The sequence below is a fragment of the Ammospiza nelsoni genome, chromosome 23, assembly GCF_027579445.1.
Source record: "Ammospiza nelsoni isolate bAmmNel1 chromosome 23, bAmmNel1.pri, whole genome shotgun sequence".
NCBI lineage: Eukaryota > Metazoa > Chordata > Aves > Passeriformes > Passerellidae > Ammospiza > Ammospiza nelsoni.
The window spans coordinates 3,548,797-3,658,747 of NC_080655.1; the positions used below are offsets into that span (position 1 = coordinate 3,548,797).

Genomic DNA, 109,951 nt, shown 5'->3' on the forward strand with positions numbered 1-109,951 from the left:
TCTGTGATCCTGTCATGAAACCAAACCCAGCTCCAGGCCGGGCTGGGCACCCTGGGCTGGGATTTGGGGGTTTTTGAGACGCTGCCATCCCCAAACCCTGCTGGGATTTGATTCCAGGCTGCAATTCCTCTGCAGCTCCACACGATGCCACTGTCAGAATAAATCACCCGGAATGAAAAACAACCACAGAGCAAAAAACCACCACCAAAAAAACCAAAAAAAAAAAAAAAAAACCAAAAAAAAAACCATTTACAGCAAAATTGAGAGCATCTCTGGGCCCTGCTGGGAGGAAATGAGCACCAAAATTTGGGAAGAAATTCCTCAGTTTGTGGCACAGCAGGGCTGGCAGCTCTGAGATCATCTCCCATCCTGGCCTGGCAGGGTTGGGGAAACAGAATTCAATTTCTTCTTAATTTAAATCCACCATCACACTTCTTGGGCTTGATAATTCCAAGGATTAAAATTAAGTTCTGTTTGGTAAAATTAAAATGAGTTCTGTTTGGTAAAATTAAAATTAAGAGTTCTTTTTAGTTAAAGAGAGCTCAATTTCTTCTCAATTAAAATCCACCATCACACTTCTTGGTAATTCCAAGAATTAAAATTAAGTTCTGCTTGGTAAAATTAAAATTAAAATGAGTTCTGTTTGCTAAAACAGAATTCAATTTCTTTTCAATTAAAATCCACCATCACAGTTGTTGGGCTTGGTAATTCCAAGAATTAAAATTAAGTTCTATTTGGTAAAACTAAAATTCAAATTAGTTCTGATTGGTAAAACAGAGCTCAATTTATTCTTAATTAAAAATTCACCATCACAGTTCTTGGGTTTGGTAATTCCAAGAATTAAAATTAAGTTCTGTTTATTAAATTAAAATTAAAATGAGTTCTGTTTGCTAAAACAGAATTCAATTTCTTTTCAATTAAAATCCACCATCACAGTTCTTGGGTTTGGTAATTCCAAGAATGAAAATTATGTTCTGTTTCATAAAACTAAAATTAAAATTAGTTCTGATTGGTAAAACAGAGCTCAATTTCTTCTTAATTAAAAATTCACCATCACAATTCTTGGGCTTGGGAATTTGAATAATTAAAATTCTGTTTGGTAAAATTAAAATTGAGTTTTATTTGGTAAAACACAATTCAATTTCTTCTCAATTAAAAATTCAACACCACAGTTCTTTGGCTTGGTAATTCCAAGAATTAAAATTCTGTTTGGTAAAATTAAAATTAAAATGAGTTCTGAACAGAGCTCAATTTCTTCTCAATTAAAAATTCACCACCGCAGTTCTTGGGTTTGGTAATTAAAATTAAGTTCTGTTTGGTAAAATTAAAATTAAAATGAGTTCTGTTTGGTAAAACAGCTCAATTTCTTCTCAATTAAAATTCACCATCGCAGTTCCTGAGTTTGATAATTCCAAGAATTAAAATTAAGTTCTCTTTGGTAAAATTAAAATTAAAATGAGTTCTGTTTGGTAAAACAGCTCAATTTCTTCTCAATTAAAATTCACCATCACAGTTCCTGAGTTTGATTAATTCCAAGAATTAAAATTAAATTCTGTTTGGTAAAATTAAAATGAGTTCTGTTTGCTAAAACAGAATTCAATTTCTTTTCAATTAAAACCCACCATCACAGTTGTTAATTCTTGGTAATTCCAAGAATTAAAATTCTGTTTGGTAAAATTAAAATTAAAATGAGTTCTGTTTGGTAAAACACAGCTCAATTTCTTCTCAATTAAAATTCACCATCGCAGTTCCTGAGTTTGATAATTCCAAGAATTAAAATTAAGTTCTCTTTGGTAAAATTAAAATTAAAATCAGTTCTGTTTGGTAAAATTAAAATGAGTTCTGTTTGGTAAAACAGAGCTCAATTTCTTCTCAATTAAAATTCACCACAGTTCCTGAGTTTGGTAATTCCAAGAATTAAAATTCTGTTTGGTAAAATTAAAATTGAGTTTTGTTTGGTAAAACAGAATTCAATTTCTTCTCAATTAAAATTCACCATCACAGTTCTTTGGTTTGGTAATTCCAAACCCATCATCACAATTATTAGGCTTGGAAATTCAAAGAATTAAAATTATGTTCTGTTTGGTAAAACTAAAATTAAAATGAGTTCTGTTTGGTAAAATTAAAATGAGTTCTGTTTGCTAAAACAGAATTCAATTTCTTCTCAATTAAAAATTCACCACCACAGTTCTTGGGTTTGGTAATTCCAAGAATTAAGTTGTGTTTGGTAAAATTAAAATTAAAATTAAAATTAAAATTAAAATTAAAATTAAAATTAAAATTAAAATTAAAATTAAAATTAAAATGAGTTCTGTTTGGTAAAACACAGCTCAATTTCTTCTCAATTAAAATTCACCATCGCAGTTCCTGAGTTTGATTAATTCCAAGAATTAAAATTCTGTTTGGTAAAATTAAAATTAAAATGAGTTCTGTTTAGTAGAACAGCTCAATTTCTTCTCAATTAAAATCCACCATCACAGTTGTTGGGCTTGGTAATTCCAAGAATTAAAATTAAGTTGTGTTTGGTAAAGTTAAAATTAAAATTAAAATTAAAATGAGTTCTGTTTGGTAGAACAGCTCAATTTCTTCTCAATTAAAATTCACCATCACATTTCTTGAGTTTGGTAATTTCAATCTCCATTTTGGCTACTTAGAGGAAAAAAAAAATCCTAATTTAAGGAAATTTTCACCAGAACAGCAGCTGATTTAGCAACACCAAAATCCAATTTACCTCAAGCTCTGACGAACTCCCTCCTTGGCACACGGTAATTTCTATTTTCTCTACCGAAAGTAGAGAAACAAACCAGCCAGACGAGCAGAAACTTTGTTAAAAATATTTATTTAAAAAAATACAATTGTTTTGCATGTCTGGTTGCACATAACTATTAACATATGATTGACTTGAATAATTTGCTACACTGCTTTTTTTCAAGCCAGCTCGCATTGTACAAAGCAAAATCCCTCTGTCAGTTCTTACATAAAATAGTTTTCTTTAACTATTCCCGCCCCATATTTTATTTTTTTTTTTTAAAAAAGATTGCAATACATTGATTTTTTTTTAAATTTTTTTTTTTTTTTGCACAAAAATCGAAGCAATAGAAAAAAGTCACCTGATTTCTCAGGAAAGACCTTCATGAATTTTGAACAAAAATTCCCAAAGCAGCGTTTGTCACTCTGAAGTGTCCGGACAGTGCAAAGGAAATTTTAAATTTAAAAGCTTTAAATGTCAAGATTTAAAAAAGCTTTTCCTCCTGATTTGATTCAAACCTGACATGTGCTCCAACAACTCCATCCCTGCCCTAAATCCAGTTTGCTCACAATTTGAATTTTCAGGATGATTTTTTTTTACACTCCGAAGGTCTTCCCAAATGTTACCTCAGAAGGTTAAATAAAAGCAAAATTTAATAACACTGAACAATTACTGAAAACTTTGGCTATTTATGTACTTGCATTACATACCAGCATTTATTTTTTATTTTTTTTATTTTTTTTTTTTTAAACACAATGGCGTTAAGATACCCTAATAAAAATATTTAAAAATTAAAAAATAAAGAAAAGACTGAGAAGCAATTCTAGGGTCACCTGGCTGGAAAACAAGGGGTGACTTTTACAGTTGTCTCATCCAGAAAATTCTCCAGTGCAGGAAGTTTCAGCCACTCACTACAACAAAAACTTTGCCTCTTGAAATCCGTAATATATATATATATATATATATATTTATATTTATATATATTTATAGAGAGAAAAGACAAAAAAAAAATGCAAAAATGCAACTCTGTTCTGGAAAGAGCCACTGGAAATGTTCCCCCCCCCCCCTTTTTTAAATTTTTTTTTTCTGCTGAATTTTCCCCTTTGATTGTTCTGGAAATCCCAGCAGGGGGAAAATCAAAATGTTCCCCCCGGAGTTCCAGAGGGAGGGATCTGCTGCCCAACTCCTGCCAAGAACCCGAGAATTCACCCCGAAATCAGCACAGCTGGCCAGATGTGCACTGCAGGGATGGGCAGGACGGCGCACACAGCTGGATGGGGGCGCTGGAGTGCCTAAAAATTTGATTTAAATTTATTTAAATTGATTTAAATTGATTTAAATCATTCCAAGACACATAAAACAGGTTAGCACAATCCAGGGAAGCTGCAGCAGCTCCAAAATCACCTTCCCAATCCAGATGTGCTCTGCAGGGATGGGCAGGACAGCACACACAGCTGGATGGGGGCGCTGGAGTGCCCAAATTTTGATTTAAATGGATTTAAATGGATTTAAACTGATTTAAATTGATTTAAATGGATTTAAATCCTTCCAAGACACAAAACCTGCCCAGCCCAGGGAAGCTGCAGCAGCTCCAAAACCACCTTCCCAATCCAGATGTGCTCTGCAGGGATGGGCAGGACAGCGCACACAGCTGGATGGGGGCGCTGGAGTGCCTAAAATTTGATTTAAATGGATTTAAATTGATTTAAATGGATTGAAATTGATTTAAATCCCCCCAAAACACAAAATGCTGCCCGGCCCTGCTGCTGGACCTGCGCCGCTCCCCAGGATCTCGGCCTCCCACGATTGCTGCTGATCAATTCCAGCTGCCCTGGTCTCCTTCAAGGGCACATTTTCCCTGGAAATTTTTTTTTTTATTTTTTTTACCCTTTTTTAATTTTTATTTTTATTCCAAAAATCGACTTCTCAGCCCTGAAAGCAGAGGGGAAGAAGCAATAAATCAATGAATCAATAAATCATTGAATCAATGAATCAATGAATCAATGAATCAATGAATCAATAAATCAATGAATCATTGAATCAATAAATCAATAAATCAATGAATCAATCAATGAATCAATCAATGAATCAATGAATCAATAAATGAATCAATGAATCAATGAATCAATCAATGAATCAATGAATCAATGAATCAATAAATGAATCAATGAATCAATGGATCAATAAATCAATGAATCAATAAATCAATGTATCATTGAATCAATGAATCAATAAATCAATGAATCAATGAATCAATGAAACAATGAATCAATGAATCAATGAATCACTGAATCAGTGAATCAATCAATGAATCAATGAATCAATGAATCAACGAATCAACAAATCAATTAATCATTGAATCAATGAATCAATGAATCAATGAATCAATGAATCAATGAAACAATGAATCAATAAATCAATGAATCAATGAATTAATAAATCAATGATTGAATCAATGAATCATTGAATCAATGAATCAATGAATGAATCAATGAATCAATTAATCAATTAATCATTGAATCAATGAATCAATAAATCAATGAATCAATGAAACAATGAATCAGTGAATGAATCAATGAATCAATGAATGAATCAATAAATGAATCAATGAATCAATAAATCAATAAATCATTGAATCAATGAATCAATAATCAATGAATGAATCAATGAATGAATCAATGAATCAATGAATCAATAAATGAATCAATGAATCATTGAATCAATGAATCAATAAATCAATGAATCACTGAATCAATGAATCAATGAATTAATGAATCAATGAATCAACGAATCAATAAATCAATGAATCAATGAATCAATAAATGAATCAATGAATGAATCAATGAATGAATCAATGAGTCAATGAATCAATGAATGAATGAATCAATGAATCAATCAATGAATCAATGAATCAATGAATCAATCAATGAATCAATGAATGAATGAATGAATCAATCAATCAATGAATCAATAAATGAATCAATGAATCAATCAATGAATCAATGAATCAATGAATCAATCAATGAATCAATGAATGAATGAATCAATCAATCAATCAATGAATCAATAAATGAATCAATGAGTCAATGAATCAATCAATGAATCAATCAATGAATCAATGAATCAATAAATGAATCAATGAATGAATCAATCAATCAATAATCAATCAACCAATCAATCACTGACTGTGCTACCGCAGCCATCACCGAGCGCTGTGACGGACCCAAGGCCACCGGGGAACCCTGAGACGCGACAGAAACCGGGAAAAGGGAATTTGGGGACATTTCTGGGAAAAGGGAATTTGGGGACATTTTTGGAACATTTTAGAGTCATTTTTGGAAAAAAGGGAATTTCAGGGTCATTTTGGGGGAAGGGAATTTTAGGACCGTTTTTGGAAGGGAATTTTAGGGTCATTTTTGGAAAATTTTGGGATCATTTTTGGAAAAAGGAATGTTAGGATCGTTTTTGGAAAACAGGGAATTTGGGGATTATTTTTGGAAAAAAAGGGAATTTTAGGGTCATTTTTGGAAAAGGGAATTTTGGGATCATTTTTGGAAAAATTTAGGATTTTTTTTTGGAACAGGGAATTTTAGGATCATTTCTGGAAAATTTTAGGGTCATTTGTGGAAAAAAGGGAATTTTGGGATCATTTTTGGGACAAAAGGGAATTTCAGGATCATTTTTGGAAAATTTTAGGACCATTTGTGGAAAAGGGAATTTTAGGATCATTTTTAGGATCGTTTTTGGAAAAGGGAATTCTGGGATTATTTTTGGAAAAAGGAATTTTAGGGTCATTTTTGGAAAAAAGGGAATTTTGGGATTATTTTTGGAAAAAAGGGAATTTTAGGATCATTTTAAGGATCACTTTTGGGAAAAAGGGAATTTTAGGGTCATTTTTGGAAAAAGGGGAATTTTGGGATCATTTTTGGAATAAAGGGAATTTTGGGATTATTTTTGGAAAAAAAGGGAATTTTAGGGTCATTTTTGGAATAAAGGGAATTTTAGGATCATTTTTAGGATCACTTTTGGGAAAAAGGGAATTTTGGGATCATTTTTGGGATCATTTTTGGAATAAAGGGAATTTTGGGATCATTTTTTCAAAGCTACAAAGAAGAAATCTCAACCCTGTTCACAGAGAATGAAACCGAAAAGAATTCTGTGCAACTGAACAACAGCACAACAACAACAAATCAAAATAAAATAAAATAAAATAAAATAAAATAAAATAAAATAAATTCAACACAGTCCCAGGAAGCAGATTTAAAGCTTGGAGGGGTCAGGACGTGCGAGGGAAAAATAAAAATGAAAAATAAAAATAAAAATAAAAATAAAAATAAAAAATAAAAATAAAAAATAAAAATAAAAATAAAAATAAAGCCACAAAAGGAGCTGGGCTCGGACACAGCAACACCGCAGCCTCAGAGCCTTCCTAAAACACAGAAAAATCACCCAGAAAAGAATTAAAAAATCAAAATAAACAAAAATTATTCCAGTTATTGCTGCTGAAATGGGCTCTGGCTCCTCTCACATCCCTGAATTCCGAATTTTCCTGTTCCACCCTGGCTGAGATGAAAAATCTCCCGCCCAAACTTTTGTTCCATGCACACAAAATTACCCAAAAATTGAATTTTTTTGTATTTTTTTTGCAGGAAATGCGGCAACCAACGGCGTCAGAAAGAAACCTTTGGCAAATCACGAGTGCAGGAGGGATTTGAGGGCTAAAAGTGAAGAAAAAAACCCCCCAAAAAAATAAAAATTTGTGAAATATTTCAAAAGTGGCCAATGCAGAGCGCAGAATCTGCTCAGAGGGAGGGTGGGGGTGTTTGTGATATTTATATTTATATGGAATTTTGGGATATTTGTATGGAAATTTGGGATATTTGTATGGAATTTTGGGATATTTGTATGGATTTGGGGATATTTATATGGAAATTTTGGGATATTTGTATGGAATTTTGGGATATTTGTATGGAATTTTGGATATTTGTATGGAAATTTGGGATATTTATATGAAATTTTGGGATATTTATATGGAATTTTGGGATATTTGTATGGAAATTTGGGATATTTATATGGAATTTTGGGATATTTATATGGAATTTTGGGATATACGGATTTTGGATATTTGGATGGAATTTGAGATATTTATATGGAATTTTGGATATTTATGTGGAATTTTGGGATATTTGGATGGAATTTGGGATATTTGTATAAAATTTGGGATATTTATATGGATTTTGGGGTATTTGTATGGATTTTGGGATATTTATATGGAATTTTGGATATTTGTATGGATTGAATGTGCCAAAATCTGACACATTTTATTCCAAAGATTCCATGGATTCTGAGGCCTTGGGATGTTATGAAAATAAAGGAATTTTCCAACCCCAGGGGTTTTATCCCTTCCTGACCTATTGCAAACCTGAGCTTGAATGTGCCAAAATCAGGAACTGAATGTGCCAAATGTGCCAAAATCTGGGACTAAATCTGCCAAAATCAGGCAAATTTTACCCCAAAGATTCCATGGATTCTGAGGCCTTGGGATGCTCCAAGTGAAAAAAAAAAGGAATTGTCCAATTCCAGGGAATTTATCCCTTCCTGACCTATTGCAAACAAAGCTTGAATGTGCCAAAATCTGGCCCTGAATCTGCCAAATGTGCCAAAATCTTGAACTGAATGTGCCAAAATCTGGCAAATTTTATCCCAAAGATTCCATGGATGATGAAACCTGGGGATGTTGTGAAAATAAAGGAATTTTCCAACCCCAGGGGTTTTATCCCTTCCTGACCTATTGCAAACCTGAGCTTGAACCTGCCAAAATCTGACACATTTTATCCCAAAGATTCCATGGATTCTGGAACCTTGGGATGCTCCAAGTGAAAAACAAAAGGAATTGTGCAATTCCAGGGAATTTATCCCAAAGATTCCTCAGATTCTGAAGCCCTGGGACGCTCCGAGTGGAAATAAGGAATTGTCCAAGCCCGGGGGTTTTATCCCTTCCTGACCTATTGCAAACCTGAGCTTGAACCTGCCAAAATCTGGGACTGAATGTGCCAAAATCTGGGACTGAATGTGCCAAAATCTGGGACATTTTATTCCAAAGATTCCATGGATAATGAAACCTTGGGACGCTGTGAATGAAAAAAAAGGAATTGTCCAATTCCAGGGAATTTATCCCTTCCTGACCTATTGCACACAAAGCTTGAATGTGCCAAAATCTGGAACTGAATGTGCCAAAATCTGGGACTAAATCTGCCAAAATCTGACAAATTTTACCCCAAAGATTCCGTGGATAATGAAACCTGGGGATGTTGTGAAAATAAAGGAATTTTCCAACCCCAAGGGTTTATCCCTTCCTGACCTATTGCAAACAAAGCTTGAATGTGCCAAAATCTGGAACTGAATGTGCCAAAATCTGGGACATTTTATTCCAAAGATTCCATGGATTCTGAGGCCTTGGGATGCTCCAAGTGAAAAAAAAAGGAATTGTGGAAAAAAATGAATTTTCCAACCTTAAGGGTTTTATCCCTTCCTGACCTATTGCAAATCTGAGCTTGAATGTGCCAAAATCTGGGACTAAATCTGCCAAAATCTGGGACATTTTATCCCAAAGATTCCATGGATTTTGAGGCCTTGGGATGCTGTAAGTGAAAAACAAAAGGAATTGTGCAATTCCAGGGAATTTATCCCAAAGATTCCATGGATGATGAAACCTTGGGATGTTCCAAGTGAAAATAATAGAAATATTGTCCAATTCCAGGGAATTTAGCCCAAATATTCCTCAGATTCTGAAGCCCTGTGATGCTCCAAGAGGAAATAAGGAATTGTCCAAGTGGAAATAAGGAATTGTCCAACCCTGGGGATTTTCTGGCTCCTGAGCTATTGCAAACCAGGAATGTGGGAATTGCATCCCCTGCTGGGGACAGCTCTGAAACAAAGCTCTGACCCCAAAACTGCTGCTAAAAAACCCCAAAATTCCTCCCTCACCCCCTTTTTCACCAGGATCCCCCTCCCAGGAAAGGCAGAACCCAAAGGTTCCTCACCCACGGGACATTTCTGTGCTCCTGCCACAAATCCTGAAAATCCACCATCCAACCAGAGCCAGCAGCAGCTCCAAATGGGGGAAAAAAAAATAAAATAAAATAAAATAAACCAAAAAACCAAAATTTCCAGAAGGAAAACATGAGTTCAGCTTCCAGATTTCCCTAAATCCTATTATTATTATTTTTTAAATTTTTGTGTTCCATGCAAACGTGACCAACATCAGGGGTTTATTCCCATCTCCAAAATTCTGGGTTCTCATTTATCTCCAACCAAACTCTCCCAATTCCACCAAAATCCTTTGATTTTCCACACAACCCAAGCCAGGCAGGCAAAAAAAAAATGATGCAAAAATCACCAAAATCCCCCAAAACCAAAGTCACTCCAGCAACAGGAACCTAAAAGAATAAAAAGCTTCTGTAATGCTGCGTTTTTATAAATTTTTTTTTGTTTTTTTTTTGCTATTTTTTAAATCACCACGGCACAGAACTAAAGCAGAACCTACTCTACACCCCGAAAATGAAAAATAAAATGTGACCCAGGAAAAGCTGGCAAGGAAATATTTCCCTTCAGGGACCTGAAAATTGCAGCAAAAGCTGCTCCTCTCCCTTTGCCACCATCCTGTCCACATTCAGTTTTATTTTTCCTCCCTCATTTTTATTTTTCCTGCCTCGCTTTTTTATTTTTCCTCCCTAATTTTTATTTTTCCTGCCTCACTTTTTTATTTTTCCTCCCTAATTTTTATTTTCCCTCCATCATTTTTTTATTTTTCCTCCCTCATTTTTATTTTTCCTCCCTCATTTTTATTTTTCCTCCCTAATTTTTATTTTTCCTGCCTCACTTTTTTATTTTTCCTCCCTCATTTTTATTTTTCCTCCCTCATTTTTATTTTTTCCTCCCTCATTTTTATTTTTCCTCCCTCATTTTTTTATTTTTCCTCCCTCACTTTATTTTTCCTCCCTCATTTTTATTTTTCCTCCCTCATTTTTATTTTTCCTCCCTCATTTTTATTTTTCCTCCCTCATTTTTATTTTTCCTCCCTCATTTTCATTTTTCCTGCCTCATTTTTTTATTTTTCCTCCCTCACTTTATTTTTCCTCCCTCATTTTTATTTTTCCTCCCTCATTTTTATTTTTCCTGTCTCATTTTTATTTTTCCTCCCTCATTTTTATTTTCCCTCCCTCATTTTCATTTTTCCTGCCTCACTTTTTTATTTTCCCTCCCTCATTTTTTTTATTTTTCCTGCCTCATTTTTTTTTTATTTTTCCCGCTTTACCTGGTGGAAATTTTCCCATCCAAGCCTCATTTCCACAGGAAAATCTGGATTTCTGTGGAAGTTTCTTGGAGAGGAGCCCACAAATATTATTATTTTTTTGGGGGCTTAACCCTCTGTCCAAAGCTATAAAAAACAATTAAGTGCACAAATTTTACAACAGCTAAATTGGCTTTTCTCCACAAAGGGAATAAAGGGGGAAGGGAAGCAATTAAATTGCAAGTTTTTAGTGCTCACTGATGAATTTTCAATTCAAATCCCAGCCTGCAAAATGTCAAAAAATCCAAGTATTTTTTGGTAGGCATCAAATTGGCCAACCCGAAAAAGTGCTGCTCTTTATTTACAAACAGCTCCAGGAATTTCCCAGAGCAGGCTCCAAAACCACAAAGCAAAATAAAAATTAAAAAAAAAAAAAAATCATAATAATCCCAGATCTTCGTGATCAACCGCAGCTTCGCTCCTGCGTTCCCAAAAAAAATAAAAATAAAATGAAAATAAAAATAAAAAGGTTCAATATTGCACATTTTTAAGAGGTGCAGGAATTTCCTCCTGCAGCTGCTGATGTCTAAATGTGAAGCATTTAGGAGCCAACAGGAGCTTGAGCTCACTCCCTGCTTCTCCACCTGAAAATTGAATTTTTTATCAATTTTTTATCTTTTTTTTTTTTTCCTCCCACTTTTCCCTCGGGCAGGTGAACAATGCCCCAAAAATAAAAATGTTCCGCCCACCTGTCACATCAGGAATACACAAAAGTGGATTTTGGGTTTTTTTTTTGTTGTTTTTCAGTGTCAGGATACAAAAAGGGAAAAATCAAAGAAAAATCCTGGGTGTTGTGGTTTTTAAAGGGAATTTCAAGCCTGGAGAAGTGGCAGAAAAAAGAAAATTCTGGGGAAATTCTGAGTTTTCCATGGAAAAGGTGCAGAATTTACAGCACAGGGAAAATCTCCCTCAGCTCTGAGGATGCTGAAGGAAGAGATGTTTCCATCTGTTTTCTGGGAATTTTTGTGAGGAAAATCAGGGAAATTTTCCAGAATTTTCTGGGAATTTTTGTGAGGAAAATCAGGAAAATTTTCCAGAACTGTGGGGGAAGAAGAGCAGTTTTCTGGGAATTTTTGTGAGGAAAATCAGGGAAATTTTCCAGAATTTTCTGGGAATTTTTGTGAGGAAAATCAGGAAAATTTTCCAGAACTGTGAGGGAAGAAGAGCAGTTTTCTGGGAATCTTTGTGAGGAAAATCAGGGAAATTTTCCATAACTGTGGGGGAAGAAGAGCAGTTTTCTGGGAATTTTTGTGAGGAAAATTTTCCAGAATTTTCTGGGAATTTCTGTGAGGAAAATCAGGAGAATTTTCCAGAACTCTGGGGGAAGAAGAGCAGTTTTAGGGGAATTTTTGTGAGGAAAATTTTCCAGAACTGTGGGGGAAGAAGAGCAGTTTTCTGGGAATTTTTGTGAGGAGAAGCAGGAATATTTTCCAGAACGATGAGGGAAGAAGAGCAGTTTTAGGGGAATTTTTGTGAGGAAAATCAGGGAAATTTTCCAGAATTTTCTGGGAATTTTTGTGAGGAAAATCAGGGAAATTTTCCAGAACTGTGGGGGAAGAAGAGCAGTTTTAGGGGAATTTTTGTGAGGAAAATTTTCCAGAACTGTGGGGGAAGAAGAGCAGTTTTAGGGGAATTTTTGTGAGGAAAATTTTCCAGAACTGTGAGGGAAGAAGAGCAGTTTTAGGGGAATTTTTGTGAGGAAAATCAGGGAAATTTTCCAGAACTGTGGGGGAAGAAGAGCAACACTAATGCTGGGCTCTGGAATTGCAGTCAGACAGCAACCTCCCCTAAAATCCAGGGAAAATTCCCCCAAAACCAAGGGGAAATTCCCCCAAAACCAAGGGGAAATTCCCCCAAAACCCAAGAGAAATCCCTCAAAACTGCAGGAAAACCCCCCAAATTTGCAAGAAAAACCCCCCAAAACTGCAGGAAAACCTCCCAAAACTGCTGGAAAAACCCCCAAAATTGCAAGAAAAACCTCCTAAAACTGCAGGAAAACCCCCCAAAACTGCAGAAAAACCCCCCAAAATTGCAAGAAAAACCTCCCAAAATTGCAGGAAAACCCCCCAAAACTGCAGAAAAACCCCCCAAAACTGCAGAAAAAACCCCCAAAACTGCAAGAAAAACCTCCCAAAACAGCAGGAAAACCTCCCAAAACTGCAGGAAAACCCCTAAAACTCAGGAAAAACCTCCCAAAACTGCAGGAAAGCCCCCCAAAATTGCAAGAAAAACCTCCCAAAACTGCAGGAAAACCGCTAAAACTCAGGAAAAACCTCCCAAAACTGCAGGAAAATCCCCCAAAATTGCAAGAAAACCCCCCCAAACTGCAGGAAAACCCCAAAACTGCAGGAAAACCCCTAAAACTCAGGAAAACCCTCCCAAAACTGCAAGAAAAACCTCCCAAAATTGCAAGAAAAACCTCCCAGAACTGCAGGAAAACCTCCCAAAACTGCAGGAAAACCCCTAAATCTCAGGAAAAACCTCCCAAAACTGCAGGAAAACCCCCCAAAACTGCAGGAAAGCCCCCCAAAACTGCAGGGAAAATCCTCCCATCCTGCTGATCCAGCACGGAGCTCCCAGGTGTGGCACAAGAAATGTTTGGACTCCAGCATTGAAAGTCTGTGAGAAGTGAAAGGAGCTCATCCCACCCCTCATGGGAAGGGAAATATCCAAAATCCAGCCCCAAATCTTCTCCCCAGAATTGTCCTGGATATAAATTTGGAATAAATCCTTGAAGAAGAAAAAAAAAAAAATAAAATAAAATAAAAATAAAGACAAAGGCAGCAGAAAAGTTCTGGTGCTTTTGTTGCTGCACAAGTTGTGGCGCCCTCGGGGCAGAGCTGGCAGCACAAACTCCAACATTCCCAAACTTTTCCTGGAATTCCAGCTTCCATCAGGATTCAGGGTTCTCCTTGCTGAGCACAGGATGCAGAAGAACAGAGGGTTTTGTTTGTTTTTTGTTTGGTTTTTTTTTTTTTGTTTTTTAGGTTTTTTTCCAAAAGTTTTTTTCCAAAAGTTTTTTTCCAGAGACAAACCTCCTCCGGTGCTGTTTGTGCAGGGTCAGTTGCTGCCAACACCACCCAAAATTCCTTTTGGATACAGGGAAAAAAATTTTCCAAAGTGAGGAGGAGAAAAAAATTGGAGCTGCAGCTCCTATTAAGGCGTTTGCATATACATTCCCAACCTGGGTTCTTCCAAAAAAACGGGGAATTTTTGCACAAAAAAGGTGCTTTTTTTGTCTTTTTTTTTTTTTTTGGATTCGGGAATGGCAACAACTCCAACTCCAAGTGTTGAGAATCTCAGTGGAATTACAAACTGCTTGTTTTTTTTTAAAAAAAAAAAAGAAATGTCCCGTCCTTGCCTTGCTGTGTTGCAGGGATGAATTCCTTGTGCTATGTCTTCTGCAGGTCTGGGGAAAAGGGGCCAGGGGTGGAGGGTCCATCCAGTCCAGACAGGGTAAATGGGCCATGACTGTTCAGCACGGATGGAAACTGAAAAATAAAACAAGAATCATCATCAAAAAAAAAAAAAAAAATTTTTTTAATTCAATGTTTATTCCGTATCTGTGCACAAAAAAAAAAAAAAAAAAGGGCAAAAAAACCACCCCAAATGTAACAACGAAACAAAGCAAACCATCCCAGATTCCAAGGATGCTCTTGTCACTTTTAATTTAATTTTAATGCCAAGCAGTGTCACAGCGACCCCACAGCCTCATTAAAATGGGATTTTAATCCAGGTTCTGAGGAAAACAAGGGTTTAAATCACTCCCCAGTTAATTATCAGCTGTTTCCAAGCTGAAATATCAATTGTCATTCCAGCCCTCCTTGTTTATTTTATATCCTCACGGTAGAGATGAGGAGCTTCCTTCATCTCCGTGGAGATGACAGATCCCAGCCCAGAAAATTCCATTAAATTCTTTCATTTCAGTGAAATTAAATAAAAATTTAATTAAATTGGTTAAATTCCAACTTTTACCACAGCAAATTCAGGCAGCAAATGTAATTCCAGTGCCAGAGTGGCAATTCCAGTGGCAGAGTGGAAGTGTGAGGGAAAAACATCAGAATTACAACTAAAGGAGGATTTTTTTTCTTAAATATAGAGGATTTTTTCCTATTTAATAAAAAATCTCCTGGTTTTGGACACTTCCAGGGATCCAGGAGTAGCCACGGCTTCCCTGGGCAATTTCCCCATCCTCACAGGGGTGAATTTTATTATTTCTTCCATAAAAATCATCAAAAACTGTGCCACACATCAGCACAGAGATCAAACACACACTTTTTCTCCTCATGGTTGTGAGATTAATTAATATTTTTAGTTGTGAGGTTAATATTTTTAGTTGTGAGATGAATTAATATTTTTAGTTGAGATGAATGTTTTTACTTGTGAGATTAATTCATGTTTTTAGTTGTGAGATGAATTAATGTTTTTAGTTGTGAGGTTAATATTTTTAGTTGTGAGATTAATTAATATTTTTAGTTGTGAGATGAATGTTTTTACTTGTGAGATTAATTCATGTTTTTAGTTGTGAGATTAATTAATGTTTTTCAGCAGGAATGATTGGAGCAATCAATAGAGTGGGAAATTTCTGAAATTCATGAAAATCTCAAGCAAAAAAAAGTTACAGGGAGGAAATTTTTATAGGAAGACCAGATCTAAAAAAGATAAATAATCTTTCTCTAAATGGGACTCCCTGGGAATGGGAATCCCTGGAAAAAAGGGAATCCCTGGAAAAGGGGAATCCCTGGAGAATTTTCTAAAATTTCTAATCCCTGGATAATTTCGAAAATTCAAGAAAATCTCAACCAAAAAAAAAAAAGTTACAGGGAGGAAATTTTTTACAGGAAGAACAGACTTAAAAAAGGAAAATAATCTCTCTCTAAATGGGAATCCCTGGAAAAATGGGAATCCCTGGAAAATGGGAATCCCTGGAAAATGGGAATCCCTGGAAATAATGGGAATCCTTGGAAATAATGGGAATCCTTGGAAATAATGGGAATCACTGGAAAAATGGGAGTCCCTGGAAAATGGGAATCCTTGGAAATAATGGGAATTCCTGGAAATAATGGGAATCCCTGGAAAAATGGGAATCCCTGGAAAATGGGAATCCTTGGAAAATGGGAATCCCTGGAAAATGGGAATCACTGGAAAAATGGGAGTCCCTGGAAAATGGGAATCCTTGGAAATAATGGGAATTCCTGGAAATAATGGGAATCCCTGGAAAAATGGGAATCCCTGGAAAATGGGAATCCTTGGAAAATGGGAATCCCTGGAAAATGGGAATCACTGGAAAAATGGGAGTCCCTGGAAAATGGGAATCCTTGGAAATAATGGGAATTCCTGGAAAAATGGGAATCCCTGGAAATAATGGGAATCCCTGGAAAATGGGAATCCCTGGAAATAATGGGAATCCTTGGAAAATGGGAATCCCTGGAAATAATGGGAATCCCTGGAAAATGGGAATCCCTGGAAATAATGGGAATCACTGGAAATAATGGGAATCCCTGGAGAATGTGAAGGAATCCCTGGGAGAATGGGAACGCCTGGGAAATGGGAATCCCTGGGAAATGGGAATCCCTGGGAAAAATGGAATCCTTGGGAAAAATGGGACTACCTGGAAAAGGGGAATCCCTGGAGAAATGGGAATCCCTGCAGAAGGGAAACCCTGGACAATGGCATTCCCTGGGGAATGGGAATCCCTTGAAAAGGGGAGTCCCTGGAAAAGGGGAATCCCTGGGGAAAATGGAATTCCTGGGAAAAAAATGGAATCACTGGACAATGGGAACCCCTGGAAAAGGGAACCCCTGGGAAATGGGAATCTCTGAGAATCCCTGGGAAATGGGAATTCCTGGGAATGGGAATCCCGGGAAAATGGGAGTTCCCCGAAAAGGGGAACCCCTGGGAGAATGGGAATCCCTGGGAATAGGAACCCCTGGGAAAAGGGGAGCCCCTGGACAACGGCATTCCCTGGGGAATGGGAATCCCTGGGAATGGGAATCCCTGGAAAAGGGGAGTCCCTGGGGAATGGGAATCCCTGGGAATGCCTGGGAATGGGAATCCCTGGAAAAGGGGAGTCCCTGGGAATGTGATTCCCTGGAAGAGGGGAGTCCTTGGGGACAGCTCACCTGGAAGAGGGGAGTCCCTGGGAACGGGAATGCCTGGGAATGCCTGGGAACGGGATTCCCTGGAAGAGGGGAGTCCCTGGGAATGGGAATCCCTGGGAAAAATGGAATTCCTGGGAAAAAATGGAATCACTGGACAATGGGAACCCCTGGGAAATGGGAACCCCTGGGAAATGGGAATCTCTGAGAATCCCTGGGAAATGGGAATTCCTGGGAATGCCTGGGAATGTGATTCCCTGGAAGAGAGGAGTCCCTGGGAATGGGAATCCCTGGAAGAGAGGAGTCCCTGGGAAGGGGAATCCCTGGGAATGCCTGGGAATGGGAATCCCTGGAAGAGGGGAGTCCCTGGGAAGGGGAGTCCCTGGGAATGCCTGGGAATGTGATTCCCTGGGAAGGGGAGTCCCTGGGGACACTCACATGGAAGAGGGGAGTCCCTGGGAAATGGGAATCCCTGGAAGAGGGGAGTCCCTGGGAAGGGGAGTCCCTGGGACACTCACCTGGAAGAGGGGAGTCCCTGGGACACTCACCTGGAAGAGGGGAGTCCCTGGGACACTCACCTGGAAGAGGGTGTTGGCGCCCTGCAGGCGGGCGGGGCTCAGCGGCGCCACGGGGCTCAGGGTGCTCCAGAAGTGGATGCTGGAGAGCAGCGGGCTGGGGGTCAGCAGGATGGGGGTCTGCGAACGGAGGGGAGCGGCCGTCAGAGGCTTCCACAGGGAATTCCGGCCTTTCCACACGGAATTTTGGCCTTTCCACAGGGAATTCCGGCCTTTCTCCACAAAATTCCGGCCTTTCCACATGGAATTCCGGCCTTCCCACACGGAATTCCGGCCTTTCCACACGGAATTCCGGCCTTCTCACACAGAATTCCAGCCTTTCCCCACAGGGAATTCCGGCCTTTCCACATGGAATTCCGGCCTTTCCACAGGGAATTCCGGCCTTTCCCCATGGAATTCCAGCTTTTCCACAGGGAATTCTGGCCTTTCCACACAAAATTCCGGCCTTTCCACACAAAATTCTGGTCTTTCCACACAGAATTCCGGCCTTTCCACATGGAATTCCGGCCTTTCCACAGGGAATTCCGGCCTTTCCCCACAGGGAATTCCGGCCTTTCCACACAGAATTCCGGCCTTTCCACACGGAATTCCGGCCTTTCCACACGGAATTCCGGCCTTTCCACAAAGAATTCCGGCCTTTCCCCACAGAATTCCGGCCTTTCTACACGGAATTCCGGCCTTTCCACACGGAATTCTGGCCTTTCCCCACGGAATTCCGGCCTTTCCTCACGGAATTCCGGCCTTTCCACACGGAATTCCGGCCTTTCCCCACAGAATTCCGGCCTTTCCCCACGGAATTCCGGCCTTTCTACACAGAATTCCGGCCTTTCCTCACGGAATTCTGGCCTTTCCCCACGGAATTCCGGCCTTTCCACATGGAATTCCGGCCTTTCCCCAGGGAATCCCGGCCTTTCCCCACGGAATTCCGGCCTTTCCCCACGGAATTCCGGCCTTTCCACATGGAATTCTGGCCTTTCCCATGGAATTCCTGCCTTTCCCACGGAATTACAGCATGGAAATTCCAGCCTTTCCCCACAGAATTCCAGCCCTTCCCACAGAATTCCAGCCTTTTCCCTGGAATTCCAGCAGGGGATATCCATTTCCCACTCGCACTACTCATTTCCCACTCGCACTACTCATTCCTCACTTGCACTACTCATTTCCCACTTGCACTACTCATTTCTCACTTGCACTACTCACTTCCCACTTGCACTACTCATTTCTCACTTGCACTACTCATTTCCCACTCACACTACTCATTTCCCACTCACACTACTCATTTCCCACCTGCACTACTCATTTCCCACAACTTTTCATTTCCCACTCACACTACTCATTTCCCACTTGCACTATTCATTTCTCACTTGCACTACTCATTTCCCACTACTTTTCATTTCCCACTTGCACTACTCATTTCCCTCCTGCACTACTCATTTCCCACTCGCACTATTGATTTCCCACTCGCACTATTGATTTCCCACTTGCACTACTCATTTCTCTCTTGCACTACTCATTTCTCACTTGCACTACTCATTTCCCACTTGCACTACTCATTTCTCACTCGCACTACTCATTTCTCACTCGCACTACTCATTTCTCACTCGCACTACTCATTTCCCACTTGCACTACTCATTTCTCACTCACACTACTCATTTCTCACTTGCACTACTCATTTCCCTCTTGCACTACTCATTTCTCACTCGCACTACTCATTTCCCACTTGCTGTTTTCAAGCCCAACATCATCGCTATTGTTAGTTTAAACAAAAAAAAAAAAGAAAAGGAAGAAACCAGGAAGGGAATTCAGGGAGATTTGATCACCTGAGAGAAAAGTGCCGGAGTCAGAGAAGCGGTTGGGAGGGAAGGGCTGAGGATGCCCAGCGGGCTGGGGTCGCTGCCGGTGATGACCAGAGTGGGGGCCAGCTCCAGCCCTTTGGGTTTTTTGGCTCTGGAGAGGTGATTGGCGAACTCCTTCTCCAGCCCGGCTGAATCCTGCTGCTCCTTGGGCTCTGGGGACGGCTGCTGCAGGCTCTGGGCCTGCTCCAGCTGCTGGGAGGCCACGGACTCGATGTCCGTGTCAATGTCCAGCTCGGGGTTGGAGCTCAGCGGCGGCGAGGGCGGCGTGGAGGGCGCCTGGAGCGCGGGGGAAACCGAGGCAACGGGGGGCGTGGGGGCGTAGCTGGCGCTCAGGTTTGGCAAAGGCGCCGGAGGGGCCTCGGGGACGCTCAGCTTGGGCAGCACCAGAGTCTCCAGGGTGTGCAGAGTCTCCTCAGAGCCCAGCGGCAGCGAGGAGGCCGCGCTGGGGGCGGCAGAGGCCGCGGAGGTGACGGCCGCGGCCGAGGCGCCGGGCACCAGCGGGGCTGAGGGCGGCTTTTTGGAGGGCACGGTGACAAACTTGATGACAGAAGGGGCGGCGTCCTGAGGTTTCTTCTCCGCCAGCTTCTCGGCCGGGTTCTCGATCTTGATGGACCTGAAGAGCTTCACGCCGGAGGAGTTGAGGGAGTTGAGGGTGAAGGAGGAGTACAGGCCCGAGTGGATGTAGTCGTTGCGGCTCGAGGACTTTGCGCACGGCTGCGATTTCTCCTTGCCGCAGCTCTCCGCCTCCTTGGGGGCGCTGGTGACCTCCCCAAAGCCGGGCACTTCGGGGTCCCCCTCCGCCCTGCCCACCGCAAGGGGGTCCATGTTGAGGATCTCGGGGTAGGACACGAATTTGTACACAAACTTCTTCCCGTTCACCTTCTTAATGATATTCTGGTGGAGAAGAAGACAAAAGTATATTTAGATCTTTCTCCAGATTAATTTTCTTCCTGCAAGCGCTGCCTAAAATAGGCAGAGGAATTAAAGTCTGTAATCTTTCAGCCAAAAGAAAAAAAAAATAAAAAAAAAAAAAGAATGTTTCTTCTTTTCCTGTTTTAAAAACACCCTGAGTGTTCCAGTTCTGTTCTCGGAGCTGGCAGACAAAACACTGCAACAGGTGAGCTTAACCTGACATTAAACATACTAAAAACAGCTTAAAAAATGCCAAGAAATTCTGATTAATATTAAAAAAATGCTCTTTACTCCCAGCAAGGATCACTTAGCTGGGTGCACTATGGGTAATTTAACAGAACTTGCTAAATGTTTTCTCCAGGACTGCAGAGCTGAGAGCTTGCACTTCAAACCAAACCACCTTTATTCTTAATAAGATGCTAATAAAGGAAAATAAGCAGCTGAACTCGTCAGCAGAACGCAGGCTAATCAGTTATTTCAATACCACAGAACAGCATCTGTCAAACTTGTTTTGCTCCTCAGCGAAATGCCACACACACTCTGCACTCGGAATTATCCTTATTTATCATTCCCTGATTGCTGCTGAGATCTCTCAGTGCCAAAAGCAGATTTGTGGCAGCCAGCGATGAGCACCAGCTCCCTCCTCCCGCCTGCTCCAGGCTCCTCAGAAACTGGGGGTTATTTTTATCTGCTCCACTCACACACGGGATAAAGGGAAACAGAGGTGAGAAACTCCAAGATGTTGGATAAACAAAAGCTTCTTACTCTGCTGGGCTGAAAACAGTGCGCAGAGCGAAGGTGAAATACACAGAGAAAATAAAAATATTTAGGGATGGAAAATGTTTATTTTGAAAGGAATAAATGCAAAGAGAAAGCTGCAAAAAGATCTGGAAGTGGTGCAATGTTCAGGCTCTCCATCATCATCGTCTCCCTATATAAACTCTATTATATAAACTATATTTTTCCCTATTTTTTTTACCATTTCTGACTACACCAAACAGAATTTCCACAAATATTTTCAAGCAGAACACTCATCATTCTGGGTAAGATACAGTGGGAATTAAACCAGGCAAAATATTAATTCAGTATCTCCAATAGATTCTCTGTTAAATTAATGCAGCTTAAACTTCTTCCTGTGAAATAAAAACTCTCCCTGGGCTTTACCTGGATTTTAACCCTTAAAACTCTCCCTGAGCTTTACCTGCATTTTAAAGCTTAAAACTCTCCCTGTGCTTTACCTGCATTTTAACCCTTAAACGTCTCCATTGTGCTTTACCTGCATTTTAACCCTTAAAACTCTCCCTGTGCTTTACCTGCATTTTAACCCTTAAAACTCTCCCTGTGCTTTACCTGCATTTTAACCCTTAAACGTCTCCATTGTGCTTTACCTGCATTTTAACCCTTAAAAGTCTCCCTGTGCTTTACCTGCATTTTAACCCTTAAAACTCTCCCTGTGCTTTACCTGCATTTTAACCCTTAAAACTCTCCCTGTGCTTTACCTGCATTTTAACCCTTAAAACTCTCCCTGTGCTTTACCTGCATTTTAACCCTTAAAACTCTCCCTGTGCTTTACCTGCATTTTAACCCTTGCTGGGTGTGTATTTTTAGAAGGGGGATGAGGATCCAAAGGCAAACTTGGATGAGCAAAGCCACCAGAACCTCCCAACACAAAGCAGCGAGGAGGAAACAGCGCGGCGATAAACAAAATTAAAAACCAACCAAGCGCCTTTAAACAAAGCAGCTCAACTTCCTTCAAGCTGGCACAGCAAGGAGGAGAGGAGGAGGAGGAGGAGGAGGAGGAGGAGGGAACAAAGCTCCTTAGCTCAGAGGGATAAGGATTGGAGCAGGATTTCCAGCCTACCTTCACGTAGTAGTAGCGCAGCGCCCGGCTGAGTTTATCATAGTTCATGCTGGGCTTGTTCTTACGGATCCCCCAGAGCCTGGCCACCTCCTCTGCCTGCAGCAGCTTGAATTCCCCGTCGTTGGAGGTCCAGCAGATGATGTTCTTGTTCTGGGGCTCTTGCAGCAGCTGGAGGAGGAACTGCCACAGGGTGATGGCACTGTCCATAGCAGAGAGCTGCAATTCACAAAGCAAGGTTAAGCCCGCAGCATTTCCCTCATTTCTCTCCCTACAAGGGGGTGAAGGGGAAAAAAAAAAAAAAATAAAGGAGCAGGGATTGTTATTTCCAAAGGCGGCGAGAGTAAAAAATTATTAGTCACCAGTCGTGAAAGATGTTCCCTGCAGAAGTGAGGGGCTGAGTGCCAACTCTGGCGTCTCCTCCCACATGTCAGTACTGTTCACATGGGTTATATTTAGCCTCATTTAACTAAATCAGGTCACTTTGGGTAAGTTGCAGTGAGTCACTACCCCCCAAAAAAAAATAAAAAATGTTTCCAAGTTGTTCCATGTTCACCCACTCCGGCCTGTGGTGCTTGGTGAGAAAGAGCTCGGGTACAGCCAGGTAGGGATCAAAGCACCCCCTCAGCTCCTCCTTCCCGGCTGCTCCCACCTCAGAGCCAGGAGCTGCACAGCTCCAGGAAGATGCCAGAGCCAAAACAACTCAGTTCCCCCTCAGTTTCCATTCCAGCCTCTCAATCACCCCAATCTCCCTTCAAATCCTTCTTTTCCTGGTTTTTTTTTTAAATGAGAGTAAACACAAAACTAAATTAAAATTATTCCAAACGCGGCCTTTGCTTGACTCTCCATCCCTGCCATGTCTTACCCAGTCAATGATTTAGGCTGGGATTTTCTAGGACTGATATCAATGATTTAGGCTGGGATTTTCTAGGACTGATATCAATGATTTAGGCTGGGATTTTCTAGGACTGATATCAATGATTTAGGCTGGGATTTTCCAGGACTGATATCAATGATTTAGGCTGGGATTTTCCAGGACTGAGATCAATGATTTAGGCTGGGATTTTCTAGGACTGAGATCAATGATTTAGGCTGGGATTTTCTAGGATACCAGTTCATTCCTGCTCTAAAGTTGTTGATTTTCCCTCCTGCTCCCACAGCACAAGCAGGAACCACACAGCTCCAGGAAGATGCCAGAGCCAAAACAACTCAATTTCCCCTCAGTTTCCATTCCAGCCTCTCAATCATCCCCATCTCCCTTCAAATCTTTCTTTTCCTGTTTTTTTTTTTTAAATGAGAGTAAACACAAAACTAAATTAAAATTATTCCAAACGTGGCCTTTGCTTGACTCTCCATCCCTGCCATGTCTTACCCAGTCAATGATTTAGGCTGGGATTTTCCAGGACTGATATCAATGATTTAGGCTGGGATTTTCCAGGACTGATATCAATGATTTAGGCTGGGATTTTCCAGGACTGATATCAATGATTTAGGCTGGGATTTTCCAGGACTGAGATCAATGATTTAGGCTGGGATTTTCTAGGACTGATATCAATGATTTAGGCTGGGATTTTCTAGGACTGATATCTGCCAGTTCATTCCTGCTCTACAGTTGTTGATGCATAAATTCAACAAGGACAGACCAGGCAGAAAATATTTTACCATTTCTGACTACACCAAAGAGTATTTCCACAAGTATTTGTCAGCAGAACACTCATCACTGTGGAAAAGATACAGTGGGATTTAAACCAGGCAAAATATTAATTCAGTATCTCCTATAGATTTTCTGTTTAATTAATGCAGCTTAAACTTCTTCCTGTGAAATAAAAACAGGAAAAAATGCTCTGGGATAGTGAATAACACTAGATATAAATAATATTGGATACACATAATATTTTTCCCTATTTTTTTACCATTTTTGACTACACCCATCATTCTGGATAAGATACAGTGCAAATTAAACCAGGTAAAATATTAATTCAGCATCTCCTATAGATTCTCTGTTTAATTAATGCAGCTTAAACTTCTTCCTGTGAAATTAAAACAGGAAAAAATGCTCTGGGATAGTGAATAAAACTGGATATACATAATATACATATATATATTGTATATATATATACACTGTATATATATATATACACACACACGTGTATATACATATATATACACATGTATATACATATATATGTATGTATATATATACTGTATATATACTGTGTGTATATATATACACATATATATACATAATATACAGATAATATATTAGATATGCACTATATTTTTCCCTTTTTTTTTTACCATTTATGGCATAGTAACACTGGATATACATAATATACATATATCCTATGTATATACATATATATATATATATATATATATACACATAATATACATATAATATATTAGATATACACTATATTTTACCCTATTTTTTACCATTTCTGGCATAGTGAATAACACTGGATATACATAATATACACATATATATATTGTGTATATATATATATATATATATATATACACAGTGTGTATATATATACAGTGTATATATATATACACATATATATATATACACATAATATACATATAATATATTAGATATACACTATATTTTTCCGTATTTTTTTTACCATTTCTGGGATAGTAACAATGGATATACATAATATATTGTGTATATGTATACTGTATATACATGTATATACATATATATACTGTATATATACGGTATATATATATATACATATATATACATTATATACAGATAATATATTAGATATGCACTATATTTTTCCCTGGTTTTTTTTAACATTTCTGGCATAGTGAATAACACTGGATACACATAATATACATATATATATTGTATATATATACATAATATACATATAATATGTTAGATATATACTATATTTTTCCCTATTTTTTTACCATTTCTGGAACAGTAACACTGGATATACATAATATACATATATACATATACATATATATATATACTGTATATATACTGTGCATATATATATATATATATACATATATATACATAATATACAGATAATATATTAGATATACATTATATTTTTCCCTATTTTTTTACCATTTATGGCATAGTGAATAACCCTGGATATACATAATATACACATATATATATAGTGTATATATATATACTGTGTATATATATATATACACACACACATGTATATACATATATATATGCATGTATATATATACACTGTATATATACTGTGTGTATATATATACACACATATATATACATAATATACAGATAATATATTAGATATGCACTATATTTTTCCATATTTTTTTACCATTTATGGCATAGTGAATAACCCTGGATATACATAATATACATATATATATTGTGTATATATATATACTGTATATATATATATATATATACACACACATGTATATACACACATATATGCATATATATATATATATATACTGTATATATACTGTGTGTATATATATACACACACATATATATACATAATATACAGATAATATATTAGATATACACTATATTTTTCCCTATTTTTTTACCATTTATGGCATAGTGAATAACCCTGGATATACATAATATACATATATATATATATATATATATATATATATATACACACACATGTATATACATATATATGCATGTATATATATACACTGTATATATACTGTGTGTATTATATATACATACATATATATACATAATATACGGATAATATATTAGATATACACTATCTTTTTCCCTATTTTTTACCATTTATGGCCTAGTGAATATCCCTGGATATACAGAATATACATATATATATATACACACACATGTATATACATATATATATGCATGTATATATATATATACTGTATATATACTGTGTGTATATATATACACACACATATATATACATAATATACAGATAATATATTAGATGTGCACTATATTTTTCCCTATTTTTTTACCATTTATGGCCTAGTGAATAACCCTGGATATACATAATATACATATATATATATATTGTGTATATATATATACTGTATATATATTTATATATATACACACATGTATATACATACATATATGCATGTGTATATATATACTGTATATATACTATGTGTGTATATATACACACACACATATATATACATAATATACAGATAATATATTAGATATACACTATCTTTTCCCCTATTTTTTTACCATTTATGGCCTAGTGAATAACCCTGGATATACATAATATACATATATATATTGTATGTGTATATATATATATATACTGTGTATATATATATACACACATGTATATACATATATATGCATGTATGTGTATATATATACTGTATATATACTGTGTGTATATATATATACACACATACATATATACATAATATACAGATAATATATTAGATATACACTATCTTTTCCCCTATTTTTTTACCATTTATGGCCTAGTGAATAACACTGGATATACATAATATTGGATATACATTATATTTTTTCCCCTAGGAAAGGGGGTCCAGGGGATCCATCTGGCTGAGTTTGATACTCAGACATTAATCCCAGGATACTCAGACCCTGACCCCAATCCCCAAAGCCAAGGCAGCAGAGCCGGGTGCTGCCCCTTGGAGCCTGCCTGCCCTGGCAGCTCATCCCAAATCCTTTTATTCCAATCCCATTAGCGCCCAGCACACTCAGCCAGCCCTAAATAAGGCAGGCAACGGTGTGCAGAGCAGGCTGCGCTGGGACAGGGTCACAGCTGACAGCTCACACCGAGCTCTGGGCAAAACGAGGTGCCCCACTGCATGGCACCTTTCTGGGCACCTTTCTGGGCACCTTTCTGGGCACCTTTCGGGCACTGCAGCCCTTGTGCAGAATCCCTGCCTCGTGGCACACGCTGGCGATGTGACACTGATGCTGCAATTACAAGCAACAATCTCCAAGGGAAGGCCACCCACAGCCCCGAGGTGCTTTCCCTGTTAATTACTGCACAACTCCCTGCTTGCCCTAATTAATTACGGAGCACTCGAAGAAACTGGAGGCTGCGCTTGAGACTCTTCCCACAGCTCTCTGTGCTGTGCCAGCTGATCCATACGGGATTTCGGGAGCAGGAAAACACCTTAAAAATCCATACAGGATTTAGGAAAGCACCTTAAAAATCCATACAGGATTTAGGGAGCAGGAAAACACCTTAAAAAATCCGAAAACACCCTAAAAAATCCATACAGGATTTAAGAAAACACCTTAAAAATCCATACAGGATTTAGGAAAACGCCTTAAAAATCCATACAGGATTTATGGACCAGGAAAACACCTCAAAAAATCCATACAGGATTTAGGGAGCAGGAAAACACCCTAAAAAATCCATACAGGATTTAGGGAGCAGGAAAACACCCTTAAAAAATCCATACAGGATTTAGGGAGCAGGAAAACACCCTAAAAATGCGAAAACACCCTAAAAAATCCATACAGGATTTAGGAAAGCACCTTAAAAATCCATACAGGATTTAGGAACCTGGAAAAGCCATACAGGATTTAGGGAGTAGGAAAACACCTTAAAAATCCATACAAGATTTAGGAAAACACCTTAAAAATCCATACAGGATATAAGGACCAGGAAAACACCCTTAAAAATCCATACAGGATTTAGGAAAACACCTTAAAAATCCATACATGATTTAGGGAGCAGGAAAACACTCTAAAAAAAATCCATACAGGATTTAGGGAGCAGGAAAACACCTCAAAAAATCCATACAGGATATAGGGACCAGGAAAACACCCTTAAAAATCCATACAGGATTTAGGGAGCAGGAAAACACCTTAAAAATCCATACAGGATTTAGGAAAACACCTTAAAAATCTATACAGGATTTATGGACCAGGAAAACACCTCAAAAACTCCATAGAGGATTTAGGGACCAGGAAAATCCACAGAGGATTTAGGGACCAGGAAAACACCTCAAAACCCTTCCAGAACCGCTTGGTGCTGCCGTTTACCCCAATTTATCCCAAACTGGGAATGCCGGGGCTGCGTTGTCCCGGGGGATGATGCAGCCACACGTGAGAGGAGAGGAGAGCACGAGGGTTGGGCTCTGTCACCCAGCAGAGCTGTCACAGCTCTGGGATGAGCTGGGCTGGGCTCTGTCACCCAGCAGAGCTGTCACAGCACTGGGATGAGCTGGGCTGGGCTCTGTCACCCAGCAGAGCTGTCACAGCTCTGGGATGAGCTGGGTTGGGCTCTGTCACCCAGCAGAGCTGTCACAGCTCTGGGATGAGCTGGGCTGGGCTCTGTCACCCAGGTCAGGGCTCTGGGATGAGCTGGGTTGGGCTCTGTCACCCAGCAGAGCTGTCACAGCTCTGGGATGAGCTGGGTTGGGCTCTGTCACCCACAAGGGCTCTGGGATGAGCTGGGTTGGGCTCTGTCACCCAGCAGGGCTCTGGGATGAGCTGGGCTGGGCTCTGTCACCCAGGTCACAGCTCTGGGATGAGCTGGGTTGGGCTCTGTCACCCACAAGGGCTCTGGGATGAGCTGGGTTGGGCTCTGTCACCCACAAGAGCTCTGGGATGAGCTGGGTTGGGCTCTGTCACCCACAAGGGCTCTGGGATGAGCTGGGCTGGGCTCTGTCACCCAGGTCACAGCACTGGGATGAGCTGGGTTGGGCTCTGTCACCCAGCAGAGCTCTGGGATGAGCTGGGCTGGGCTCTGTCACCCAGGTCAGGGCTCTGGGATGAGCTGGGCTGGGCTCTGTCACCCAGCAGAGCTGTCACAGCACTGGGATGAGCTGGGCTGGGCTCTGTCACCCAGGTCACAGCACTGGGATGAGCTGGGCTGGGCTCTGTCACCCAGCAGAGCTGTCACAGCTCTGGGATGAGCTGACATGGAGCAGGCACACCGAGCTCAGTGATAATTCCCACGCTCAGTTCATCTCCAGCAGCACTGCAGCAAAAATTGATGCAACGTGGAAATCACATTAGCAACAGGATTGCACAGTGGCAAAGGCTTGGTTTTTTTAATTTTTCCCCACCCATCTTGCTAAAAATCCACACAGTTTCATCCCAGAATTGAACTGGTGTTAGTTATTTCATGGGGCTGCTTCCCTTCCACCTTGCTGTTAATTCCAAGCTTACCCAAGGCTTTTTTAAAATCTTTTTTCCATCCCTCCTACTCAAACTCCACGCAGTTACATCCCACAATTGAACTGCTGTTATTTCATGGAGCTGCTTCTCTTGAGGAAGTTCCACCTTGCCTTGCTGTTAATTCCAAGCTGACCCAAGCCTGTTTTTGAAAATTTTCCCCCCACTCCTCGTGCTAAAAGTCCACACAGCTTTCATCCCAGAATTGAAAGCTTTCATCACAACAATTGAACTGGATTTAGTTATTTCATGGGGCCGCTTCCCTTGAGGAAGTTCCACCTTGCCTTGCTGTTAATTCCAAGCTGACCCAAGGCTTTTTTTTTTTTGCTTTTATCCACCTCTCCTGCTAAAAGTCCATGCAGTTTTCATCCCAGAATTGAACTGCTGTTCTGCTTTCCTTGAAGTTCCACCTTGCTGTTAATTCCAAGGTGACCCCCTGCCCCGCATGACTGAGGGTGAAATGTTCTCTCAGTTTACTTTGTAAACAACACTTCAACTTTTCTAATCCTCTCACAGCACAAAACCCCTCCCAAACCCAACTGCTTCTCCTCCAGGATGAGCACACCAATAATTACCAACACCCCACTGCAAACCATCCTTTTGTGAAGGCTTTTTCCCTCCTAAAAACCCGTGGAGAAAGAAAAAGGGATCACACAAAATGTAAAATTAAAAGCAGAACAGGTGAGTTGAGCGTTGCTAAACGTGAGGAAAAGGTTTTTCCTTCTCCAGCACCCAGGGATGAGAAATGGCTCAAGAACCCCCTGCCCCAGTTTGTAAACAACTTTTGTATTTCAACTTTTTAAATCTTTGTATTTTAAACTAAAATTGTATTTAAAATAAAAATTTTAAATACAACTTGTATTTCAACTTCTTAAATCCTCTCACAGCACAAAACCCCTCCCAAACCCAAATGCTTTTCCTGCAGGATGAGCACACCAATAATTACCAACACCCCACTGCCAACCATCCTTTTGTGAAGGCTTTTTCCCTCCTAAGAGCCCATGGAGAAAATGGATCACACAAAATGTAAAATTAAAAGCAGAACAGGTGAGTTGAGCGTTGCTAAACGTGAGGAAAAGGTTTTTCCTTCTCCAGCACCCAGGGATGGGAAATGGCTCAAGAACCCCCTGCCCCTCATGACTGAGGGTGAAATGTTCCGTTTCATTGTGCAAACAACACTTCAACTTTTCAAATCCTCTCACAGCACAAAACCCCTCCCAAACCCAACTCCTTTTCCTCCAGGATCAGCACACCAATAATTACCAACACCCCACTGCAAACCATCCTTTTTGTGAAGGTTTTTCCCCCTCCTGAAGGAGGTAAAATAAAGGGAAAGCGAGAAGGGAATGAAGCTGAGAGCCTTCCCCTTCCTGCACCATGTGAGCAGCAGGAAAAAATAATTGCTGGAGGCAGAGGGCAGCTGTGCTTTGTAACGAGGAGCTAAAATAGAGCTAAAACAGAGCTAAAACAGAGCTAAAAGAGCTCTGTTATTGTCCTGAGATCTTCTCCACGCCCACGGGTGACCCTGGAGCTGCCGGGCTTTGGCACAGAGCCCCCGAAAACGCCGAGCCGAGCTCCTCCCCTGCCGCCGCTCGGCTCTGCACGAGTTTACCCAGAAAACCCAACATTTGGGATTTTTGTAATCCCCTCCGTGGGACTGGAGGGTTGGATTTGCCTGAAATGTGGCATAAAAAAAAAGAAAATCAAAATATTCCCTCCGTGCACCCTGATAAAGGAGGAAAGTCAGGATTAAGGTTTAGGCCTGGCCTAACCCTCCCTTCAAGGTTCTCTGGCAGATTTCCTGTGCTTTGACTCAACGCCAAATAATATCCAATAATCTTTATCATTTGGAGTAAAAGGGGGCCCTTTCCAATAATTTGAAATAAATCTCCAATAATCACTATAACTTGAAATAAAAGGGGGCCCTTTTGTCTCTGTGTGAGGATTAAAATACCCCCAGAAATCTGCTTGGGCTCATCTGCCACCCCAAGTCCCATGGAAATCCTGATGTCGTTGTTGTCCTTCTTGGTTTGTTCCTGATTTATTTATTTATATGATTTAAAATCCCCTTTTCCCCCTGTTTTCCATTCATTTATTATCAAATTATCATTATAATTTGAAATAATTTGAAATAAAAGGGGCCCTTTTTGTGTCAGGATTAAAATACCCCCAGAAATCTGCTGGGCATGGAAATCCTGATGTTGTTGTCCTTCATGGTTTGTTCCTGATTTATTTATTTATATGATTTAAAATCCCCTTTTCCCCCTGTTTTCCATTTATTTATTATCAAATTATCATTATAATTTGAAATAAATTGAAATAAAAGGGGCCCTTTTTGTGTCAGGATTAAAATACCCCCAGAAATCTGCTGGGCATGGAAATACTGATGTCGTTGTTGTCCTTCTTGGTTTGTTCCTGATTTATTTATTTATATGATTTAAAATCCCCTTTTCCCCCTGTTTTCCATTTATTTATTATCAAATTATCATTATAATTTGAAATAATTTTGAAATAAAAGGGAGCCCCAGAAATCTGCTTGGTTTATCTGCTGCCACCCTGAGCCCCATGGAAATCCTGAGGTCATTTTGTTCCTGATCTTGGCTAATTCACAAAGGCCAAAAAACACTGAGGAAAAACTAGAAAATACCAAAAAAATATAAATATTTCTTTCTCAGGACTTAAAAGCTGAAACAGTTGGTTCCTAACCCCTCAAATTTTTGCTAAAACACCTAAATTTTTGCTAAAATGCCTAAATCACCATTTGGTGCAGCTGAAGCATCTGCAGCCTGATGATTTCTGCAGATAGGCTGGATTAAAAAATAAAATAAAATCTTTGTCAGGCCCCCAGACAGGAAGAAAAACTCAGAAAAAGGAAAGGATGTGGCAGGCACAGAGCAAAAGCATCCCCAGCTTTTGTCACCCCAAAAAGGGCCCTGGAGACACAGAAAGGACCCAAAATAAAAATTGGAATTAAGGCAGCAACAGGTTTGGGGAAGCTCGTGGTGCAGGTGAGAAAATTAAGGTTTTGATTCTAGGAAACTATAGGAAATTTCAGGAAAAATTATAGGAAATTTCAGGAAAAATTATAGGAAATTTCAGGAAAAATTATAGGAAAAATAGGCAGGGAAAAAAAAAAAATCAGGAAAAAAATTATCCGGGAAGAAAATGTTCAGGGCAGAAATATTCAGGGAAAAAAATATCCAGGGGAAAAACATATATCTGGGGAAAAAATATATTCAGAAAAAAAATATATTCAGGAAAAAATATATCCAGGAAATTCCAGGGAAAATATCAGGAAGAAATCAGGAAGAAAACAGGGAAAAAAAAAATCAAGAAATTCCAGGAAAAAAACATCAGGAAATTCCAGGAAAAAATCGGGGAAAAAATCATGAAAAAAATAAAAACAGGAAAAAATTTCAGGAAAAAATTCAGGGAGAAAAAATCAGGGAAAAAAAAAAAAAAAACAGGAAAAAAATTTAAAAAAAAATCAGGAAAAAAAATCAGGAAAAAAAAATCAGGGAGAAAAAATCAGGGAGAAAAATCAGGGAAAAAAATCAGGAAATTCCAGGGGAAAAAAATCAGGAAAAAAATCACGAAAAAAATCACGAAAAATCAGAAAAAAAACCAGAAAAAAATCAGAAAAAATTAAGAAAAAAATCAGAAAAAATCAGAAAAAATTAAGAAAAAAATCAGAAAAAATCAGAAAAAATCAGAAAAAAATCAGAAAAAATTAAGAAAAAAAATCAGAAAAAAATCAGGAAGTTGCAGGAGAGCAGATCTGGCAGTGATTGTCATTTCCCAGAGGCATTCCCAGGGATTTTTGGGCACTTTGGGGTGTGAGCAGCCGATAATTCCTGCTCTGTTGTGCAACATTTGCTGTGCACACAAGGCCTTGGTGCCTGCCCAGGAAAACAAACAGAGCTGGGCAAGGAGAAATTTGGAGGTCACAGACCCAAACCCACACTAAAAACCTCAAAACCTGAGCAGGATTTTCCCCTCCGTTTGTTAAATTAAATAAATGAATCGTTATTTGTTAAATAAATGAATTATTATTGATTAAATCGATGAATAAATAAATGGTTGTCACATCCCTGACATGGCTGAAGTGTCCAGTTAAAATGGGTATCAAATAAAACCAAGCAACAAATGTTTCATTCAATTCAAATATTCAAAAATTCAAATATTTTATCGATAATATTCCATTCCTAATAAGCTTTTCCTAAATGATTTCCAGCTCTTGGTACTGTCACTGACCTGAATTGGTATTTTAGGGTTTTATCAATTTTAATTCATTTTAGAAAAAGCTTAATGTCAAAAAAAAAAAAAAAAAAAAAAAAAAAAAAAAAAAAAAAAAAAAAAAAAAATCCACAAATTTACTGTCTAAAACTCCATTCCCTCATGGAAAAAACCCAAAAATCCACAAATTTACTGTCCAAAACTCCATTCCCTCATGGAAAAAAAACAAAATTCACAAATTTACTGTCTAAAACTCCATTTCCTGATGAAAAATAACCCAAAAATCCACAAATTTACTGTTCAAAACTCCATTCCTTCATGGAAAAAAACCCAAAAACCCACAAATTTACTGTCCAAAACTCCATTTCCTGAAGAAAAAAACCCAAAAATTCACAAATTTACTGTCCAAAACTCTATTCCCTCATGGAAAAAATCCAAAATTCACAAATTTACTGTTCAAAACTCCATTTTCTGAAGAAAAAAACCCCAAATTCACTGTCTAAAACTCCATTCCCTCATGAAAAAAACCAAAAGTCCACAAATTTACTGCCCAAAACTCCATTTCCTGAAGAAAAAAACCCCCAAATTCACAAATTTACTGCCTAAAACTCCATTCCCTCATGGAAAAAAAAACAAAATTCACAAATTTACTGTCTAAAACTCCATTTCCTGAAGAAAAAAACCCCCAAATTCACAAATTTACTGTCTAAAACTCCATTCCCTCATGGAAAAAAAAAAAAAAAAAAAAAAAAAAAAAATCCACAAATTTACTCCCTAAAACTCTATTCCCTCATGGAAAAAAACCAAAATTCACAAATTTAGTGTCCAAAACTCCATTCCCTCATGGGAAAAATCCAAAATCCACAAATTTACTGTTCAAAACTCCATTTCCTGAAGAAAAAAACCCCAAAATTCACAAATTTTCTGTCTAAAACTCCATTCCCTCATGGAAAAAAACCCAAAATTCACAAATTTACTGTTCAAAACTCCATTTTCTGAAGAAAAAAACCCCAAATTCACTGTCTAAAACTCCATTCCCTCATGAAAAAAACCAAAAACCCACAAATTTACTGTTCAAAACTCCATTTCCTGAAGAAAAAAACCCAAAAATTCACAAATTTACTGTCCAAAACTCCATTCCCTCATGGAAAAAAAACAAAATTCACAAATTTACTGTCTAAAACTCCATTTCCTGAAGAAAAAAACCCCCAAATTCACAAATTTACTGTCTAAAACTCCATTCCCTCATGGAAAAAAAAAAAAAAAAAAAAAAAAATCCACAAATTTACTGTTCAAAACTCTATTCCCTGATGAAAAAAAAAAAAAAACAAAATCCACAAATTTACTCCCTAAAACTCCATTCCCTCATGGAAAAAACCCAAAAATCCACAAATTTACTGTCCAAAACTCCATTCCCTCATGGGAAAAATCCAAAATTCACAAATTTACTGTTCAAAACTCCATTTCCTGAAGAAAAAAACCCCAAAATTCACAAATTTACTGTCCAAAACTCTATTCCCTCATGGAAAAAATCCAAAATTCACAAATTTACTGTTCAAAACTCCATTTTCTGAAGAAAAAAAACCAAAAATCCACAAATTTACTGTCTAAAACTCTATTCCCTCATGGAAAAAAACCAAAATTCACAAATTTAGTGTCCAAAACTCCATTCCCTCATGGAAAAAAAACCCAAAAACCCACAAATTTACTGCCCAAAACTCCATTTCCTGAAGAAAAAAACCCCAAAATTCAAATTTACTGTTCAAAACTCCATTTCCTGACATGGTGGGAAGCACAGGAAGAAATTAAATCCTTTTCCAGAACACACACCGGTGAAATGCCAGGTAAAAGCCACTTCAATGTGTAAAATAAAATAATTAAAACAACGAATTCAAATTCAAAACGCGGAATTCTGAACACTCTTAAAAAATCCCAACTCCTGGCAGTTTTCCATGTGGTAAACCAACCAAATAACGTCAAATAAACGACAAAAAAATCAATGAAAAATACAGAAAAAACACCTCAAAGTTTAATAAATTCTTGTTTTCTCTTTGTTGTTGTTCTCAATCCAGGCAGGAAAATCAGATTTTTGTGAGGGAGCAGCCAAGGCAGGAAGGAAATGCTGAAGGATGTCCTCATGATAAGAGTTTTTATTGCTTAATCCCACTCCAAACCTCTCTTTTTTTTTTTTTTTTTTTTTTGTTCTTTAAACTCAAAACAAATGTTGCAATAAATTTTGGCTCCCTGGCCGAAAATTTGAGCTGTTTGAGACGAAATTTAGGTGTTTTAGCAAAAATTTGAGGGGTAGGAACCAACTGTTTCAGCTTTTAAATCCTGAGGAATCAATATTTATAATTTTTTTTTTTTTTTTTTTGTATTTTTCTAGTTTTTCCTCGGTGATTTTTGGCTTTTTTGGATTAACCAAGATCAGGAACAAAATTAAATCAGGATTTCCATGGACTCAGGGTGGCAACAGATAAACCAAGCAGATTTCTGGGGGTATTTTAATCCTGACACAAAAGGGCCCCTTTTATTTCAATTTATTTCAAATTATAATGATAATTTGATAATCAATTAATGGAAAACAGGGGGAAAAAGGAGATTTTAAATAATATAAATAAATAAATCAGGAACAAACCATGAAGGACAACACTGACATCAGGATGTCCACGCCCAGAAGATTTCTGGGGGTATTTTAAACCTGACACAAAAGGGCCCCTTTTATTTCAAATTATTTCAAATTATAATGATAATTTTATAATAAATGTATGGAAAACAATGGGAAAAGGAGATTTTAAATCATATAAATAAATAAATCAGGAAGAAACCATGAAGGACAACAACGACATCAGGATTTCCATGGGACTCAAGGTGGCAGCAGATAAACCAAGCAGATTTCTTGGGGTATTTTAATCCTGGCCCCCTTTTATTTCAAATTATAATGATAATTTGATAATAAATTAATGGGAAACAGAGGGAAAAGGAGATTTTAAATAATATAAATAAATAAATCAGAACAAACCATGAAGGACAACAACGACATCAGGATTTCCATGCCCAGCAGATTTCTGGGGGTATTTTAATCCTGACACAAAAGGGCCCCTTTTATTTCAATTTATTACAAATTATTTCAAATTATAATGATAATTTTATAATAAATGTATGGAAAACAATGGGAAAAGGGGATTTTAAATCATATAAATAAATAAATCAGGAACAAACCATGAAGGACAACATTGCCATCAGGATTTCCATGCCCAGCAGATTTCTGGGGGTATTTTAAACCTGACACAAAAGGGCCCCTTTTATTTCAAATTATTTCAAATTATAATGATAATTTTATAATAAATGTATGGAAAACAATGGGAAAAGGGGATTTTAAATCATATAAATAAATAAATCAGAACAAACCATGAAGGACAACATTGCCATCAGGATTTCCATGGGACTCAAGGTGGCAGCAGATAAACCAAGCAGATTTCTTGGGGTATTTTAATCCTGGCCCCCTTTTATTTCAAATTATAATGATAATTTGATAATAAATTAATGGGAAACAGACGGAAAAGGAGATTTTAAATCATATAAATAAATAAATCAGAACAAACCATGAAGGACAACAATGACAACAATCAGAATTTCCATGCCCAGCAGATTTCTGGGAGTATTTTACTCCTGACACAAAAGGGCTCCCTTTTATTTCAATTTATTTCAAATTATTTCAAATTATAATGATAATTTGATAATAAATTAATGGAAAACAGGAGGAAAATGGGATTTTAAAGCCATTTTTGTGTCATTCCTGCAGCTGCCACAACCCCTCTGCTCCTCCACCCCTGACAATGGAATTATTAATTTCCCTGATTTTCCACACTTGGATCAGCATTATTCCTTCCCTAATTCCTTTATTTTTTTAGGATATAAGACAAGGGATGGTTTAGGACAGAAACCAGGGGAGGTTTGGGACATAGAGAGGGGATGGGAAACTTCAAAAGCAAAAATCCTTTGATGGGTTTGTTCCCCATAAAAAACCCTCAGATTTCCTGGAAGCTCCTAAGGAGATTACACTCACTTCCTCCTCATCTGGGCCCGTTAAATTAAATTAAATTAATTAAATTAAATTGCCTTGCACAGGCACAAGATAGAAAAACATGCCCCCCACACACACACAAATAAAAATCCCAATTTTAAATTCCTGCTGGATGGTGGAAAGGAAAAGTGATTGAAGCTGGAGAAGCTCCCCTGGAACAATGTTTGTGGTACACTCAGCCCTGTTGTCATGGGGATGGAACAATATTCCCTGCAAACAGGCACAGAGACCCTAAAAATAAAAATAAAACAGCCCAGGCGAAATCCCCGTGTCAGGCACGGGGAGAGAAATCCCAAATAAAAACCTTTCCTGAAAGCTCTGCCAGCTCCCAGGGCTGCGACCCGCCTGAGTGGTACCTGGATTTCAGAAATTTGAATTCATTTTAGAGAGATTTTTTTTTTTTTTTTTTGGGAAATTTTAGAAAGAAAATTTTTACTGTCAAAAAAAATCCCCAAAAATCCATAAACCTGCGGTCCAAGAAGCCACAAACCTGCTGTCCAAAAAACCCAAAAAATCCACAAACCTACTGTCCAAAAAACCCCCAAAAAATCCATAAACCTGCTGTCCAAGAAGCCACAAACCTGCTGTCCAAAAATCCATAAACCTGCTGTCCAAAAAAACCCAAAAAATCCATAAAACTACTGTCCAAAAAAATCCTAAAAAATCCCCAAACCTACTGTCCAAAAAACCCAAAAAATCCACAAACCTATTGTTCAAAAATCCACACACCTGCTGTCCAAAAAAACCCCAAAAATCCACAAATCTACTGTCCAAAAAACCCCAAAAAATCCATAAAACTACTGTCCAAAAAAATCCTAAAAATCCATAAAACTACTGTCCAAAAAAATCCTAAAACATTCGAACTTACTGTCCAAGAATCCACAAACCTACTGTGCAAAAAACCCCAAAAATCCACAAACCTATTGTTCAAAAATCCACCAACCTACTGTCAAAAAAACCCAAAAAATCCACAAACCTACTGTCCAAAAAACCCCAAAAAAATCCATAAAACTACTGTCCAAAAAAATCCTCAAAAATCCACAAACCTATTGTCCAAAAATCCACAAACCTACTGTCCAAAAAACTCCAAAAATCGCCAAACCTATTGTTCAAAAATCCACAAACCTACTGTCCAAAAAAACCCCAAAATCCACAAACCTACTGTCCAAAAAAAACCCAAAATCCACAAACCTACTGTCAAAAATCCCCAAAAAATCCATAAAACTACTGTCCAAAAAAATCCTCAAAAATCCACAAACCTACTGTCCAAAAATCCACCAACCTACTGTGCAAAAAACTCCAAAAATCTACAAACCTATTGTTCAAAAATCCACAAACCTGCGGTCCAAAAAAACCCCAAAAATCCACAAATCTACTGTCCAAAAAAATCCTAAAAAATCCACAAACCTACTGTCCAAAAATCTCCAAACCTACTGTCCAAAAAACCCAAAAAATCCACAAACCTACTGTCCAAAAAAATCCTAAAACATTCAAACCTACTGTCCAAGAATCCACAAACCTACTGTGCAAAAAACCCCAAAAATCCACAAATCCACTGTCCAAAAAAATGCCAAAAAATCCACAAACCTACTGTCGAAAAATCCACCAAACTACCGTCCAAAAATCCACCAACCTACTGTCCAAAAAACCCAAAAAATCCATAAACCTACTGTCAAAAAATCCACAAACCTACTGTCCAAAAAACCCCCAAAATCCACAAACCTATTGCTCAAAAATCCACACACCTGCTGTCCAAAAAAACCCCAAAAATCCACAAACCTATTGTTCAAAAATCCACCAACCTACTGTCAAAAAAAACCAAAAAATCCACAAACCTACTGTCCAAAAAAACCCCAAAAAATCCACAAAACTACTGTCCAAAAAACTCCAAAAAATCCATAAAACTACTGTCCAAAAATCCACCAACCTACTGTGCAAAAAACTCCAAAAATCTACAAACCTATTGTTCAAAAATCCACAAACCTGCGGTCCAAAAAAAACCCCAAAAATCCACAAATCTACTGTCCAAAAAACTCCAAAAAATCCATAAAACTACTGTCCAAAAAAATCCTCAAAAATCCACAAACCTACTGTCCAAAAATCTCCAAACCTACTGTCCAAAAAAAACCCAAAAAATCCACAAACCTACTGTCAAAAAATCCACAAACCTACTGTCCAAAAAACCCCCAAAATCCACAAACCTATTGCTCAAAAATCCACACACCTGCTGTCCAAAAAAACCCCAAAAATCCACAAACCTATTGTTCAAAAATCCACCAACCTACTGTCAAAAAAAACCAAAAAATCCACAAACCTACTGTCCAAAAAAACCCCAAAAAATCCATAAAACTACTGTCCAAAAAAATCCTCAAAAATCCACAAACCTACTGTCCAAAAATCCACAAACCTACTGTCAAAACCAGGTGAAAAGCCAGGTAAAAGCATCTTAAATGTATAAAATCGAGTAATTAAACAATAAATTCCAACTAGAGATGTAATTAAACAATAAATTTTAAATCCCCTTAGAGTGGAGCCTCCAAAGCAAACCCAGCCTTGCTCGGGAGCTGCTCCTCAAAAATTCAAATTCAAAATATATCAAAAATCCAGACAAAATAGAAATTCAAAAAAAAAAAAAAATTAAAAATATAAATTCAGCAGAGCTCTGGAGGTTTTGGGGGAATTTTTGGGGATGGAGAGGAAAGGAGGGAGGTGGAACTCGGGATGTGTGAGGATGAGAGAACAGCAGATCCAAAGCAGGATTTGCAGGATTTGCAGACTTTCTCCTCTGCCTCCCCCATTGATGTGGGCAGGAATCCACCCAGTTGAGACAGGGGAGAGAAAAAAAGAAAAAATAAAATAGTGGTGAGGAATTAAAATAAAAACCTCAGCAGTTATTGGAGGCAAATAAGCAAAGCTTGGATGCAAACAATGGCTGGGCTCAGCTTGCAAAGATGCACACAAAAATGTCCTGTACCCTAAAATGTGCACCCAAAAATGTCCTGTACCCTAAAATGTCCTGTACCCTAAAATGTCCTGTACCCTAAATCTGCACCCAAAAATGTGCACCCAAAAATGTCCTGTACCCTAAAATGTCCTGTACCCTAAATCTGCACCCTAAAATGTCCTGTACCCAAAAAATGTCCTGTACCGAAAAATCTGCACCTAAAAATGTTCTGTACCCAAAAATGTCCTGTACCCAAAAATCTGCACCCAAAAATGTCCTGTACCCAAAAATGTCCTGTACCCTAAAATGTGCGCCCAAAAATGTCCTGTATCCCAAAATGTCCTGCACCCAAAAATGTCCTGCACCCCAAAATGTCCTGTACCCCAAAATCTGCACCCAAAAATGTCCTGTACCCAAAAATGTCCTGCACCCAAAAAATGTCCTGTACCCAAAAATCTGTACCCAAAAAATGTCCTGTACCCAAAAATGTCCTGTACCCAAAAATGTCTGGCACCCAAAAATGTCCTGTACCCAAAAATCTGCACCCCAAAATATCCTGTACCCAAAATCTGCACCCAAAAATGTCCTGCACCCAAAAATGTCCTGTACCCAAAATCTGCACCCAAAAATGTTCTGCACCCCAAAATATCCTGCACCCCAAAAATCTGCACCCAAAAATGTCCTGTACCCAAAAATGTCCTGTACCCTAAAATGTGCACCCAAAAATGTCCTGTACCCCAAAAATGTCCTGCACCCCAAAAATCCGCACCCAAAAATGTCCTGTACCCAAAAATCTGCACCCAAAAATGTCCTGCACCCAAAAATGTCCTGCACCCAAAACTCTGCACCCAAAAATGTCCTGCACCCAAAAACGTCCTGCACCCAAAAATCTGCACCCCAAAATATCCTGTACCCAAAAATATCCTGTACCCAAAATCTGCACCCAAAATGTCCTGCACCCCAAAATGTCCTGCACCCCAAAAATCTGCACCCCAAAATATCCTGTACCCAAAATCTGCTGCACCCAAAATGTCCTGCACCCAAAATCTGCACCCCAAAATGCCCTGCACCCCACCAAGGAACCCCAGGATCCCAAAAACCAATTTCTGGACCCAAAAATCTCCTGGATCTCACCAAGGAATCCCTGGACCCAAACAAACCCAAGGATTTCACTGAGCTGTCCCTGGATCCAAACAATTCCTGCACCCAAAAATCTCCTGGATCTCAAAATCTCTTGCATCCCACCCACCGAACTCTGACTCCAAACAACCCCTGGACCCAAAAAAATGATTCCTGGACCCAAAAAAATGATTCCTGGACCCAAAAATTTTCCTGCATTCCACACTCCAACCTCTGGATCCCACCAACCAACCTCTGACTTCAAACAAGTCCTCGAGCCAAAAAACCAATTCCTGGACCCAAAAATCTCCTGGATCCCCAAAGCTCCTGCATCCCACCACCCAATCTCAGACTCCAAGCAATGCCTGGACCCAAAAAACCAATTTCTGGACCCAAAAATCTCCTGGATCCCACCAACCAACCTGTGGATCCCAAAATCTCTAGGATTCCACCAACCGACCTCCAACTCCAAAGAACCCCTGGACGCAAAAATCTCCAGGATCTCAAATTCTCCAGGATCCTACCAACCAAACTCTGACTCCAAACAACATCTGGACCCCAAAAAACAATTCCTGCAGCCAAAAATCTCCAGGATCCCACAAACCAACCTCTGGATCCCAAAATCTCCTGGAGCCCACAAACCAACCTCTGGATCCCAAAATCTCCTGGATCCCACAAACCAACCTCTGGATCCCAAAATCTCTTGGAGCCCACAAACCAACCTCTGGATCCCAAAATCTCCTGGATCCCAAAATCTCCTGGATCCCACAAACCAACCTCTGGATCCCAAAATCTCCTGGATCCCAGCAACTGAACTCTGACTCCAGACAACCCCTGGACCGAATAAAACGATTCCTGGACCCAAAAATCTCCAGAATACCACCAACCAACCTCAGACTCAAAGCAACCTCTAGATCTAAGAAACCAATTCCTGGACCCAAAAATCTCCAGGATCCCAAAACCTCCTGGGTCCCAGCACCCAACCTCTGGATCCCAAAATCTCCCGGATCCCACCAACCAAACTCTGACTCCAAACAGCGCCTGGACCCAAAACACCGATTCCTGCACCCAAAACCCTCCCGGATCCCACCAAGCCCCGCCAGAACGGATCGAAGCCGCTCCAGCCCGGATCGCAGCCCAGCCCCGCTCTCCCCAGCCCGGTTCCGTGCCCGGTGCGGGTCCCGAGGGGCAGCGCCGGCGGCACCGCCCGCACCCCGCAGCCCGGCCCGCCGCTCCCCCCGAGCCCTCCGCCCCCGCTCACCGAGGAGGAGCCCCGCCGGTGCCCGGGTGCCGTCGGGTGCCGGTGCTGGGCGCGGCCCCCCCCGCCGTCCCTCATGCCCGGCGCGGCCGCCGGGGCCGCATCCCGGGCGGGCGGGCGGAGCCGGGCGGGCAGCGCGGGGCGGCCGCCTTCCACACGGCCGGGGGCGCGCGCGCGGGACGGACCCTCCGCGGCCGCCGTAGCGCCGCTTCCGCCCACGGGCCCGCGGAGCTCGCGGGGGTCGGCCAATCGGAGCGCGTAAGCGAGAGGACGCGGGCCAATAGGAGGGCGCATTGAGGGCGAGGGGCGGGGTTAGGGGCGGGGCTTAGGGCGCGGGCGGGACGCGCGGTCCCGGTGCCCGGGCCGGGCCATGTGCCCGGGCCCGGCCCCGAACCGGCGTCGAACCGGGCCCGAATGGCCTCGAATGGCCCCAAACTGGATCCGAACGGGCCCCGAGCAGGCGCCGAACGGCTCCGAAGGGGCCCCGAACCGGCTCCGAAGGGCTCCGGAACCAGCCCCGAATGGCCCCGAAATGGCTCCGAATGGGCACCGAACCAGGCCCGAACAGGCCCTTAATGGCTCCGAACCGATCCCGAATGGTCCCGAACCGACCCCGAGTGGCTCTGAACTAGTCCTAGACCAGCCCCGGACCGAACCCGAGTGGCACCGAACCGGTTCCGAACCGTTCCCGAATGGTTCCGAACCCTTCCCGAGTGGTCCCGAATGGTTCCGAACCCTTCCCGAGTGGTCCCGAATGGTTCCGAACGGGCCCCGAGTCGCCCCGAAGCGTTCCCGAATGGTTTCGAACCGTTCCCGAGTGACCCCGAATGATCCCGAATGGGCCCGAACGGCCCCGAAGCGGCCCCGTCACGTCCCCGGCTCCCGCCTGCCCTCAGAGCGCTCCGGGCAGAGCCCTCGGGCCCTTCTGGCCCTTCACACGGGGTGTTGAGGGAGGACGGGGCACAGCGCGTCAAAATGGCTCAAAATTTAAAAATAAACCTCTGTGTTTTACTAGGAAATACATGGTGTGAGCTCTGTTCGTAGAGTGGGGAGACAAAACAATTCCTGCTCTAGCTGGGGACCAAGGACAAATGATCCAAATCTCAGGCCCAAGAGCACAAACAACGTGGAATGAAGAGATAAAAACAAGGATGAGATTATATGGGCTGGAGATGTAATTAGACAATTAACTCCAATATGCAAATGGAGCAGAACTTTAAAAAGTGAGAGACCCCATGACCACATGCCCATTTTGGGACCATTTGGGTTCACACTGCGTCCATTTTGGGACCATTTGGGTTCATCTTGTGACCATTTGGGTCCATCTTGGGTTCATTTTGTGACCATTTGGGTTCGCCTTTAGTCCATTTTGTGACCATTTGGTTTCATCTTGGGTTCATCTTGTGACCATTTGGGTTCACATTGGGTCCATTTTGTAACCATTTGGGTTCATCTTGGGTCCATTTTGGGACCATTTGAGTTCATCTTGTGACCATTTTGGGTTGTGCTGCCCAAGGTGGATCCACTGAGGCCTCATAATAAATCCCTGTTTTTTCCTTTTCCTCCGTCCAGTCCCTGTTCCAGCTCAGCCTTCCCAAGGCCTCAGCAGAGCTGGTGATGCTGGAGCTCATTCCAGCTGCTCCTGGAATGGTTTAGGGTCCCCAAAGTCCCCCCCAGTGCCACCCCAGCACCTTCCACCATCCCATTGTGCTCCAGGGATCCAGGAACAGCCACGGATTCTCTGGGAATTCCATCCCAGCCAGGAATTCCTTCCCAAAATCCCATCCTCTGCCACTGGGAAGCCATTCTGGCACTCCGGGCCCTCTCCTTTATCACAATTTTCTGCACAAAAAAAAAGCAGAAAGGACATAACAACAAGGAGAGCCAGAGAATTTAGGGTTTGACAAAGGACAGGGGTTTCCCCCCAGAGCACAATGTCACAGGGAGAGAGGAAGTTTTCAGCCAGCCTGACCATGAGTTATTCATTTACAGAAGTTCATTTTGTTTTAAAATGCAGCAGAGTTAAAAGTTTTTTATGGTTTTCCCAGCTCCACTTTCCAAAAAAAAATCAAAATCAAATCAATACGAAACAAAAACACAAACAAACCCCCCCCCCCCAAATTAGCCCAAAAAATAGCCCAAAAATAACCAAAAATAAAATAAAAAACAAACCTGAAAGCGACCAGGCAGGGAGGAGAAAGAAAGGAGGAAAAGAAACAAAAATTCCTCCAGAATCAGCTTCCTCAGCTTTCAAAATAATTAAACCCCTCTGAAATGTAAGCCTGGACATTTCCCCTTTTCTTTTTTCCCTGTGGAAAGCATCAAGCAGTACTTCCACATTATCAGAGAGCCAGGAACCCCTCAGGCTTTTCCCTGTGCCCACCCCTCATTTCTGCCACCCCTTTTTACCCTGGAGTCCCTTTTCCCCCAGAACAAAGAGGGAAATGAAGCAAAACCCTCCCAGGCTCTTCCTGTGGAGTCACAGGTGGGAGCTTTGCCAGCATCTCCAGCTCAATCCCATTTTTTTGGGACAGCTCCAGCACCTGGCTGTGCTCAGCTCGCTCCCAAATCCAGCTGGTTCCTCCAGGAGCTCCCGCGGGGATGGAAAAATCTCCTTTGGGAAAAATCTCCCCCACTCCACATCCTCCCCTGGGTTTGTTCCCATTCCCCACCAGCACCCCCCAAAATTTTGGCATTTGGGAAAAAAAAAAACTGCAGGAGCTGAACGCCCCAAAAAGCAGCACAGAGAGAGGGGCAGCACCCAAAATCCAACCCCAAAACTCCTAAAGCTGCATCACGGGGGCGGCTGCAGTGACAATCAAGCTTTTTTTAATTTTAGGGGGATAAGAAATTTCCTACTTCGTGCAACTCCCATTTTGTTCTGCTCCCACTGCCGGGTGTTTGCAATTCAACGTGGGCTTGTTCCTATCTTAGACAGCATCAGCCAAGGGAAAAATATAGGACAGACAAAAGGGATGGAATAAAAATCAAGCAGGGAACGAGGCAGGAAGAAAAAAAAGACAAAAAGCTCATGTGGAAAGAGATTTTAGGAAAGCGGCTCCCGTGTAAACAGCTCCCATTTTAACGGGGAAGAGGCAGCAGAAAAGGGAAAATAAACATATTTAATTGGGGATTTCTGGTGAATGTTAATGTCAGGTGGCAGCACTCGGAAAATGGATTTTGCAATTTCCGAGGCAGGGACAGAGTCGTGACGGGACACAGAGCCCCCAGTTCTGGGAAAACCCAGGACAGCCCAGGCAGGGGAAAACAGAGAATTCCAAAACTCATCCCAACCCTCCCTGCACTGCTCTTGGCTGGAGAGGGGGCCAGGAGGGGATGGGAAGCACAGGGAGAAGCCAGAACATTCTGCAGCAGCTGATCCCAGCCCGCCAGGGCCCTGCTCCAGCACGCGGAGCTGTGCCTTGCTTTGGACAGACAGATTCTGCTCAGGAGGGCAGGAGCCTCCTTGAAATGGGAAATGTAAACCCCCTCCTCATACTTGTTATAATTTTGAAATTAAGGGGGGGGAGCTCTCAGGCAAAGATATGGGAGCAGGAATAACAGTTCTTTATTATCCCGAGCTGGAAGGTGAGTTGTGGATGTCTTGGTTTGAGCGGACAGGTTCTGCTCGGGGAGGCAGGAGCCTCCCCAAAATGGAAAATGTGAACCCCCTCCCTCATATTTGTTATAATTTTGAAATTAAGGGCTTCTCAGGCAAAGATACAGGAATAGGAATAGCATTTTTTTATTATTCTGAGCTGGAAGGTGAATCGTGGATGTCTTGGTTTGAGCGGACAGGTTCTGCTCAGGGAGGCAGGAGCCTCCCCAAAATGGAACATGTAAACCTCTCCCTCTGAATTTTATAATTTTGAAACTAAGGGGCTCTACGGCAAAGATACAGGAATAGGAATAACAATTCTTTATTATCCTGAGCTGGAAGATGATTTGTGGATGTCTTGGTCTGAGCAGACAGGTTCTGCTATGGAGGGAAGGAAGCCTCTTGAAATGGAAAATGTAAAACCCCTTCCTCCTATTTGTTATCATTTTGAAATTAAGGGGCTCTCAGACAAAGATACGGGAATAGGAATAACAGTTCTTTATTATCCTGAGCTGGAAGATGATTTGTGGATGTCTTGGTTTGGGCGGACAGGTTCTGCTATGGAAGGAACCTCACCTGAAATGGAAAATGTAAACCCCCTCCCTCATATTTGTTATCATTTTGAAATTAAGGGGTTCTCAGGCAAAGATACAGGAATAGGAATAGCAGTTCTTTATTATTCTGAGCTGGAAGGGGATTTATGGATGCCTTGGTTTGAGCAGATGGATTTTGCTAAGGAAGGCAGGAGACTCCCCTGAGATAGGAAATGTAAAACCCCTTCCTCCTAATTATTGTAATTTTGAAATTTAGGGGCTCTAAGGCAAAGATATGGGAGCAGGAAGAACAGTTCTTTATTATCCTGAGCTGGAAGGGGATTTGTGGGTGTCTTGGTTTGGACAAGCAGGTTCTGCTCAGGGAGGCAGGAGGCTCCCCTAAAACGGAAAATGTAAAATCCCTCCCTCCTATTTGTTATAATTTTGAAATTAAGGGGCTCTCAGGCAAAGACGTGGGAATAAGAATAATAGTTCTTTACCAGGAAAACAAAAAATACAAACGCAATAGTACAAAACAAAGCGCTGGAAGGGTCCGACCATGCCCTGCCCCCTGTGTGCCAGGGCGGTGCCCCAGCCCCATCCCATGGGGGCTCAGCCCTCCTGCAGTGCCAGCTGCGGCTCTGCTGCAGCAGGGATCCTGCACAAGGGGGGAGTTTTCCTCTGCAGCTCCAGGGCTGCTGCAGATGGGCCTGGGCTCCCTCTGGCCATGCAGGGCAGCACAAAGCTGCTCCTCTGGGAACGCAGGGGGCAGAGGCTGCCGGGGTGCCCCAAAGCTCAGATTGGATCCAGGCAGGAATGCTTGGCTCCTCCCCTGGGCGGGGCATCTCCCCATGGGATGCTGGGATTGGATCAGCCATGCAGGGACACTCGCCGGCTCATTAACAGCAGATAATGAATAATTGATGGCCCATTAACAGAAGATTTCCGCCTTTTGTCACCCAGCGCCAGGAGCTGGCCCAGCTGGAGACAAACTGAGGAGCTCTCAGTTGTCCCTCTCTGATTGACCCTCTCAATTGTCCCCGTCCGTTTTTTTCAGGTCCTATTCCCACAAAGGCCCTTCCCTGCTCCTCCAGGAAAACTCAAATTTTCAAAAACTCTGATTTTCTCCCCGTCTCAAGTGAAATTCACACTGTGAGCAACAGAAATTCCTCCAAAACTGCATTTTCCACCAGTAAAAATGAAACCTGCAAGGGAGGTTTAATCATTAATAAAAATCCAGGGCTGACTTAATTAGGGGGGAAGGAAGGAAGGAAGGAAGGAAGGAAGGAAGGAAGGAAGGAAGGAAGGAAGGAAGGAAGGAAGGAAGGAAGGAAGGAAGGAAGGAAGGAAGGAAGGAAGGAAGGAAGGAAGGAAGGAAGGAAGGAAGGAAGGAAGGAAGGAAGGAAGGAAGGAAGGAAGGAAGGAAGGAAGGAAGGAAGGAAGGAAGGAAGGAAGGAAGGAAGGAAGGAAGGAAGGAAGGAAGGAAGGAAGGAAGGAAGGAAGGAAGGAAGGAAGGAAGGAAGGAAGGAAGGAAGGAAGGAAGGAAGGAAGGAAGGAAGGAAGGAAGGAAGGAAGGAAGGAAGGAAGGAAGGAAGGAAGGAAGGAAGGAAGGAAGGAAGGAAGGAAGGAAGGAAGGAAGGAAGGAAGGAAGGAAGGAAGGAAGGAAGGAAGGAAGGAAGGAAGGAAGGAAGGAAGGAAGGAAGGAAGGAAGGAAGGAAGGAAGGAAGGAAGGAAGGAAGGAAGGAAGGAAGGAAGGAAGGAAGGAAGGAAGGAAGGAAGGAAGGAAGGAAGGAAGGAAGGAAGGAAGGAAGGAAGGAAGGAAGGAAGGAAGGAAGGAAGGAAGGAAGGAAGGAAGGAAGGAAGGAAGGAAGGAAGGAAGGAAGGAAGGAAGGAAGGAAGGAAGGAAGGAAGGAAAAGAAAAAAAGAAAGAACTCCCTAATGCTGTGATCCACCTTAGGGCTGTATTTCCAAAGGGGTTTAAAGCGGGATTTGCAGTGGCCCTCGGCTCATCCTGCAGGATGAGCAGCCAGCACGAGCTCCACGTGGGCAGCCCGGGGATGTCACTGCTGTCACTCGTGCTGCAGGGAGGGCTCTGCTGCTCCTGCCTCCCCACAGCCCCGGCTGCAAATTTAGCAACAGCGCCTGAGCTCCTCTTTGTGCCCTCCCACGTCCTGCCCCGCTCGGCTCCAGCTCCGGCTGCCTGCGTGCGGTTCTTCAAAAGCTCTGCTTAGCAACCTGGCAGCGCTGGCTGCAGCCCCGGCAGCCGCTCCTGCCATCGCTGCTCCTGCCACCCCCCAACTCCTGCCATCCCCCAACTCCTGCCATCCCTGCTCCTGCCACCCCCCTCCCTGCCATCCCCTCCTGCCACCCAACTCCTAGCCATCCCAACTCCTGCCATCCCCCAACTCCTGCCATCCCCTCCTGCCACCCCAACTCCTGCCATCCCCTCTGCCATCCCCCAACTTCTGCCACCCCCTCCTGCCGCCCCAACTCCTGCCATCCTCTCCTCCCATCCTAAATCCTGCCATCCCTTCCTGCCATCCTGCTCCAGCCACCCCAACTCCTGCCATCCCCCAACTCCTGCCATCCCCTCCTGCCACCCCAACTCCTGCCATCCTCTCCTCCCATCCTAAATCCTGCCATCCCTTCCTGCCATCCTGCTCCGGCCATCCCCACTTCTGCCATCCCTCCTGCCACTCTGCCTGCTCCTGCTGTTCCCTTCCTGCCATCCCTTCCTGCCATCCCTTCCTGCCATTCCAACTCCTGCCATCAAATCCTGCCATCCCCTCCTGCCATTCTACTCCTACTCCTTCCATTTCCACTCCTTCCCATTCCCCTCCTGCTCCTTCCCATTCCTGCTCCTCCCATTCCCATTCCTTCCCATTCCCCTCCTGCCATTCCTGGCCCTGCCATTCCCACTCTTCCCATTCCTGATCCTGCCGTTCCCTTCCTGCCATTCCAACTCCTTCCCATTCCTGCTCCTTCCACCCCCACTGCTTCCCACCCCCTCTCCTGCCATTGCTCTCCTCCTGTTCCCACTCTTCCCGTTCCCCCTTCCTGCCATTCCCACTCTTCCCATTCCCGATTCTGCCGTTCCCTTCCTGCCATCCTGCTCCTGCCATCCCAATCCTGCCATTCCAATCCTGCCATCCCAATCCTGCTCCTGCCATTCCAATCCTGCTCCTGCCATCCCAATCCTGCTCCTGCCATTCCAATCGTGCCATTCCAATCCTGCTCCTGCCATCCCAATCGTGCCATTCCAATCGTGCTCCTGCCATCCCAATCCTGCTCCTGCCATCCCAATCCTGCTCCTGCCATCCCAATCCTGCCATTCCAACACCTTCCCATTCCTGGTCCTTCCATCCCCACTCATTCCCATTCCACTCTTTCCATTCCCCTCCTCCCATTCCCACTGTTCCCATTCCCCCCTCCTGCCTGCCACTGGCATCCCTGCAAACACAGCAGGGAAGGGCCCTGGATTGAGGATGAACCCAAACCCCACCGCAGAGCCCGGGAGCTGTGCCAGCCCCGCAGTGCCCCGCGCGGGGGCAGCGAGGGAGGCAGGGACAGGGCAGGCCCGGGAGGAGCAGGGAGAGCGTCTGGAGCCAGGCCGGGCAGCAAAGGGGGCAGATAAAAGCACGAGACGGCGTGAGTCAGGCTGGCACGGGGCCTGGGCACAGAGCCCTGCGGCAAAGGGGGGCACGGAGAGCGGAGCCAGGCTGGGCACAGAGCCCCATGGCAAAGGGGGCACAGGGACTGGGCACAGAGCCCCATGGCAAAGGGGGCATAGAGAGAGCGGAGCCAGGCTGGGCACAGAGCCCTGCGGCAAAGGGGACATGGAGTGAGCTCTGAGCCAGGCTGGCACCCAGGCTGGCACAGAGCCCCACAGCAAAGGGGGCACAGGGACTGGGCACAGAGCCCTGCGGCAAAGGGGGCACGGAGAGCGGAGCCAGGCTGGGCACAGAGCCATGCAGCAAAGGGGCACAGAGAGTGGAGCCAGGCTGGCACCCGGGCTGGGCACAGAGCCCACAGCAAAGGGGGCATGGAGAGCTGAGCCAGGCTGGGCAAGAGCCCCACGGCAAAGGGGGCAACAGAGAGAACTGAGCCAGGCTGGCATGGGGCCTGGGCACAGAACCCCACGGCAAAGGGGGCATGGAGAGCTGAGCCAGGCTGGGCACAGAGCCCTGCAACAAAGGAGACACGTAGAGAACTGAGTCAGGTTGGCACATGGGCTGGGCACAGAGCCCCATGGCAAAAGGGGCACAGAGAAAACTGAGCCAGGCAAAGCCTCTGGAACAGGCAGCCCAAATAGGCTCGGGCAGAACCAGCTGCTGTCCTGCAGCATCACTCCCAGCTGGGCTGTGCTCCTCCTGGCACAGCTGGCACACCTGGCACAGCTGGCACACCCGGTCACGCCTCTCCAACCTCTGAGGTCCCAACCTGTCCAACCTCTGCTCTCGCAGCCTGTCCAGCCTCCGCTGTCCCACCCTGCCCTCCACAGGCCATCGAGAAGAGCTGGGCTGGTTTCCCCACCGCGCTTTGGGCACAGCCCAACTCCCTCCCCAGAGCAGCTCAAGGGCAGCGCGTGGCGCTGTGCCCTGCCAGGGCATCGGGGCATCCGCGGGAGGGGCACAAGCCCGGCCCTGCAGGCACGAGAAACCAGCCTGAGATGGGCTGGCACAGCCACGTGCAGAGGGCACCGGGCCCTGCCGCTGAGCCGTGTTTGTGCAAGCGCCTCCTCCCCTCGCAGGTGTTTGCAGAAGCTCGGGGAGTTGGCACCGCAGCCGGAGCTGGACTTTAACGAACCCCAAGGCAAACAGGAGGAGGATGTCAGCAGCCGGAGCTGCTCTGCTGCCCTGGCAGGAGCTCCCAGCTCCTCACACGTCCCTGCGTCCCCTTGGAAATGTCCTTCTGGGGTGGGGGAAGTGCTGCTTGCTGTTCTCCTGGTGGCTTTGGGGCTCCACAGAATCCATCTGCTGTCCCTCTCACCTTGTCAAGCACCCACAGTGGCCAGGGCCAGCCAGGTGGGAAACAGCAGCACAAAAAAAAAGGAGATTTAGGACAAAACAACCACGCTGGAAAGTGTCAATGTCTGCCACATCTGCTGCAGCCCCCACAGCTCAGACCCCCATCTGCGGTGGTGCTCACAGGGCAGAGATGAGAATCTTGACTCCATGTTCAGAAGGCTGATTTTATGAAATATATCATATTAAAAGTAAATGATATATTAAAAACAAACCCCTGCCAGAGTCAGAGCAGGCCCTGACCCCTGTGTGCCAGGGTGGTGTCCCAGCCCCATCCCATGGGCGCTCAGCCCTCCTGCAGTGCCAGCTGCGGCTCTGCTGCAGCAGGGATCCTGCACAAGGGGGGAGTTTTCCTCTGCAGCTCCAGGGCTGCTGCAGATGGGCCTGGGCTCCCTCTGGCCATGCAGGGCAGCACAAAGCTGCTCCTCTGGGAACGCAGGGGGCAGAGGCTGCCGGGGTGCCCCAAAGCTCAGATTGGATCCAGGCAGGAATGCTTGGCTCCTCCCCTGGGCGGGGCATCTCCCCATGGGATGCTGGGATTGGATCAGCCATGCAGGGGACACTCGCCGGCTCATTAACAGCAGATAATTAATAATTAATGGCCCATTAACAGAAGATTGCTCCTGGAGGGAGGGTTGGTTGTGGAATAGATAAAACAACCTGCCCAGTGAGCAGCAGATCCCTGCGCAGCTGTGACAGGTGACAATGGAACACAAACCCTGTGACAGGCGACAATGGAACACACACCAGGTGACAATGGAACACAAACCAGGTGACAATGGAACACAAACCCTGTGACAGGCGACAATGGAACACACACCAGGTGACAATGGAACACACACAGGGTGACAATGGAACACACACCAGGTGACAATGGAACACAAACCAGGTGACAATGGAACACAAACCAGGTGACAATGGAACACAAACCCTGTGACAGGTGACAATGGAACACACACAGGGTGACAATGGAACACACACCATGTGACAGTTGACAATGGAACACACACCAGGTGACAATGGAACACACACCATGTGACAGGTGACAAATATTAAAAGGAATACTGTGTGTGTTATGCTGGAAAGTTGTGCTGTATTAATTTGTAGTACTGTATTAACATTTTTAAATTTTTTTAATTCCTCATTTACTTATTTATATTTATTTTTAATTGCCTTATTTTATTTATTATACATTCTATATTTATATATAATTTGTATATATTAATAATATATATGTTTATTTATTGTTATGTATTTTATTTCTATTTATTTATTATATATTATACATTAGAGGGAAGTCTCTGGTATGAGATGTTTTGGCAAGTCTGTACCTCAGAAATGGGGAATAACCCCTAAATTCTGTAAGAATTAAAAGGGAGGGTTGTACATTAGAGGGAATCTCTGCTATCAGGTGTTTTGGGAAGTCTGAACCTCTCAGGTACCTCAGAAATGGGGGAAAACCCCTAAATTTGGTAAGAATTAAAAATGAAAAGGGAGGGTTAAAAATTAGAGGCAAATCTCTGCTATCAGGTGTTTTGGGAAGTCTGAACCTCAGAAATGAGGAATAACCCCTAAATTCTGTAAGAATTAAAAGGGAGGGTTGTGCATTCGAGGGAATCTCTGCTATCAGGTGTTCTGGGAAGTCTGAACCTCTCAGGTACCTCAGAAATGGGGAAAGAGAGAAGGGAGATGTGGGAAATTGGGATAAAAAGGAGGCTGAGTCCTCCAAAAATTCGGGAGATCCCAGGGGAATGCCCCATGGCCTCTCCCTTTATTCAAATAAAGCCAAAAGAACTCCTCTGTCTCCTTTTTGGACCTAAACCTCTGATGTTTGTGGATTAATTTTCCCAACATTTCCAAAGGAGAAAACAAACACGCAAACCTCGACCTTTCAACAAAGCTGGGCTGTGAAGAAAAAAGGGAAAGGAAAGGGGAAAGGAAAGGGGAAAGGAAAGGGGAAAGGAAAGGGGAAAGGAAAGGGGAAAGGAAAGGGGAAAGGAAAGGGGAAAGGAGAAAGGAAAGGAGAAAGGAAAGGAGAAAGGAAAGGAGAAAGGAAAGGAGAAAGGAAAGGAGAAAGGAAAAGGAGAAAGGAAAGGAGAAAGGAAAGGAGAAAGGAAAGGAGAAAGGAAAGGAGAAAGGAAAGGAGAAAGGAAAGGAGAAAGGAAAGGAGAAAGGAAAGGAAAGGAAAGGAAAGGAAAGGAAAGGAAAGGAAAGGAAAGGAAAGGAAAGGAAAGGAAAGGAAAGGAAAGGAAAGGAAAGGAAAGGAAAGGAAAGGAAAGGAAAGGAAAGGAAAGGAAAGGAAAGGAAAGGAAAGGAAAGGAAAGGAAAGGAAAGGAAAGGAAAGGAAAGGACCTGGCAGGGCCTTTGTTTTTGAAGAGTCTGCTGCTGGAAAAACACGGCCTGACCGAGTTCCTGCAGCAGAGAGGCAGAGTCCCCCCAGGAACAAACTTCTCTGGGGAGTTTCTGGAGGTGCAAACACACAAAGGAACCTTCAATCCTCCCCGTGCCACCCACGCCGCAGGGCAGCTCCGCGCTGGGCACGGCTCCCGATGAGCCGGGAGTTAATTGGGATCTGTTAATTGAGAGGCTGCAGGTGTGGGCAGGAGCACGCCCCGACACAGCCAGGCTGGGCTGGAGCTGCCCACCTGCACGGGTAACACGGAGCTGCTGGGGATGCTCACGGTGCCCGCGGGCGCCGCGGTGCCCGGACACGCCACAGCCGTGCCCAGGCAGCTCTGCCAGCCCCGGGCACGGCTCAGAGAGAGCCCCAGCCTGGCTGCAGCAAAGCTGGGCCCAAACAAAGGGAATTCTTTGATTCTGGCTCCACACAGAGTCAGGATTACTTGTTAAAGCCACACGGGAGGTGTGCCCGGACTCCTCCTTATGGTGCCCTTGGTGTATCGACTGCACTGAATTTTTTCCTTTTCCCTTTCCTTTCCGACACAAACCCCACATTTTCAAACAGCTGGGACAGAGCTCGGGTGTCCAGGTGGGAGCTGTGTGCACTCAGGGGGTCCCTGGTGACTGTCACAGACCCCCCAGGCCCTGTGGGGCTCAGGGGCTGGGTGGGAGATGCCCAAGCACCCCCAGAGCATCCACACCCTGTCCCTGTCCCTGTCCTGCTCTGCAGCACCAAACCACCCAGGGCACAGGGATCTGTTCGTATTTAATGCAGAAATGGAAACAAACCTTTGTCCAAATCCCTCAAGAACTTTTTCCATGAGATTTCTGCGGAGCTGCAAACCAGTCGGGCCAGTCCTTGTTATCAGAGCTCCTCAGGGTCCTGAGAGCTGTGAGAGGCAATTTTGGAGCGCTCTGGGTGCCACATAAATGCTCTTCTCTGTAGGAAAGTACCCCTGAGTGGTGCCAAAGCTGCCAGGAACAAGGAGCAGGGGCACTCCCAGCTCTGCACCAGGTCACAGCGAGCAGGGACTGTCACTGTCGCTGTCACACGGAGGTGAGGAGCTGTTTCAGGCCAATCTCAGCCTTCAGGCTTCACATTTCCATCACAGCCCAAACCTGTGCTCTGAGCAACCTCTTCCAGGCAGTCCCACTCCAGTTTTAGGATCTTTTATCTTTTCTTCTCCATCTCCTCTCTTTGCAGGGAAAGCCTCCCCCCTCTGGCCACCCAAGGCTCCTGTTGGCCTCTCCCAGAGTGTCCCTAAACCCGATTTTCCAGAGCGGTTTTGGGGATCTCCATCCCTCCAGGACAGCTGAATTCAGCTCTGAACTCCTCAGGGAGCACAGCCCTGTGCTGAGCTGACAGCGGAATAAAGCACGGCCAGAGGGCAGGAGGGAGCCGAGCTTGAGCTGCTGGCTCGGGACTGGGCAGGGCTGAGCGGGGGCAGCCCTGGGCGGCTTCTTGGAGTGCTCTGCTCCTGGGTTTCCTGTCCCATTTGGGGCTCTTTTCCTGACCCATCTCCAGGTTCTTTCCTGTCACATCCCTCCAGGGATGCCCAGGTTTTTCTCCTGTCCCATCCCCCCAGGGGTGCCCAGGTTTTTCTCCTGTCCCATCCCTCCAGGGGTGCCCAGGCTGTTTTCCTGACCCGTTTCCAGGTTCTTTTCCCTGTCCCATCCCTCCAGGAATGCCCAGGCTGTTCTCCTGGGGTTCTTCTCCTGACCCATCCCTCCAAGGTTGCCCCAGCTGGCAGAGCAGCGCTGTGGGACAAGGTGGCACATTCCGTGCCAACAGGCACCTGGCACAGGTGTCACTGCCGTGTCAATCCACTTTGCAAAACGCCACCAGCGCCGTCACCCACCCCAAAGCCACTGCAAGGGAACGAACCCCGGCTGTGTCCTTGCAGCTCCGTTCCCGAATCTCCCTTTGCATTTGTGTCCCCGCACTTTTCCCAAGCCCCGGGTTGAGCACATGAGCAGCCCGGGCACACGGAGAGCGGCACCGGCCCAAGGTCAGGCACCGAGCAGCGGGAGCTGGGAACGCCAACAAACACCGGGAACCCCCGGGACCGGGCAGGACCGGGGCTCGCCGAGTCTTTGGGACAAACCCCGCGGTCCCAGCCGGTGCCGATCCCTCGGTGCAAAGCGATCCCAAGGACGAGCGAGGCTCCGGCTCCACCGAGCCCCGGCGGGCACACCGAGCGCGGGGCAGCCGGAGCCGGGCACGCCGAGCCCGGTGCAGCCGGAGCCGGGCACACCGAGCGCGGGGCAGCCGGAGCCGGGCACACCGAGCCCGGGGCTGCCGGAACCGGGCACGCCGAGCCCGGGGCTGCCGGAGCCGGGCACACCGAGCCCGGGGCTGCCGGAACCGGGCACACCGAGCCCGCGGCTGCCGGAACCGGGCACACCGAGCGCGGTGCAGCCGGAGCCGGGCACACCGAGCGCGGTGCAGCCGGAGCCGGGCACGCCGAGCCCGGGGCTGCCGGAACCGGGCACACCGAGCCCGGGGCTGCCGGAGCCGGGCACACCGAGCCCGCTCACACCGCCCTGTCCTGGCTCTGGCAACGCTGGCAGCGGCTCCCCCGCGCCCCTTACCCCGCTCCGCCGCCCGCGGCTCCCGCGGCTCCGCCGGGGGCGGCTCCGGGACCGCCCCGCCCGCCGAGGGCTCGGCAGCGACCGCCGATGCCATTGGCACGGGAGCAGGGACCGGGATGGGCACCGGGATGGGCACCGGGATGGGCACCGGGAGGAGCAGGGAGGGTTCGGGAGGGGCACCGGGAGGGGCACCGGGAGGGTCCTGGAGGGGCACGGGATGGGCACCTGGATGGCCCGACCCGGTCCCCGCTGGAGCAGCTCCCGGAGGGGATCCCGCCACCCCGCCGCTGGCTCCCCGCGCTGCTCGGTGACACCGGGAGCGAGCCAGGGAGCTCCAGCGCTCCGGGAAAAGCAGGAGAGACCCTGCAGGGAGAGAGGGCGCCGCTGAAATCCGGGGGATCCAGGTGTGTGCGGGGGGTTTTGGATCCACGCGGATCCAAAGTGGAGATTTTAAATCCAGGTGGATCCAGGTGTGCGGGAGGCTTTGAACCCAAGTGCATCCAGGTGTGCGGTTTTGAAACAAGGGAGATCCAGAGACCAAAGTGGCGATTTTAAATCTAGGTGGAGCCATAAAACATTAACCCCGCCCCTGCCGTGTGGTCACGCCCATGTCCCCACCCCATCATCTACCCCACCCTCATACCGCCCCTTTGTCCCCGGCCACGCCCTAACCCCGCCCCATGACTCCTTGCCATTTAAAGCCCCGCCTCACCCATTCATTGGCCCCGCCCCCTGACTTTGCTCCCGCCTATCCCCATCCCAAAAGTGACATCCAGGCCACGCCCCTCAGCCAAGGCCAAGCTCTAAACCCCTCCCCTCATTCATTGGCCACACCCCAACCACATCCATCATCCATTGGCCACGCCCCTAATTCCACCCCTCAATAATTGGCCGTGCCCCAACCCTGTCTGTCATTCTCTGGTCACGCCCCCACACCGCCAATCATTTATTGGCCACGCCCATACATACACGTCATTTATTGGCCACGCCCACACGCTGTCAGTAATTCATTAGCCATGCCCATGCACTGCCAGTAATTCCTTGGCCACGCCCATGCACAGTCATTCCTTGGCCACGCCCACACGCGGTCAGTCATTCCTTGGCCACGCCCACACGCGGTCAGTCATTCCTCGGCCACGCCCATGCGCTGTCAGTCATTCCTCGGCCACGCCCATGCACAGTCAGTCATTCCTTGGCCACGCCCACACGCGATCAGTCATTCCTTGGCCACGCCCACGCGCTGTCAGTCATTCCTCGGCCACGCCCACTCCCTTCCCCGCGTGCTGGCGGCGCCCTCCTGTGGCCAGCTCACGCATTTTCCCTTTTTCCACACATTTTTATTTTTCCCCCTCTTTTTCCATAAAAATTTATAATAAAAGCCATAAAAGCCTTCCTCTCGCGCCGTATACAAAATATTCACTCTACCCAATAAATAAACCACGACATCTCACGGGCAGGATGTGACCTCAAAAAGGAAAACCAGCATCCATCCATCCATCCATCGCCCCAATCCTTCCCTACCTTAGGGAATTTACACAATTTATCCCTCCTCCACCTTCCAAATTCACCTGTGAGGAAGAGAAAAGCTCCTGCTCACAGCTCTGAGCAGCTCACACCCAAATCTGTGGCAAAACAGGAGCAAATCCTGGAGAAATTCTGTGGTCACACAGGGAATATCAGTAACAGAAGTACGGGATGCTCTTACCCAGACCAAAACATCCATTGCTGGTGTAATATGTGATCCTGACACGGAAAGTTCCTTAGAAGAAGCCAAAAAAGCCAATTTTGTGAAGATTTCCTCGTCCTCCTGCTCCCTCACCCTGATCTCCCATTATCAGCCCTGGCTCTGCCCCTCTCTTTATCTCTGCTTTATCAGCTGGGGGTTTGAAATGAGGAATTTGAGGCCTTTGCTACTAAACCCCTTCACCTGAAATGAAGAATTGGAGCCCCTTTCCACCAAACCACCTGAAATGAGGAATTTGAGCCCCTTCACCTGAAATGGAGAATTTGAGCCCTTTTCCATCACCTGAAATGGAGAATTTGAGCCCCTTTCCACCAAACCCCTTCACCTGAAATGAGGAATTTGTGGCCTTTCCTATCAAACTTCATCGCCTGAAATGAAGAATTTCAGCCCTTTCCCACCAAATCACCTGAAATGAAGAATTTGAGCCCTTTCCCATCACCTGAAATGAAGAATTTGAGCCCCTTTCCCCCAAACCCCTTCACCTGAAACAAAGAATTTGAGCCCTTTGCCACCAAACCACCTGAAATGAAGAATTTTGAGCCCCTTTCCACCAAACCCCTTCACCTGAAATGAGGAATTTGAGGCCTTTCCTATCAAACTTCATCGCCTGAAATGAAGAATTTCAGCCCTTTCCCACCAAATCACCTGAAATGAAGAATTTGAGCCCTTTCCCATCACCTGAAATGAAGAATTTGAGCCCTTTCTCACCACCTGAAGCTCAGTGTGGAAGCACTTTAGGCACTTAAATTATCAAAAGCATTTGAGCATCAGGGCAGCCTCTGTGCAGGGAAACTTCCTCACATTTACATGAGAAATATTCCAAATAAAGGGAATATAATAAATATTCCAAATAAAGGGAAAATATTCCAATAAAGGGGTTTTTGGGGCAGGGGGGAATTTATTCCAGGACACCCCAGCTCAAATCAGGATTTTTGTCCCAAATCCCTCCTGCTGCAGCCTGCAGAGCTCAGGGTGGGAAGCCCAGACCCCCAAAGTGTTTCTGAAGTGGTGCAGGCAGTGCCAAATCTGTCCCCAGAACAGCTGCAAGCCAGCCCTGTGGGAAAGGGAGGCCGGCGGCCTTTAATTTGAGACAAAAATTAAAAATAAAAACAGAAACACTGACCCCTGACGGGAAAGGGACGATCCCAAAGCTTCGAGGGCACGGCTCAGGCAGCAGGGGAGCCACCCAGGCGAGGAACAGGCTGACAAAACTCGGCCAAAATAGCAACGCTGCACCCTCCAGTGCCTCTGGCTGCCCACACGCCTCCACAAAATAAAAAATAATCCCAGACAGCTCGTTTAGGGCAGGCAGGGCTGGAGTCTGTGTGCTCCCAGCAGCAATCCAGCCTTTCCTCCTGCCTTGGGGTCGTTCCTGACGTGGGCCAGCTCCTCCTGGAAGCTGCCAGCAGCAGATTTGTGCCAGCTGTGGGACAAATCTGGGCACAGGGAATGGCTCTGGGCAGGGGGACTTGGGGTCTGCTGACAGAGGGAAGGGACTTGGGGATGGGAGCCAGAACAGCCTGGGCAGCCCTGGGGAGATGGGACAGGAGAAGAACCTCAGGAGAAAAAACCTGGGCATCCCTGGGGAGATGGGACAGGAGAAGAACCTCAGGAGAGCAAGCTGGGGAGCCCTGGAGGGATGGGACAGGAAAAAACCTCAGGAGAAAAACCTGGGCATCCTCAGGGAGATGGGACAGGAAAGAACCTGGAGATGGGTCAGGAGAAAAAGCTCGACAGCCCTGGACGGATGGGACAGGAAAAGAACCTCAGGAGAAAAACCTGGGCATCCCTGGGGAGATGGGACAGGAAAAGAACCTCAGGAGAAAAACCTAGGCATCCTTGAGGAGATGGGACAGGAAAAGAATTTCAGGAGAAAAACCTGGGCATCCTTGGGGAGATGGGACAGGAAAAGAACCTCAGGAGAAAAACCTGGGCATCCTTGGGGAGATGGGACAGGAAAAGAATGTCAGGAACACAACCTGGGCATCCTTGGGGAGATGGGACAGGAAAAGAACCCAGACATCCCCAGAGGGATGGGAGCCAGACGTCCCTGGAGAAATGGGTCAGGAAAAGAACCTGGAGATGGGTCAGGAGAACAACCTGGACAGGCCTGGAGAGACGGGAACCAGAACAAGCTGGACAGCCTCAGGAGAACAGCCTGGGCATTCCTGGAAGGATGAGAGCCAGAACAAGCTGGACATCTCTGGAGAGATGGGTCAGGAAAAGAACCTGGAGATGGGTCAGGAGAACAACCTGGACAGGCCTGGAGAGATGAGTCAGGAAAACAGCCTCAGGAACACAACCTGGACATCCCTGGAGGGATGGGACAGGAAAAGAACCTCAGGAGAATCAAGCTGGGCATCCCTCCAGGGATGGGTCAGGAAAAGAACCTGGGTCAGGAAATCAACCTGGGCATCCTTGGAGAGATGGGAGCTAGAACAAGCTGGACAGCCCTGGAGAGATGTGTCAGGAGAAAAAGCTGGACCTCCCTGGAAAGATGGGACAGGAAAAGAATCTGGGCATCCCTGGAAGGATGGGAGCCAGAACAAGCTGGGCATCCCTGGACAGATGGGAGCCAGAATATCCCTGGACAGCCCCGAAGAGATGGGTCAGGAAAAGAACTTGGACATTCCTGGAGGGGAACACAACCTGGGCATCCCTGGAGGGATGGGACAGGAAAAGAACCTGGAGATGGGTCAGGAAAACAGCCTGGACACCCCTGAAGGGATGGGTCAGGAACACAACCTGGACATCCCTGGAGAGATGGGAGCCAGAAGAGCCCGGACATCCCTGGAGGGCCCTTTGGGCCCTGGTCAGGGCAGCAGAGGAGCTTTGCCCCACTCTGACCGAGCTTTGCTCTGCCCCTGTGAGATCAGGGACTCCTGACTGGGAATAGAAGACATTTCATAAAGCCCAAGGAGCCACGGGCAGTGAGCAGCTCCAGGTGTGAGTTTAACTCATCAGCAGCTCCCCCAGGAGAGCTCCTCGTGCTCTGCCTCACTGGCCCAGGGCTGGGGACCCCTCTGGGGGCTGGGGACCCCTCTGGGGCTGATTTCCCTGGAGTGTGGCAGCTCCTCTTAGGGGCCACACGTGGAAGAGGCACAAGAGCCTGGATCCATGAGGGGAGAGAGCAAACACAGGCACTGAGGTGAGGAGAGACTGAGAAGTGTGTGAGGAAAGGTAAAAACAATCATTAAAAAAATAAAAAAATAAAAAGTTCTCTCTGTCTGATGCAAGCCGGTACATCGGTAAAGGTTAAGTCACCTTTTGGAACTGGTCCTAATGGGATGATCCTTGTTTTTCCCAGAACAAGGCACAGGGACTTTTCTCCTGGATGGTTCTGGATGGAGGTGGGGAGGGCAGGAATGTGGGGGTGCACCTGGGCACCCCCTCAGGCAAACCTCAGCCCCCACTCTGCTTTTGTCCCCCAGGAAATCTCCCCCAGTGCCCCACTGCTCAAAAAATGGGGCAAAACTACAAAAAAGGAGGAGAGGGGAAAGGGGAAAGGGGAAAGGGGAAAGGGGAAAGGGGAAAGGGAAGGGAAGGGAAGGGAAGGGAAGGGAAGGGAAGGAAAGGAAAGGAAAGGAAAGGAAAGGAAAGGAAAGGAAAGGAAAGGAAAGGAAAGGAAAGGAAAGGAAAGGAAAGGAAAGGAAAGGAAAGGAAAGGAAAGGAAAGGAAAGGAAAGGAAAGGAAAGGAAAGGAAAGGAAAGGAAAGGAAAGGAAAGGAAAGGAAAGGGGAAAAGGAAAAGAAAGAAAAGAGAAAGAAAAGAGAAAGAAAAGAGAAAGAAAAGAAAAGAGAAAGAAAAGGAAAAGCCAGTGGTTGATCCCCTCCCAGTGCTGCTCCTGCTCAGGAACACGACCCGTTATCACCAGAGGGAAACCCCAATTCCCTTTCCCCCCTGCAGGACCCTTTGGTGCTGCTGTGCCGTGCCTCCCTCTGCTGAAGGCACCTCTGGAAAGCCCTTCAGGCCCTGAGCACAATAGCCCAGAGCCTCTTATTTACACCTGAGATTAACCCCAGAGCTGGCAGCACCAGCCGGGGACAGCCAGTGCCACACGAGTGGCCCTGTGGGCACACCCAGTGTCCTGTCACCCTGTGACACGCACACAGAGCTGTTTGTGTCACACAGAGTGCCTGGCCATGTCACCCTTGTCAAAGACAACTTTGGTAGCGAAGTAGATGGCGACCAGGCCGAGGGCGGCGGCCGACACCATGTAGGCCGTGACAGACTGGGTGAGCTGCACGATGGAGCCCATGAAGAGCGAGGGCACCACCTGGGACAGCAGGAAGGCGCTGTCCAGGATGGCCAGGTCCAGGCAGATCCCCCGGCCGGGAGCCCCCGGCTCCGGCTCGCCCACCATGATCCGCAGGGAGACGTCGCAGGAGGAGCTGACGCACAGAGCAGAGCTGGGCCCGGCCTGAGGGGAGGCTGGCGAGGAGGAGGAGGAGGGGGAGGAAGAGGAGAAGAGGATCCCAGCGTGGCCGTTCTGGTAGGACAGCTTCTGGCTGGGGAGCAGCCCCTTGGAGAAGGAGGGTTTCTTGTCCAGCAGAGCAGAGTCTTCCTCCTCTTTCCGCTTGTATTTATGGAGAAAAACCTGTGGGGAACAGGGAGCGAGTGAGGAGGGAGCTGGGAGCGTGGGAGGTGAACGAGGAAGGATTTGAGACTTTGGGAGGTGAATTATGAAGGATTTGGGACTCAGAGGTCAGTGAGGAAGGAGTTGGACTCTGGGAGGTGAATGAGGAAGGACTTGGGACTCAGAGGTGAGTGAGGAAGAGCTGAGTGTCTGGGAGGTGAATAAGGAAGGAGTTTGGACTCTAGGATGTGAGTGAGGAAGAATTGGGGACTCAGAAATCCGTGAGGAAGGAGTTGGACTCTGGGAGGTGAGTGAGGAAGAGCTGGGACTCAAAGCTGAGTGAAGAAGGAATTTGGACTCAAAGCTGAGTGAGGAAGGAGCTGGGAGTCTGGAAGATGAGTGAAAAGGGAGTTGAGACTTGGGACTCTGAGAGGTCAGTGAGGAAGGATTTGGGACTCAGGGATGAGTGAGGAAGAAGCTGGGACTCTGAGAGATAAGTGGGGAAGGATTTGGGACTCTGAGGTCAGTTAGGAAGGAGTTTGGACTCTGGGAGGTCAGTGAGGCAGAGCTGGCACTCTGGAAACTGATGAAGAAGAGGCTGGGAGTGTGAGGTCAGTGAGGAAGAGCTGGACTCTCAGAGGTGAGTGAGGAAGGAGTTGGAGTCTGAGAGATGAGTGAGGAAGGAGCTGGGAGTGTGGAAGGTGAGTGAGGGAGGATTTGGGACTCAGAGGTGAGTGAGGGAGGAATTGGGAGACTGAGAAGTCAGTGAAGAAGGATTTGGGACTCAGAGGTGACTGAGGAAGGAGTTTGGACTCTGAGAGGCGAGTGAGGGAGTATTTGGGACTCAGAGGTGAGTGAGGGAGGATTTGGGACTCAGAGGCGAGTGAGGGAGGATTTGGGACTCAGAGGTGAGTGAGGAAGGAATTGGGAGACTGAGAAGTCAGTGAAGAAGGATTTGGGACTCAGAGGTGAGTGAGGGCGGATTTGGGACTCAGAGGTGAGTGAGGGAGGAGTTGAGACTGTGGGATGTGAGTGAGGAAGAGCTGGACTCTCAGAGATGAGTGAGGAAGGATGTGGCACTCCAAGGGGGCCCTGTTTTTGTGCAGGGGAGCAAACCCAGAGCTGTGTGTGTGCTCAGGGCAGTGCCAGCCTGAGCCTGGCCCACGTGAGAAGGGCTCTGAGTGCCCCAGGCTGGCTCTGCCCCCCTGGCACAGCATCCAGAGCAGCCCTGACTCACAGGCCTGCCTGTGCTCAGCCCCTGGGGCTCAGCAGCCAGCCTGGGGACACTCTGTGCTTTTGTCACCTCCTCACTGGGTGCCACAGGATGGTTTTGGGGTTTGTACTGAGATCAGCTGGGGCAGGGCAGGAGTGAAGGGCCAGGCTGTCACAGACATCTTTTATAAAAAATCCTTTTCTTTAGGATTTTTCCTCCTGAGAAGCTGAGAGGCCTCAGGAACAAAATGCAAACAATGGTTATCTGCTGCTGTGGGATGCAACAGTGGATCTGGGATTGGTCTCATGTGGTTGTTTTTAATTAATGGCCAATCACAGTCAGCTGGCTGGGACAGAGATCCAAGCCACAAACCTTTAGTATCATTCTTTCTATTCTTAGCCAGCCTTCTGATGAAACCTTGCTTCTATTCTTTTAGTATAGTTTTAATGTAATATATATCATAAAATAATAAATCAGCCTTCTGAAACATGGAGTCAGATCCTCATCTCTTCCCTCATCCTGGGACCCCTGTGAGCACGGTCACACCAGGCCCTGCTGGGGGATATCAGACACCCAGGGCAGTGCAAACAGGAATAAAACAGGAATAAAACAGGAATAAAACAGGAATAAAACAGGAATAAACCAGGAATAAAACAGGAATAAAACAGGAATGTTTGGGGTTTGTGGGGTGGGTGACTGGGAACCCAGACCCAGAGCCCAGCACGAGCAGCCCATTCTCATCTGGGATGGTTCAAAGTGCCACCAGCTGGGACCCAGCAGCCCTGGGAACTCAGGGAAGGGCTCTTTTCTCAGCTCTGCCCCAAACCTCAACCAAGCTGCTCCATCTGCCTGCCCAGACCCTCCTCACTCCAGCCAGGAAAAAAAAAAAAAAAAAGGGGCAGAGAGAACCAAAATCTTTCCATTCTCACCCTTTTCCTGCTCGCCCTGCTCAAGCTGTGAGGTCTGTGAGTGTTCCCACAGAGAATCTGTTCACACCGAGGGCAGCAGGGAGCAGAGCCAGCTGTGCCCTGCCTGCCTTGGGCAATGTGGCCTTCCCCTCCCAGCCCGTGCAGTCTGGGTTTCATCCCATTGATAAAACACCCCAGCCAGGCTGCAGCTCCTGCCAAGCTGAGCATTCCCACCCTGACAGCGCTCCCGGTGCCAGCTGGGCTGGGTTTGCTCAATGGCAACATCTGGATGCCCGTGGTAACAGCTCCTACTCCTCCTTCCACAGCACAGCCAACCACTGCCCCTGGGATGAAAGAGCTGCTCTCAAACCACAAATTAATTCTGCATTTGCAGCACAAGAGGAACTCCCATTAATCCAGTGTGCAGCTCAGGAACCTCCTAGGACTTCTCCACAAGGATAACATCTGTGGGACAGGGCTGTGTGTCACAAGTCTCACAAGGTTTCTCTTCCTTGGAGCTTAAATGAAAAGCCAAGCTCTTCCCTTACTGATCCTGGTGTTATGGATGGAAACTGGGAAGCTGTGAGGGCTGAAAATCTCAGGGTTTTGTAGCCCCTCAGGCTGGAACCTCTAGGACTTCTCCACAAGGAGACACAGTTGTGTGTCACAAGTCTCACAAGGTTTCTTTTCCTTGGAGCTTAGGGAAGAGCCTGGGTTTTCATTTTACTGATCCTGGTGCTGTGGATGAAAACTGGGAAACTGTGAGGGCTGAAAATCTCAGGGTTTTGTAGCCCCTCAGGCTGGAACCTCTAGGACTTCTCCACAAGGAGACACAGTTGTGTGTCACAAGTCTCACAAGGTTTCTTTTCCTTGGAGCTTAGGGAAGAGCTTGGGTTTCCATTTTCCTGGTCCTGGTGTTATGGATGGAAACTGGAAAGCTGTGAGGACTGAAAATCTCAGGGTTTTGTAGCCCCTCAGGCTGGCAGAGCTGCAGAATCTACACAGGGATAACTAAACCAGACCAATTCCCCTCAAACACAAGAAAAAACTGAAAATGTGCAGGGCCAGGCTGCCCTGGAGCAATCCCCACCTGTTTGTCGTGGTGGTAGAGGGATGCCAGCGTGTAGGGCAGGATCTGGAGGGCAGAGAAGGTGAAGCCGGTCAGGGCAGCGGAGATGGTGACCACGGTGACACTGTGGGACAGGCACATGACACAGGCTGCCCCGGGGAAGAACACCACGCTGGCCAGGTACACGGCCCGCGTGCCGAAGCGCTTCACCAGCCTGTCCATGATTGTCGAGAAGAAGATGGAGGTGATGCACTGCAGGAAGAGCCCCAGGCTGCCCATCCGCACACCTGAGGGGAGAGGGGACGGAAACTGCCCTGGCTGCCCCCGATTCACACAGCCAGGGATGCTGCCCTCGGCCCCAAACCCCAAAAACATCTGCCCTCAGCCCGAAACCCCAAAAACATCCTTCCCTCTGTCCCAAACCCCAATAAACATCCTTCTCTTGGTCCTAAACCCCAAAAACATCCTTCCCTCTGTCCCAGACCCCAAAAACATCATTCCCTCTGTCCCAGACCCCAAAACATCCTTCTCTCTGTCCCAACCCCAAAACATCCTTCCCTCTGTCCCAAACCCCCAAAACATCATTCCCTCTGTCCCAGACCCCAAAAACATCCTTCCCTCTGTCCCAAACCCCCAAAACATCCTTCTCTTGGCCCCAAAAAATCCTTCTCTTGATCCCAAATCCCAAAATATTCTTTCTTCTCTATCAGTCCTTAACCCCAAAAACATCCCTCCCTCTCCGTCAGTCCCAAACCCCAGAAACATCGTTCCCTTGGTCCCAAACCTCAAAACATCCTTCATTCTCCATCAGTCCTTAATCCCCAAAACATCCTTCCCTCTGTCCCAAACTCCAAAAACATCTTTTCCTCTCCATCAGTCCCAAATCCCCAAAATATCCTTCCCTTGGTCCCAAACTCCAAAAATATCTTTTCCCCTCCATCAGTCCCAAACCCCAAAACCATCCTTCCCTGTGAGTCTCAAACTCCAGAAACATCCTTCCTTCAGTCCCAAACCTCAAAACACTTTTTCTTCTCCATCAGTCCTTAACCCCAAAAACATCCCTCCCTTCCTGTCAGTCCCAAACCTCAAAACATCCCTCCCTCTGTCAGTTCTTACCCCGAAAACATCCCTCCCTCTCTGTCAGTCCCAAACCCAAAAACATCCTTCCCTGTCAGTCCCAAACTCCAAAAGCATCATTCCCTCTGTCCCAAACCCCAAAAACATCCTTCTCTCAATTCCAAACCCCAATAAACATCCTTCTCTTGGTCCTAAACCCCAAAAACATTCTTCCCTCTGTCCCAAACCCCAAAAACATTCTTCCCTCTGTCCCAAACCCCAAAAGCATCATTCCCTCTGTCCCAAACCCCAAAAACATCCTTCCCTCTGCCTCAGCCCCAAACTCCCAAGGCCCAGAGAGCCCAGGCAGGCTGGGCTGGCTCAGGGGGCAGAGCAGCATCACCCAACACATCCCAGGATTGCAGCATCACCCAGCAAATCCCAGGATTGCAGCATCACCCAGCAAATCCCAGGATTGCAGCATCACCCAGCAAATCCCAGAACTGCAGCATCACCCGGCAAATCCCAGGATTGCAGCAGCCACCCCCAGAGCGCCCTCCCTCCCTCCTGAGCACCCCTGGTGTGAAAAATGCACGTGTTTTATGATTGGCTTTTCACAAATATTCAAATGAATATTGTATGCGTTGTGTCAGAAAGTGATGCTGTGTTAATTCTCTTAAGTAATGTGTTAAATATTAGTTTTAGGTTATAAAAATTGTTAAAATAAAAACTGTGCTATGTAGGATACTTTTTTAAAGAAAGGACTGGCAGTGAGACAGCAGCCACAGGACACCTGAATCTTTCAGAGAAAGAGAATTTATTGCTCCATTATCAGGAGAAATGAACTTCTTCCCACCTCAAAGGTGCTGTCAGGATTCAGAGGAAGAAGCTGACACTGCCCAGACAGAATCCTGTGTTTGAGTGGAATTTGTGCATCATGGATGAGGTGTATGAATATGCCACAGGCTGTTGCTGTTAAGGGTTAATCCACTGTTAACTGTGTCCTTTTTGGGGCTCGTGCTGCCCTGAAAACGCACCCAGACTGTCCACATCTCTTTGTCTCTATTGTCTCGTATCGTCCTAATCCAAATTGTCCAAATTGTTATTACTCTAATCGCATTACTATTTTTATAACCACTTTATTACTATTAAAATTTTAAAATTTTAAAACAAGCGATTGCCGTTTTTCACACCTGGGATCCCAAACGCCACCCCTGCCTTTGGCACCCCCTGTTTGCCCGCTCTGCCCCCAGGTGCTGCCACCTCCGCCTGACCCAGGATCCGTTGTTATCTGATGCCAGAGGCAGCAGCGGAACAAAGGAGAGGAGGAATTGTGCCAAGGTAAAGTACAGAACGTGCCCCAAACTGCTGCATCCGGGGGCAATCCCGGACCTTAACCCTCGACAAAGATCGCTCAGATTTCAGGGAATTAAAGCCATTAACCCTTTGGAGCAGGGAGCATTGCTCAGCACATGTTCCTATGACAGCCAGCACAATGGAGGGCTGACCTGCTGGCACCTGAGCAGCGCGAGTGTTAAATGATAATTAAACTCGAGTGTTAAATGATAATTAAGCTCGAGGTTAAACAGACACCCAGCACAAAGGGGCACTGTGCTGCAGGAAGGTGCCTCCAGAAGGAAATATTTGGATTAAGGAGACCAAAAGGGTGGTTAGGAAGGGATTGAAGGCTCTGGCAGCAAAATGGGACAGCAGGTGACACCTGTGGGCAGGTGAGGGCGGCTGGGGCAGGGTCCCAGCCTGGCATGTGGCAGCTGCAGGATTGTGAGCAGCTCCAAGGCACTGAGAGCTGGGAAAGCTTCTGGAGGGCTCCCAAAAGCAGCTGGAGATGGGAAACTCCCAGCAGAACGGAGGGAAGGAGCAGCAAATCCACCCCAGGGCTACAGAGCACCCCAGAATTTATTAAATACATTAAAGAATTAAAACACCCCGCTCGCCAAGGGTGGGAGCACCCTCACCCCTCGCTGGGAAGGGAAGGGAGAGCTGCAGCCATGATATTTTCTGAAAAATCCCTTTTGGTAGGATTGTTCTCCTGAGAAGCTGAGAGGCCTCAGGAACGAAATGGGAACAGGAATTAACTGCTGTAACTGCTGCTGTGGGATGCAACAGGTGCATCTGGGATTGGTTGTTTCTAATTAATGGCCAATCACAGTCCAGCTGTCCCAGACTCTTTAGTCAGTCACAAGATTTTATTATCATTCCATTCCTTTCCATCCTTCTGATGAAATCCTTTCTTCTATTATTTTAGTATATATAGATATAGATATAGATATATATAGATATATAGATATATATAGATATATATACTAAAAATATTAAAAATATATACTTTTATTAATTTAAACATATATTTATATATTTAAATACATATATTAAATATATATATTTATATGTATATATATATACATATTATAGATACATAGATATACTTATATATTTATATATGAATATATAAATATATAAAAATATATACATATATAGATATATAATATATATTTATATGTATATATATAAATAGATACATATTATAGATACATAGATATACTTATATATTTATATATGAATATATATAAATATATAAAAATATATACACATATAGATATATAATATATATTTATATAAAATATATATTAATATATATTAAAATATATATTTATATTTTTAATATAAATATATATATTTTCGTGTATATATATAATATATATACTAAAATATATATATTACATATTCTTTAGTTTTAATAGATCATTTTCTTTTCACATATATATATATATCATAAAATAACGAATCAGCCTTCTGAAACATGGAGTCAAGATTCTCATCTCTGCCCTCGCCCTGTGAGCACCAGCACAGAGGGCAGTGCCAGGAGCGCCCCAGCAGAGCCTGCAGACAGAGCCAGCTCCATCCTGCCAGCCCCAGGCCAGGGCTGCCCTGCCAGATCCGCGCTGCAAGAACCAGGAGGTGTTTGCCAACCTCGTGCCACGCTCTGGGAGCCATGGGAAAATGTTCCTTCCTGACCTACCTGCAGCTTTTTGTTTTTCTTTTTAATTACCAACAGAGCTGAGCCCATCCCCAGCTCCCAGGAAACGTTTTTACCCCAGGCAATGTGGCAGCAGCTCTCTGGCCACAGAGAGAGGCACAACTTTGCCAAGCATTGTCCTGGGGAGGGCTGTGAGACCAGGAAAATGATGAGAAACAATTCTTATCTCCTCTTGCTGCACCTGTTATTGTGAACAGGTAAAATGCGCTATGGAGATTTGTTTATCAAAGGGTGGTTTCTGAATTAGCCAATGGTCATGGGGTTTGGATTGGAGGATAAATTATATCCTGCTGTGTCTATAAAAGCAATGGGTTTCTTAATAAGAATAGAATAATATATATATCATATATATATCAATCATATACATATCATAAAATAATAAATCAACCTTCTGAAACATGGAGTCAGATCCTCGTCTCTTCCCTCATCCAAGAACCCCTGTGAACACCACCACAGGTCAGGGTTCTTCTTTTTGGAAACTTGCTTTTTGGGGAGAACCCCAAATATTACATTAAAACTACACTAAAAAAATAGAAGAAAAGGTTCTCATCAGAAGGCTGGCTAAGAATAGAATAGAATGGAATGATAACAAAGGTTTGTGGCTCGGCTCTCTGTCCGAGCCAGCTGACTGTGATTGGCCATTAATTAGAAACAACCACATGATCCAATCACAGATGCACCTGTTGCATTCCACAGCAGCAGATAACCATTGTTCGCATTTTGTTCCTGAGGCTTCTCAGCTTCTCAGGAGGAAAAATCCCAAGGAAAGCATTTCTCATAAAATGTGTCTGCAACATTGGTTCAGTTTACTGCATTATTTTATCTTCCCTAGTAAAGAACCTCTTTCTCCAGAGAAAGTCTGGTCCCGTTCAGATCCGTAACACCCCCACACTCCTCACCTTCATCGTAGTGCCGCCTGGCCTCCGTGCCCGGCTTGGCCCTGGGCACGCCGTGGTACAGCCCCTCGCCCACAAAATCCGTGTAGAACAGCATGAAGGTCATCAGGGCCATCCAGCTGCACAGCTCGGCCACGAAGAGCCGCCGGATGACCCTGGGGATGCGGCAGTAGAGGCCGTGCAGCCGCGGCAGCAGCAGGCACAGCTTCCTCCCGGCCTGCAGCGCCCGCCTGCCCTGCAGCAGGCACGGCCCCCGCGCCGCCCGCCAGCAGCAGCAGCACCACAGGGACGCCTTTGGTGGCTTTGGTGGCTTTGGGGACACGTCCTTGAGCGCTGGTGTGTCTAGGAGATCCCCCTGCGCGGCCTCCTCCGTCACAAACAGCGTGGCCAGCACACAGGCGAGGAAGATGAGGGCCAGCAGAGCGAAGAGGCAGCTCTGCTGGCTGCCCAGGTAGGGCGCCAGGAAGGCCCAGTCGATGGCGGGCAGCAGGTACCCGATACAGCCCCCCAGGCTGACCATGAAGGCGTACATGGAGAAGGCCTGGCGGCAGTTGTCCGGCTCCTGGAAGAGGTCCGAGAGCAGGGCCTCCAGAGGGGTGAAGCACACCTGGCCACAGAAATCCAGCAGGCCGATGCCCACGATGAGGAAGGCGATCTCCAGGGGCCGCGGGTTGAGGGCGCACAGGCCGGCCAGGCTGCTGGCGTGGGGGATGACAAAAAGGCTGAGCAGCACGCCCAGGCACAGCGCCCAGATGAAAGGTCTCCTGCGGCCGTAGCTGCTGCGCCAGTGGTCGCTGGCCGAGCCGATGAGAGGCACGAAAACCAGCCCGAGCACGGGGCCTATCCCTGGGAGAGAGACACGGGGTGTTACAGGGACACGGCTGCTCCGTGGGCACTCCTAAAAGGGGTGTTTGGTCAGTTTGGGAGGTTGGGTCACAGCCCCTCTGCCTGCCATCACTCACCCCCACGGTCACCCTCCCCACCCTTGCAGTTGGTCACAGCCCCTCTCTCCCTGCCCTCACTCGCCCCCACCCTCCAGACTGCAAGGTTCAACAAAAAACAACCAGAAACATCCTTCCCTGTAGCTATGATATTTTCTGAAAAATCTTCTCCTTGGGATTTTTCCTCCTGAGAAGCTGCGAGGCCTCAGGAACAAAATGCAAACAATGGTTATCTGCTGCTGTGGAATGCAACAGGTGCATCTGGGATTGGTCATTAATTAGAAACAACTGCATTGGCCATTAATTAGAAACAACTGCATGATGCCAATCACAGATCTACCTGTTGCATTTCACAGCAGCAGATAATTATTGTTTACATTTTGTTCCTGAGGCCTCAGCTTCTCAGGAGGAAAAATCCTAAGGAAAGGATTTTTTTATATTTTCTGAAAAAATCTAAGGAAAGGATTTTTCAGAAAATATCATGGCTACACTTCCCTCTGTCCCAAACCTCAAAACATCCTTTCCTCTCCACCAGCCCTTAACCCCCAAACCATCAGAGAGGCAACAAAATCTCCCTCAGAGAGGTGACAAGAGCTGCCTACCCAACACCATGGTCATGAACTTCTCCTCCATACCCAAACCATCCCTCAATCACAGAGGTGACAAAATCTCCCTCAGAGAGGTGACAAAAGCTGCCTGCCTCCCCAAAACCATGGTCATGAACTTCTCCTCCATGCCCAAACCATCCCTCCCTCAAAGAGATGACAAAATCTCCCTCAGAGAGGTGGCAAGAGCTGCCTACCCAACACCATGGTCATGAACTTCTCCTCCATACCCAAACCATCCCTCAATCACAGAGGTGACAAAATCTCCCTCAGAGAGGTGACAAAAGCTGCCTACCCCACCAAAACCATGGTCATGAACTTCTCCTCCATGCCCAAACCACCCCTCCCTCAGAGAGGTGGCAAAAGCTGCCTTCCCAACACCATGGTCAGGAACTTCTCCTCCATGCCCAAACCATCCCACACTCAGAGAGATGACAAAATCTCCCTCAGAGAGGTGACAAAAGCTGCCTCCCCAAAACCATGGTCATGAACTTTTCCTCCATGCCCAAACTATCCCTCCCTCAGAGAGGTGACAAAATCTCCCTCAGAGAGGTGACAAGAGCTGCCTCCCCAACACCATGGTCAGGAAATTCTCCATGCCCAAACCATCCCACACTCAGAGAGATGACAAAATCTCCCTCAGAGAGGTGACAAGAGCTGCCTACCCAACACCATGGTCATGAACTTCTCCTCCACGCCCACCTCCAGCAGCAGCGGTGGCACGTAGGTGATGCCAGCGGCCAGGCACACCTCCAGCCCGAAGGTCAGCGAGTTGACCAGCAGCAGCTGGGTGCTGCGGCTCTGCCAGGACATGCTGTCCCCAGCCCGACCCCTCAGTGGCACAGGGCTGTGTCCTGCCAGCTGCAGAGCCCCCGGGGATGCCCCCCAGGCGAGGATCGGAGCTTCCCGTGCCGGGCTGCTGGGGAGACGCTGCTTCCCATTTTATCAACGGCCAAGGAACCGTCTGTGCCTCTTCCTCTTCTTGTGGGGCGTGGGGAGCCCAGGCGGGGACCCCACTGCAGGCTGCTCCTCCTGCTCACAGGCTGGGGGCTGTGGGGAGAGAGTTAAACACAGCAGGGAATGGGTTAAAGTCAGGGGCCACAGGGGTGTGTCACCGCTGAAAGGGACAGTCCCCATCCCAGCAGGGTGGAGAGGGGCAAGTGAGAGGATGAAAGCTCCATCCCTGGTTTATCTCCAAGGGTTTGTGGGGATGTGTCACCACCAAAGGGACAGTGCCCATCCCAACAGGCCTGGGAGGGCCCAGGAGAGGAGGCAAGATGAAAACTCCATCCCTAACAGGTTTATTTCCAAGGGTTTGTGGGGTAAAACCACAATGTGTCACCGCTGAAAGGGACAGTGCCCATCCCAGCAGGATGAGGAGGGCCCAGGAGAGGTGGAAGGATGAAAACTCCATCCCTGGCAGGTTTATCTCCAAGGATTTGTGGGTTAAAACCACAATGTGTCACCGCTGAAAGGGACAGGGCCCATCCCAACAGGCCTGGGAGAGCCCAGGAGAGGTGGAAAGATGAAAACTCCATCCCTAACAGGTTTATTTCTAAGGGTTTGTGGGTTAAAACCACAATGTGTCACCGCTGAAAGGGACAGGGCCCATCCCAGCAGGCTGGAGAAGGTCCAAGAGAGGTGGAAGGATGAAAGCTCCATCCCTGGAGGATGGAAAGCTCCATCCCAGGTTTATCTCCAAAGGTTTTGCGGGGTAAAACCAAGTGCCACAGGGATGTGTCACCACTGAAAGGGACAGTGCCCATCCCAGCAGGCTGGGGAAGGTCCAAGAGAGGTGGAAGGATGAAAGTTCTACCCCAGGTTTATCTCCAAGGGTTTGTGGGGTAAAACCACAATGTGTCACTGCTGAAAGGGACAGTTCCCCTCCCAACAGGCTGGGGAGGGCCCAGGAGAGGTGGAAGGATGAAAGCTCCATCCCTAACAGGTTTATCTCCAAGGGTTTGTGGGGTAAAACCAGGGGCCACACAGATGTGTCACCACTGAAAGGGACAGTCCCCATCCCAACAGGCTGGGGAGGGGTTGGATGGGGTGGAAAGAGGAAAGCTCCATCCCAGGTTTATTTCCAAGAGTTTGTGGGGTAAAACCGTAACGTGTCACCACTGAAAGGAACAGTCCCCATCCCAACAGGCTGGGGAGGGCGCAGGAGAGGTGGAAGGATGAAAACTCCACCCCTAACAGGCGTATTTCCAAGGGTTTGTGGGGATGTGCCACCACTCAAAGGGACAGTGCCCATCCCAGCAGGATGAGGAGGGGTTGGAAGACGTGGAAAGAGGAAAGCACCATCCCTGACAGGGTTTTCTCCAAGGGTTTGTGACAGGTGAGCCAGGGTCTGGGAAAACCCAATCCTGCCCCGGAGGATTGATCCCTCTGTCCTGTCCGGGCACCTTGTGCAGATGCCAGAGACACAGAGGATTTGGGGTCTCCTCTCGCAGGGAAATCACTCAAGAGCCCCTCCAAGGATCAGGGGAGCTTCTGCAGCCACATGGAGTCATCCCCAGAGGCCACCACAGCCCTGCCTGGTGACCAGGACACCCCGGTGCTGCTCCCAGGCTCCCATCTCCAAATCCACAGCGTTATTTTAAAAAACCCAAACCATCCCCAAACCCACGGCTCTCTGGTTTGCTTTTAAAGCTTCCAAACCCATTTTTCCCTGCCCTTTCTCTTCAGAGAAGCAGCAGATCAGCTCCCAGAGGCTGCTTCACCTGGCAGCCAAGTAGGAGGGCAGGTCCAGGGCAGGAGGCAAAGCTTGGCTGGACAAAGGAGAGGGTGAAGCCAGGGAAAAAAAACAACTCCAGCCCTGCCTGGTGATCAGGACACCCCTGTGCTGCTCCCAGGCTCTGGTGGAAGTGATTTCCCCCAAATCCCATCCCTGCCTGGTGACCAGGACATCTCTGTGCTGGGGGAAGCCATTTCAGGCTCTGAGGGAGGTGATTTCACCCAAATCCCATCTCCAGCCGGGTCACCAGAACACCCCTGTGCAGGTTCCAGGCTCTGGGGAAAGAAATTTCACCCAATTCCATCCCTGCCTGGTGATCAGGACACCCCATTGCAGGTTCCAGGCACTGAGGGGAGGTGATTTCACCCGAACCCCATCTCAGAATGGTGACCAGGACACCCTCATGCTGCTCCCAGGCTCTGAGAGAGGTGATTTCACCCAATTCCATCCCTTTCTGGTGACCAGGACACCCCAGTGCTGCTCCCAGGCTCTGAGAGAGGTGATTTCACCCGAACCCCATCTCAGAATGGTGACCAGGACATCCTCATGCTGCTCCCAGGCTCTGGGGAAAGAAATTTCACCAAATTCCATCCCTTTCTGGTGATCAGGACACTGCAGTGCTGCTCCCAGGCTCTGAGAGAGGTGATTTCACCCGAACCCCATCTCAGAATGGTGACCAGGACACAGCTGTGCTGCTCCCAGGCTCTGGAGAAAGAAATTTCACCCTATTCCATCCCTTTCTGGTGATCAGGGCACCCCATTGCAGGTTCCAGGCTCTGGGGGAGGTGATTTCACCCGAACCCCATCTCAGAATGGTGACCAGGACACCCCAGTGCTGCTCCCAGGCTCTGGGGGAGGTGATTTCACCCGAACCCCATCTCCAGCCCCAGGATGGGGCGCAGAGAACAGGCAGCGCCTCCGTGGAGTTTCACAAACAAACCTGACCCACTTTAGCCTCATCTAACAGCAAATGGCAATTACCTTACTCATTACACTGAGTCATTTATTTGCCCTGTAACTGCTCCCTTCTCCCCAGAGGGGAGAGGCCACGGCATGGGGACAGGACAGGGGCTGAGCCTCTCAGTCCCAAATCACAGAAATCCCCCAAGCTCCCCAGCACCCAGAACAGCAAAATTTACTAAAAACACCTCGAGGAGGTGAGATCAGTGCTCCCAAAAACCACGCAGGTGTGTGCAGGCAGGCACAGCGGGCAGAGTTTTGTCGCTTTTCTCTCCCTCCTTGTTGCTGGGGGAGGCTGGCAGGGTGAGGTGAGGCTCAGCCATCACTCCATCACTTTCCCTCTGTGGAGAAATGCCAATTCTGAGCTCAGTGCCACTCAATAAATGCCAATTATTCCCCTCTGGGGACGTTCAATCCCCTCAACTGTCACAGAGATCCCTCCTTTCAACATTTAAACGCCTTGCCCGAGGTCAAGCAGCAAAAAGAGGGGGGAAAACAGAGGGGGAATGGTTTGCTTTGATCACCAGAGGCAGCTTCAAAGGCAGCCTGAGCATCCCTCCAGCCCACCTTGCTCAGATGTGGCTCCACACAGGATGTGCCAGGGGGTGCCCAGCTGGAGCCCAGCCCCAGGATGAGGAATTTCAGCTCCCAGAGTCACAAGGAAAAATTAACTGAGGCACTCAGACCTAAAGGGGGGTGTGATGTTTGTGTGCTCTGGGGTCTGGAGAGCTCAGAGAGGGGGAATTATCCCAAAAGAAACCCCAAACATCGAGTGAGAGATGCCTCACACAGATTAAAAGTTGGTTTTTTTCCCCTTTTATGCTGTGCAGAGCTCTGGGGAGGCAGCAGGGATCTGTCCACCTGCCTGGGAATCCCAGTGTGGAGCAGAGCTGGATTTCTTATCTGCAGGTAGGAACAGAGCTCTCCTCCCCCTCCACACCCTCCCAGGAGAAAACAAATCCCTGAAGGAAAAGCCATGATCAGCCATGGATGAGAAATCCCAACTGCAGCAAAGCCGCAGGTAAAACTGCAGCACATGATGAACTGCACCCCAACTCCGTTCATTCCTCTTTTAACTTTTTAAATTTTCCACAGAACAGAGACAGGGAAATGTGCTGGGCAGGGAAATCACCTGAGCTGCAGATTTGGGAGGACAAGGGGCTGGGAAAAGGAGATTTGGGAGCCAGGACTCGCCTGCAGGGGGCTGATTTGGGAGGAAAGAAGTTGGGAAAAGGAAATTTGGGAGATTTGGGAGGCTCAGGGAGCCAGGACTCACCTGCAGGGGGCTGATTTGGGAGGACAAGGGGCTGGGAAAAGGAGATTTGGGAGCCAGGACTCACCTGCAGGTGGCTGATTTGGGAGGAAAGAAGTTGAGAAAAGAAGATTTGGGAGGCTCAGGGAGGCAGGACTCACCTGCAGGGAGCTGATTTGGGAGGACAGGAGTTGGAAAATGAAGGTTTGGGAGGCTCAGGAAGGTTGGAAAGGCTCAGGGAGCCAGGACTCACCTGCAGGGAGCTGATTTGGGAAGACAGGGGTTGGAAAAAGGAGATTTGGGAGGCTCAGGGAGCCAGGACTCACCTGCAGGGAGCTGATTTGGGAGGACAGGGGTTGGAAAATGAAAGTTTGGGAGGCTCAGGAAGGTTGGAAAGGCTCAGGGAGGCAGGACTCACCTGCAGGTGGCTGATTTGTGAAGACAGGAGTTGGGAAAAGGAGATTTGGGAGCCAGGACTCACCTGCGGGTGGCTGATTTGTGAAGACAGGAGTTGGGAAAAGGAAATTTGGGAGATTTGGGAGGCTCAGGGAGGCAGGACTCACCTGCAGGGAGCTGATTTGGGAGGAAAGAAGTTGGGAAAAGAAGATTTGGGAGGCTCAGGGAGCCAGGACTCACCTGCAGGTGGCTGATTTGTGAGGACAGGAGTTGGGAAAAGGAGATTTGGGAGCCAGGACTCGCCCGCAGGTGCTCCCTGCAGCCCAGCAGAAGCTGCTGCAGCGTTTGCAGGGCAGCAGAGGTGGAACCAGCACAGGTTTGGCTCCAGGGCCCTCCCCCTGTGCTGATAACAGCAGTGTCATTGTCACCGTGCCACTCCTGTGCCCCAGCCCCTCGCTGAGGCTGAGCAAACACTGCTGCCAGCCCTCACAGGCGCTGCCCTGAGCAAACCCCAGCTCTGGGCTCGCACCTGAATTTTGCCATTAAAAAAAAAACCCTGAAATTCACATTTATCACCCTCCCTTGCTGATCTGCTGGTGTTTCAGCAGAGATTTAGGACGTTCTGCCCATCCCAGAGGGGATTTGGGGACCTTCCCCAGCCCCATGGGGACACATGGTGCAGGTGACAGTGGCACCTCTCACCCTCCAGCCCCATTTTCCCCAAATCCCCACAGCAGGAGCAGGGTTTGTCCTTTCCTCCTCGAGGAACACCTTGAGCAGTTCCCAAAAAGGGATTTTTTTTTGAGGTTTGCTGCACTTGGGAGCAGAAGGGAGCCACATGTGGGGCTGTGGCACAGCTGCTCCCAGAGCTGGCGTGCCATGGACAGAATCAGCTGCTGCTGCTCTTCCCTCCCCTGGGACAGCCAGACATCTCAAAGCCATGGCTTTCTTCTGAAAAAAACCCCAAACATCTCCAAAGCCATGGCTTTCTTCTGAAAAAAACCCCAAACATCTCCAAAGCCATGGCTTTCTTCTGAAAAAAACCCCAAACATCTCCAAAGCCATGGCTTTCTTCTGAAAAAATCCCAAACGTCTCCAAAGCCATGGCTTTCTTCTGAAAAAAACCCAAACATCTCCAAAGCCATGGCTTTTTTCTGAAAAAACCCAAAACCATCTTAAAGCCATGGCTTTCTTCTGAAAAAAACCCCAAACGTCTCCAAAGCCATGGCTTTCTTCTGAAAAAAACCCAAACATCTCCAAAGCCATGGCTTTCTTCTAAAAAACCCCAGACATCTCCAAAGCCATGGCTTTCTTCTGAAAAAACCCAAAACCATCTTAAAGCCATGGCTTTCTTCTGAAAAAACCCCAGACATCTCCAAAGCCATGGCTTTCTTCTGAAAAAAAACCCAAACATCTCCAAAGCCATGGCTTTCTTCTGAAAAAAACCCAAACATCTCCAAAGCCATGGCTTTCTTCTGAAAAAACCCAAAACCATCTTAAAGCCATGGCTTTCTTCTGAAAAAAACCCCAAACATCTCCAAAGCCATGGCTTTCTTCTGAAAAAAACCCAAAACCATCTTAAAGCCATGGCTTTCTTCTGAAAAAAAACCCAAACATCTCCAAAGCCATGGCTTTCTTCTGAAAAAATCCCAAACATCTCCAAAGCCATGGCTTTCTTCTGAAAAAACCCCAGACATCTCCAAAGCCATGGCTTTCTTCTGAAAAAACCCAAAACCATCTTAAAGCCATGGCTTTCTTTTAGAAAACCCAAACCACCTCAAACCCATCGCTCTCTTTTTAAAAAACCCAATCATCTCCAAACCCATGGCTTTCTTCTAAAAACCCAAACCACCTCAAACCCACAGCTTTCTTCTAAAAAACCCAAACCATCTCAAATTTATGGCTTTCTTTTAAAAAATCCCAACATCTCCAAAGCCATGGCTCTCTGGTTCTCTTTTAAAAAACCCAAACCATCTCAAATCCACCCACGTCTCTCTTTTAAAAAACACAAACCATCTCCAAACCCATGGCTTTCTGGTTCTCTTTTAAAAAACTCAAAAATCTCCAAAGCCATGGCATTTTTTAAAAAACCCAAACCATCTCCAAACCCACGTCTCTTTTAAAAAATCAAACCATCTTCAAATCCACGGCTCTCTGGTTCTCTTTTAAAAAACCTAAACATCTCCAAACCCATGGCTCTCTTTTAAAAAAGCCAAACCATCTAAAACCATGGCTCTCTTTTAAAAACCCAGACCATCTCCAAAGCCATGTCTCTCTGGTTCTCTTCTAAAAAGCCCAAAAATCTCCAAACCCATGGCTTTCTTTAAAAAACCCAAAGCCATGGCTTTCTTCTAAAAAATCCAAACCATCTCAAATCCATGGCTCTCTTTAAAAAGCCCAAACCATCTCAAACCCACATCTCTCTTTCAAAAAACTCAAACATCTCCAGACCCATGGCTCTCTTTTAAGAAACCCAAACCATCTCAAGCCCATGGATTTCTTTAAAAAATCCAAACCATTTTCAAACCTATGGCTTTCTTTTAAAAAACCCAAATAATCTCCAAAGCCATGGCTCTCTGGTTTTCTTTTAAAAAATCCAAACATCTCCAAACCCATGGCTTTCTTTTAAAAAACCCAAACCGTCTCCAAACCCACAGTTTTCTTTTAAAAAACCCAAACCAACTCAAACCCATGGCTTTCTTTAAAAAAAACCCAAACCATCTCCAGACCCATTGGTTTCTTTTAAAAAACCCAAACTATCTCAAAGCCATGGTTTTCTTGTAAAAAGCCCAAAATCTCGTAACCCATGGCTCTCTTTTAAAAAAACCCAAACCATCTCAAACCCACATCTCTCTTTTAAAAAACCCAAACCATTTCAAACCTATGGCTTTCTTTAAAAAAAAAAAAAAAAAGAAAGAAACAAACCATCTTCAGACCCATATCTCTCTAGTTCTCTTTTAAAAACCCAAACATCTCCAAAGCCATGGCTTTCTTCTAAAAACCCAAACCACCTCAAACCCACAGCTTTCTTCTAAAAAACCCAAACCATCTCAAATTTATGGCTTTCTTTTAAAAAACCCAAACATCTCCAAAGCCATGGCTCTCTGGTTTGCTTTTAAAAAACCCCAACCATGGCTCTCTTTTAAAAAACCCAAACATCTCCAGAGCCATGGCTCTCTGGTTTGCTTTTAAAAAACCCAAACCATGGCTCTCTTTTAAAAAACCCAAACCATCTCCAAACCCACAGGCTTCTTTTAAAAAACCCACACTATCTCAAAGCCATGGTTCTCTTTTAAAAAACCAAAAATCTCCAAACCCATGGCTTTCTTTAAAAAAACCAAACCATCTCCAGACCTACAAGTCTTTTTCAAAAAACCCAAACCACCTCCAAAGCCATGGCTCTCCACTAAAAAATCCAAACCATCTCAAACCCATGGCCTTCTTCTAAAGAACCCAAAAATCTCCAAACCCATGGCTGTCTTTTGAAAAACCCAAACCATCTTCAAACCCATGCCCTTCTTCTAAAAACCCAAATCATCTCCAAACCCAGTTTTCTTTGAAAAACCCCAAAATCTCCAAAGCCACGGCTCTCTGGTTTGCTTTTAAAGCTTCCAAACCCAGTTTTCCCTGCAGAGATCAGCAGATCAGCTCCCAGAGGATGCCTCACCTGGCAGCCAGGTAATGGGTGGGTCCAGGGCAGGAGAAAAGCTTGGCCGGACAAAGGGAAGATTTTAGGCAAAAAACCAACCCCAAACACCTGCAAAAGGAGGATTTGCTGGGCATTGACGGACACACACACAAAGGAACCTTTCCTCCTCACAATCTCCTAAATCTTCCCAACACAGGGTCTGAGAGGAAATCCCATCTCAGCAGAGCTTAGAATGAAGAGGGAGGGCTGGTTATTTTGAAAATGAAATTAATAAAATGTGGGTCTACTTACCTGGCAGAGAAAAACTCATTTATTCCTGGAAGGATCCATGTCCTGCTACTCCATAACCTCTGCTACTGGTGCAGAAAGACCAGGAGATGATGGTGACTGTGGCTCTGGAGGCTTTGATTTGTGCAGCTCAACACACAGCAGGGACCAGACACAGAGAGTTTGGCTCAGGGTGAGGATGCTGAGGCACTGGAGCAGCTTTCCCAGAGAAAATGTGGCTGCTCCATCCCTGGAGGTGTCCAAGCCCAGCTTGCAGCAGCCAGGGATAGTGGAAAGTGTCCCTGCACGTGGAACAAAATGAGATTTAAGATCCCTCCCAACCCCCAAACCGTTTGATAATTTTATTATTGTTGAAGATTGCAAGGCAAGATGTTTTCCATTACCATCTGGATGGCAGATTACCTTTGTCAAGTGGGCAGTTTGCCTTATCTCTCTCTCTGAGTGACCACAGTCACACCTCCCTCAGGAGAGGACATCTGCTGATAACAGCTATTGAATGTCACTGCATGGCTGATAAGAAGTACAGCATCCCATTGGGAGATGTGAGCCCAGAGGGAGGAGCCAAGCATTCCTACCCGGATACAATCTGGGGATTTCAAACATTCCTACCCGGATATAATCGGAGATTTCAAACATTCCTACCCGGATACAATCTGGAGATTTCAAACATTCCTACCCGGATATAATCTGAGATTTCAAACATTCCTACCTGGATACAATCTGGAGATTTCAAACATTCCTACATGGATATAATCTGGAGATTTCAAACATTCCTAACTGGATATAATCTGGAGATTTCAAACATTCCTACATGGATATAATCTGGAGATTTCAAACATTCCTAACTGGATATAATCTGGAGATTTCAAACATTCCTACATGGATATAATCTGGAGATTTCAAACATTCCTAACTGGATATAATCTGAGATTTCAAACATTCCTACCCGGATATAATCTGGAGATTCTGGAACACCAGCACAGCTTCTCCACTGGATTGCCCAGAGGAACAGCAGCTGCCTCTTCTTCCCCTGGATATTCAGAGGCAGAGACTGCACCTTTCTCCAGGATCCCTGCTCCAGCAGAACCAGCCCTGACACTGCAGGAGGGCTGAGCCACAATTCCAATGGGACTGCTGCCAACAGCCTGACCCACAGGCTGTCAGGCTGGGTTCTGACTCTGCCAGTGCTGTTTTTAGTTTACTGCATTATTTATTTTATTTCTTCCCTATTAAAGAACTGTTATTTCCTGCTCCCACATTTTTGCCTGAGAGCCCCTGATTTAAAATTTACAGCAATTCAGAGGGAGGGGAGGGTTCCCATTTTCCATTTCAGGGGAGGCTCCTGCCTTTCTTAGCAGACTCCTGGCTTTCCAAACCAAGACAATTATTAATTATTTCTGCCCTGCTTTATTCCCTTAGGAAAGGGAATCCTTGGGCTGAGGTGGGGCTGCTCCAGCCCAGGTGATTCACTCCTCACCCTCCCTGCCCAGGTTTGGCACCCACAGACAGAGACAGGCAAACGTCTCCCGTTCACAACCCCAACATTCCATTTCCAACCTTCTGAGGGGCTCTTTGTGAATTCCCTGAAGCCCTTTTGGAAGAAAGGGTGGCACAGAGCTCTCAGGAGCAGCCAGGGCCTTTCACAGCTATCAGTGTCCATTCAGTGCTGCTGAATGGGAAATGCACCATGGAGAATAGCTCTGGCAGGCTCCTGGCATGGAATGGAGCACTCACCTGACCTCTCCTGACCCCTCCTCCCCTCCCAAATCTCCTTGACCCCATTCACAGCTCGGGGAGGGGATGGATCCGGGCTCTGGGAATTAACCCCGCGCTTCCTTTGAGCCCCGGGGCTCCATTCTTGGGGAAAGAGCAGCAGCAGCCTGGAAATCCCCTCCAGAGCAGGGTTTGGGATTCCCTCCTCATCCTCCAGGGCAGGGCCCAGCAGCCAGGATCCCTCAGGCCATGGGGGTCATCTCTGACCCTTTGGGGCCACTCCTGAAGCAGCTCCAGCTTCCCCAGGGACACCCTGGATTTGGGGCATGGTTCTCTCTGCATTCCACCCCCCTGCAAGGGGATCCTGCTGCTTCCAGGGCTAAAATCCTGAATCCTTTAGGGCACAGGGGATCCCTGGCACAGACAGAGCTGAGGGCATCTCTCCATTTGGGAGTGCACAGCCCATGGGCAATGCTGGCACGGTGGAGGGAGCTCTGTCCTGCCCTTCACCCTCACACCTCACACTCCAGGGATGTCCCAACACCATCCCAGAGCCTCTGTCCCACAGCCTGCACCCTCCTGTGGCACAGGAGCTGCTCCTGACAGGAGCCTTCCTCCCAGCAGAGAGTGACCAGCTACAGCTAAGCCTCCTCCTCCTCCTCGTCCTCCTCCTCCTTCTCCCATTCCAAGCAGAGCCCCCTGTGCCTGAGGGGGTCACTGGCTCAGCAGAGGCCAGGCTGGCACTGCTGGAGCTCTCTGGGCACAGACATGAGCCCAGGGCCGGGCTGTGCCAGGGCCAGCAGCTCCTTGCTCCTTGGGCTGCCCGGGGCATCCATGCCAGGGGCAGGGGCAGGAGATGGGCACAGCTGGAGATGGGAAAAATGGAGATGGGCACAGGTGGCACTGGGCACAGCTGGAGATGGGCACAGCTGGAGATGGGAAAAATGGAGATGGGCACTGCTGGAGCTGGGAACAGCTGGAATGGGAACAATGGAGGTGGGCACAGGTGGAGTGGGCACAGCTGGAGATGGGAACAACTGGGAACAGCTGGAGCTGGGAACAACTGGAGCTGGGCACAACTGGAACTGGGAACAGCTGGAGCTGGGAACAACTGGAACTGGGAACAACTGGAGTGGGGCACCCCAAGTCCTGCAGCCAGCAGGGGCCAGAGCTGCTGGGATGACCCTCAGCCTCACCTGACCCTCATCCTCACCCTCACCTCCTCAGGAGCTGCCCAGAGCTGAGTTCTGGTCAGGGTGCAGGGGTGAAAAGCCCCAGCACAGCCCAGCTCAGCTGCACAGGGATCTCCAGCCTGGGCAGGGGTTTGTGCTGGTGCCCAGCAGGGTCTGGCAGCGTTGTACCCACTCAGGACTGGCATCTCCTCACCAAACTTCATCAAAAAAAAAACTTCCAAACTCCTCAACACCCCCAAAATCAGCAGCATTTCAGCCCTGAGAGGCTCAGCCCTCGTGGTCACGCTCCCCTGAGCTGTGTCAGGGCTGCTGCAGCATTTCCAGCCCTCAGACAAGCTTGGCTGGCTGCACAGCAGAGCCCCAGCTTTGTTTTGCTGCTGCACGACCCAAGCTCTTGCTTTTATTCATGAGGGGAGCCCCCGTTCCGGAGCAGGAGGGGAAATGAGATGATCTCTGCTTCTGCTTTTCACTCATTTCTGCTGCTCAAAGACTGTGCCCATCACCCCTGGCACTTGATCCAAATCAACCTCTCCCCCCAGGGCCTTTCTTCTCTGCTTATTATTATTTTTTTTTTCAAGAAGAAGAATCAAAATGCAAATTAAACTGGAAAGGGGGGAAAAAAATCAGCCCCCTCCAGGTGCCCCCTTCTCCTCAGAGCGGGGACGGGCACAGATTATATCCAGCACCACATGACCAGGGCCTGTATTTATGTGTCAGAGTGTAAAACCCACCCTGCTGAGCTGCCTTTTCTCTGCCTGGGGCTGGGGGGCTTCTGCTCTGCGTCTCCTCCAGCAGCCCCACAAAGGGGATTAAGGAGAGCCCCTCAGCCCTGCAGAGTAATCCATCAAATTATCCCTTGTTGGCGTTGCTGTCCTCTTCAGGGGAAAGAAAAAAAAAAAAAAAAAAAAAAAAGAAGAAGAAAAAAGCCCTCCAAAAAGCTTTTAAAAGCACTGAAATTACACTTGAGCCTGAAACACTCCACCCAGCTGCTGGAGCCCCCAGCACAATGGGCTGGTTGTGAAGGGGAGCAAGGAGAAAGAGATGGACACTTAAAAAGGGCAGCGGCCTCCCCAGGGCTGCAACCCCAACAGGTGCCTCAGACCCCCCTTCCCCAGAGCCTGCAGCTAAAGATTCAACTTTTCATCTAAATATTCTAAACTGGGCTGCTCTTAGATATCCTTGTCCCCCCACTCCACCCATCTGCACCCTGAGGCTGGCTGGGCACCCCAGTCACCACTGAGAGGGAATTTGGGGCTCCAGACCCCCCATTCCCCAGAGCCTGCAGCTAAAGATTCAACTTTTCATCTAAATATTCTAAACTGGGAGCTGCTGTGAGATCTCCTTGTCCCTCCACTCATCTGCAGCAGATCCAGCCCTGCAATAATGGCTGGGCACCCACTGAGAGGGAATTTGGGGTTTCAGATCCCTCCTTCCCCACAGCCTGCAGCTAAATATTCAACTTTTCATCTCAATATTTTAAACTCCCAGAACCTGCAGCTAAACATTCAATTTTTCATCTGAATATTTTAAACTGGGAGCTGCTCTGAGATTTCCTTGTCCTCCCATCCATCTGCACCCTAAGGCTGGCTGGACACCCCAGTCACCACTGAGAGGGAATTTGGGGCTCCAGACCCCCCATTCCCCAGAGCTTGCAGCTAAATATTCAATTTTTCATCTAAATATTCTAAACTGGGAGCTGCTCTGAGATCTCCTTGTCCCCCCAGCCATCTGCAGCAGATCCAGCCCTGCAAGGCTGGCAGGGCACCCCAGTTACCACTGAGAGGGAATTTGGGGTGCTGGGATGGGTTTGGTGAGCCCTGATGGCCCCAGGGACGCAGCCTCAGCAGAGGTGAGCCCCCAGCAAACTGGGGCTGGGACCACAAACTGGGATCACAAACTGGGGCTGGGACCACAAACTGGGATCACAAACTGGGATCACAAACTGGGATCACCCCAACTGGGGCTGGGATCACAAACTGGGGCTGGGATCACAGACAAGGATCACAAACTGGGATCACCAAGTGCCTACCCCAACAAACTGGAACTGGGATCACAGACTGGGATCACAAACTGGGATCACAAACTGGGATCACCCCAACAAACTGGGATCACTAACTGGGATCACCCCAACAAACTGGGGCTGGGATCACAAACTGGGATCACTAACTGGGATCACCCCAACAAACTGGGGCTGGGATCACAAACTGGGATTACCAAGTGCTTATCCCAACAAACTGGAGCTGGGATCACAAACAGCAATCACAAACTGGGATGACAAACTGGGATAACCCCAACAAACTGGAGCTGGGATCACAAACAGAGATCACTTACTGGGATCACCAAGTGCTTCTTACCCCAACAAACTGGAGCTGGGAATCACAAACTTAAATCACAAACTGGGATCACCAAGTGCTAACCCCAAGAAACTGGAGCTGGGATCACAGAGATCACAAACTGGGATGACAAACTGGGATAACCCCAACAAAATGGAGCTGGGATCACAAACAGGGATCACAAACAGGGATCACAAACTGAGATCACCAAGTGCTTCTTACCCCAACAAACTGGAGCTGGGAATCACAAACAGAGATCACAAACTCAGATCACAAACTGGGGTCACCCCAACAAACTGGAGCTGGGACAACAAACAGGGATCACAAACTGAGATCAAAAACTGAGATCACAAACAGGGATAACCCCAACAAACTGGAACTGGAATCACAAACAGGGATCACAAACAGGGATAACCCCAACAAACTGGAACTGGGATGACAAACTGGGGTCACCAAGTGCCTACCCCAACAAACAGGAGCTGGGAATCACAAACAGAGATCACAAACTCAGATCACAAACAGGGATCACCCCAACAAACTGGAACTGGAATCACAAACAGGGATCACAAACAGGGATAACCCCAACAAACTGGAACTGGGATGACAAACTGGGCTCACCAAGTGCCTACCCCAACAAACAGGAGCTGGGATCACAAATGGGAATCACAAACTGGGGTCACCAAGTGCCTACCCCAACAAACTGGATCACAAACAGGGGTCACCAAGTGCTTCTTACCCCAACAAGCTGGAGCTGGGCCAAGAGCAGAGCAGAGCTGGTGGCACCCGGAGCACCCACGTGGCGCCGGGGGCCAGCTCAGCACTGAGCACCCCCACACAAAACCCCCGAGCTCAAAAACCACCAGTGCTGAGTGAGACAGAAGCATTTCCCCATCTGCACGGGGAGCAGCCAGCAGCCCTCAGAGCTCTGCTCTTGTGAGCCCTCCTGTCTGCTCACACGGCCGGGAAAATGGGAAGTGAAACCGGAACTGCTGGTTTGCAGCTGGAGCAGAAATGCTGCGTGAGGGGACAGCTGACCCCTCTGCAGGCAGCTCTGCCCCATCACTCCTGCCTTTATCTGGAAAATGACAGTCACGGGGCCAGCCAGAGTGGCTTTGGGGTGGGAAGGACAATTCTGGTGTCCGAGCAAAGCCAAGGCTGCACACGAGGCAGCAAATCCAGCCCTGGGCTGTGGAGCAGCTCAGGAGCAAATGGGGGAGTTCCAGGAGGGATGCGGGGTGGCCCTGACCCCAAACTGTGCCCACACAGGGGTCAGATAAATTTCACCCCAGCAGGAGCCACCAGCACCCAAAATTGAGCTCCAGCCATCCGATCCTGCTTTGGCCAGGAGCTTTTTCCTCAGGTAAAAAAGGGAACAACCCAAACTCCACATCCTTCAGGCAGACATTTCCAGGAGCCACCAGCATCCAAAACTGAACTCCAACATCCCTGCTTTGAAAAGGAGCCTGTTCCTCAGGATAAAGAACAACCCAAACTCCACACATCCTCCAGGCACCATTTCCAGGAGACACCAGCACCAAAAACTGAACTCCAACATCCCTGCACCTGAGCTCTCTCCATCCCATCCCTGCTTTTGCCAGGAGCTTTTTCCTCAAGAAAAAAAAAAAAAAAGGGAACAACCCAAACTCTACATTCTCCAGGCACTCATTTCCAGGAGCAAACAGCGCCTAAAATCGAACTCCAACCATCCCTGTTTTTACCAGGAGCTTTTTCCTCAGGAGCAAAAAGGGAACCGCCCAAACTCCAGACATCCTTCAGGCACACATTTCCAGGAGCCACCAGCAACCAAAACCGAGCTCCGGCCATCCCTGCACCTGAACTCTCTCCATGCCATCCCTGCTTCTGCCAGGATCTTTTCCTCAGGGGAAAAAGGGAACAACCCAAACTCTACATTCTCCAGGCACTCATTTCCAGGAGCAAACAGCGCCTAAAATCGAACTCCAATCATCCCTGTTTTTACCAGGAGCTTTTTCCTCAGGAGCAAAAAGGGAACCGCCCAAACTCCAGACATCCTTCAGGCACACATTTCCAGGAGCCACCAGCAACCAAAAACTGAACTCCAACATCCCTGCACCTGAACTCTCTCCATGCCATCCCTGCTTCTGCCAGGATCTTTTCCTCAGGGGAAAAAGGGAACAACCCAAACTCCACACATCTTCCAGAACCCCTCTGGCTGCAACTTTTGGGAGCCTGACCTCGTGCTCGTGCTCAAAGGAGGCACTGAGCACACGCAGGGCCCTTCAGCAGTCCCAGGCCGTCTCCCCAAGGCAATTCTGTGCCCCACAGTCCCAGTTATTTGTGTCAGCCCTCTGACCTCCCCCGGCAGGTTGTGGGGGTTTCTCCCTCTCTGTTTTCTGGCTGTGAAATGAGGTCATGGCTTTGAAGCAGACAAAAGAGCCTTTGCAGGGTGAGGAACAGCCCCAGGACAGCTGGGAGGGCTGAGCCCCAGCACTCACAGCCCCCTGGCATGGGAAGGGGCAAAAGGAAAGAAGCAGAACTCCCTAAATACTTTAAATTGGGAATTTCTGTGAGATTTCCTTGTCCCCACACCCATTTTCACCCTCCCATTCACCCCTCCGCCCATGGAGTTTTTATTCCAATGTTCCAAGGGATTTTCTGTCAAACCACAGGGGAAGGTGTGCAGAAAATAATGGGAATTTTCTGGGGTGTTTTAAGGGCAAAATCCACATTTCAAAACTAAAAACAAAGCAGTTTCAGGACAGCTGGGAGGGCTGAGCCCCAGCACTCACAGCCCCCTGGCATGGGAAGGGGCAAAAGGAAAGAAGCAAAACTCCCTAAATACTTTAAATTGGGAATTTCTGTGAGATTTTAAATTGGGAATTTCTGTGAGATTTCCTTGTCCCCACACCCATTTTCACCCTCCCATTCACCCCTCTGCCCATGGAGTTTTTATTCCAATGTTCCAAGGGATTTTCTGTCAAACCACAGGGGAAGGTGTGCAGAAAATAATGGGAATTTTCTGGGGTGTTTTAAGGGCAAAATCCACATTTCAAAACTAAAAACAAAGCAGTTTCAGGACAGCTGGGAGAGCTGAGCCCCAGCACTCACAGCCCAGGGCTCTGAACGCCCCTGGGATGGGAATGGGCAAAAGGAAAGAAGCAAAACTCCCTAAATATTTTAAATTGGGAATTTCTGTGAGATTTCCTTGTCCCCCCACTCATTTTCACCCTCCCATTCACCCCTCCAATCATGGAGGTTTTATGCCAGAATCCCAAGGGATTTTCTGTCACACCACAGGGGAAGGTGTGCAGAAAATAATGGGAATTTTCTGGGGGGTTTTAAGGGCAAAATCCACATCTCAAAGCTGTAAAAAAAAACCCCAATTTCACGTGCCTGGTTCTGCCTGCAGCACATCATCAGCCCCTGGGGGTTAATGAGGGCCTCAGATCATGGGAGACTTTTCCTTATCGTGACAGAGCAGCCACCAGGCCTGGGCCTGAAAACGGCAGATTCCACAGTTTTATTTTGTTGCCTGATAATTGCAAAGATAAGGAGCAATCAGATTTTTATTTCCTGAGGCAGATAAGTTTCACTGGAAGGCCCTGATGGAGAACTTAAGAAGCTTTTTGGCTTTTCCCCCCTTCTCGCTATCAGTTTAATGAGCTATGGACTCACAGCATGCAGGGGTTTAACATTCACCAAAACAAACAGAGCAGTGAGGGATATCTGGAAGGGAAAATTTCCAATTTAAATAAAACAAAACAAAACAAAACAAAGCTCAAATCTGCCATTTCTCCAGGAGGTGGATGGAGTGAGGCATTTTTACCACCCCCTCACTCCCCACCCAAACAGCAACCTCACTTCTATTTTAAGCCCTGGAAAGAACATCAGCCCTAAATTAATTATTAGCTTTTTTTTTTACTAATTAGGCATGGGGTTCAAGTTCAAAGCTGCCTGGATTTTGCAGAGCCCTCTGAGGGGTTCTGTGGCACAGGGCACGAGGGGGACAGGAGCTCTGAGAGCTGAAATTCCTCCGTGTTTGCAGTTAAACACAGGAGTGGCAGTTTGTGCAGCGAGCACTGAGCAGGAACAGGATTCTCCCTCCATGCCAGGAACAGGATTTTTCCCTCCATGCCAGGAACAGGATTCTCCCTCCATGCCAGGAACAGGATTCTCCCTCTGTGCCAGGCTGCCTCTTGCCATTGTTTGCTGGGGTAAAGTTCAGGGAGGCACAAATGAGGCCCAGAGATCTCTGATATTCCTGCAGAGTGCCCTGGGCATGCAGCCAGGGCACCTGGGCTGGCACCCAGCACCTGCCTGGGCCGCGCCGGCTGTGCCACCACAGGGACACGGCTGTGCCACCAAAGGCTCCTCTGTGGGAAATGGGTTTGGGGACAGTCCTCGGGGTGTGACACAAGGCCCACACAGGGTGGATCTGCGTGCAAACGTCAGGGAATGGCGTCTACAGCATGGGGTGGCTAAAGTCAGCAGGACAAGAAATGCTTATGGGGTTTTGTGGTTAGAGAATAGTTAATTTCTGATTGCGATGATGTGAATTATACCATACTATATAGATAATATAATTAGATATAATATAATTAGATTTATAGTATATTATATTAGATTTTCTATTTTATATTATAGTACATTTTATTATCTATTATATTTTCTATTTATATACTTTATTACATTAACTATATTATATTAAATTAATTATATTGTACTATATGATCTATTGTATTTTCTATTTTCTATTATATTTCACTATCTATTACTTTTCTAGATTATATTATATTTTATCTATTTTATTAAATATTATCTATTTTGTTATATTAATTATATTAATTCCGCTATATTAACTATATTATATTATGTTTATTATATGAGATGTATGTTATGTGAGATGTATGCTATATGAGATGTATGCTATATGAGATGTATGCTATATGAGATGTATGCTATATGAGATGTATGCTATATGAGATGTATGTTATATGAGATATATGTTATATGAGATGTATGTTATACGAGATGCATGTTATACGAGATGCATGTTATACGAGATGTATATTGTACGAGATGTATATTATATGAGATGTATATTGTACGAGATGTATATTGTACGAGATGTATATTGTACGAGATGTATGTTATATGAGATGTATGTTATATGAGATGTATGTTATATGAGATGTATGTTATGAGATGTATGTTATACGAGATGTATGTTATACGAGATGTATGTTATACGAGATGTATGTTATATGAGATTTATGTTATGAGATGTATGTTATATGAGATGCATGTTATACGAGATGTATATTGTACGAGATGTACATTATATGAGATGTATATTGTACGAGATGTATGTTATATGAGATTTATGTTATATGAGATTTATGTTATGAGATGCATGTTATACGAGATGCATGTTATACGAGATGCGTGTTATACGAGATGTATATTGTACGAGATGTGTGTTATATGAGATGTGTGTTATATGAGATGTGTGTTATATGAGATGTGTGTTATATGAGATGTGTGTTATATGAGATGTGTGTTATATGAGATGTGTGTTATATGAGATGTGTGTTATATGAGATGTGTGTTATATGAGATGTGTGTTATATGAGATGTGTGTTATATGAGATGTGTGTTATATGAGATGTGTGTTATATGAGATGTGTGTTATATGAGATGTATGTTATATGAGATGTATGTTATATGAGATGTATGTTACATGAGATGTATATTATATGAGATGTATGTTATATGAGATGTATATTATATGACATGTATATTATATGACATGTATATTATGTTATGTTATATTATTATTCCTGTATTGTCTCATCCTTCTCTCGGGACTGAAAATGGAATAAAACTTTTTAAAACCCCTCTCAGCTACCCCACCTCTGGGTCAGGAAAGGGTTTAACCCAACACTCATCCTCTGCTCTCAGCCTGGGACGGATGGGAGGCTCTGGGGGCAGCACAGCCCAGCCTGCTTGGAGAATCTCAGATAAAAGATGATCCCTGTGGGATCACCTTCCCAACAGCTCATCCTCAGCCTGTGGGGAGGCATCTCAGCACTGAGGCTGCAGGAATTTCCCCTGAAACAATCTCCATGGGCTAGGAAGACTGAATAGCTGGGAAGTGTCCGTCTGTCCTTCCTTCCCTCCCTGCAGCCATCCCCCGTGGCATTCCTGTGCTCCGCTTTGGATTTGCACACTGAGAGCATCCCCAGCTCTGTCCTGCACCTGGCTCAGCCAGTCCCCACCCAAAGCCACCCTCCATGCCCAGCTCAGCCAGTCCCCATCCAAAGCCACCCCTCCATGCCCAGCTCAGTCAGTGCCATCAAAGCCACCCCTCCATGCCCAGCTCAGTCAGTGCCATCCAAAGCCACCCTCCATGCCCAGCTCAGTCAGTGCCATCAAAGCCACCCCTCCATGCCCAGCTCAGTCAGTGCCATCCAAAGCCACCCCTCCATGCCCAGCTCAGTCAGTGCCATCAAAGCCACCCCTCCATGCCCAGCTCAGTCAGTGCCATCAAAGCCACCCCTCCATGCCCAGCTCAGTCAGTGCCACCCAAAGCCACCCTCCATGCCCAGCTCAGTCAGTGCCATCCAAAGCCACCCTCCATGCCCAGCTCAGCCAGTGCCACCCAAAGCCACCCCTCCATGCCCAGCTCAGTCAGTGCCATCCAAAGCCACCCCTCCATGCCCAGCTCTGTCAGTGCCATCAAAGCCACCCCTGCAGGCCCATTAGCTGCTCACTCGTCCTTGGCCAGGACACAACAGCCTTTTGTTCCAGCTGCTCCTGCCACCCCTGGTGCAAGGATCGTTTGTCACCAACGTTCCCAACAGGAATTGTTTGTGTCCAACACTCCAAAACGTACAGGAACCGTTTGTCACCAACATTCCCAACAGGAATCGTTTGTCACCAACACTCCAAAACGTACAGGAACTGTTTGTCACCAACATTCCCAAATGTACAGGAATGGTTTGTCACTCACTAACATTCCCAAGAGGAATTGCTTGTCACCAACGTTTCCAAACACTCAGGAACCGTTTGTCACCAACACACACACAGGAATTGTTTGTCACCAGCATTCCCAAACGTACAGGAACTGTTTATCACCAAAATTCCCAACAGGAACAGTTTGTCACTAACATTCCCAAACACACAGGAATGGTTTGTCACCAACACTCCCAAACACACAGGAAAAATTTGTCACCAATATTCCCAACATGAATGGTTTGTCATCCACATCAAAGGCACAGGAATCGTTCGTCACCCACATTCCCAACAGCAATAATTTGTCACTAATACTCCCAAATGCACGGGAATTGTTTGTCACCAACATTCTCAAAGGCACAGGAACCGTCTGTCACCAACATTCCCAACAGGAATCATTTGTCACCCGCATTCCCAAAGGCACCTCTGGAGCCCAGCAGCGGCCACACAAAGCCCTCCCTGTCCCCTTTGCTGGTACCTGGCACCCCAGCCCGCTGTCCCTGTCCCCTCCCTGTCCCTTTGTGCCCCAGCTCGGGGTTTATGGGCCCTGCTGAGCCCCAGGGAAGCGCTCACCCCGTGGCCACAACAATCCTGCATTGTCCGAGCACAGCTCCGAGGCAGAGCTCGGGAACTGGGCCAGAATCCAGAGTGAGGTAGGCAGAGATCACGGGCAGAGCTCCAACAGGACACCCTGAGCCAGCCCAGCCCCAAAAACCACTCTGGGTATCAACTCCCCACACTGAGGTGATCCCACAGCCCCGGGAGAGGGGAAGGAACAGGAAAACACCCTGGAACAGGGGCAGATGCAGCCAAACATTGCCCAGAAAAGGCACAAAATCACCATCAGGGATAAAATCACTCACCAGGTCCAGCTAAAGTGGAGGGGTTTGGTCAGACCTACCTCAAATGCCACCCAAGAGCCAGGTGTGCTCATTAATCCTCAATTAAGAGCAGGGAATTGGGATGCAAAGGCACAAAATCATCATCAGGGATAAAAATCACTCACCAGGTCCAGCTAAAGTGGAGGGGTTTGGTCAGACCTACCTCAAATGCCACCCAAGAGCCAGGTCTGCTCATTAATCCTCAATTAAGAGCAGGGAATTGGGATGCAAAGGCACAAAATCATCATCAGGGATAAAAATCACTCACCAGGTCTAGCTAAAGTTTGGGATTTGAAGTGGGTTTGGTCAGACCCACTCCCACTTCAAATCCCACCCAAGAGCCAGCTCTGCTCATTAATCCTAAATTAAGAACATGGGATTGGGATGCAAAGGCACAAAAATCACTCACAAGGTCCAGATAAAGTGGAGAGGTTTGTTCACACGCACTTCAAAACCCACCCAAAAACCAGCTCTGCTCATTAATCCCAAATTAAGACCATGGAATTGGGATGCAAAGGCACAAAATCACCATCAGAGATAAAATCACTCACAAGGTCCAGATAAAGTGGAGGGGTTAGGTCAGACCCACTTCAAATCCCACCCAAAAGCCAGCTCTGCTCATTAATCCTAAATTAAGATGGAATTTGGAGGCAAAGGCACAAAACCACTCACAAGGTCCAGCTAAAATGGAGGGGATTGGTCACAGCCACTTCAAATCCCACCCGAGAGCTCTGCTTATTAATCCTAAATCAACAACATGGAATTGGGATGCAAAGGCACAGAATCACCATCAGGGAAAAAAAAAATCACTCATCAGGTCCAGTTCAAGAGGACGGGTTTCCTCACATCCACCTCAAATCCTGCCCAAGAGCTCTGCCCATTAATCCCAAATTAAGAACATGGGATTGGGATGCAAAGGCACAAAAATCACTCACAAGGTCCAGGTAAATATGAGGGGTTTGCTCACGCCCACTTCAAATCCCACCCAAGAGCTCTGCTTATTAATCCTAAATCAACAACATGGAATTGGGATGCAAAGGCACAAAATCACCATCAGAGAAAAAAATCACTCACAAGGTCCAGATAAAGTGGAGGGGTTAGGTCAGACCCACTTCAAATCCCACCCAAAAGCCAGATAATTAAGATTTTTCAAATCTAATTAAGATTTGAAATCCCACCTGAGAGCCAGTTCTGCTCATTAACCCTAAATTAAGAGCAGGGAACTGGGATGCAAAAGCACAAAATCACTCACAAGGTCCAGATAAAGTGGAAGGGTTTGTTCGCACCCACTTGAAATCCCACCCAAAAGCCAGCTCTGCTCATTAATCCTAAATTAAGATGGAATTTGGAGGCAAAGGCACAAAACCACTCACAAGGTCCAGCTAAAATGGAGGGGATTGGTCACAGCCACTTCAAATCCCACCCCAGAGCTCTGCTTATTAATCCTAAATCAACAACATGGAATTGGGATGCAAAGGCACAGAATCACCATCAGGGATAAAATCACTCACAAGGTCCAGATAAAGTGGAAGGGTTTGTTCGCACCCACTTCAAGACCCACCCAAAAACCAGCTCTGCTCATTAATCCTAATTAAGAGCAGGGAATTGGGACACAAATCAGCACCAGAGCTGAGGTCTGAGCCTCACCTCAGCCCCTTCAAGCCAGATCCCAGCAGGATTCACTCCTGATGTTTGGGAAGCAGAGGGTGACCCAGGGGTTTTCCTGCGTGCCCCATTCCCCCCAAATCCCAAGGCACAAATCTGAGGCAGGATTTGGGTGCTGCCCACAGCTCTGTGCACGTTTTTCCTGGGGCTGGCTCCAGCCTGCCCTGTGAGAGCATTAATGTCTCCAGAGTGCACGGATTTGACTCACTGCACTCATTATATTCCTGTTTTTCCTCAAGTCCCAGCTCCTGCAGACGAACCACCACGGAGAACTTCAGCTCCCAACAAAACCCCAAAAAAACCCCAAACCAGCTCCTTTGATTGAAGGGAAAAAAATTTTCACACCTCACAAACCAACCCCAGCACCCAGCATTGTTTTATTTTTAAATAAACCTCAAACTTTGCCAGAGGGCATCCTTAAACCTCCTGAGTATTCCAGAACTGGCCAGGATGAGAATTCACCAGCAAGCCACCAAAATCTGGCTCTGAAATCCCCAAAATTCACAGATCAACAAGCCACCAAAATCTGGCTCTGAAATCCCCAAAATTCACAGATCAACAAGCCACCAAAATCTGGCTCTGAAATCCCCAAAATTCACAGATCAACAAGCCACCAAAATCTGGCTCTAAAATCCCCAAAATTCACAGATCAACAAGCCACCAAAATCTGGCTCTGAAATCCCCAAAATTCACCTGCAATCTACCAAAATCTGCCTCTAAAATCCCCAAAATTCACAGATCAACAAGCCACCAAAAACTGGCTCTGAAATGCCCAAAATTCACCTGCAAGCCACCAAAATCTGGTCTGAAATCACCAAAATTAATCTGCAAGCCACCAAATATTGGTTCTGAAATGCCCAGAATTTATCTGCAAGGTACCAAAAACTGACGCTGAAATCCTCAGAATTCACCTGAAGCCACCAAAATTTGGCTCTGAAATCCCCAAAATTCACCTGCAATCTACCAAAATCAGGCTCTGAAATCCCCAAAATTCATCAGCAAGCCACCAAAAGCTGGCTCTGAAATGCCCAAAATTCACCTGCAATCTACCAAAATCTGGTCTGAAATCACCAAAATTAATCTGCAAGCCACCAAAATCAGGCTCTGAAATCCCCAGAATTCACCTGAAGCCACCAAAATCAGGCTCTGAAATCCCCAGAATTCACCTGCAACCTACCAAAATCAGGCTCTGAAATCCCCAAAATTCATCAGCAAGCCACCAAAAGCTGGCTCTGAAATGCCCAAAATTCACCTGCAATCTAACAAAATCTGGCTCCGAAATGCCCAAAATTCATCTGCAAGCCACCAAAATCTGGTCTGAAATCACCAAAATTAATCTGCAAGCCACCAAATATTGGTTCTGAAATGCCCAGAATTTATCTGCAAGGTACCACAAACTGACTCTGAAATCCTCAGAATTCACCTGAAGCCACCAAAATTTGGCTCTGAAATCCCCAAAATTCATCTGCAAGCCACCAAAATCCGGCTCTGAAATCCCCAAAATTCACCTGCAATCTACCAAAATCAGGCTCTGAAATCCCCAAAATTCATCAGCAAGCCACCAAAAGCTGGCTCTGAAATGCCCAAAATTCACCTGCAATCTACCAAAATCTGGTCTGAAATCACCAAAATTAATCTGCAAGCCACCAAAATCAGGCTCTGAAATCCCCAGAATTCACCTGAAGCCACCAAAATCAGGCTCTGAAATCCCCAAAATTCATCAGCAAGCCACCAAAAGCTGGCTCTGAAATCCCCAAAATTCACCTGCAATCTACCAAAATCTGGCCCTGAAATGCCCAAAATTCACCTGCAATCTACCAAAATCTGGTTTGAAATCACCAAAATCAATCTGCAAGCCACCAAAATCTGGCTCTGAAACCCCCCCAGACCAACAAGCCACGAGGTTTCTGGGTGAAGGACAGAGCCAGCCCTTGGGATGTGGACCAAGAGAATTTTCTTTTAGCTCACGTGCAGCAGCAGAGAGGAGGAAAAAATGGTTGAGAGCAGCAAATGAGGCACCTGCTCCTCGCTGTGTGCGCTCCACCCCCAGACAAAGGAGCCTTTGGCACCACATTCCTCCTTGTTTTGCCAGACAATATTCACGGGGGTCTGCTTCTCCTCTTCCTGCAGCCTGGCAAAATGTTAAGCAAATATTTGGGGAGGGCCAGAGGAGCTGACATTTTGGGATATGAAAACAAGCAGGAAAGGCACAAATTAGGGGGGAAAACACCAAGGAACACACCAGGCAGCCAAACAGGAATGGAATGGCGGCCTCAGAGTCCCGCTCTCAGCTCTGTTTTCTCAACAAGCAACCCCACAGCTCGCAGGGTTGGGCACATCAGCGATTTCTGCAGCTCCACGAGGCAGCATCAGCCCCAAGCAACAGCAGGACACGGAACAGGACAGGCTTCACACCATCAGTCTGAGACAGCCGCACTCTGGGGCACAGAACTGCTCAATAATCCTGTATTTTTATTATTTCTCCCGTTCTTTTCTTCCTGACCGCCCTGCAGCGATGGTTTCAAATCTTCCCCCTGCTTCCCAAGACTCCTCCCCGAGGGTCCCCCATCCTCTTCCTCAGCCGAGCTGGGGGTCCCTGCCCTGGCAGGGACAGCCTGGATGTGTGACACGGGAGCACCAGAAACCCAGAAATGGGCCCTGGGAGGAGCTGAGAGCCGCTCACCAGCCCCTCGTGACCCCCTGGCTGCGCACCCAGCTGGAGTCACGGCTCCAGCGGGGCCGAGCGGTCACAGGACGCGCCAGGGTGGCTGCTTGGGAGGGGTTTTAGCAGTTTCGGGGTCAGTTTTTGGCAGTTTGGGGTGTTTTTAGCAATTTGGGCTGAGGTTTTAGCTGTTTAGGCCGGGCTTCAGCAGTTGGGGATGGGGTTTTAGCTACTTGGGATGGGTTTTTGGAAATTTGGGGTGGGGTTTTAGCTGCTTGGGATGAGTTTTTAACTGCTTGGGATGGGTTTTAGCAGTTTGGGGTGAGTTTTAGCTCTTTGGGGTGAGTTTTTAGCAGTCTGGGATGGGTTTTTAGCAGTCTGGGATGGGATTTAGCAGTCTGGGATGGGATTTCTAGGTCTTTGGGATGGGATTTAGCAGTTTGGGGTGGGTTTTAGCTGCTTGGGCTGGGTTTTTAGCAGCCTGGGATGAGTTTTTAGCAGTCTGGGATGGGATTTCTAGCTCTTTGGGATGGGATTTAGCAGTTTGGGGTGAGTTTTAGCTCTTTGGGATGGGTTTTTAGCTGCTTGGGCTGGGATTTCTAGGTCTTTGGGATGGGATTTAGCAGTTTGGGGTGGGTTTTAGTTCTTTGGGGTGAGTTTTAGCTCTTTGGGGTGAGTTTTTAGCTGCTTGGGCTGGGTTTTTTAGCAGCCTGGGATGAGATTTCTAGCTCTTTGGGACAGGATTTAGCAGTTTGGGGTGGGTTTTAGCTGCTTGGGATGGGTTTTTAGCCCTTTGGGATGAGTTTGAGCAATTTGGGATGATTTTTTGCAGTTTGGGATGGGTTTTTAGCCACCAGGAGCTGTGCTGAGCTGGCTGCCCACCCCAGGAGCCACGGGGCACCATCACCTGATGCAATTATTTCCAAACAGAGGCAATCCAGCCCATTTTGGGTTCTGTGCCCATCCCTCCCTGCTCCTGACAAAGTCCCACACCTGCAATTCTGCTGACCCCAAGCACCACCTCCCCATCCCTCTGCTCCTTTCCCTCCTGGCTCCCTCAGAGCCCCAAACCCACCCAAAACCTCCCCAGATTTCACCCAACCAAGCCAAGCTCGGCTTTGATGACGACGATGAGGAGACAGAAACTCATTAAAAGCACCTCAATCAGCCCCTCCTGGCGGGGTAAACACAAACCCAGGGCTCTGATTTCAAGGATTCCCACACTCTAGAAGGCTCTGTGTCAAAAAACGCTGCGAAAATCCGAAGGGGGTAAATCACAGGAGGAAATCAGGCCCTGAGCACAGCATTAAGGTGATTTTTTTTTAAAATTATTTTTTGGGGTTTGAACTCCCAATGCCATCAGGAGAGGCACGAGGGCCCAGCCATCAAGCTGAGCTCCGTTCTGAGGCTTTGGCTGAAGAGAAAAGAGATGAAACTCAGGGAGGAAAAGCCAAAACCCCCCCTCCTCCCCTCCCCAGCGCTGCCACTCGAGTGCTCCAGCGAAATAAACACTTTGGGGAAAAGGTTACCAAGAGTTTATGCTAAACATCATTTCCTAGGGACTCTGGCAAAGGCAAAGCAGAGCCAGGGCTGTGATTTTTAAACTCGGGGATCAGCCCAGTGGTTCCAGCCTCTCCCAGCACAGATATAACCAAAAATGTGATGGAAAAAAATGGGATTTTGGTCATTTTTGGTGCTGGTGGGGCTTGTGTGGAGCATCCCCAAGTGCTCAGAGGGGGTGGTGCTGGTTCTGCACCTTCCTGGTGCTCACTGGGACCTGGAGAAGAGGACACAGCAACCACAGAAATCACCACAGTTTGTAGGGGAATAACCCCACAGCATGGAGAATTCCCTCCCTAAATCCCAAAATCCGGGGATTTACATTCCCTGCAAACTCTCATTTAATTTGCTGTTAATTATAGAGATTCTTGTTATCCATACCAAATTTCTAATCCTATTTTCTTTTCACTCCCAAATCCTATCAGCCAAGTGCTCTGTGGCAATAAAATCCAGAGTTTTGGTTTTCTGTGGCAACAAAATAAAGAGTTTCGGTTAGTTTTCCGTGGCAATAAAATCCAAATATTTACCTTTCTGTGGCAACAAAATCCAGAGTTTTGCTTTTCTGTGGCTATAAAAATCCAGAGTTTTACCTTTCTGTGGCAATAAAATCCAAATTTTTACTTTTCTGTGGCAACAAAATCCAGGGGTTTAGGCACAGGGGTTGGTAAATCTGGCTCCAGTGCCACTCCCCACCAGGGGAAGCAGCTCTGGATGGTGCCAGAAAGGTTCAGACACCATCAAATATTTAAAAACAGAAAAAAAAAAAAAAAAAAAAAAAAAAAAAAAAAAAAAAAAAAAAGAAAGAAAGAAAATTGCAGGTGGGGCAAATAATAGGAAAGGTTTCAAGGCTGGTACATGTTTTTCAGGAGTGTCTGCATGACTTCAGTGCCCAGGTCATTTGGGTACTTTTGAAGTTCTTACTCATGTTCTATTTCTATAAATTTGGAGATATTCTCATGTTACACACACAGAGGCTGCTCTCCTGAATCACACCTAGAACCAGAACAGGGCAAAAATGGGATTTTTGAGCCTGGCCAATTTCTCTGTGCTGCTCGTGAGTTTCACAGCTCCAGGTGAGCACCAGGAAATCTCTTCCCCTTCCGATTTTATATTTATTTGTAACATAAAAATGGAAATGGAGCATCTTGCCAGGTCTGGCCATCAACAGCATGAAATTTATAAATTTATTTTAGTGTTTCTCCCTTCCTCCTAAAGCTGTCACCCGTGGGGAGACAAATGAGACGAGGAGTTTGTGTTTATCATAAACAGCTCCAGCGTTTTACCACCAAAACCTCGAGCCCTGCCAAAGCCAGGAATCCCTGGAATTATCCCCGTTGTGGCATTTAGGGACAGCAGAGCTGGAGGGGAGGCACCAAACCCAAACAGAACCGGGGCGAATGAAAATGAATTTTCAATACAGGGGGGGCAATGAAAATGAGTTTTCATTATGGAGGGGGAAGCAATGAAAATGAGTTTTCATTACAGGGGGTAATAAAAATGAGATTTTCATTACGGGGGGAGCAGTGAAAATTAGTTTTCATTAGAGTGGGGGATAATGAAAATGAGTTTTTCATTACAGGGGGGAGTAATAAAAATGAATATGTCATCACAGAGGGTAATAAAAATGAGTTTTTCATTGTGGGGGGGGCAATGAAATTGAGTTTTTCGTTACGGGGGGGGTAACTAAAATGAGTTTTGCATTACAGGGGGTAATAAAAATGAGGTTTTCATTACAGGCGGTAATAAAAACTCCCTTTGCTCGGATTCTAAGGATTCACTGACCTGTCCCCGCAACTCTTCAGGATTCCCGTGAGTCCGTCCCGCCGCCCGAACTCTGCCCGCTCAGGATCCTTCAAAGCTTGCGGTGTCCCTGCAGGAATGAGGAGTTCGGGAAGAGCTCGGGGAGGGCAGGACACGCTCCCCAGTCCCTCCTGCTCCGCTTTTTTGTTGTTTTCCCGCAGCAGCTCCAGCGCAGCAGCATCAGCCCCGGAGCGCCTCCTCCTCCTCCTCCTCTTCCTCCCGCGGGCAGCGCCGCCGTCCCGGCCGGAGCCGGCGGGCAGCGCTCGGTGCTGCGGGAGCGGAGGGAGCGCCGAGAGCCTCGGGATGTGCGCGGAACCCACGGGGGAGGCAGCGGGAGCCGCATCCCGGTACCGGCACCGCGGGGCAGCCACAGCCACAGCCGCACCCCCGCCCGCGCATCCCCCCGGCCCGGCTCGGTTCGGCCCAGCCCCGTGCCCAGCACAGCCCCGTGCCCAGCACAGCCCCGTGCCCAGCACAGCCCCGTGCCGTGCCCACCTCCAGTGCCCAGCCCAGCCCCGTGCCCGGCCGTACCCGGGCGCAGCCGGGGCTCAGCGCGCTGCCCGCGCCTCCGCCGCCGTTTAAAGCGCAGGTTGGGCGGGCACGGAGCATGCGCTGCCGCGGGCGGAGCCCCCCCCGCAGCCGCGACCGCAATGGCACCGCCGCCCCGGAGCCGCCGCTGAGCTCCGCTGGATCAGCAGCCCGCAGCACCGGGGGAGAACGGCCCCGAGGGGACAACGGCCCCGTCCCCGCAGTACCGGTGCCCGCAGTTCTGATCCCGCCGCCCCAGTCCCGCAGCCCCGGTGGGAGAACAGCCCCATCCCCTCAGCCCCGATCCCGCACCCCCCTCAGGGACAACGGCCTCGATCCCCGCAGTTCCGATCCCGCAGCCCCGGTCCCTGCAGTTCCGATCCCGCAGCCCCCTCAGGGACAACGGCCCCTGTCCTGCAGTCCCCGCTGGAAGAACGGTCCCGGTCCCGCAGCTCCGAGGGGACAGCAGTCCCGCAGTCCCGGTGCCGCATCCTTGCAGGGACAAGAGCCCAATCCCCGAAGTCCTGGTCCCACGGCCCCGGTCCCGCACCCCTCGCCCAGATACAGCCCCGTTCCTGCAGTCCCGTTCCCGCAGCCCCATAAAGACAAGAGCCAAATCCCCGCAGTCCCGATCCCGCACCCTTCTCTGGGAGAACAGCCCCGATCCCTCAGTCCCGATCTCCGCAGCCCCGCGGGGACAACAGCCCCGTTCCCATATCCCCGCAGGGACAAGACCCCAATCCCCATAGTCCTGTTCCCACACCCTTCACCGGGATAACAGCCCCGTTCCCGCAATGCCGATCACGCATCCCTGAGGCCAAACCCCTCCGGTAGAGCAGTCCCGTTCCCGCATCCCCATCCCTGCAGATCCATCCCCTCAGCCCCAAACTCCCATAGCCCCCTCTGGAAGAACAGCCCCATTTTCCCTCAGCCCCATTTTCCCTCAGCCCCATTCCCTCAGCCCCATTTTCCCTCAGCCTCGTTCCCTCAGCCCTCTCCCCTCAGCCCCATTCCCGCATCCTCATCCCCCACAGATCCATCCCTGCAGCCCCAAATTCCCGCAGATCCCTCTGGGATAACAGTCCCGTTCCCTCAGCCCCGTTTTCCCTCAGCCCCGTTTTCCCTCAGCCCCATTTTCCCTCAGCCCTGTCCCCTCAGCCCCATTTTCCCTCAGCCCTGTCCCCTCAGCCCCATTCCCGCATCCTCATCCCCCACAGATCCATCCCTGCAGCCCCAAATTGCTGCAGATCCCTCTAGGATAACAGCCCCGTTTTCCCTCAGCCCTGTTCGTCAGCCCCATTTTCCCTCAGCCCCATTTTCCCTCAGCCCCATTTCCCCTCAGCCCCATTTTCCCTCAGGCCCATTCCCTCAGCCCCATTTTCCCACGGCCCTATTCCATCAGCCCCGTTCCCTCAGCCCCATTCCCAAGGCCCCATTCCCTCAGCCCCATTTTCCCTCAGCCCTGTTCGTCAGCCCCATTCCCTCTGCCCCATTCCCTCTGCCCCATTCCCTCACCCCCATTCCCTCAGCCCCATTTTCCCTCAGCCCCATTCCCTCACCCCCATTCCCTCAGCCCCATTCCCGAGCCCTCCCCACTGCCACCAGCCCCATCCCACAGCACTGTCCACCCCAAATACCCCACCTTTCTTTAAAAAAACCCCTTTTTCTCTTTCCCCCTTCCATCCTCCGCAGCAGGAGCAGTTTCTGGGTTTGTTTGGGTGTTCTGAGTTCCCTGCAATGGCCTGGAGAGGATGCAAACAGGGCCCCTGCTATGGGAAGTTTGTGACCTGGCCCTGGACATTATTCATGGTGGATGAGTGCCTAAACCCGCATGGCGTGCGAGGGAGAGGGACACAAAATATATACATTTATACAGAGAGAGAGCTAAGCATTGTATCAGCACCTAACTCAAAAAACAGGGGCTAAACAGAGCCCTAAAATGAGGAAAAATCAACGTTCTATTCATCCACACAGCTTTGTGAGAGATGAGAACAGAGCAGCCTCCCCTGAACATCTGCAGCAACAAAAATCTTATTTTGTGAGGAAAACGAAAGGAAAAATGAGACAAGAATGCGGTTGAGGAAACCAGCTGCTCCTCAAATGAATGTTTGCAAATGCTGGGGCGAGTTCTTCAGCTGAGGACTTGAAAAAGTCATCAAAACCCCGGTGCTATTTAAAGCCTTGGCCCTTTGCTTTGGGATGAATTCACTCAGCTCCGCTCAGCATTGCAAAGATTCGTTATTTTTAATCTTCACAGGGTCCCTCCTTTGGAGCAACTTTGCAGCTCTCAAGGTCAAAAATCCCATTTCCACGTCACTTTTCAGCTTGGGTCAGCAGGATGGTGGTTTTATTTTTTTTTTGGTTTTTTTTTTTTTTTTTTTCACTGGAAACAGCTGTTCCCTCCCCGAGTTTGCTGGGAGGACAGAGAAAAGCAGAGGAGCACCTGCATTTGCTGTCACTTGAGCTGATGAGAACTCTCTCACTGGGGTGGCTGATGAGGAGAAACCACACTGCTGTTTCCTGGGAGGGGAAAAAAGGCATTTTTGGCAGCCCAGATGCTGATAGGAACTGGATAATAAAAACCCCAAACCCAACAAAAAAAACGGTGGAGAGCTGGGCTGTGACTTCAGCTGGGAAAGGGCCAGAATCCAAATTTGGGTGGGGAGAGCTGCCCCTGTTTTTTAGTCAGAGGAGTCCACAAGCAATTAAATAGCTATTAGTGCTCAGGGTTTTTTGTTTTTGTTGTTTTTGGGTTGGTTTTTTTTAATTTTTTTCTATTTTTTCTCTTCAGCACTGGGGCAAACGAGTCTCCCAAACGTTGTGCCCACACAGAGCTCGGTGGTCGGAGTGAATTTCAATTTCCACTCTTCTATTCCGGGCTCTGAGTCACTGGGGGATGTTGGTTGAGGCAGTTTGGAAGCAGAAATTACAGAATTACAGAATTATTCCAGAATTACAGAATTACAGCCTGGGTGTCCCTGAGAGGGTGGCACAGGCCAAGAGGGAGTGACAGCGCCAGGGACATCGGCAGCAGCACCGCGACGTGGGGAGGGAGGCCACAGAAAGCTCAACAACCTCCCTCAAAAATTATAAATTAATATTTATTATTAATCACACCAGTAGAGAAGGCTGAAATTCTCTTACACAGGGTTTGCTGGGGGTCAGGAATTATTAGGTGGGACAATTAGAATTATTTAGGTGGGAAAATCAGAGTTATTTAGGTGGGAAAATCAGAATTATTTAAGTGGGAAACCAAATAGGGTTGCCCAGAATTATTCAGGTGTGAAAATTAAAATTATTTAGGTGGGAAAATCAGAATTATTTAGGTGAGAAAATCAGAATTTTTTAAGTGTGAAAATTAGAATTCTTTAGGTGGGAAAATCAGAATTATTTAGGTGGGAAAATCAGAATTATTTAGGTGGGGAATCAGAATTATTTAGGTGGGAAAATCAGAATTATTTAGGTGAGAAAATCAGAATTTTTAAAGTGTGAAAATTAGAATTCTTTACGTGTGAAAATTAGAATTCTTTAGGTGGGGAAAGTAGAATTATTTAGGTGGGGAAATCAGAATTATTTAGGTGGGGAATCAGAATTATTTAGGTGGGAAAATCAGAATTATTTAGGTGAGAAAATCAGAATTTTTAAAGTGTGAAAATTAGAATTCTTTACGTGTGAAAATTAGAATTCTTTAGGTGGGGAAAGTAGAATTATTTAGGTGGGGAAATCAGAATTACTTAGGTGGGAAAATCAGAATTATTTAGGTGGGGAAAACTAGAATTACTTAGGTGTGAAAATTAGAATTTTTTACATGGAGAAATCAGAATTATTTAGGGGGGAAATCGGAATTATTTAGGTGAGAAAATCAGAATTATTTAGGTGGGGAAATTAGAATTATTTAGGTGGGAAAATCAGAATTATTTAGGTGGGGAAATTAGAATATTTAGGTGGGGAAATCAGAATTATTGAGGTGGGGAATCAGAATTATTTAGGTGGGAAATCAGAATTACTTAGGTGTGAAAATTGGAATTTTTTACATGGAGAAATCAGAATTATTTAGGGGGGGAAATCGGAATTATTCAGGTGAGAAAATCAGAATTATTTAGGTGGTGAAATTAGAATTATTTAGGTGGGGAAATCAGAATTACTTAGGTGGGAAAATCAGAATTATTTAGGTGGGAAAATCAGAATTATTTAGGTGGGAAAATTAGAATTACTTAGGTGTGAAAATTAGAATTTTTAGATGGAGAAATCAGAATTATTTAGGGGGGAATATCGGAATTATTTAGGTGGGAAAATCAGAATTATTTAGGTGGGAAAATTAGAATTTTTTAGATGGAGAAATCTGAATTATTTAGGTGGGAAAATCAGAATTATTTAGGTGGGAAAATTAGAATTACTTAGGTGGGAAAATCAGAATTATTTAGGTGGGAAAATCAGAATTATTTAGGTGGGAAAATCAGAATTTTTTACATGGAGAAATCAGAATTATTTAGGGGGGGAAATCGGAATTATTTAGGTGAGAAAATTAGAATTATTTAGGTGGGAAAATCAGAATTATTTAGATGGGAAAACTAGAATTACTTAGGTGTGAAAATTAGAATTTTTTAGATGGAGAAATCTGAATTATTTAGGTGGGAAAATCAGAATTATTTAGGTGGGAAAATTAGAATTACTTAGGTGGGAAAATCAGAATTACTTAGGTGTGAAAATTAGAATTTTTTACATGGAGAAATCAGAATTATTTAGGGGGGGAAATCGGAATTATTTAGGTGAGAAAATTAGAATTATTTAGGTGGGAAAATCAGAATTATTTAGATGGGAAAACTAGAATTACTTAGGTGTGAAAATTAGAATTTTTTACATGGAGAAATCAGAATTATTTAGGGGGGAATATTGGAATTATTTAGGTGAGAAAATCAGAATTATTTAGGTGGGGAAATTAGAATTATTTAGGTGGGAAAATCAGAATTATTTAGGTGGGGAAATTAGAATATTTAGGTGGGGAAATCAGAATTATTGAGGTGGGGAATCAGAATTATTTAGGTGGGAAAATCAGAATTACTTAGGTGTGAAAATTGGAATTTTTTACATGGAGAAATCAGAATTATTTAGGGGGGAATATCGGAATTATTCAGGTGAGAAAATCAGAATTATTTAGGTGTGAAAATCAGAATTATTTAGGTGGTGAAATTAGAATTATTTAGGTGGGAAAATAAGAATTATTTAGGTGGGGAAATTAGAATATTTAGGTGGGGAAATCAGAATTATTGAGGTGGGGAATCAGAATTATTTAGGTGGGAAAATTAGAATTACTTAGGTGTGAAAATTAGAATTTTTTAGATGGAGAAATCAGAATTATTTAGGGGGGAATATCGGAATTATTTAGGTGGGAAAATTAGAATTATTTAGGTGGGAAAATCAGAATTATTTAGATGGGAAAACTAGAATTACTTAGGTGTGAAAATTAGAATTTTTTACATGGAGAAATCAGAATTATTTAGGGGGGAATATCGGAATTATTCAGGTGAGAAAATCAGAATTATTTAGGTGTGAAAATCAGAATTATTTAAGTGGGAAACCAAATAGGGTTTCCCAGAATTATTTAGGTGGGAAATCAATGCAGGAGTTTCTTGCACACCCGGGGATGGGCTCTCCCGACCTCCCCGGGCTGTTCCCAGGCCTGAGCCCCTTTCCGTGAGGAAATTCCTGATTTCCACCCGTCCTGTCCCTTTTTCCTGCGAGCAGAGCGTCCCCAGCCCAGATTTCACCAAATGCTGACCCCCACTCTGGGCTGATAAAGGAATTTTACGGCAAAAATCCCTTGAAATTCCAGCCAGGCACTTGAAAATCCCTTGAAATTCCAGGTTTCTCTGTGGAAAGCAGCTGTGGGATGGAGCTGCAGCTCTGTCCTCCCTCTCCAGAGAGGAATTTGCACTCTC

At 46.1% G+C, this 109,951-nt stretch overlaps 2 protein-coding genes and 4 long non-coding RNA genes across 6 annotated transcripts; all 6 read right to left on the bottom strand.

Annotated features, from left to right (window-relative positions):
- Positions 1-2,818: 2,818 nt before the first annotated feature.
- On the bottom strand, positions 2,819-4,852 carry LOC132083424 (uncharacterized). Its single transcript, XR_009419941.1, has 2 exons — positions 4,351-4,852; positions 2,819-4,153 (listed from the first exon to the last, which is right to left on the bottom strand). It is a non-coding gene; the product is annotated as an uncharacterized LOC132083424 (long non-coding RNA).
- A 1,088-nt stretch (positions 4,853-5,940) lies between these two features.
- LOC132083332 (uncharacterized) lies at positions 5,941-12,292 on the bottom strand. Its single transcript, XR_009419917.1, has 3 exons — positions 10,632-12,292; positions 8,872-10,506; positions 5,941-8,477 (listed from the first exon to the last, which is right to left on the bottom strand). It is a non-coding gene; the product is annotated as an uncharacterized LOC132083332 (long non-coding RNA).
- A 1,754-nt stretch (positions 12,293-14,046) lies between these two features.
- On the bottom strand, positions 14,047-43,341 carry ELK4 (ETS transcription factor ELK4). The gene is made up of 5 exons (XM_059487861.1): positions 43,194-43,341; positions 22,406-22,621; positions 19,597-20,526; positions 17,779-17,895; positions 14,047-14,593 (listed from the first exon to the last, which is right to left on the bottom strand). The coding sequence occupies exons 1-5, from the start codon at positions 43,266-43,268 to the stop codon at positions 14,495-14,497; spliced, it is 1,437 nt and encodes a 478-aa protein (XP_059343844.1). The 5' UTR covers positions 43,269-43,341; the 3' UTR covers positions 14,047-14,494.
- A 15,311-nt stretch (positions 43,342-58,652) lies between these two features.
- Positions 58,653-61,179, bottom strand: LOC132083277 (uncharacterized). The gene is made up of 2 exons (XR_009419908.1): positions 59,602-61,179; positions 58,653-59,406 (listed from the first exon to the last, which is right to left on the bottom strand). It is a non-coding gene; the product is annotated as an uncharacterized LOC132083277 (long non-coding RNA).
- Positions 61,180-62,654: 1,475 nt separating this feature from the next.
- Positions 62,655-74,215, bottom strand: SLC45A3 (solute carrier family 45 member 3). Its single transcript, XM_059488044.1, has 4 exons — positions 74,068-74,215; positions 71,860-72,702; positions 66,868-67,133; positions 62,655-63,677 (listed from the first exon to the last, which is right to left on the bottom strand). Exons 1-4 carry the CDS (start codon positions 74,213-74,215, stop codon positions 63,204-63,206), a joined length of 1,731 nt encoding a protein of 576 aa, XP_059344027.1. The 3' UTR covers positions 62,655-63,203.
- Positions 74,216-74,238: 23 nt separating this feature from the next.
- LOC132083186 (uncharacterized) lies at positions 74,239-103,615 on the bottom strand. Its single transcript, XR_009419901.1, has 3 exons — positions 103,467-103,615; positions 82,688-82,965; positions 74,239-74,452 (listed from the first exon to the last, which is right to left on the bottom strand). It is a non-coding gene; the product is annotated as an uncharacterized LOC132083186 (long non-coding RNA).
- Between the last annotated feature and the right edge of the window lie 6,336 nt (positions 103,616-109,951).

Coding starts and splice junctions, on each gene's coding strand:
- SLC45A3 (XM_059488044.1), bottom strand. CDS start 74,215: ATGTCCTGGCAGAGCCGCAGCACCCAGCTGCTGCTGGTCAACTCGCTG. Junction 67,134..71,859: donor CAGGCGGCACTACGATGAAG/GTGAGGAGTGTG, acceptor CTCTCCCCTCAG/GTGTGCGGATGGGCAGCCTG. Junction 63,678..66,867: donor TCTACCACCACGACAAACAG/GTGGGGATTGCT, acceptor TGTTCCCCACAG/GTTTTTCTCCATAAATACAA.
- ELK4 (XM_059487861.1), bottom strand. CDS start 43,268: ATGAGGGACGGCGGGGGGGGCCGCGCCCAGCACCGGCACCCGACGGCA. Junction 22,622..43,193: donor ACCGGCGGGGCTCCTCCTCG/GTGAGCGGGGGC, acceptor TGTGAATTGCAG/CTCTCTGCTATGGACAGTGC. Junction 17,896..19,596: donor CTCCGGCACTTTTCTCTCAG/GTGATCAAATCT, acceptor CTCCGTTCGCAG/ACCCCCATCCTGCTGACCCC.